Genomic DNA, 144179 nt, shown 5'->3' with positions numbered 1-144179 from the left:
GGGTTAAAATGCATAATGTGATATCTGGTCTTCCTAAATCTATGATCAGACCGCATCTGCTGATGATGCTAACATGGTTAGCGAAACGCGCGTCCAGTGCATTATTTTTGCTTTACATGTAAGATCTTTATTTTATTAAACAAACTTTTTCATTGTTAAAGTTTGTTTCAGTCATTATATGCTCAGATAAATTAATTCAACTATGACAAACTATACAACGATTGTAGACAGTGCTATAATAATATAGATAAAATATCTAAATGACTGAATTGTATAAAGAACTGAAATAGCTTAGAACGATAAGTACTGTCAGTTAGGTGCGTTACATTTATCCGAATCAGCTGAAATCGATATGGATATTAAATACAAATCGTATAAAGTGACAAAGTTGCAATTTTCTGCTCTTTTAGGTTTTATTCTTTAGTTCCGCTCTATTTCACATGTTTCACTGTTGACTCAGAGTGATGAAAACACAACTGCATACAAAAATAATTAGGTTTCGTGCTTTTTGTATCTTTTTTGGTATTATACAGGGTTGTTCACCACATACGACACGGAGTATTGTAGCTAAACGATTAGATTTTTACAAATTGTAAGTTTTGGGTTCATTGAAGGACGGTTAGAGCTACAATTTAAAAATAATTTTGCAAGATACAGAGTGTCCCAAAATAAGTAAAAAAATATTATAGTTCTAGTTTTTTAAATGGAACACCCTGTATATTATTCTATTTTTAGATTCTACGACTGAAATAAAGGTAAATTTGATTACGGTTTATTGCACTTAAACCTTACCGTTTTTGAAATATTTTTAATTTTGTGAAATTGCAGTAAAAAATTTAAGGCTGCATTTCTTCAAGGGTATTAAAGGTTTTAATACTAAATATTTACTAAAGATTATTTATTGATCAGATATTATGTTGCAATAATAAAAATTATACTACCTTATACAGAGTGTTAAAAAAATTATGTTAAATAATTACTAGCTTTCAAAGACAATAACTTGTTTAATTTAAATGGAACACCCTATATATTTTACGTGAATCAGATGCACAATTTAATTGTCTATCAAATTGTTTTATACCATTTTTTACCTATATCTTCAAGTTTTCGTAGAAAATGCATTTTCTTATTATTTAGACCTCATTTATCACTATACCCATGGAATATTGACATTTTAGATTTTTTTTAAAGCAACCTATGTACAAAATATACAGGTGGTAAAAATAATAATATTGTAAGCCCATTTGTTTACAAAAAGAAAATTATTTAAATCTTTGTAAAAGGGTATACCAATTATTACTAATTATTAATATACTCCGCCTATTATTTCCGCCTAACAATTAGTTAATGACATACTTAATTGTTTTAATTAATAAATTATTCTAAATAAATGTGGATTTGACTCAGAAATCAATACAATTATAGGCTATGAAAATGAACGTCTCTGTTATAAACAAGCATTCGTTAAAAAATGAAATAAAATTTATAAGGTGTTACTTTGTACCACACGGTCCATTACACATACAAAACTATTTTTTTTAGTATTTGGAGCAATTATTGTTAATCAACGTAAACAGTCAATTAATGTAGTTTAAATACTGGGATCATATTAATTTGGTGCTATTTCACAAATATGTAAAGAGTTTTTCTTATTTTTTAATGAAATAAACGAATTAGATCGATAATATTAGTATCTGGTACTCTTTGAAAATTTGTTACATTTTTAAAAATAATCTAAAATGTCAATATTCCATGGGTATAGTGATAAATGAGGTTTAAATTATAAGAAAATGCTACTTGTACGAAAACTTGAAGAGATAGGTAATAAATGGTATAATACAATTTGATAGACAATTAAGTTGTGCATCTGATTCTCGTAAAATATACAGGGTGTTCCATTTAAATTAAACAAGTTATTGCCGTTTAAAGCTAGTAATTATTTAATATAAATTTATAGACACCCTGTATAAGGTATTATTTTTTTTATTATTGCAACACAATATCTGATCAATAAATAAACTTCAGTAATTATTTAGTATTAAAAACTTCGATACCCTTGGAGAAATGTAGCCTTAAAATTTTTAGTGCAATTTCATAAAATTGAAAATATTTCAAAAACGGCAAGGTTTAAGTGTGATAAACCTTAATCAAGTTTACCTTTATTTTAATCGTAGAATCTAAAAATATAATAATATACAGGGTGTTCCATTTAAAAAATACAACTATAATATTTTTTACTTATTTGGGACACTCTGTATCTTGTAAAAATATTTTCAAATTGTAGCTCTAATAGTCCTCCAACGAACCCAAAACTTACAATTTGTAAAAATCTAATCGTTTAGCTACAATACTCCGTGTCGTATGTGGTGAACAACCCTGTATACCTTAATAATAATATATTGTATTATTAGGAGTAAAAATCATGCATTTTGTGGCGAGGCCGTACGTACGACTTAAGAAGCGAGGCACAAAAAGTACATTTTTACTCCGAATAGAACATGTCATTTTTTTCAAACGTTCACATATAATTTTTCAAACAATTTTAAACATCGCAGATAATATAAAAATTATTACCCTATTAATTAATTATATACAGAGTTGTTCACCACATACGACACGGAGTATTGTAGCTAAACGATTAGAATTTTACAAATTGTAAGTTTTGGATTCGTTGAAGGACTATTAGAAATACAATTTAAAAATATTTTTACTAATAAATAAATAAAAAATATCAAAGTTGTATTTTTTTTTAAATGGAACACCCTGTATATTATTACATTTTTAGTTTCTACGATTAAAATAAAGGTAAATTTGATTTAGGTTTATCACACTTAAACCTTGCCGTTTTTGAAATATTTTCAATTTTATGAAATTGCAGTAAAAATTTTAAGGCTTTTTCTAAGGGTATCAAAGTTTTTAATGCTAAATATTTACTGAAGTTTATTTATTGATCAGTTATTATCCCTTCAAGTTTTCGTAGAAAATGCATTTTCTTATAATTTAGACCTCATTTATCAATATACCTATGGAATATTGACATTTTAGATTGTTTTTAAAGCAACAAATGTACAAAATGTACAGGTGCTAGAAACAATAATATTACTAGCAAATTTGTATACAAAAAGAAAATTATTTAAATATTTATAAAAGAGTATACCATTAATTAAATATACCACCATTATTTTCGCCCAAATATTAATTAATTACATACTTAATTATGTTAGTTAATAAATTATTCTAAATAAATGTGGATTTGAATCGGAAATCGATATAATAATAAGTTATGAAAATAAACGTCTCTGTTGTTATAAATAAGCATTCGACAAAAAATGAAATAAAATTTTTAATACATTACTAACACACTGTGTAATTACCAGACGTTGTAATACACATACAAAATTCAGTTTTATTTTTATTTGGAGCAATTATTATTAATCAACGCAAACAGTCAATTGATGTAGTTTAAATGCTGGAATCATATTAACTGGTCCTTTTAACAAACATGTAAACAGTTTTTTTTTATTTTTTAATGAAATAAACGAACTATATAGACAATATTAGTATCTATACTCTTTAAAAATTTGTTACATCTTTAAGAATAATCTAAAATGTCAATATTCCGTGGGTATATTGATAAATGAGGTCTAAATTATAAGAAAACTTTCTACGAAAACTTGAAGAGATAGGTAAAAAATGGTGTAATACAATTCGATAGACAATTAAATTGCGCATCTGATTCTCATAAAATATCCAGGGTGTTCCATCTAATTTAAACAAGTTATTGCCGTTTAAGCTAGTAATTATTTAAAATATTTTTTTAGACACTCTGTATAGGCTAGTATAATTTTTATTATCGCAACACAAAATTTAGTTAATAGAAATACTTCAGTACAATATTTGGTTTTAAAAACTTAAATACGCTTAGAGAAATGAAGCATTATTATTACTCTATTTTGGCAAAAACCTAAATATTTCAAAAAACTGTAAGATTAAAATGCGGTAAACCTTAATCAAATTTACCTTTATTTTAATCGTAGAAACTAAAAATATAATAATATGCAGGCTGTTCTCTTTAAAAAAAAATACAACTTTGATATTTTTTATTTATTTGGGATACTCTGTATCTTGTAAAAATATTTTTAAATTGTAGCTCTAATAGTCGTTCAACGAACCCGAAACTTAAATTTGTAAAATTCTAATCGTTTAGCTACAATACTCCGTGTCGTATGCGGTGAACAACCCTGTATATCGAGAAACTATGGTTACACTCGTTGAATTTGACACTTGATGTCAGTTTAATAATATATTTTTGTACTTTTGTGATTACACTTTGCTTAGACTTAAAAGCGCTTTACTTTTATGCCTAGGCGTTAAAATGACCTTTTTAGATTTATCAATCACGTCGCAAAAATTAATACTTTTGTGTCGTTTGAAAAAAAGGTATTCATATCATTCAAAAACTTAATTACATATGTTTAATGTTTAGCTATATATTTAATAGATAGGTAATATAGTACGAGCCATCGAGGTCAGACAAAATCCGAAGAGTACTTTCGCTTTCTTTGGACTCGTTTTTCTGCTGTTCGACAGACGGACGAGTCTGCAGAAGAAGTACCGTCTCGGCATTCCTACCGATCTTCATTAACACGGCTTCGTTGCGTAATTTGGTTTATTGGTAAGTAGTAACGATGTTCTGGGATGGCGAAATTTTCCATGGTAATTGCTCATTAACTGGATCCGTTAGAAATAATATGTATTTCTCTATTTTTTTCTAAAAATGAATAAAAATGTTTTATTAGCTTGAAACTAGTTAACTACAGGGTTGTTCACCACATACGACACGGAGTATTGTAGCTAAACGATTAGATTTTTACAAATTGTAAGTTTTGGGTTCGTTGAAGAACTATTAGAGCTACAATTTAAAAATATTTTTACAAGACACAGAGTGTCCCAAATAAATAAAAAAATGTCAAAGTTGTATTTTTTTAAATGGAACACGCTGTATATTATTAGAGTTATAGTTTCTACGATTAAAATAAAGGTAAATTTGATAAAGGTTTATTACACTTAAACCTTACCGTTTTTGAAATATTTTCAATTTTGTGAAATTGCAGTCAAAATTTTAAGGCTTCATTTCTCCAAGGGTATCAAAGTTTTTAATACTAAAAATTCACTGAAGTTTATTTATTGATCAGTTATTGTGTTGCAATAATAAAAATTATACTACCTTATACAGAGTGTCTAAAATTTTATTTTAAATAATTACTAGCTTTAAACGGCAATAACTTGATTAATTTAAATAGAACACCATGTATATTTTATGAGAATCAGATGCACAATTTAATTGTCTATCAAATTGTATTATACCATTTTTTACTTATCTCTTCAAGTTTTCGTAGAAAGTTTTCTTATAATTTACCTGACACAATGGATCTGTAAGGTCGAAGTGATTAACCCCCCTCCCACTCATTCTAATTCTAATTCTACTTATCTCTTCAAGTTTTCGTATAAAATGCATTTTCTTGTAATTTAGAACTCATTTATCAATATACCCATGGAATACTTACATTTTAGATTATTTTTAAAGATGTACCAAATTTTTAGAGTACAGATACTAATATTATCGAAATAGTTTGTGGATTTCATTGAAATATAAAAAAACTGGTTAAATGTTTGTTAAAGAGGACCAATTAATATGATTCCAGTATTCAAACTACATTAATTGACTGTTTGCGTTGTTAATAATAATTGCTCCAAATACTAAAAAACTGAATTTTGTATGTGTATTAGAGAGTGTGGTAAAAAGTAACACCTTGAAAATAAATGATATTTCATTTTTTGACAAATGCTTATTTATTAAACAACAAAGACATTCATTTTCATAACTTATTATTTTATTGATTTCTGATTCAAATCCACATTTATTTAGAATAATTTGTTAACGAACGTAATTAAGTATGTAATTAATTAGTATTTGGGCGGAAATAAAGGTGGTATATTTAATTAATGGTATACTTTTTTATAAAGATTTAAATAGTTTTCTTTTTGCATACAAATGGGCTAGTAACATTATCATTTTGCTAAAAACGATATATTACATTTTATACATTTGTTACTTTAAGAACAATCTAAAATGTCAATATTCCATGGGTATATTGATAAACGAGGTCTAAATTATAAGAAAATGCATTTTCTACGAAAACTTGTAGGGATAGGTAAAATGTGGTATAATACAATTTGATAGACAATTAAATTGTGCATCTGATTCCCCTAAAATATACAGGGCGTTCCATTTAAATTAAACAAGATATTGCCGTTTAAATCTAGAAATAATTTAAAATAAATTTTTAGACACTCTGTATGAGGTAGTATTGTTTTTGTTATTGCAACACAATAACTAATCAATAAATAGACTTCAGTAAATATCTAGTATTAAAAACTTTGATACCCTTGGAGAAATGAAGACTTAAAATTTTTACTGCAATTTCACAAAATTGAAAATATTTCAAAAACAGTAAGGTTTAAGTGTAATAAACCTTAATCAAATTTACCTTTATTTTAATCGTAGAAACTAAAAATGTAATAATATATAGGGTGTTCCATTTAAAAAAATACAACTTTGATATTTTTTATTTATTTGGGACACTCTGTATCTTGTAAAAATATTTTTAAATTGTAGCTCTAATAGTCCTTCAACGAACCCAAAACTTACAATTTGTAAAAATCTAATCATTTAGCTACAATACTCCGTGTCGTATGTGGTGAATACAACCCTGTATATTTCATATCAATTAAACTATTAGTTACGTAATCGAGGGCGCGATTTTTAAATCCATTGTTGCCAACCATGGAGGTATTCGGCGCCGGACTGACTAACTGGAATTTAAATTTCGCGCTGGGTATTCAGGTGGTACTTCTGCTGTAAAAAATGTCAAGTTGCCACATCTATTTAGATATTTCCTTTATCATTCGTTTTGACACTTTAGTTTTGTATTACGAATTTTTGGTTTAAATAAGTTTTTTAATAATTTTTAAGCTTAAAAATGTTTACTAGCAGACCTTGCAGTCGAACATTGTTCTTTTTAGAACCTCAGTGGCGTAACAACAGACTCACGGGCCTGTGTGCAAAGATTTTACCGGGCCCCCCATATTTTAGGTTAGAAATAACATTATCAAATTAATTTTTATGTAGTATTATTTATTACTGCAACACAGAATATGTAACCCAAAACATATAAAATATCAAATAAATAAAAAAATAAATAAAAACAAAAAAAAAACAACAACAAAACCAAACCAAACTAAATTAAAATAAACAATGTAAATAGGAACATGAACATCTTAAAATTCTTTTTTCCTTGCTTGATTATGGGCGAAAGTTGACACAATATTACCAATGTCTATTGTACGAGTAACTTCATTTTCTATTGAAATAATTGCCAAAAAAGTGGCAGTTTCGGGCACCTCTCGTAACTCAGCTGCCTTATCGTCCCCTTAATACAACCATTAGGTAACTAGAGTTTTTGTGATTTTGACTTAACTAGTTTGGCCAGTATAATTTTTCATGTTCTTTTTAATGCTACAACTAGCTTAGTTCTATTTCTATTCGATGGTACAGAAATCCAGTGACAATACAGCAAATTTCCTTTTTTGTCAAATTTAATGCTCTAATGAAAAATCACATATTTCCAGTTATTTTTATTTTGCAAAATATAAAGGAAAACACAGCTACAAAATTGCACAAGAACAAGTGTAAAGTAATAAGTTATTTTCGCGATAGCGTGTGCTAGTTAAGTAGTTAAGAAGACATGTGATAGATAAGAACTTAGTTCGGGATCGCCCGATTCTGCCTGATTTGCGATAGCATGTGATAGATATGAGAATGTGGGCCGGGCCGCATATTTGTATGTAGCGGACGCAAAACACTATACCATTTCGTTCGGGTCTTGCCGAAGCGCAATTCGTATGTAAGAGATGTATTAGAACTAAAATGTCTTACACGTCTGCTTCATAATGCAACGTTTAGACCATCCTAAAAATTATTTTGTGACCGTAGCACACAAGAAAACCCTGTTTTTTTTATAAAAAAAATGATACTGATTTATTAACATTATGTGCTTTTTGCTAAAAATATAAACGGTTTGTAACCGTATAAAATTACTAAGATGTTAATTATGAACGACGGACGTTTAGATATTAGTAGTATACTGAATTTTTAAAAAAATATATAAATGATATCTGTATAATGTCATCATTTGAGAGTGTGGATTTCTTAAGTTACAATTTTTTTCGGTCTTTTTTTTCTTACTCTAGAATGCTATTCTGTATATTGTAAATTATTTATACTCACCTATAATAACAATAGGGGAGTAAATTGAGTGAGATATATTGAGGTGAGTAAATTGAGTGATACTTTTTTTAGTAAAATTTATTTCACTGGCTTCACAGTCAGAGCAAGAATTAACTCTGAAAAGTAACGTACATGGTGTTGACAAATTTTTTTATTACCGCATGCATATTTAAATATCTTTAAATATCTCAAAAATCAAAGCATTTAAACATATTAAACCCTTATAATAAAAGCCTTATTTTATGCCCAAGAATTCAAAAATTAAATGTAATACCGGGTGTTCCATAAGAAAAAATATAACTTTGGTATGGATCTTAGTTCTGACACACCCTGTACATTTGAAAATAATTTTAAATTAAGCACCTTGCCTCTCTACATATACCCATAAAAATTGTTGTTTCTACATCTTTTCATTTTCGTATAATCAACCGAGGCGAATGAGGTGCGCCACCCTGTAAATTGTATGATCGAAAAAAGCTAACCTAAAAATTTGGTCTACCTACCTCCACTTCTTGTTTTGTTTTCATTGTCATTTTGAAAGTATTATTATTAACCAACTTCCAATCATACATCTCGGGAAACCAATCGTGTCTTATTTCACTCATATTAATTTACTATAATGGAATAGATTGTTTAATCGTATCGGTATTTATAAAAGCGCATACAATTTTAAAAATATCGAACTAATGTTTTATATTGCATGCTAAGGAAGTATGTGGGAGACGTGTTAGACGTTTTTGTTCTAATACATCTCTTACATACAAGATGCCGGTCGGAAACACCCGATCGTATTGACATAGTCTTTTGCATCCGCTACATACAAATATGCGGCCGGGCCCCCCAGGGCCCGGGCCCCTGTGCTTCGCACACACGGCACATCGATAGTTACGCCACTGTAGAACCTCTTTTAGTGCGAAGTGGTACAAGATAGCTTAATAGCCGTAAAAAATTCATCGCAACTTTATTAGAATATTTTGAACGGGAAAGCGGTAGTAACGACCTTTTATGTCCCTTAAGTGCTGTTAGAAGGTGAGTTTTGTTGATGTAAATAATATAATATAATAGCTCCCGTATATAGCGTTTAACGCCTTGGGAGTAGCAAGGTACAGCTTGCCATGCTAGAGCCGTTCGGTATACAAGAAAGGTAATGTGGCTAGCACTACCCTTCAACCGCCTATTATTACCTCAGGATTGTGAATCCCAAGGACTCATTTAAGGCTGAGTCGACCTAGGTACCCAAACTATTTTTATTTTAATAAAAATAGTCGGCTGATAAAATGCCGGGTGTAGGATTCGAACCCACAACCTTGAGATTGGTAGACGAGAGCCTGTACCTCTACGCCACCGGGCACATATGTAAATAATAACTGTTTATATATTTATAATAATTAATTTATTTTTGTTTCCTAAAATATTTTGATTAAAAGAAAATATATAAAAGTGGGCAACGCTGTGCCGGTCAAGCTTAATCACGTGACTAAAAGTTTATTTGATATGAACTGTGACTGAGAAATCCATACAAATATTATAAGCAGACAAAAAAAATTAAGACATAAAAAAGAAGGTACGGAAGATACACAACTCAGATGCGAAGAGAAATATAATTGGTTTCTACTTAGGTTATTAAAAAATTATAGTACCTATATAATTATTACTTCAAGCTGCTTCACCGGAAATGACTACAACTGTTGATTTTTAAACGGCCCCTCCAATATATTTTTACTTTATTCTATAGAAAATGACACTCTGAATAGAATGACATATCATATGTCAACCTTTGACGTTTTCGCTTAAAAATCGTATTTTAAATTTCAATCTAGAGTGCCATGGCCGTGTTAAAAACACTAATTTTTAATCAAGGAGCCTTGGAGAAATAGATTTGATTCTTTAATGTTTTTTGTGTCTTGTCCAGGCCCGTTAAAAGATGCCTAAATCGTATTTTTAATCATATCTCAATTTTTTCAAACGGAACAAGAGTGGCCCGTTAGCATATTTGGAAAAAGCATTTTTTTACGAATAAGTTGGCACCACACACTTGGTATTTCGAGTCAAATTGTCGTTATGGACCGCGTGTTAAAATCATGGGCGCCGGAAGAATAAAATTTAGGGGGGGGTAAGGTAAAAATGAATAAAAAAATTGAAACACATTTTTGGTAATTATTGGGAAAACTGGAAATCGTCCGATTTTCACCAAAATTGGTATACACCCTATCTTGAAGTCGTAGATTACGAATCTGAACTTTTGTTTTGGCGGTCTCTTACCGTTTTTCAGAAAAAACGGAAAATAATTTCAATATCGAATTTTTCTTAATTTCTCACATTTTTAAGGTTTTCTGGCACATATTTTGTTAGGTATTCAATAATCAATGATGTTTTTGCTATTTTCTGTTACTTTTTTAACCAATTCTATGCATAATAGAGGAAAATTTGCTAAAATAAATTTGTAAACAATCTGAAAATGTTAGGTTATAGCTTTGTTCGGGTTCTTGTTATTACCGATTCTAAACCGTCCTAGAACTCTGCAGCGCATGCGCAAATTAAATAATGTCTTCATATTTCCTACTGCGCATACGCATCACAGTTCTAGGACGGTTCAGAATCGGTAATAAGAGAAACCCGAAGTAACCTTATGTGTTTCTAGCATTTAAAGCAACGTTGCCAATGCTAAACCTAAATTTAGCGTGTTTTGTACGCTCATTCTGGAATTACGAAAGGCGGTCGCCAGAAGAACGGCTTCTTACCATAACTGTTATTTTACCAACGAGATCTGACTATTTATAACCACGCAGTTGCACGAAAGAGTTTTGATTGCATTGGTTACAACTTCCATGCGGAGGGTGTTAATCTTTTGTTGTTATATTATATCAAAAAAAGATTAACCTCCTCCGCAAAGAAGTTAAAACCAATGCAATCAAAACTCTTTCGCGTAACTTTGTGGATATAGGTCTATATTTAATTATTGTCGATCTCATAATAGGTAATTTATTTAAAATCCCTAATCACCCGAAAAATAGAAGATATGGCAACGTTGTAAATTTTCAAATTTCTAGATTAGGTCTAGAATATATTTGTCTCTCTCAATGCATAGGTAGGCAAAGAAAGAAGGATATATCAAATGTCAAACTTCCATCTGGTCTCAATTTTCTTTGTTATTTTGTTAAGAAAATTGTTTTTCAGTAAAATGTTGGACATTTTTGTATCCCCAATCAAGTGTGTCTTTTAGATAAACTATAATATAATAAAAATATATTGAAATTATTACTTTATAGGGCCGAAATAAAGGAAAATTCAATGTTGAAATAATTTTCCGTTTTTCGGTAAAAAAAACGGTAAGAGACCGCCAAGAAAAAAGTAGATTCGTAATCTACGACCTCAAAATAGTGTGTATACCAATTTTGGTGAAAATCGGACGATTTCCAGTTTTCCCAATAATTACTACATTTTTTATTATTTTACAGGTAACACCTAAAAATTTCATAATAATGATTGTTTTTTTACAGATGGATGTAAGAAGATAGCTTTTATTTTTATTGTTTTAGTGATCCAGGGGGGGGGGCAAATGCTCCCTCTTGCCCCCCCTGTCCGACGCCCATGGTTACAATTTCAAATAAACCACATGTAAAAATGTCAAAAGTTGACATGTGATATGTCATTCTATTCAGAGTGTCATTTTTTATAGAATAGAGTAAAAATACCCAGGGTGTCATTTAAAAATCAAAAGTTGTAGTCATTTCCGGTGAAACAGGAAGTTTTAATACAAAAAATGTCCATTTTTTAATTCTCCATCTAACAAAGAAATAATAACAGGGTGTTCCACCAAATCAAAGAAAGAAAAATACCTGCTACTTAGATTTCGTTAAGCAACTACAATAATGAATGATGTCAAATTTTTTATTTAAAAATCAGACCACACTAATATTGTCTTCTATCTAGGTTATACAAGTGTTTTTTCACTACCAAGCTAATCAAACTTATCTTAAGTAGTTCGCAATTAATATATCTATTTGTAATTGCATCCCAGATAGCACAAAAGGAACATTTACATTCTAAGAATATTCCTCCTAAGTTCTCATAAGTATATTCTTTTTTTAATAAGTATGGCATATGAATAGTACATTCTACTATGAATGTGATTTAAAGGTATATTATCAGCATGACCTTAGAATGTCTTCTTAAATTATGGTTTACAATAAATTTTTCAGTATCTGCTATTCACGTTCTAAACATATCAATATCTGAATAAAAATAAAGGAGAATAAAAATTATTTCGAAATGAAAAAATGAATACAATACATTATATTTGTATATGTTCTTACTATTAAATTTTTGTGTATTAAATAATTAGGGATTTTATATATTAGATGTGTTATCTGTGATATTAGTGTATATAGATGCACTGTAAACAAATATTCAAGCAAAAATACAGTGTTTCTTATTCTAACAAATAAATAACCCTGTAAAACTGTATAAATAAAAACGATCTTCCATTATGAAATAAAAAGATCGATTATACCAAAAGATAGTTTAATAAAACTCGATAGATTTTAATCGATTTTTTGGTTAAAAAGATCGATCTTCGATTGAAATCGATTCGAATCGTACATCCATAACATAACCTTAAAAAAACAACAAGTGAACTATAAACGTAAACGTGCTTCATCCAAACCCAAACTATTTTAATAATTAAAACACTGAGATAACGTAAAGGTAAGTGATGCAAATAATTATTTTAAGGATAGAATCGGTAAAATAGTTTTTGTTATGTTTGTGTTTTTCAGTATCTATTTTAAAGGTGTGAATTTAATGTTCTAAAACCATGAGACCTCGAAAAAAAATAGGTTATACTAAAAATATATTTTAAAAATTCAACCAAAGAAAAGGAGCCAAAATCTTATTAAGTCAATGTTACGCAAATATGACTCAATATTGTACATTAAACTGGATTCAAAAGCGATTCTTTATTATCCTCTGTACATCATCAAAAAGTAGTACTATCTCTGGTAGTATCATTGAAGATTTCTGTTCTAATAAGTGTAGTTCCAGTGCTGAAATTTCCTACAATATAGTATTTATATAGGTATTTATGTAGGCTCTTTTATAATCATTTATTTATTATTATTTTTTTAAGAAAAAGGTATTTTTTAAATTATTAGGTTCGAGAATTATCTAGACTTGGTGGTTCAGGAGTAGCACAAAGTACAAGGAAAGTGCTTTATAAGGTTCTTGGATGGGGCCAAACAGAAGAGAAGTTTGAAATCATTGTTAGTGGCCAAAAGCAATTTTAGGTATCTGAACTTAAAGATATTTGGTGTTGCAAAGACTGTAATAACATATATTTTAGACTCCATGAAAGGTCAATTTCAAGAGTCAAAAGAAACCGAAATTATCAATATAATCAAAATATGGCTTGTAAAACAAAAGAAAGATTAAAAAATACAAAAAGGTATGTGCAAATTTATTTGAACAGTATAATTTTGCTGATATTATTTCAGAAGGGTAGACAAGAGAATATAGAAACATAGACATAGAAGATAATATCAATGTATATTGTTATATTAAAATATTTTTAATTAATAAACATATATTACTCAAGTTCGTCTTTATTACCTATTATTTTTCGTACCTATTATTTTTAACCATTCTATTTATTAGTTAATTTTTGATTATTACACACCAAATTATTTAATTTCAGCAAATTGTTTGTAGTGTGTCCCCTGTGTCCCAGATATGAATGTACTGTATAGGTATCCTATAGATTTTAAGAGATAAAAAAATTGCTAAATATGAAAAAAATTGTATCTATCTATAGTTTATAGGATATTGGTACAGTGCATCCTTATACAGGACACCCTGTAAATACAGAGTTGAGGGTTGGAATTTTTGGTGTTACAACAGCAAAATAAAACACTAATTCACCACAATATACCAAAACACTTTACTTTTGAACTGGACGTTTGAATCATGTTAGCGTCATCAGTAGATGATTAAAACTTAAATTTTGACCATCTGCTGATGATGTTAACATGGTTAGCAAACGCGCGTCCTGTGCAAAAAATAAAGTGTTTTGGTGTATTGTAGTAAATTAGTGTTTTATTTTGCCTCTGTAAATAATAAAAAATATGAAAACATATGAAAAGCATAAATATAGAATATTAAAACATGAATATCATATAATTGGAATATTATTTTTAAATACGTTCTTTTACGAACATATAATTCACGTTCATACAATATATCTTGGAATGTGAAACGCACTACTATATCACTTGAATAGGGTGGAACGTAATCTCTGCTATTCATGTGCCATATATGTTCCCAATGAAAAAAAGGAATGTGAATAGAACATTGTTGTTCTCCAAAGTCACTTGCTTCGCATATGAAAAGAACGTAAATGTGCTATCTGGGCATGATAGGGTTGTCATCGGTATCCACATAATAGATTTCTTAACCAGTGTGAAAGTATGTATGATTAAATCTGAATATTGCAACATTTTTTTCCTTTATAATAAAATAGAACAATGCCTTGCCTTTTATCTTATGGTATTGTTTTTCGTTAATGAATTAGTTGTTAGATAAAAAAAACTTTTAATTTTTATTTAAAATGTCAAAATTAATGTTATTTTTTTAAACTTTTAACTCAATATTATTCGCTAATCATGGGGATAATTATTCTAGCTTACAAATTAAAAGCTATTTTTTAATGTACAGGATGATTCAACCCAAATGATTGTAAAATTCACGCCTCACAATGCAAAGCTGTAGAGGAGATAATCTTTAGCGTTCCAAAGTGTTGGCATTTTCAGTTCATCTAAATTTCTGTACTTAATACGCATATAAAGACGGATTTTGAGTTTTGAGTGTGCTGAAACAGGAAGAAGTCCTTCAATGAAACACCAGGAGACCTGTTAGGCCAACTAATGGTGCGCACTGTTCGGTTTTTATATGATTCACAATAAAAAATATATAAATTGTAAAATTAGTAATTTTTTAATGGCTATAATGCGTTCTTTCAAAATTATCGAACAACTAAATAATTTCCATAGATCCAGTGATGTACCGTGACTTTGAATTTTGAGATCAAAAACTGAAACAATAATTTGTCAAAAAAATCATATTACAGCTATATGTTTTATTTTGCATAAAAATGTTAACTAATAAGTTAGAATAATTATAATTCTTCCCTAACTAAGTGGTTTTATTGCTAAATTTAACTGAAGCTAAGTACAACACAAATGTTAAATACGTGGACTATTATAATAACAAATACATCGTAAAAGACTATTTTGGTAGCATTCTGAACGAGAATTCAAGTTAAGCTTTTTAGAAAATAATTTAAAGGAAAAATGTTAATTCAGTTAATATTAATTTTTGTATACTGCTCAGATTTATCTGGTCTTCTATCATATGTTTTGGAAATTAGAGAATTATCTGAAGATTTTCATGTAAAAATTGGCATTGATAGTGGTGGTGGATCACTTAAAGTTTGTCTGAATGTGCTCCCTGAAAATGATCCCGAATATTTCAAGAAATATAAAAGTGCTGGAATTAATAAACTATTCATAATTGGCTTAGGACCAAAGTTGTCTGAATCTTATGCTAACATTAAAAGCCTCTTTGAGACGTTAGATTTGCAGTCCATATGTGGAATTTGTTCCTATACTTTTGCCGCTGACTTTAAGCTTATTATGATTCTCCTTGGTCTTCAGTCAAATTCATCCACTCACACTTGCCCATGGTATTATGTAAATGTAAAGGAAATGGAAATTAAAGGATCATTCAGAACTATAAAAAGTATTACAGAAAATACAAATTTATGGCAACAATCTGGAGGAAATATAACAAAAGCCAAAGATTTTAGTAAGCGTTTTTGTTTGAAATATTTTTTTTTGTATTTTTTAAACTGTTGTTCAATGAACCATATAAAAAAAGGCAATTATTTTTTAGAAAACTGTATAAACATACCTTTAATCATTGGCGACGAAGAAACACCTGTCTTAAAGTATATTCCCCCTCCTGAGCTTCACCTTTTGTTAGGTGTGGTTCCAAAAACTATTTGATTGTCTTGAATTGGAGAATACCAATGTTGCAACAGAATGGATAAAAAAGCGGGATTGAAACTAGATCATTATGGAAAATGTAACGGAAATAACGCCAGACAACTTTTAAAGAAAGTGGATATTTTGAAGACGATATCGCCCGGTAAAGAATCCTACTCAAAGTTTTGACAAGCAAAAACCTAAACATCTTTTTTTAGGAAATAAATATATTGCAGTGTTTTCTGCATTCAATCAAGTAGTTTCGAGTTGTTTTGGTCAAGCACTAAACAAACATTTTGAACATGACATCGAACAATTTAGATTGGAAATACACAACTTAGGTATTAAGATAACTCAAAAGATTCATGCAATTCTGCATCATGTGCCAGAGTTCATAAAAGCAAATCGTAGAGTTCTAGGATTTTACTCGGAACAAGCATCTGAGCAGGTACAATTTTCCTTTAAATTATTTTCTAAAAAGTTTAACTTGAATCCTCGTTCCGAATGCTATCAAAATAGTCTTTTACGAAGTATTTGTTGTTATAATAGTCCACGTATTTAAGATTTGTGTTGTACTTAGCTTTTGAATCATATAATACTTTTATTTTGAATCATATAAAAACCGAACAGTGTGCGATTTGGCTCAATTAAGTTTCCTCTAAACGCATCTTGCCAATATTACAAACCAAGTCAAAATATGTTACTAAAAAAAATAAAAAAATTATTGATTTTTAAATGTTGGTATTAGTGACTATATTCTTATTGGATTCAATTAGGCATTAATTTTCTAGATTTAATTATATCTTGTGTAATATTAATAAAGCAAGGACCTTTAAAACCTGCTACTTTTTTTCTTAATTGGTTTTTGTAATTGCTTGAGATATAAAAAATAGCACACCTTTTGAGATGTGTATTTAAAAAGAAATAATAATCATCTTGAAGCACTTGTACATTAAAAGCAATAGCATTTTATAACCTTGATGAAATAGATTGAAAAAAAAGACGTGAAGATTTATTAATGAATTGATATAGAAAATGCGAATGCAAAAGAAATCTTACCCACGTTAAAGAAAAAAAAAATTAGTCATGGGATCGATTTTAATAAATTACAGATTAACGATAATGCATATTGTGAGTCTATAGTAAGAGAATTTATTAGAAATTTATACAAAATGGTCCATCAAAGAGGATGCTTTCAAAATTTCCTGAGACTTTTGACGATGCGACGGGGCAGATATTGCAGATATACCCTAGAAACGTTTTTTGTTAACCAGACAAATTTGTTACGAGTAAAAAGCTACTGACAGGCTGGTTTTCTTTTTAATTCTGTAAACACAGTGCCGTTTTACAAAAAGAAAAACTTTTTTATTTTTTAGATTACCAGTAAAGACAGAAGGCTGATTCTGCATCAGAGAACTTAGTATAGACTAAGTTAAGCTAAAAAAATGGTTTCTGAAAAAAAGGCCTATTCTGAATCAGAGGAGCGGAGAAGCAGGAAGTGACGTCAGACAAAAAACATTAAAAAACGAATAAAAACCCCTAAGCAACAAGAGAACACAGGAATCAACAAAGAAAACAAAAAAAATACTATTTTTGGATTTTCAGCTGTTCTTTTCTGCTTTTTAGTGGTTTATTCCAGTTTATTCCTGTTTTATCTTGTTGGTTAGCGATTTTTACTTTTTAATGGTATTGTAGCTTGTTTTTTAAACTTGATACCTTTTTTGATAATAGCCCTTTCTCTTTTTATTAGTTGTTTATAAATTTCTCTTAACTAATTATAATATTTAAATATGTCTTTATATAATTATTTTATACCGGATGCATCTCAAAAGTGGCTCACCCTTATAGCTTTTTTTATTTTTTCTGTTTATTTGGTCAGTACGGCAACGCCGCTTACTTCCGTTTTCTGATGTCATTTCTGGATTGTCAAAATCTTTTGAAGGTTCATTTTAGTCGATGATTGTTCTTTTCCCTCCGATCGCCATCTTGGCGTAACGATCAGGAGGCAAGCGTCTTTTTTGGTGGAATCCTTGCCTGTATGGTTCCTGTAGGGATTGCCAGCGTAATTTTTAGATACTGTTGAATAATTTTATAAGTTGTTACAAGGGTTTGCCAGAACCAAAGTAGATTTGTTTTGTTGGTGTGTCATGTAACATGTGGCCAGATATTCGGTGAGTTAAGTTATTCACGTTTTTTTTGCCTTTTTCAATTCTTATTCTTAATAATTTTTATTAGATTTGGAATTTTGAATGGATTCTCTAATTTTTGTCAATTGTTAATGATAGCTGGATAAGTTGTTAGTTACGCTTTGGGGTAAGGGTATCTTAGCCTAAAATCCATAAATATTAATTTAAATATTGTTCACAATCCACAGGGTTTTTGCCGGTTTTTACTTTTTCCTGGGTTTCCTTTAGTGGTTTTATTTTTACATTCACTTGCACGTGATCACATGGTGTCGAGACATCCACCCTGTTTTCCAACTCAACAAAGATTTGTGGCCTTGCTGATTGCTGATGCAACTGTAGTTCCTGGAGTTCACCCTGTTCAACCCTGTCCAACATGGCCGTGCTCATCTGCTGCTGTTGGATAAGTTACTCAGGCTTGTACACCTTTATTTTGGGGTATACTCTAAAATGTATAGATAGTTAAGTCTGATTTAATTTTATTAATTTTTTATAAGTAATTTTCAATATCTGTAATATTTCACTTAATCTATACTAATATATAAAATCCTTAAGTGACTGACATACTGATTAATTACGATCCTGCCCAAACCACTCAACGTAAGAAGCTCAATTTTGGCATACAGGTTGATTCTAGGGTGTAGACAAAGAATATTATAGTTACTTGTTATTACCTTATTATAGTGTAGAGGTTCGATAAGAAGGGATTTTTCGAAATTCCAGTTCCAAGAGGGTGAAACCACCCCTCAAATATTACAATATTTTTTATTTAAAAAACGGCCAAGTTTCCGAAAAAACGCTTAAACACGTATATTTTATTTTGTTTTTTTACATATATTAAGATTTTTTAAAAATGTATACAGGATGTTTTGAAAAATGTGGTCATTGATTAATCACGATCCTGCTTAAAGCGCTTGACATAAAAAGCTGATCTTTGGAAAACAGATTGACTTTAGGGTGTGGAGATTCGATATAAAAGGGATTTTACGAAACTCGAATTCTAAGGGGGTGAAACTATCCGTCAAATATTAAAATGTTTTTTATTTAAAAACCGGTGAGTTTTTCGGAAAAACTATTAAACCCGTATATTTTATTTTGTTGTTTTACATATTTTAAGATTTTTTATAAATTTATACAGGGTGTTTCACAAAATATGACCATTGAGTAATCACGATTCTGCTTAAACTGCTTGACATTTAAAGCTGCTTTTTAGCAAACGGATTGACTGTGGGGTGTAGAGGTTCGATAAGGAGGGGTTTCTCGAATCTCAAATTCCGAGAGGGTGAAAACACCCCTCAAATATTACAATATTTGTTATTTAAAAAACGGTTAGTCTTTCGGGAAAACGCTTGGACAAGCATAATGTATTTGTTTTTTTTTGCATATCTTGAAATTTTTTTAAAAAATCATACAGGGTGTTCCAAAAAGTTGGGTAATTTCTTAACCACGATTCTGCTTAAACTGCTTGACGTAAAAAGCTTATTTTTGGCAAACGGATTTTTCGAAAGTCAAATTCTAACGAGATGAAACTACCCCTCAAATATTACCAAGTTATATAATAATATCGCCATATTGTTTTTTCTCATGCTGACATAAATGTGAGAAAATTTTATCCAGTTTGTATGTTAATGGAAATTCTTACTTTGCTTTATCATCCCACACAAACAAATGATTAATTCGACGCGAACGAAGTCGCTGATACACGCTAGTTTAATTATATACTTTAATAACGTTTTTAAATAATATTTTTACCTCAATTAATTTTTAAAGTTTAAACCTATTTCATCGCATTTTTTGTTTGTTATAAAACAAACGTATTTTATAACCAAGCATTAATTTTAATTAATATATCTAGATTTAATTTTAATTAATATATCTAGATTTAGTAGAGTAGAAAGTTAGTTGTTTTGCATGAATGAGGTTCCATCTTGGCAAATAACATCTTTTCCTAATAACAGTTTTCTGAATCTTTAATGTTATTTAACTGTTAGAAGGCTGTTAGGTAGATTCAGTGGCGCTCATTTGAGCGCAAACCTTACTCACCCTATAATCCTCTCCAGGCGAACAGCACAGTCGCCGTAATGTGTTAATATAATGTATTAATAAAATTATATTTTATTATTATGGTGCGATACAATATCTGTTTGACATTTTTTGTCTGATAAAAAATCGGCGTTCTCCCTCTTCTTACCTATTCATTAAATTAGGCAAAGAGAATAAGAGTGCCACCTCACCAAGGGATAGAAAATAATGAGAAAGCAAATAATCTCGCTAGGGATAGAAAATAATGAGAAAGCAAATAATCTCGCTAGAAAAGGAGCGAACCCTCCACTTCCAGTTCTACTTCTCAAGTAGAAAACAACCCAAAGCGGAACTCAAGAACTTCGAAAACTCCATCCGTAACCTGAAATGGGAATCCTGCAACGGTCTAAGACACTCGAAGAAATTGTGACCAAAAAAAATCAAATACTTTCTTTGGTTTAAGTAAGAACAAATTTCGGATTATCACGGTGTTTTTAACAGGACACTGTCTTCTCAGCGAACACTTCTGTAGATTGAAGCTAATAAATAACGGCGAATGCAGATTCTGTGGGGAAAATGGAGAAACATCAGAACACTTATTTACCGCAGTTTTTTACCTTAGTTTTGGGGTAATAATTTAGTCTTTAAAAATCGATTATTGATATTGTGAAAAATATTATTCCTTAAAGGTCAAGATTGAACCAGTCACATGAGGCTATTAAATTCGCTTCTATAAAATCTGGGTGTTTTTCAAACCATAAATTTTACTTCTTATTTCTCCAAAAAGAAACCAGTTCAGCGGGAATTAAAAATGGGTCACGATCGTGCAAGTTGAACAAGTTTCTAACTTTGTAGTCATGTGACGATTAAATCAAGTTCTTAAAAGTTCAGACAGATATTCGGTATCGATATCCGCATATTACGGCTTGTTACGAATGTTGACTATAAATGTCAAGTAAACTATATCAATTATGGTCTGATTCTCAGATTAAATATCAAAGGTATCCGAATAATTAGCATTCTTACACTTGAATCGATTATTGTGATGAAAAATTAACAAAAGTAGGCTTTAAAACTTTCAATAAAATAGTTATTATTTAATTTATTTAAGTGCTAGAAGTGATCCCATTTATTCTGAATGAAGAGATTATGCATACTTTAGAATAAAATAAAATTACATCAGTTAGTCATAAATATATAAAAGATTTAAAACGTTGTTGGTGTAGTTCCAGAACCTTCATAAACATAGAATAGGAGTGAGTATTAAATAAATGAAGAATAAAAGAAGGCTTTCGACTCGATATATCCTAAGGCAATAATAGAAGCCCTAGTGTAACAAGGTATTGCCAGGCCTTATATGGAAACTCGCCAACATATACAAAGAAGCCAAAGCAAGAGTAATGATATATAAAACAACTTCAGAGTTCCCAATTGGCAAAGGAATACGACAGGGAGACCCGATATCCCCAAAGCTGTTTACAGCAACACTAGAAGAAATGGACCAACAAAGGATTAAAAATTGATGGTGAATATCTTAACCATCTAAGATTTTCTGATGATATAGTCCTAATCGCAATAGCCCTAAAAAATTACAAGCACAAATTAACGAACTAAATACAGCCAGCAATAAAGTGGATTTCAAAATGAACTTAGGAAAAACTAAAGTAATATACAACGAATTAGTGGACAAAAAACACATTCTAATAAATGACACAACACTGGAAATAGTAGACGAATACCTATATTTGGGACAACTAATACACAGCTCGGGATCTCTACTACCAGAAATCAACAGAAGAATTAAGTTAGCATTGAGTACTTATGGAAGAAACTCGATCATATTCAAATCTAGAATGCCACTTTATCTAAAGAAGAAAACATTCGACCAATGTGTACTACCAGTAATGACATATGCATGCTAAACTTGGACACTTAAAACGGACATCATAAGGAAACTGCAGGTCGCACAACGTTCAGTGGAACGAAATATGCTGGTAAAAACCAAAAGAGACCGTAAAAGAATAGAGTGGATACGACAAAACACCCAGGTAATAGATATGATCCACAGAGTCAAATCCCTCAAGAGGCAATGGGCAAGACACCTGGCAAGAAGGACGGACAACAGATGGACCACAAAACTTACAGTACGGGGAATTAAGAGACCTATAAGAAGATCGAACCTGAGATGGGTTAGGTTAGGATAACTTGGACCCGCGTAGCCTACAGTATACAACAATGGGCCCAACTACAAAGAGTGTACCTATTTAAATATGTGAGGAAGGTGACGCCATAATTGGAAATGGTTGAATAAGCTGAAAATGATCATGATGATGATTAAATAAATAAATATTTTTATTTACACCAAAAATATGACACTACTGGACTCTGCCAACCAAAATTAAATTTATAAAAGGTTTTGTTTGCATTTTAGTTGTAAATTCTACAAATGATATAATGTGTCCTAGAGTTGCCATATAGGGTTACCAGATTTTTGTATCAAAATTCTAGCGAAAAAAAACGAGAGCAAAAAAAACGACGACGCTCTCGGAAAATAAAGGTAGGTATACAGGGTGAGTCTTAAATAAGTGCAAATATTTTTAGGGATATTATATTTTGACCCCAGACACCTGACCCCAATTTATGAGCTTTTTTGATTTTTTTTTGAAAAAAAATTGGAAATGCTTGGATATCTTCATAATACGGCAACATTGGTAGTAGGTTAAATTTACAAGAAAGGAAATCCAAAAAAAGATACAGTAGTTCTCAAAATTTAAGCGAAAAATCATTTTTTTTAATTTTCAAAAAAAAATCTCGCTTATTTTGGAGTTATTTGAAAAACGGCAAAGAGAAAATTTGTTTCCTTTATCGAGATCTACAAGCCCTGAAAATATTTGCACTTATTTAATACTCACCCTGTATATTAAAAATTACAATAAAGAATTTTAATTTATATATAACATATTATAATTTAATTTTAATATACCTATCTTGTCAGAATTAAAAAAAATGTTTATATCAATACCCGATCGAACGTTTATAAAAATAAAACAATTATTGATGTTATAATTAATATACAGGGTGCTACAAAGAACATAAAGATTATTTAAGAAAGGGCGATTTTCACAAATCTAAGATTTGCCAACATTCATGGGACACAGGAAACAGAGTAGATATTAATAACGCAAAAATTATAATGAAAGAAGCGATAACCTCTAAAAGAAAAATAAAAGAGGCTTTTTTAATACAAGCTAATAAAAATAAACGTATTGCTCATGCATCTCTAGATGTTAGTAATGTATGGCTATCGCTTCTTTAATTTTAAAGAACATAACATACGTAAAAATTAAAAACAAATTAAAAAATAATTATACAGAAAGTTTGAAGCTTTTTGATTTTACCCTATTAAGTAATTGTTAATTTTGAAGTTTAACTTGACATAATGTCATTTTAACAGAACGTCAACAGTTTTATAGACGTATCTGTTTTAGAAAACTAAAGTGTTCTCATACAGTTGCATTTAGATATTTTAAATAGATTTTTTCTTTGTTCTTTGTGTTTTTTGTTTCCGACGACGGGAAGAGATATACTTCCCGAAACGTTAAGCATTTTTTTGTCCGTTAGGCAAATTTGTTTAATTAGTAAACCACTGCTGATTATTAGTATCCGTTGGATTAACGCAGCAGTGTTTACAAAAAATAACTATTTTATTTGTAGATTTTCTTACAGTGGCGAAATACCCATAGGACTTTTTTGGAGAGATGAATCTGCCACAGAGGTATAGACATTTTTTATTAATCAAAAGTGTGTATTTTTTTACTTTGTGAACTTTATAACATTTGATGTCATAATAATTTGATTGGTGCTTTCCGGAATAGTAGAGATATAATGATTTTCCGGGATCCATGACAACTTACTTAATCCCGGATTTTAAATAAAGCTATTCTTTATTCTTTGTGTTTTTTTGTTTCCAACGACGGGAAGATATATACACACAACCAAACTTATATGGAATCATCTATTATTTTTTTAATTTTTGAGACGTATGAAAATTTTGTGTTTATGAATAAAACTCAGTCCTTACCAATGACTTTTAATGAAAAATAATCCATATAGCAATAAAAAAAATAATCAGTTCCCAAAATAAACAAAATGGTATTTTTTTGGTTTCTGAAACGAAATTAAGATTTAAATTTTTAATGGCCAAAAAGTAAAAACAAAAAGAAAATTGATAATTTTAATATTCCTTGTTGCCACTTCTAGCCCTTATGCAAGCTTCTATTCGCGCTGGCATGCTTCTTATTAAATTATCAACGGTGTCTTGGGGTATGTTTTCCCATTCAATAAGCTGTGCAAGATTTCTTGGATTGTTTCGACGAGCTCTAACCCTTCTTTTGAGCTAGTCCCACAAGTGTTCGATAAGGTTTCGACCTGGTGAACATGCAGACCAGTCCAAAACTATGACCCCTTCCGTTTCCAGACATTCTCTAGTCACTCTGCTGGTATGGGGAGATGCACTATCGTACAAGAAGTGGTAACAATGGAGTTTTTGCTTCCAGTATAATACCTCCCCCTATATCTTGATACAGATTTGGCAGCCTGAAGTCGCGCTCCTCTTTCTGGAGCTCTATAAACCTGAATTCGATGGTTATCTGATCTTAGGCCAATTCTGGTCTCATCCGAAAAAAAGAATATTTTGCCAATTCTCAGTTGTCCATTTTTGATGTTGAAGGCATCAATTTAGCCGGTCAATCTTATTTTGCCGAGATAACTGTGGGATCCGTAACTCTCTCGTACTTTAAAATCCTCGAGCACGAAGCCTTTTTGTTATGGTTTCAACTAAAACGTTCACACCTGTAGCTGTCAGAAGTTCTCTTTGTAGCTCTGGATGCGAAACATTGGGATTTATTCTAGCAATTTGGTCCACAAGGTGGTCTTTTTGTTCAGTTGTGACTCTTTGACGACTTTGTCTGGGCCTATCCTTGTGTGTTCCTAATTCCAAAAGTATCTTACATTTGTTTTCGATACAACAGGTACTTGGGTAACCTTGGTACCTGGGTAATGCCTACTATCTCTGCTACGTCTCTTTGGAACATTCCTTGTTAGATGAGAGCAATAATTCTTTCCCTCTGTACATCTGTTAATCCAACATAAGGCATTTTTTTTTGGATTACCGGACAATCGTGATTTTATTACTGTACACAAAATTCAAAACAAAATAAATCGCAGCAGTCGTTTATTATTTATTATCATGTTTATTTACAACAAAAATCCTGATCTTAAGGTCGTCTACCAATTTTTATCCTTGCAAGAAATTTAGTCAGAAATAAAGAGCGATTCCATATAAGTTTGGTTGTGTGTACTTCCCGAAACGTTAAGCATATTGTGTCCGTTAGGCAAATTTGTTTAATTAGTAAACCACTGCTGACTATTAGTCGCCGTTGGATTAACGCAGCAGTGTTTACAAAAAATAACTATTTTATTTGTAGATTTTCTTACAGTGGCGAAATACCCATAGGACTTTTTTGGAGAGATGAATCTGCCACAGAGGTATAGACATTTTTTATTAATCAAAAGTGTGTATTTTTTTACTTTGTGAATTTTATAACATTTGATGTTATAATAATTTGATTGGTGCTTTCCGGGATAGTAGATATAATTATTTTCCGGGAACCATGACAACTTACCTAATTCCAGATTTTTCCGGAAATCTCGGACGTCTATAATTTTCTCGTCTATACGTTCCATCTAGAATTTTTGTCTTATTTTCATAAAAAGATAAAAAATTTCAGGTGATGTCGAAAAACTACCAGTTTATTATTGCAATTAGGAACGTTACACTCGTAGCAAGTTCTCGATCAAAAACACATCTGTACTTTTTCCCACCGCCATACTGTTACTTTTTAGCACTTTCATATATCTAGACCAGTAGGATGACCATCAAAAAACGAGATTTTCGCAACCCACTACGTTCTTCTTTACACATATAGTACTATATGGAGTACCACGATCGGTATATCGTTCTCTTCGGGCACCATACACTTGGGGGGGTTCCCAATCCGACTTCTTAGGCGGGTGGTTCTGATGCGGCCAGTCGTTTAACGACCGAAACGAATTCAAGTCGCGCAAGTGGTACCCTACCGTTAGTAGTACCGCTCGATGAAGAACGTAGTAGTATTATAATCGGGTCTGATATTACGCTATCGCGTGGGTGGTTGTATTTGATTGATAGTACTTTCTTCGTATAAGTGCGTGTTTATTGAACCCTGAACTGAACATTAGTGCTGGGCGTTGAAATTGTTTTTGAAGGAGATAAGGATGGATTTCTGGAGGTACTATATTCGATATAATTTGTTTAATTTTTAAAAAAAGTGTATAAATATTTGATGATCTTTATAGTATCTCTTACTTTTATAATAATTTGTGTCTATTCAGAAACAATTTACCTAAAATTATTTATCATTTTTTAATTATTGTTTCTGTTAAAATTACCTTATACCTATCAAAAATAGTAGATAAAATAGTACTTAAACCGCAAGGGTAGATTATATGATACCTTAACAGCGAGGATAGGTTAAAAACTTTATTTCTTCTCGCACGTTTTTTAATTTTAATTGCTTCCATTTTTGAAAATTTTTGTATTCCTTTTCATATGTTATTCGGGATTTAAATGGAAGTAGTTTGGATAAATATGGCGTTTGTCGCCTCAGCCTGAATATCTGTTGGTAATTTACTTATTTCGTTTTGAGCCATTTCTGGTTCCAACTAAAAAGACAGCTTTATTTATTTGTCAAATTACATAGAAACCAACGCCAACCCAGCACAATATTTTTTCTACTCGTAATAAATTCCTTGAAATAATAACTTCTGAATATTTTTTAAAACGGAACTCGCTATGGAAAAAAATATTGTTTTATACACGACGATAAAATTGCATTATATCGTCTAAAATACCATTTTATCGTCTTGTATAAAAAATAAGTATTATTTATTATTATAGTGATAAGTAATAATTTTTCTTTAAAAAAAACATCTATAATATACATGTTTTGTCATGTAACAATGATTGATACTAATTCTCATAGTTTCAATACATTACCTTGTATATTATTCAATTATGGATTCTTCGTGTTCGGATTTTCACTACATCCTGTTGAGTTAGGTTAGGTCATTCCTCCCAAAATTCCTCGGATGATCATTGGACTGTTAGAATATCCGAGGATTTAAATTATCCGATTATTTCCAACACAATACCACATAATTTTTCTCCAATTTTTTTGGAATTATTAAGTAGCCTTAGTAAAATATTGTTTTTTTTTGCAGGACAGTAATTGTCCGTATTAAAGTCACTTGAATTTGGTTAACTGCATATTAGAAAAATGGCTCAATTAACTAAAATGCACAAAATAGCAATTTTGTAGATGATAGGCCATAGATATAGAAGATGAACATATACCTATAGTTGCTGTCTTATTTCATACAAAAAAATTGGCGCCGGGAGGCATGTATAGCCGCCCATACCAAATTATGTTAATAAAAAGTTGGTAGGCAGTAGTGTTGGGAAAATTCGAATTAAATAATACGACTAATTCGATAGTAAATTAAAACTAACTAATTCGATTATCTTTTTCGATATAATCAACATAAAAATTAGTAGTATTTTATATTATATCTGTAGTAACCGAATTACAAATGAACATAAAACATAACCTGTTATGGACGAATATTAGTTATTAGTACTATTTAGTAGTATTCTTTCGTTCTGAACGAACTGAAAATTTTCACTTAAACTGATTTATAAAGGGAATCGACAAAAAAAGGAACGATCCGATATAGAAAAATCCAGAAATCGTTGTTATTTCCTATACCACGTAGGAATAAATCGATTTAAGTGAAAATTTTCATTTCGTTCAGAACGAAAGAATACTACTACTATTTAGTTCATTTCCATCTCACTGATAAAATAAAAAGAAATACGAACCGCACGTAAACAAAGACATACTTATATCGTTTTAGAAGAAATTTTAGAGAGGAAGTTTTCAATAGGAATTGAAATGTTTATAAAAGGCCATATCAATAACAATCATAAACTCGGCACTTTTAAATTTAAAACTTTAAATTATGGTTTAATTTATTAAACGGCTTCGGCACAGTTAATAGAATACATTGAATAAAGAATATTTTTTTTATTCTTTATTCAGTGATAGAATATAGGTATGGCAATGGTTCAGAATTTGTTTAAAATAGCCCCTAGACGAGCACTAGCTGGGACGAATTTATTTTTAGGTTAAATTTATAATTCTACTAAATAATTCGAATTATTAATTCGCTTGTGAAATATGAATTACGAGATGAATTATTACTAATTATTCGATGGTGAAAATAATTCGATTATTCCCATCACTAGTAGGCGTTCTTTTAGTTTCAAAGTAAAGGAATTTTTCCAATTTTGGTCCGCGGTTATTTCCCCTATCCGCCACCTGGGGTCGCATCCGATGGGAGTTTGGAGTTCTCCACACGGATTTTCTTTTTTTTTGTTTTTTTTGGCTTTATCTCAAAAACTACGGCTTCGACACACTTTGATATTATCTTAAGTTTTATTTAAAATATATTTCCGTACATAAAAGTGAAAACCGTGTTTTGCTAGCTGTTTTGTTTCTGAGTTATAATTTTTTAAACAATATTTATTTTTTTTATCTCAAAAACTGCGACTTTGACTGATTTTGATGTTATTACAAATTTTGTTGCAAATATTATTCCTAATCTTAAATTGAAGACCGCGTTACGCTAGCTACTGTAATTTTGGAGTTACGATTTTTTAAATTTTTTAACCCCCTCCCATAGCCCCTTACCAACCTCCCACCCCCACCAAAAACTAATAGCCAGATTCTCGGGTGCCACAGTATTTTTGTGCCAAATTTGGTTAAAATCGGTTTAGCGGTTTTTGAGTTATCGTGTTGCAGACAGACGGACAGACAGACAGACACCATGAAAATATTTTGTATTTAGGCCATTTATGACCCAAATAACTCATTCTGAGTGAAATTAAAAAAACATTTTTTTGTCGATCTTAATAGCCTACCATACCTGTTGGCATGGTCGGCTAATAAACAATTTTATTTTGTTTTTATTTTTTAACCAATATAACCCAATTGGTATTATTACTTGTTGCTCATTTCATTTCTTCTACTAAAACTTTTTATAACAGGGTGTGTCAGATAACAATGGCTAATATAAATGGCTTCTCTATAGTCTTCCATGATATGATGAAAGATCATAATTTGATCTCTTTTGTTGGTTTGGTATTTATTTCAAATAATCGATGAATAGAAGATGTAGGTTTTCATCAAACTCAAGTATAATATTATCTAAATAAATATAAATAATAGTAGGTAAGTAGCAGTAAATTTAAAAAAAATTGTTTAAAAAAAAGTAATGTCGTTAGATATAATAATAATAATATTAATAATAAAACGTCTTTATTCATTAATCTCAAAAATTGAAATAAAAATTGAAACAAACGGTATAGGGCATATGTATTTTAATATTTTATAAAGGAAATTTCCTAGTATTCCAATGTCATATGATGCTAGTTTTAAGGCCTTTATGTGTAGAGGATATTGTTTTTTCTAATTGACTCAGTCAAACTGTCCTGATAATGGGAATAAAATTCTCGAAAGCTTGACAAATTTGAAAAAGTAGTTTTATTAGCCTGTGTGGTGATTATTGACGGCATCCTCACTTAAATTTTGAGTTTTTTCTAAATTAATAGATATCATTACTTATCACATTAGCAGCTTCTTTTTATCTGGCTTACATGCCCATGTTTGCAAAATTGCCTTTTTATTTTACTATCTGTTCTTATATTGCAGGAACAAGATATTTTAGGATACAGACGAACAGCTTCCAATTGTATCTTGTTATATCTATAACAAATAATCTGCTGAATGGTTATTTTTATTTTGTGCAATTCTGTTAAATTAACAATTTTCCGATATATAGTTAACGAAATTCAAACGACTATAACATTGGCAACTACTGTCCTGCAGTGAAACAACAATCTGTTAAGGCCAACTAATATGTCCGAAACAGTTGAATAATACACACAACCAAACTTATATTGAACTTATATGTATTATTTTTCATAATTTTCGAGACGTATAAAAATTTTGTGTTTATGAATAAAACTCACTCCTTACCAATGACTTTTAATGAAACATAATCCATATAGCAATAAAAAAATTAATCAGTTTCCAAAATTAACACAATGGTATTTTTTGGTTTCAGAAACAAAATTAAGGTTTAAATTTTGAATCACACAAAGAAAATTGATAATTTTAACAATCCTTGTTGCCACCTCTAGCCTTTATGCAAGCTTCTATCCGCGCTGGCATGCTTTTTTTAAATTATCAACGTTATCTTGGGGTATGTTTACCCATTCTGCTAATGCTGCATCAATAAGTGCAAGATTTCCTGGATTGTTTCGACGATCTCTAACCCATCTTTTGAGCTGATCCCACAAGTGTTCGATAGGGTCTCGATCTGGTGAACATGTAGGCCAGTCAAAAACTATGACACCTTCCGTTTCAAGACATTCTCTAGTCACTCTGCTGGTATGGAGATATGCACTGTCGTGCATGAAGTTAAAATTATCCCCAATTGCAGCTCTCCAAAGACTAACGATTGGTTCTAGCACTAAATTACCATACCTCCGACCCGTTAAAGTTTGTTGAAGTGATAATAATGGAGTTTTTCCTTCTAGCATAATACCTACCCAGAACATTACAGTTCCTCCTTTATATCTTGGTACAGATTTGCCAGCCTGGAGTCTCGCTCGTCTTCCTGGAGCTCTGGAAACCCGAGTTCGATGGTCATCTGATCTTAGGCCAATTCTTCTCTCATCTGAAAAAAGAACACTTTGCCAATTCTCAGTTGTCCAGTTTTGATGTCGAAGGATCAATTTAGTCGGTCAATTTTATTTTGCCGAGATAACTGTAAGATCTGTAACTCTCCTGTTGTAAAACCCTAGAACACGTAGCCTTTTTCTTATGGTTTCAACTGAAACGTTTACACCTGTAGCTGTCAGAAGTTGTCTTTGTAGATCTGGATGAAAAACATTGAGATTTCTTCTAGCAATTTGGCACCCAAGGCGGTCTTGTTGTTCAGTTGTAACTCTTTGACGACTTTTTCTGGGCCTGTTCTTGTGTGTTCCTAATGCCAAGTCCAAGTACCTTGCATATATTTTCGATATAACACCCTGGGTAATGCCTACTATCTCTGCTACGTCTCTTTGGGATATTACTTCTTCAATGAGAGGAGCAATAATTCTTCCCCTCTATACATCTATTCATCCAACATAAGGTATTTTTTTATTTTTTTAGGGTCGAATGAAAATTACCGGACAATCGTGATTTTACTACTGAACACAAAATTCAAAAAAAAAATCGCAGCAGTCGTTTATTCTTTATGATCATGTCTATTTGCAACAAAAACCCTTTTCTTAAAGTTGTATACCAATTTATTTCCTTGCCAGAAATTTAATCAGAAATAAAGTGTGATTCCATATAAGTTTGGTTGTGTGTATATTAAAAATTGACTGATATACAGGGTATTGTATTAAAAGTAAGAATGTTGGTATTGAAGTCTGTTCCTTGACATATTCTGTATAAAAAAATATGTAATAAGATACAATTCCACTTTTATACTGACAGCAAAGATCTTTTTTTTAACAGCAATTTTTTTGAGCCAGTTCGTTTACGTGAGTAATCAAAATTTCGTAATCCTTTAAAAACACATTTCCGATGCGTCTTCGTGAAAGTTCTATATTATAGTCGAATGTGAAAGGATTTTCGTAGCATCAAAATGCCAATTTATTATGCAAATCATGGCAATATACGAAGACGTTTTGAATTTTAACGATGCCTGCTAGCACCAGGTCAGTCAAGAATATTGTTATATTTTTTTATTGGACGATTTAAATTTTATCACTGTAAACACTGTTTTTTTTGATAATATTTTTGAAATATAGAAAAAAATAAAATTATTATTTTAATAATTTAATTAAAACTTGGCCCTAAAAGTTGTACAGGATGAGACAAAATTAATATTGAACATTGGTCACCTTTAAAAGTAAGTTACTTTTTTATTTTAAATAAAACACCCAATATATTATTTCGATATACAATGAGGAATTCATATCTCCTCAAAATACTATTGATGTTGGCTACCCCTCAAACAAAGATTTTCCTAGATTTTCATTTTTATGATTTAGTGTTAGTAGTTGGGCAACGGCATAGCTACGTTGAAACACCGGTTCCCATTAGAACACTGAAGTTAAGCGACGTAAGGCGATACTGGTGGATGGACGGGTGACCGGTTCGAAACTCTGTATCGTGCTGTTGTCCAAGGGAAAAGTGTAAAACCTATTGATACACACTGCTCATTCACGCCGGTTCGAGGCCGGATGAGATCGGATATCTCGTGAGTAAGAGTTAATTTAGACACTTCCTAAGTCGGTAGGCCACTGACCATGATATGGACCGCGGTTCGGATTCCGCGTAAACAAAGTAGGCCCCGTCCAGATTAGCCCTGGCAGCAAAAAGGAGACGTTAACTGAAATCTTTACTTTTTAGTGTCAGTAGATCTTTATTATTTGAGAAAATCTAGGTGAATGTGATTGTCTGGCGTTACTTCAGCATAGCTGTCTAAATATTCCAACTTTAACAACTAGTTATCATTTTGTGTCAGTTAAAACGAAAAAAAATCTCAGAAGTTTTCGGAAAATGGAAACTTATTTTACATCAGGGATAATTGATATGATTATATTACTTGGTGAATGCAGTGTGCATTTACCAATTAATAGAATACCTAAATGCTCCTGGGCTTTTTTATGGGGATATGTTAAAGACAGTGTTTACCAAACTCGACCAACTATTGTCGACAACATGAGAGAAATGATTGTAGCTGTTTTTCGAAGTAGAACTCCACGTATGCCTTTTAAAATAAAAAGATCTTTTGAAAAGAGAATCATTTTATACAGTGAGTAGTAAAGGCAGCATTTTGAGATTTGATTTAATCTAGCTAATTTTTGTCACATAATTATACGTTTATATCTAGTTTTAATTCTGTAATAATTAAAATATATTTTAACATATTTATATATATTTATTCTACATCCTTTAATATTTGTTAAATTAACACAAGGCATATCACAGCCACCTAGATTTTTTCAAATAATATAGATCTACTGACGCAAAATTATAAAAATTAAAATATCTTGGGAAATTTTTGTCTAAGGGGTAGGCAACCTAAATAGTAATTTGAAGATATATAAAGTCTCCATTGAATATCGGAATAATATACTGGGTGGTCCACTTAAAATAAAGGAGTAACTTGCTTAGAACCCTATAGAACTTTTCGGGTCAAATTTTAATTTGGTTTAACATACAATGCTTAAAAAACACCTAAACACGTATATTTTATTTTGTTTCTTTTTTTACATATTTTAAGATTTTTTAAAAATGTATACAGGGTGTTTCGAAAAATCTGGTCATTGATTAATCACGATCCTGCTTAAAGCGCTAGACGAAAAAAGCTGATTTTTGGAAAACGGATTGACTTTTACTCAAATATTAGAATATTTTTTATTTAGAAACCGGTGAGTTTTTCGGAAAAACTCTTAAACACGTATATTTTATTTTGTTGTGTTCCATATTTTAGAGATTTTTAAAAAATTTATACAGGGTGTTTCATAAAATATGACCATTGAGTAATCACGATTCTACTTAAACTGATTGAAGTTCAAAGCTGATTTTTGGCAAACGGATTGACTGTGGGGTGTAGAGGTTCGATAAGGAGGGATTTCTCGATTGTTTTTTCTCATGCTGACATAAATGTGAGAAAATTTTATGCAGTTTGTATGTTAATGGAAATTCTTGCTTTGTTTTATCATCATTCTCTCTCTCTCTCTCTCCCTCTCTGTCTTTATTCCTACTATTATCCCTACTATTTACTACAAGAGGAATGTAGTGGTCAGGTGATGTGTGAGGTTTGTCTCCATGCATAATTCCCTGTCTTGTGCTTCTTGTACAAGCGTGTGCAGTGGCTTGTGGGTGATCTTTGATAGCTGGTCTATCCATCGGGAGGGGAGCGGCCCATTGGTCTTCTTCCCGGAACCTTGCCCTGTATAATGAGTTTTTCCATACAGTCAGTATCCCTCCTCATAACGTGACCGAAATATTTAAGTATACGTGACTGTATAGAAGTTGAGAGGCGTTGTGTGATGTGCAGTTCTTGGATTATGGATTCATTGGTTCGCCGGGCAGTCCAGGGAATTCTGAATTCACCATTACAAATAATGAATTCGACGCGAACGAAGTCGCGGGTACACGCTAGTATTTTTATAAAACGCTTTCAATTGACCTATATACATATGCTCCAAAAATTTCTTATATTCGTTCGATATAAACAACCGTTCTCCTTGGAACCTCCGCGTCGGTCAAGTCGTTTGAGAAGCACCGGCCGCCCTGTATTTTAGAGATGAATAAATATTATATTTAAATAAATAAAACAACCGTACCAACTGATGATCGAACCCAGTATTCTCGAATCAGCAGCAAAAACACATGCCACTGACTGATGGTCAGCCACAACCTTTGACCCTCGGTTAAACATTACATTATAGCTAACAGTAAATGAATATTGCCACTTCAAAATGTCACTCTATAATGTATCGCTTCTATTTATAGCCTATAATGCAAACGACAGCACGTATTTTACAGAAAAGTGCATGCACGCTTATTACATAACCATGTTCCGCTCGAGCTGGTTCGTACGTCAAAGAAGAAGTCGAAGAACGAAAGACAATCTGAATTTTCATTGTGGCACACAGAGACAATTCCAGTTTTTCAAGGTTTACAGTGCACGCGCGCGTTCTCTAAAAAAGGTTGATAAATTCTGGGCCACGATCGAATATTATCGCTCAAATTAAATTAAATAAATGCCTGAGTTAAATTAATTTCAACAATTTAACGCAAATATTTAAATTATGAATATTTGTACGGGTTGGGTGTGTCAATTTAACATAAAAATGTTTTTGTTCGCAAGCACATTACATGTAAAATTAAAATTACCTACTTTTGAAAAATGTCAGTATCATATTATCAATCTTATACCTACTTCCCTCTTCCATTTTTCTCTTTCATTTCCTCATTCGTATCTTCTCTCATTTTTCTTGTTTCTGCTCTTTCTGCAGTTTCCTTAAGTTCTAGTGGGGTACCAATGTTAAAATAATCCTCGTTATTATCATTTCTTAGCAAGATTCTGGTTTCTTTGTTACAGAAATTCTATGGAATGCAGAAAAAATTCAAAATTCTCAAAGTTACTTATGTAGGGAAATTGGAACAACTTTCGTTGCACGTCATCAATGACACCATGCGTCGTCTTATGGAGTTTGCTGGTGGTCGTATTATGATGTGCAACGAAAGTTATTTTAATTTCCCAACTTTTGTTGCACGTCATCAATGACACCATACGTCGTTTTATGGAGTTTACTGGTGCTCGTATTATGATGTACAACGAAAGTTATTTTAATTTCCCTATATGTATGTGTTCTGAAGGTTTGCATACTACAACTAGAAAAATTACAGAATTTGCCACTTTTTTTCGTTTACTTAATCCAATGTTGAATGTTGTGCCTACTTTTTATTAATGATGTGGTTGTAGATAAATTACTATACCGGGTGCGTCTCAAAAGTGGCTCACCCCTATAACTTTTTTATTTGTTCAGTTAAAAAAAACGAGATTTGGTATGTTAGTATTTGACATAAATTAAATTAGGATTGATTGACGTATTCAATTGTTTTTGGTCACTTCCTGTTTCACCGGAAATGACTACAACTTTTTATTTTTAAATAGCACCATAGGTATTTTTTTACTTTATTCGATAGAAAATAACACTCTGAATAGAATGATATATCATATGTCAACTTTTTTGACATTTTCGCATATGGTTTATTTGAAATAACTGGCGGTTCGTAACGAAAATTTGACTCGATATACCAAGTGTGTGGTATCAAATTATTCGTAAAATTTTTTTTTAAAAAGCTTTGTCCAAAAATTGTCCAAAGATCCTATATCTTTTTTTACTTAGTCCGTTAAATTCTAGTCTTGAATATAAATCGAACAAGTCTTCATAGCGCAGCGCTTAGAGCAAAGAATATTATAGTTAACAGAATAGTAGAATCGTAGTAGAATTATCTTTGCTTAGAGGTTCCGCCTATCAAGCGAGGAGTCAGAGTTCGAGACCGGGTCGGGGTAAAAACGTTTTTATTTTATTTTCGTTTATATGTGCAGCGAATTTTGCTTTTAACAGATGCAGAATAAACCTCGATGGCATTTGTTAACTACTAATCTATAACTCGTCGTTGTAAATAAATAATTATCGGTTGTTATGTGTAACTTAATATCAAGGTACAATTTCTTCAGTAATTATTATAGACCATTGCATAAAACCCATTAAATTAACTATTAACTGTATTTCAAAACGTTCAGGCAACCGTCTGAAGAAGGAAAATGATCAAAGATGTACTTGATTCATTTATAACACACATAAAGAATCTTTAGATATTTTTGTAATGACATCATATCTTTATTACTTGAAAGAAGTCTGTTTTTCCGCTACTTGTAAACACCACTATGTAGAATCCAGAGCCAAACCGACTTATCTTTGGCTTTTTCTTAGTAAAACAAAATTGCCTAATCGTCAAAAAAATGTTTAACTTTTTAGGAACATGATAGAAATAAAGAAAAACATATACATTATTTATTTTTCTAGCACATCTTTTAAAACTCATTAAGTATTGCACAAAACTATTAGAACGACTGGTAACTATCCAGTTCAACCACTTTTAATTAATTAAATAGCAGATATTATGACACTTTGCTACCTTCCCGTTTGGGAGGTGGGTTCAAAATTGTACCTATATAAAACACCAAATTTTAGTTCAATGTAATTACACAATAAAACACAGATTAACAAGACAGACGTTTATTCAGATGTAGGGTAGCTCATCATTTGAAACAATACAATTTAAAATGGTTTAAATAATTATTACAATAATATAGAGAAATCAAAATGACTATATTATAAATTAAATATTTGCAATAATTGGTAATACTGGTTACCCGTTAGATGACCAGTTAGTGTAACCTAGACTACAAAATTACCTAGTCTACTAAAATTTAATATATATGAAAACGGGGTACCCACGATATAAATGATACTTAAATTACTAAATATATGGTCTTTTACTAAAACTAATCAGAAGCAACAAAAAAAATAGGTACAATATTTATTAAGTACGCAGGGAACGAGAGGGAGCTAATAAAGAGTTTGGTACTTAGCTTTTATTCGTAAGGGTCCCAAAAAATCCCCTACGCCAGGATCTGCCGCACAACCAGAAGGCCCAACCACGTGGCTTCCCCTTAGATTATCTGTTGGTTTGGAACGTCTAAGGTTTGAACAGGAACCTCGCTAGCCAGTCGTGAAAACCCTCGTGGAATCAAGTTGGTGCGTAAAAAGAAAAACCAAACCAAGGTGCCTAATTTAAAATTAACCCAATAAAAATTTGTCCCACGTGATAATTAATAAACCAAAATTAACGTACCCAAACTGTGGGCGATTTCCTTGGAAATAATACAAAAGATGCAACGCTATTAGTTTCGTCTCAATCCAGCCGTAGCTGTATGATATATATAATATCAATTAAACGTAGAGAATTATTAACCTTTCCCAAAATCAAATGAAAGGATTTTTCCAACTCAAAACGTGACTTCACTGCCAGCGTGCCGAAAAGAAAAGAAAGGAAATCACCAGACAGGTGGGCGCTTGGAATTTTAATATCGATACCCCTTCCTGATATAAATTTAGCTATAAAATCCCTAGGTACATCCGCAACCAGTTAAGTACCAATGTTGCCAGGAGTAATCCGATAATAAAAGAAACTTAATAATAAATCAAACAATAATATAAGTTAAATGCAATTACAACTAGATACAATTGATAAGAGTTTAAGATCATTAATAAATAAAAGTATTAAAATAAGTTAAATGCTAAAATTATTTATTTAGAGACTAAATATGAATGAGGTGAAATATGATTTAAAGAAAACTTCAAGAAGCTGGCAACACCGTTAGACCCGTTGATGATTTGACGTTTCTACCCTAACCACAAATTAATTAATCTAAACAAAATCACAATCAGATTATTTATTAATAATAATTATTGAAGGTATTATTGTTATTAAAAGGTATGTACATCGTTTCGTATAATATAATTAATATAATATGGTTTCCCTTTGTAGCAACCAAACAACTAACAAAATGCAATGAATATTTCCACTTGAACAGAAGTAAACAAATACCAAAGTAAGTATATAAAGTGGTTATTATTAATATTACTTTAATTAACGTTATTTTAGATAAATAAGAAGTCTTTACACGATGCATTTACCCTTCCATAACCTGAAGAATAATACCTCAAGATCGAGTCAAAGATATTATTTACAAAATATTACATTTGGCTAAAAATACAACAATATGAAGTTAAATTATGATTTAAAGTTAATGCACATTTACTTTACTTGTAAATAGAAAATAAATAAATAATTAATATGTATTAAGAAATGTATTGTTATATTTTATTAACGTGCCATCTTCAAGGTTATAAACAAAATAATAAATCACCACATTCACCATTTTGTCAAGATATATCAATTAAAATAAATATAAGAAAATTAATTCCCCTTTAAAATATATAACCGTAACATACCCCCCTTACCTACGGAAAAAAAAATAGAATATTTTTTTTTTAGAATATCTTTAACAAGAATAGAATATTTTTAATAAGAATACCGACACTCCATAAGACACAAAAACTACCTTTCAAAGTAATAAGCAAATTAGCGAAAAGAGAAAACAACAAAAATGCTACTGTGGCTCGGCCTCCCCCTTATACGGTTTCAGATCCTTTACATGCCAGTTACCCTTCGATGTGCCATGTTCATCCATTAGCTCATATACGTTTATACCTAATTTGTTTTTGATTTTATAAGGACCTGTGTATTTTTTGCCTAATTTAGCAGTGTAACCTCTAGCCGCATCCGAAAGATTGTATTCTTTTTTCCACACAAAATCACCAACATTAAATGTTACTGGTCTATGTCTAAGATTATATTGATGTTTAGTTTTCTCATGGACACTTTGTAATTTTTCTGTTACCAATTTACGCAACCTCTCTAACACTACTGACCTTCCCTCTGTCTTCACATTCTCACTATCACTTTTACACTCATCCCTTTCACGCTCTCTTTTATAATCTTTGCCATCCACCATCATTTCACAACCAAAATTCACGAAATAAGGCGTATTACCCGTAACTTCACTTTTTGCTGTTCGATATGCACAAGATAATTCAAGCAAATATTGGTCCCATTTTTTATGATTTTCCTTAACATAGCAAGAGATCATTGTTTTTATTACCCTATTAACCCTTTCTGTAAAATTTGGTTCTGGATGATAAAGAGGATTGGCTAAAAATTTTACACTGTATTTATTTAATAATGCACTAAATTCTTTACTTTTATATTGTACTCCGTTATCAGCTTTTAAAAATTCTGGCACACCAAATAAGAGAAATGATTGTTCTATAAGTTCAGATACTTTGGAAGCAGTAGCTTTACGTAATGGAAAAAATAATGAGAATTTACTAAAATAATCTGAGTAAACTAAAATATATTGGTGACCTTTACTACTACGAGGTAATGGACCTACTAAATCTGTTGCCACGTATTGCCAACACCGCTTAACTACAGGTTTTTCACCCATCATTCCAGCTTTCATTCTTTGTTCAGGCTTTTGCTCACCACACACTTTACACTTATTTACATATTTACAAACTTCAGACTTCATACCAGGCCAAAAATAATGTTCACTAATTTTATGATAAGTTTTAAAAATACCTAAATGTCCACCATTTAAAGGATTATCATGATACTTAGCTAATAAAAGTTTTCTTTCAGATTTTGGTACTACTTTTTTCCAGGATGCGTCATTGACATGATCCCTATGTTTACCTACATGTTTATACAAGTCGCCATTTCCCGAAATACGCCAATTTGGATATTGTAACGGATTATTATTAATATTTTTTTTCATTTTTTCAATCCAATTGTCTGTTTTACCCGTGTCTAGTTTTATATTTAACATATCGAGTTTTAATTGTCGACTTAAGCAATCTGGTACTTTGTGTTCTTTACCAGGTCTATGAATGATATTAAAATCGTAAGCTTGTAAGCGCAATGCCCACCTACCTAATCTACCTTGAGGGTTCTTTAAATTATGGAGCCATAACAAGCTATGATGGTCAGTTACAACTGTGAAATGAGTCCCTTCTAAATAACATCTGGCTCGTTCTACGGCCCAAATAACACTTAAACATTCTAATTCTGTGACTGTGTACTTACGTTCACATCTGGTTAATGTACGAGACATATAGCAAATTACGTGTTCTTGACCATCATACCTTTGCAAAACGACTGCCCCTAACCCATATGAACTAGCATCACATTCAACAATAAATTCCTCATTAAAGTTTGGACAAGATAAAATTGGAGCACTGACTAGACAATTTTTAATTTGTTGAAAAGCTTCTTCACACTGGGCAGACCAAACAAATTTTGCGTTTTTTCTGGTTAAATCAGTTAAAGGCGATACTAAACTTGAGAAATGTGGTACAAACCGTCTATACCAAGATATCATACCTAAAATTCTACGAACTTCTTTAGTTGACTTTGGTTTTGGCATGTCTACAACTGCACTAACTTTACTTGGATCTACCTGCAATCCCTGTCTATTGATTATGTAACCTAAAAATTTTAATTCACTCCGACAAAACTGACATTTATCTTTATTTAAAGTTAACCCTGACTCTTTAAGACGCTTAAATACTTCTTCTAATACCGAAAAATGAGTTTCAATATCAGGCGTTACAATTACTATATCATCCAAATATTTAAAACAATATGGCTCTAATTCCGGACCGAAAAGTTTATCAACCAATGCCTGAAAAGTAGCGGGCGCATTAGTTAAGCCAAATGGCATTCTATTAAAATGAAAAAGACCTCTTCCTGGTATTGCAAAGCTAGTATACTTTTTACTATTTTCACTCATTTTTATTTGCCAATATGCGCTTTGAATATCTAATGTTGTTAAATACTTTGCATTTCCTAAACGATCTAAAATAGTACTTAAATTTGGTAATGGGTATGCCCACTTTTCAGAAATTGAATTAATTTTCCTAAAATCAACGCAGAACCTATATGTGTTGTCTTTTTTCGGAATCATTACTATTGGAGAACTATAAGAACTTGTGCTTTTCTCAATTACGCCTAGCTCTAACATTTTTGTTATTTCTAAGTCAATTTTGTTTTGGATTGCCTGACTTACTCTGTAATTTTTCTGTTTAATTGGAGAATTTTGAGTTACAATAATTTCATGTTCCACTAACGATGTACACCCTAACTTAATATGTTTTATTGAATCAAAATACTTTTCTACAATAATATTTAACTTTTCTCGTTGTGCTAAAGATAAATCATCTGACGTTGAAATAGAATTTGTGACTAAGATATCTTTATGATCTTGTTCCCCAAAATGCCATTCACCCCTTCTCAAATCTGGTACAATCCCCATTTTAATCCAAAATTCGGTTCCTAGCACTAACCTATGCCTAAGATTGTTTAAAATATATACTTGGAAAACGACTATTTTGTTTTTAAGCTTAATTGGCACTGACATAAATCCTAGACACTCGAGTTCAGAGCCATTTGCGACAGTACAAGTCATGTCAGAAACATTTTGTAGTTTTACCCCTAAACTTAACATCACATTCATAGTGTGCTCATTGACAAATATTCTATTCGCCCCAGAATCAAGCAACCCTTTTACTTCCCAATCATATAACCTAACTGAAACATATGGACATTCACCATCTCCGGCCTGAGTTAACATGTAGTCTAAAATTGGTTTACTATATGTGTTAAAGTTAAACAGTTCATCCTTAGAACAAAAATTATCAATACTAGAATCTAAGCCAAAATTATCAACCGATAAAACCGTCGAAGTTGAAGCTCGGTTTACACTTAACTCCTCGAACCGTTTCCCTGTTTATTACATTTTGGACAACTAACTTTTGTATAACCTAATAACCCACAAGAAAAACACTTTCTGACCTGCGCTTTACAATGTCTTGCTAAATGATTATCCCCATTACATCTATAACACTTAACGACGTTCCCTCTAGTGTTATTATCCAAATCCCTATTATAACTATCATACCTACTATTTCTATGTTCCCTATAACTACCTAAATCAGATCTATCCCTACAGGACGACCTGCCCCTATTAAAACTATTTTCCCTAGGCTGATTCCCAGCAAAATAATCATTATTTCTACTTAACCTATTTTTATTATAATACCTTTCTGGGGTATTATGACGTTCCCTACTTCTGTCTTGATAAAATCTGTCCCCATTATAACTTTCAACACTACTCGAACGATCGTTACTCCTATTCCTATAAAATCTAGCTCTATCATATGACCCATCTCTCCATTTATTTACTGTCCCAGTTCGTCTGTCTTGTTCCCTAACGCTACCCCGATTTAACCTATCGTTACTAATTTCTCTATTTCTACCTAAGTGAGCATTTCTATCTGTACTTTCTCTATCTGAACTATAGTTTCTACTTTTATTATTTGAAATTTGTTTATTACTTGGTTGTAAATTAAAACTGACTTGTTTCTCTGCTTCCAAACTATCTAACCTTTTCCTACTTTGTTTTTCAATCGCATTAGCCTTATATAGCAAATCTGGTTCAACTGAGTGCTTATCTACTGTTGGCGGTACAAAATTCAAAACATTCACTCTACTATCCTCAATTCGTTTACAAAGCTTAATAAGTTCATCCACTGTAGATATGTCCACTAACCCTAGCTGCGTTTGATAAAATGGTAAAATATTTTTTCTCAAAATTTTTAGTTTCATAGCTTCGTTTATTGATGCAGAGCATCTGTTAAATAAATTAGTCATGTATGCTACATAAATTGTAATGGATTCTTTTTCCCCTTGAGTTCTTGATTTGATTTGCTCCCATAACCTTTCAGTATAATCCCTAGGCAAAAATTCTTCCCTGAAATGTTCACATAAAGTTTTCCAATCATTAACTTTCCCTTTTAATGCCCTGTAGAAAATAAGAGCCTTTCCCTCAAAAATTTCAATAGCACCCCTGAATAAATCATCATGTGACACATTATGAGCTTCACACAGTTCTTCAATTCTTTCTAAAAATGCATTTAATCCCATTGTATCTGAATCCCCACTAAAAGTTAAACCCCACGAAGAAAAATTAACCCTTTTGTTAAGACTTAAATTATTCATTAATACTGGCAGCCCAGTTGCACTTTGATTTTCAGTTGCATTTGAACTAGACCTATTGGGAGTTGAAGTTATTAAACTTTGCTGAAATTGGATATCTAAAGGTTCTGACGATCCCTTATGTTCCTCACACAACTTTCGAAAAAGTGATACATACTTAAAAATATCAGTTAAGAGTTTTGCTTTTATTTCTATTATTTCTTTATCATTGGAAGTAATTCTCTCACAACGACCTACTAAATGCCCTAATTTTGATTTTAATTTTCTAATAATGGCCTCCGATAGTGGAGCTTTAATCAGAGATTCAAGATCTATTAATTTTTCCTGGCAAATTTTAATTTCACTCTCAGCATCAAACTCAACTTTCATACTAAATGAATGACCCTCGTTCTCTAAAGTTAGCAAATCACGAAGTGTCCTTGTTAACTCTTTGACATTTCCAGTTGGTAAAATTCCTCTAATCTTAATTTCATACTCAAGCTCTTCCTTTACGAGCCTATCAGGTTCAATTTTCATCATTTTGATAAGTATTATGATACGAAATAGAAATAGAAAATAGGACTTATATAAAGATTAAAAAAAAATTCAAATAAATTCAGAATAAATTATCAATTAACTTACTATTAAAAATTTCAAACTTTAAATTTAAAGAGAAAGCTAAATAAACCAATTGAGCAAACTAACCAGCAAATATAATATATTTTTTTTTAAATACCCTCTTATAATCTCAGAAAAATAGAGTGCAAAGTACCAAAAAAAATGCGGGAAAAAATACACAGTTTACAATAAATATATCTACCAATTTTATCCAATTACTCTCGAGTTAGGTTGGACTTGGCACATCCAGCGTAGACTGTTGACTGTTAAATTGATGAGTAGGGACTTCTTGGTGATCCTGACGATGATGGAAACTGATGAAATGCTTTGCTCTCTCCTGCGGACTCTTACAACTGTTCGGGCGCCATTTGCTACCTTCCCGTTTGGGAGGTGGGTTCAAAATTGTACCTATATAAAACACCAAATTTTAGTTCAATGTAATTACACAATAAAACACAGATTAACAAGACAGACGTTTATTCAGATGTAGGGTAGCTCATCATTTGAAACAATACAATTTAAAATGGTTTAAATAATTATTACAATAATATAGAGAAATCAAAATGACTATATTATAAATTAAATATTTGCAATAATTGGTAATACTGGTTACCCTGTTAGATGACCAGTTAGTGTAACCCTAGACTACAAAATTACCTAGTCTACTAAAATTTAATATATATGAAAACGGGGTACCCACGATATAAATGATACTTAAATTACTAAATATATGGTCTTTACTAAAACTAATCAGAAGCAACAAAAAAAATAGGTACAATATTTATTAAGTACGCAGGAACGAGAGGGAGGGAGCTAATAAAGAGTTTGGTACTTAGCTTTTATTCGTAAGGGTCCCAAAAATCCCCTACGCCAGGATCTGCTGCACAACCAGAAGGCCCAACCACGTGGCTTCCCCTTAGATTATCTGTTGGTTTGGAACGTCTAAGGTTTGAACAGGAACCTCGCTAGCCAGTCGTGAAAACCCTCGTGGAATCAAGTTGGTGCGTAAAAGAAAACCAAACCAAGGTGCCTAATTTAAAATTAACCCAATAAAATTTGTCCCACGTGATAATTAATAAAAAACCAAAATTAACGTACCCAAACTGTGGGCGATTTCCTTGGAAATAATACAAAGATGCAACGCTATTAGTTTCTGTCTCAATCCAGCCGTAGCTGTATGATATATATAATATCAATTAAACGTAGAGAATTATTAACCTTTCCCAAAATCAAATGAAAGGATTTTTCCAACTCAAAACGTGACTTCACTGCCAGCGTGCCGAAAAGAAAAGAAAGGAAATCACCAGACAGGTGGGCGCTTGGAATTTTAATATCGATACCCCTTCCTGATATAAATTTAGCTATAAAATCCCTAGGTACATCCGCAACCAGTTTAAGTACCAATGTTGCCAGGAGTAATCCGATAATAAAAGAAACTTAATAATAAATCAAACAATAATATAAGTTAAATGCAATTACAACTAGATACAATTGATAAGAGTTTAAGATCATTAATAAATAAAAGTATTAAAATAAGTTAAATGCTAAAATTATTTATTTAGAGACTAAATATGAATGAGGTGAAATATGATTTAAGAAAACTTCAAGAAGCTGGCAACACCGTTAGACCCGTTGATGATTTGACGTTTCTACCCTAACCACAAATTAATTAATCTAAACAAAAATCACAATCAGATTATTTATTAATAATAATTATTGAAGGTATTATTGTTATTAAAAAAGGTATGTACATCGTTTCGTATAATATAATTAATATAATATGGTTTCCCTTTGTAGCAACCAAACAACTAACAAAATGCAATGAATATTTCCACTTGAACAGAAGTAAACAAATACCAAAAGTAAGTATATAAAGTGGTTATTATTAATATTACTTTAATTAACGTTATTTTAGATAAATAAGAAGCCTTTACACGATGCATTTACCCTTCCATAACCTGAAGAATAATACCTCAAGATCGAGTCAAAGATATTATTTACAAAATATTACATTTGGCTAAAAATACAACAATATGAAGTTAAATTATGATTTAAAGTTAATGCACATTTACTTTACTTGTAAATAGAAAATAAATAAATAATTAATATGTATTAAGAAATGTATTGTTATATTTTATTAACGTGCCATCTTCAAGGTTATAAACAAAATAATAAATCACCACATTCACCATTTTGTCAAGATATATCAATTAAAATAAATATAAGAAAATTAATTCCCTTTTAAAATATATAACCGTAACAACTTTAAGAGCTATTTATTAAATTAGTTTCAAGTTACTGTGGAATCTACTACACGTAATTTATTTTTATACTGTAGTAACATATCTGTTATGGAAAAAATACGGTCTTATAGTTTTATTAACAAAGTAATAACTTGAAGTTGAATAAATAATAATTTAAATCTCTAAAAACAAACTTTTATGGCAAACAAACTGAAAAGTGAAAAATATTTTCTAATTGTTAAGATTTCAGTCTATTCAATAGATATAAAAAGTAAACTGACTGGAAAAAATTAAATAATTTTAGAGAGTTTAAAGTAATAATAATAATTTAATAGTAATAGTAGTAAGTAGTAGGTGTAATAATAAAATAATAGTAGTAACTTTTTTCTCAACAAGGATTCGGCAATAGTGCGTCGGGCATCTGTAGTTCCTAAAATAAAAAAAAAACTTAGGAATTTTGTTTAAGTGCAAACCTAAGTATGTAAAAAATGTCTATACCTATGTGGCGGATTCATCTATCCAAAAAAATCCTTTATGGGTATTTCGCCACTGCACTGCAAGAAAAATCTGCAAAACAAAATAGTTATTTTTTGTAAACACTTCTGGCGTTAAACCTAAACCGACGCTGCTTGTCAGAAGTTGTGTTTACAGTAATAAAAATTTACCTAACAAAGAAAAAAATGCTTAACGTTTCGGAAAGTTTTCTCTTTCCGTCGTCGGAAGCAAAAAAAATATAAAGAATCAAGAAAAAAGAAAAACTATTTAAAATATTTAAATTGAACTATTCGAGAACACTTTCTTTTTAAAACAGATACGTCTACAAGAAATCGTTGACGTTCTGTTAAATGTGACATTATATTAAGTTAAACTTCAAAATTAACAATTACTACCTGATAACAATTACTTAATAAGGTAAAACCAAAGCCCAAACTTTCTGTATGATTATTTTAAATTTTACGGGGTATGTTATGTTTATTTATGTTATGTTCTTTAAAATCAAAGAAGCGATTGCCATACATTACTAACATCTACAGATGCATGAGCAATACATTTATTTTTATTAGATTGAATTAAAAAAGCCTTTTTTATTTTTCTTTTAGAGGCTATCGCTTCTTTCATTATAATTTGTTTTATTTTTTTTATATTTTTTTTTGCTTCCGACGACGGAAAGAGAAAACTTTCCGAAACGTTAAGCATTTTTTTCTTTGTTAGGCAAATTTTTATTACTGTAAACACAACTTCTGACAAGCAGCGTCCGTTTAGGTTTAACGCAGAAGTGTTTACAAAAAGTAACTATTTTATTTTGTAGATTTTTCTTGTAGTGCAGTGACGAAATACCCATAAAGGATTTTTTTGGCTAAAGTATGTATTAGGATGTATTTTAAGAAAATAATTTAATCTCTACAGGGTGGGTCAAAAAGTGTGAGTGGATCGGGATGATTTTTTTTTAAATGGAACACCCTATGTATTATTGCATTCTTGGCTCCCTTTCTGATCACTTAACATAATCCTAAGATATTATTATATATTTTATGATAGTTTCAGAAGTAGGTATTAATAAATAAAAAAAAATCCGCCTTTTTTAAAAAAAAAATATTAAAAATACAAGAAATGTCCTGTAATGAAAATTATACTAGTTATTTACTTAAGATGGTACTTACTTTTCTATATATATCGTAATCTTAAACCATACAGGGTGTTCAAAATTATATGTCAAACTTTCTAAAATATTAAATAGTATTTTTCGCTATTTTAAATGGAACACTCTGTATATGATTCCTTTGTTAAATGGAGAATTAAAAAAACTTTTTTTTTATTTAATCTAGGTAATTCAAAATTTTTAACGGTTTTGCGAATATTCGTAGTATTAAATTACATTATGGGTTTTTCAACAGTATTTTTAATAAAGCCACATACCTAGTGATTTTTGTCTAGTATTTTACCATTGAAAGAGCCATCTAATAAAAAAACGAATATTTGCGAAACCGCTAAAAATTTTGAAATACTTAAAACACAAAAAATATTCCTTTGTTAATTGTCCATCTAACAAAGAAATATTATTAAGGTGTTCCATTTAAAAAAAAAAAGGGGAAAAATTATGATATATTTTAGAAAGTTTCGCATAGAGTTTTGAACACCCTGTATGGTTTAAGATTATGATATTTATAGCAAATTAAATACAGAATGTAGTAATTATTTAGTATAGTTTTCATTTCAGGACATTTCTAATATTTTTTTTAAATGGCTGAAAACACATTTTATTTATTTATCTATTAATATCTCTGAAACTATCAAAACATATTTAATCATATCTTAAGATTATGTAAAGTGATCAGAAAGGACAAAAAAAGACAAAAATAAAATAATATACAGGGTATTCCATTAAAAAAATCATCCCTATCCATTTTTGAGCCACTTTGTAGAAGTTAAAGTATTTTCCTGAAATACATCCTAATACTACCTATTTAGGTTTGCATTTATACCAAATTTCTAAGTAGTTTATTACAGGAGCCACAGATGCCCGACGCACTATTGTCGAACCCTGTATATTATGTATTATGTGTGGATTGCTTAGTATTGCTTGTACAATACCCAGGATTTTTTCAAGGAATCTTTTAGTATATAGTAAACAGTAAACTTAACTTGTACAGGTATTAAAATAGATAAAATTATAAACAGTATAGTATCTATTTCCTGATACTTTGACATACAATTTCTTTAAATATTCATCTTTTTTTGATAGTTATTATTGTACGTGTAACGGCACATGTATTACAAAAAAGCTCCTTTAAAACTCATTATTTATGACAAATAGCGTTTAATGTTGACAACAAGCGGTTAGATAAGTTTCTAAAAGTCAAGAGAACACTTTTACTTAAACTAGGAAGAGGAACTGGATTCAGCGTTCAATATGTTACGGAAAATAGCGAGGAATAGATACATAATTGATAATTTAATGCGAGAATAAAAACAGTTAAAAAATTATTTCTAAGAAATCGGGCTCTTTTTTTTCTTAGACGAAAATTTCTTATGATGAAAATTATGTGTGGTGAAAATTATGGCATAAAGAAGTAAGAAAATTACAGGGTCTTAAATAAGTGCAAATATTTTTAAAGCTGGTAGATCTCGATAAAAGAAACATATTTTCTCTTTATCGTTTTTCAAATAAATCCAAAATTTTCGAGTTATTTTACTTCGAAAATTTCAAAAAAAATCATTAAATTTTGAGAAGCACTAGATTTTTTCTGGATTTTCTTTCTTGTAAATTTAATCTACTACCTATGTTGCCATATTATAAAGAAATAATGTTTTTAACTAAAAACTAAAAAATTTAAAACAAAAAATTTCAAAAAATTTCTAATTTTCAAAATTTTCTTTTCCCGAAAAGAACCTCATAATAATGTTTCTGGGGTCGAAATATACTACCCCTAAAAATATATTTTTGAATTTTACAAGGTGAAAATTTGAAAGTAACAATCGTTTATAGTAACAAAAGTAACAATAACTCTTATCAGGAAGATCTTAAATACATATCTAAGGATTGCAGGCAAAACCAAAATGGGGGAACTGTTTCGACTCACCCCACCTGACTATACCGGGTGTTTCTCAAAAGTGATTCACCCCCTATAACTTTTTTATTTTTTCAGACAAAAAAGCAATTGCAATTTAGAGTGCCATGCCCATAAATTTAACGGCAATTTGACTCCAAATACCAAGTGTGCGATACCAAATTATTCGTAAAAATATGCTTTTTCGAAATATGCTATGAGACACCCTTGTTCCATTTGAAAAAATTGAATTATGATTAAAAATACGATTTGGGCATCTTTTAAACGACCAGGATAAGACACGAAAAACATTAGACAATCAAATATATTTTTCCAAGTCTCCTTGATTAAAAATTATTGGTTTAACACAGCCATGACATCATAAATTGACATTTAAAATACAATTTGTTTAAGCGAGAATGTCAAAAGTTGACATTTGGTATGTCATTCTATTCAGAGTGTCATTTTCTATCAAGTAAAGTCAAAAAAATTACAGTGTCATTTAAAAATCATTGTAGTCATTTCCGGTGAAACAGGAAGTGACGAAAACTATTGAATACGTCAATGAATCCTTGATTTATGTCATATACCTACTAATTCAAATTCAAATTCAAATTTCTTTATTAGACCCCATTAAGTTTTACAGAATAATATTAGTATTAATAAATGTGCGTCTAAAGGGATCGCACCGCGATTAAAAAACCGATACAATGGCACAAAGTGCCAGAGTGGTGCGACCCCTAATGTACCGGGTGGCCAACTAAGAATGGATGCCGGCTGTATCTCAGAAACTACTTATCATGTAACTTTGGGAAAAAAATTCTAATAAGTAAATCGACCAAGAGAAATCGCTGGAAATTATTTTCAAGTTCGAAAAATGCCCGCTAGGGGGCGTTTCTCTAATAGCTAATCAGAAAACAGGGTTTTTCTCAAAAATATGCAGGTGAACAGGTATTTTAAATATTATCTACTATTGTAATCATCGAGAAATTTGTAATTTTTTTGATATAAAGTATTTTGCTCTATCTCATAAAATAAAGTGGTGGGGGAAGGTTAAACTTGCTCTTATTAAAATAAGGATAACTCTGGTTTGGGTTAAGCGATTTAAACAAACTAGGGCTCGTTTAAAAGAGCTTTTCTTCCGTAATGATCTCCAGTATAAATTTTGTTTCCAGTATAAATTTTGTTTGGTAGCTAGAGGGCGCTGTTTGACATCATAACAGATATTGCGCTTTTGCGTAAAAAATTTAAATATGACGCTATATTTCTCTTTACACAGTTAAATAGAGCACAACATTTCCAAAATATCAGCGCAAACCGCAACTTTCTATCTTCTCTCTAACCGGAGATATTAAGAGAACAAATCATGTTAGGCTGCCGCTTAGGATTATATGGTCTAAAAATTATAGTAGAAGGCTAGGAAACAAAAAGAGATAAATTGGTTCTTCGACCCCATAAATTAAAACCCATGCATATTGTATCCGATGACCGAGCTGGCCATGGAAATATGCCGCTCCAGCGTCTCTATCTACTAAAGTAAGTGGTATCCAAGAAGCCCCATCAAGCGGCATCACTGCCTCAACTACACCAATGGCATTCATGCTGATGAAATTGCAACAAATGCAATTTCACCATGATGGATCCCCTAATTGGCAATTCATTTCTTAGAAATTATGGATAATTCATTTCATTCAGTTAATTAAAGAAGTCCAATCATTCGCCATCTTAGAATTCATGCGTAAACATTTACCGACCAACGGTCTTGGTGCTAAACTACTTGCATCAAGGCAATCAAGGGCAGATTTCGAGCTAAGTTAAGATTCGCACCTTCGTTCGGTGCTATATGAAAAGTGACCCAAACAACATAAGATTTATAATACAATAATAAATAACACAAACAACAGGTAAAACACGAAAACAAGTGAAATCAAGAACGAACTTGGATTAATAACTAAATGACGTTATATGAATAAACCCCTAGTTTTCGACTCGGTTTTCGACCATACGAAATTCGGCGGTTTTCTGTTAAAAACAATATGACTTTCGGACATTTTAATCTGAGAACTAATTACGTATAATTAACCAAGAAATTCGTAAAAATTATATGGATGGATAATAATGTTACATAAACACGTTTAAACAATTATGACGTCATTTTTTTAAGAAAACGCCCGAAAATTCGGATGCATGAAAACTGAACTTAAACGTTTTGATATTTTGACGTGACCAATTTACCTCTTTTTGTTTCCTAGCCTACTACTATAATTTTTAGACCATATAATCCTAAGCGGCAGCCTAAAATGATTTGTTCTCTTAATATCTCTGGTTAGAGAGCAGATAGAAAGTTGCGATTTGCGCTGATATTTTGGAAATTTTGTGCTCTATTTAACAGTGCAAAGAGAAATATAGCCTCTTATTTAAATTTTTTACGCAAAAGCGCAATATCTATTATGGTGTCAAACAGCGCCCTCTAACTACCACGAAAAAAATTGTGGAAACAAAATTTATACTTGAGATCATTAAGGAAGAAAAGCTCTTTTAAACGAGCCCTAGTTTGTTTAAATCGCATAACCCAAACCAGAGTTATCATTATTTTAATAAAAGCAAGTTTAACCTTCCCCCACCACTTTATTTTATGAGAAAGAGCAAAATACTTTATATCAAAAAAATTACAAATTTATCTATGATTATAATAGTAATATTTAAAATATCTGTTCACCTGCATATTTTTGAGAAAAACCCCGTTTTCTGATTGGCTATTAGAGAAACGCCCCCTAGCAGGCATTTTTCGAACTTGAAAATAATTTCCAGCGATTTCTCTTGGTCGATTTACTTTTTAGAATTTTTTTCCCAAAGTTATACGATAAGTAGTTTCTGAGATACTGCCGGCGTCCATTCTTAGTTGGCCACCCTGTTACAATGTACTAAATTGGACTTATTTATATGAGAAAATAAAAAAAGTTATAGAGGTTTTTTGGTAGCTACCTTAGTTTTTTAACGCAAATCGACCAGACGTCCTACAAAACCGCGAATAACTGCAAAACCGTTAAAATTTTTGAAATACTCTAAATATAAAAAAGTTCTTTTTTTAATTCTGCATTTACTAAACAAATAATATGTTTTTATATTCCATTTAAAAAAAACGAAGAAAATTTATTTTATATTTTAGAAAACTTGGGCGTAGAATTTTGAACATCCTGTATGATTTAAAATTACGATATTTATAGCACAGGAAGTACAGACCATCTAACGTAAATACGTAATATAGTTTTGATTTCAGAACAGTTCTTGTATTTTTAATCAGTTTTTTTTAAGAAAGGCTGAAAATATGTATTTTTTATTTATTTATTAATATCTCTAAAACTATCGAAATATATCGACTTATCTTAGGATTATGTAAAGTGATCTGAAAGGAAGCCAAAAATACAATAATATACAGGGTGTTCCATTTAAAAAAATCATCCAATCCACTCACACTTTTTTGAGCCACCCTGTAGAAGTTAAAATATTTTCCTGAAATACATCCTAGTACATACTTTAGGTTAGCACTTAAACAAAATTTCCAAGTTTTTTATTCTAGGAGCTACAGATGCCCGAAGCACCTTTGCCGGACCCTGTATTTAAAAGAATGATTTTTGGATCTATTCTAAAAAAAACCTTTAGATGAATGTATTTTATAAACATCTTAACTGTTGAAATACAGGGTGACAAACTTTTCTAAAATATCGTTTTTTTCATATCTAATCACACTGACATTACTATGGAAATCTTTATGAAATGTGATACGCGTTTTTTTTATGAAAACGAGGTTTTTGTCCATTAATTATCTGTACTACCTACTCCTTTGTTTTTTCCTTCAATATTTTTATTAAATTTATTATTGGTTCAAAATTTGGTAATCAACCTACTGAAACCCTTTATTCCTCCTTGACATTTACGATGTTCAAGGCTTACGACAAATCCACTCTTCGGTAACCGAAATACATAAATATGAACTTAAGTTAATTACAATTTGTTTTTATATATAGTCACTTTAACCAAATGACTGATGATATTATAACATTATTTATAACTTTACTCTTTTTTGTATATTAATTCTTTTTTTGGCTTAGCATTAAAAATATATATTTTTAAAGCTTCAAGTAATAAAACGACTGTACAGGGTGGATCAGATTCGACGCTTTTAAATGGAAACACCCTTTTCTATAGGAGATAGACGAAAACTAATATCGGTGTCTGGAGCTCAATTTTCATTAAAAACATGATGGTGAGAACCGCACATCAATATCTGTTACCGTTTCGGAGTTACGAGGTGTTTTTCAAAAATGTGCATTTTTAACAAGTCCCTGTAACTTTTTTGCTATGGAAAATTTTGTATTTCTATGAAAACATTTCCAAAGCACCTTTTTACGTAGAATTTAATGGTTTAAGTATACTTTTTTTAAAATTAATAATTTAAGAGTTATCAACAGAAAATTTAATTTTTTATATGGGACACCCTGTATATTTTCAGTTTGTTGAAAAGAATGTAAAATTACCTTTCCAAAAATATAACACACTTGATATTTTGCTCGATTCCTCTTCGAGATATAGAGTATATAAAAATTTGCCCGCTTTAAATAAGTAGGCTTTGAACGGCACCGGCTATAATGCAAAAAATTCAAGCTGTGAGCATCAATTAAAACGAAAATAATATTTGTTATGAGAGATGCAGAATTTTATAACAATTTAAAATATATTTAACCAACATCAACACATTTAAACTATATCTAATAACAATAAAAATAGATAGCAAACCAAGACATGAGATTTTGCTACAGGTGTTCGTCATATTAACCGTCTTCTGTTAGGGACAGACGTGGCAGTTTTTGAACATTTCTCGCGGAATTCATTAACTCGGTGGGGGTGAAAGATACTCTCTCATAACTGCTAAGTATTTCTAATTCTTGTCTAGATTATACGGAATAAGGAACCTTTATTCTTCCGCAAATATATCCATAGGATTAGATCCATGGGCACTAGGTCAGGCGGCCTCGACGCCCAACGGCTGGGATCTTGGTAAGCTATTCAATTATTCTTGAAATTGGCTGCAAAAATTTGCTTCGTTCAGCGACTGTGCGTTGTCTTGCTGGAAAAATATGTTTTCGAGTTCCATTAAGGGAATATCAGCAATAAGGGGTCCAAAGCCTACTAGTTAAAAGTGGCGAACTTTAAAAAATTCTGTATTTCGAAGGGGATTATAACAAAATATCAAGTGTGCTATATTTTTGGAAAGGTAATTTTAAATTCTTTACAGTTAATTAAAAATATAGAGGGTGTCCCAAATAAAAAATCAATTTTTCTGTTGATAACTCTTAAATTATTAATTTTAAAAAATTATACTTAAACCATTAAATTCTACGTAAAAGGTGCTTTGGAAATGTTTTCATAGAAATACAAAATTTTCCATAGCAAAAGTTACAGCGGTTTGTTAAAAATGCACATTTTTGAAAAACACCCCGTAACTCCGAAACGGTAACAGATATTGATGTGCGGTTTTCACCATCATGTTTTTCATGAAAATTGAGCTCCAGACACCGATATTAGTTTTCGTCTATCTCCTATAGAAAAGGGTGTTTCCATTTAAAAGCGTCGAATTTGACCCACCCTGTACATACGAAGCCATATGAAATAAAGTGTCAGAAACACTCCCTGTTTTCTTATTACACGATTGTTTTTAAAAAACAAATTAATAAAATGATAGCAAAGAAATGAGGATATTCTCTATAATCTAGATAGACATAGAGGGAGTGGCAAGGCCGATAGACGTATTTTTGCTTGAGGATATGGGAAATATTACAGATTATCTAATTATTAACAACAAACATGTAATACAATTTTCTTTAATCGTGATTTTATATGATTATGAAATGCATTTAATAATAAGCTAAATAATTTCTAGTTCAATGTATTATTGTAAATGAATTGAAAGAGCAACATATAAACATGAAGTACCTATTTAAATGGGTTCGTAATGAATGCTATATTAACATACCGAGTATAGGGAACTGTTTCTTTCTTTACTGTTGGGAGATAACTAAATGTTGAGACAGTAATGAAAACCTTGCTTCGAAGTTTTTATACTAGTTTATTTACATCATCAGCGTCAATCAAAATGTACGTATAAAAATACAATTTTATGTTTTGGTTTGGTTTGGTTTTATCATTATAAGCTTCAAAACCAGGAAAACCTAAATGGGTTTTGTTAATTTCGAATTTCTGGTTCGATCTTTCGAATGTCAGTAATAAAGAAAACCAGAATATTGTTAGAAAGTGATGATAACGATGACAATTTCAACATTGGTACTCCACTAAAACATAAAGAAGCTACACAAAGAGTACAAACAACTGAAATGAGGGAAATGGAAGAGGAAAGTCATCATCATCATAATTTCCAGCTTATTCAACCATTTCCAATTATGGTGTAGTCTCCCTCACATATTTAGGTATTCTCTTTGTAACTGGGTCCATTGCTGTCTATTGTTGGCTATGCGGGCTCAAGTTGTCCCTGCTAATTTCTTAATATGATGGTCCCATCTCAGGTTTGGTTTTCTTCTAGGTCTCTTAATTCTTCGTGGGTACCAAGCTGTGATTTTTGTGGTCCATCTGTTGTTCGTTCTTCCCGCCAGGTATCCTGTCCATTGCCACTTGAGGGATTTGATTCTGTGGATGACATCTATTACCTGGGTCTTTTGTTCTATCCACTCTATTCTTTTACGGTATTTCTTTGTTATTACCTGCAATTTCTTTATAATTTTATAATGTCCGTTTTAAGTATCCAGGTTTCGCATGCATTGGTCATGACTGGTAGTACACATTCAGGGGTGGATGGGCCATATGGGAAAACGGGAAAATTCCCGGTAGGTCGGTGGGAAGATGGGCCGGTGGGCCGGTCCCTATCAGAGTTCAAAAAAAGATTGGATTAGCAAAAATTAAATGGTTAATCTTCTAACTAAAGTGACGTAAGATTCTTAGTGATCCATAACTAACTAATCAATTTGCATCAGTATAATTGTCAGTTGATTTTAAACATAAACACCAACTTGTAAAATAACTATTCTAAGATGTCTTTCTCTGAGACACTTATAATTTTAATAAACATCTGTTGTTTGTTCGGTTTGAAGATTTTTATTATACAAGGTTAGTCTATAAGTGCAAATATTTTCAGGGCTGGTAGATCTCAATAAATGAAACATAATCTATTCTCTTTACCGTGTTTCAAATAAGTCCAACCGAGTTATTAAAGTTTGAAAATTAAAAAAAAAAGATTTATTTTTAAAAAAATCTGAACCACCTAAATTTTTCTGTATTTGCATCTCTTTTATTGCCGTAATATCAGAGATTGAGAAAATATACCGAGGGAAAATTTGCGGTGAATAGAAAGTTCGTAAAGGGTTTTTTAAAATATACATGAAAATTTTAAAAGAAAATGCACGATTTTTTACATATTTTTTTGCAAAAAAACTCATAGACGTGTTCTTGGGGTCGAAATATACTACCCCCCTGAAAATATTTGCACTTATTTAAGACCCACCCTGTATATTTTTACCACTAAGTATTCTTTTTATTAATAACTAATAAATATGAGTGACTGGCAGCAGAAAAAAGAATGAATAGCATTAGGTAAATTTAAATAGTCTCGATCTAAGTGTATACTAAGAATACGGTAGCGCAGATTGAAAACTGGGGACCCCGGCAAAGAGTAGATCAGACAAGAGACTGTTGTGAACATACATTTAATATGGTTATATGTATATGTATATTCGACAAATTGTATAAAATATTATTTTTACCCTTATTCTACGGCTATGCCTAAAGAATTTAAGGTACGAAAAATACCATCAACATTATTATTCTTCTCAGAAAGATGGGTGATGCAAATAAACAGAACCATTAAGTAACGTATGTTAATACGGAAATGTAAATTTTTAGTTTAGGTTGGTTTAGGTTCTTTTTTCGCAATGTACTGATAATATCAAAGAAACAGAATTACTAACTAAGTTGATCGATTTCAAAGATAAACAGATAAAATCTGAAAATCTGACAACGGCGTATTTTATTTATTCTAACCTATGATTTTAGGACGCTAATCAGCTGTGCTAATCAGGCTTAAACATAAACAAATCTGATTAGCAGTAGCGTAACTTCAAATGTGAGGCCCCCCCGCAAGATTTTTTGGGGCCCTTATATTAAAATAAAAAAAACACTAAAAAACATAATATAGCTTTATGTAGGTATATCAAGTCATTTAATATATAAAAACAAAAATTTAACTTATTCCACATAAGAAAAAATAATAATAAAGGAACATAAAAAATAAAACATTACAAAATAAATCAACATAAAACAAAACTTAGGTACTAAAAGAAAACAATAAATAAACATAAATAGAATTTTTCTAATAAAAATATGATTCAAATTAAAATAAATTAATAGGAACAAATAAAATGTAAAAAAGGAACAAATAATGCGGGGCCCTCAAAATCACGAGGCCCCCCTGCCGCTGCATCACAGACTATACACATTGGAGGTATTTCTCTGTTAAGCAGATATGCATGAATCACCGCAGTATGCCCAATACGAAGACGATGCACTCTGGATTCATCCGCTCGTCCTAGTGCAAGACGTAATGATGGGGTTGACGGATCCTGTTTTATTGCGCAAAGCTTTGAAGGTGTACCTGTCCACTCATCCTGCCATTCCCTTTCTGTTCTTTTATGCAGTACAACTTTAAGATCATATTTACTAATATAATGGAAATCAATGGTATCTCTTCTAGCAGCTTGCTGAACAGCTGAGCAGCTTCATCTGCCAAGTATATTAGTGTGGCTTGGGACGCATACAAACGTGAGTTTGTTTCCCTTTTCGCTGCACTCTCGAATAAGCGTCTGAATTTTTTGTTTCAGAGGATCATGGACAAATATGTCATTAATTTTAGACACGATCTCTAAAGAGTCAGAAACAATTAAAACTCTAGATTGATTATATTCCTCGATGACATAGGATAAGGCTTTCCAGATCGCAAAATGTTCTGTGAAGAAAGCTGAGGCTTCATGTCTCAAAGTCCGTTGTAAAGTTGACCCGTTGGTAATAATTGCACATCCAGCACCATTTATGATTATTAAATCGGAATTAAAATATGGCTCTAAAAATATTAAATTGGTATTAAGAAGTATTTAATAAATAGTATATATAAATTGGATTGATAATTTAATATTATTGGTAAAATAATCAATCCAAGTACGCTTTTTCTGGTCCCTTAAATAATTTTCATACCAAATTATCGCCGGTAGTACCAGTTACGATTCTTGTTTTCATGAAACGTAAATTGTGCATGTAGTTCGTTCAAATGAACGAATCGTAGGAGTCGATTCAATATGAGAAATTGAATCGTGTGATTCGATTCACTAAAAAGAATCGTAATGCCCATCACTAGATAGACTAATCTAATCTTTTTACTGTACCAATTGCGTCTGTCATTTTAATTCACAGGTGAATTGTATTTTCTGTCATCTTTTGGATGTCGTCTGTCAAAAACTTCCCTCACTCTTTGAACAGACTTTATGTACAAGAGATGCAATGGTATAGTGCTGCAGTTTTCTTTGATTGCACTACCTGGCACTCTAATAAGTATTAATTTATTTTGAACGAAAACAACATAATACAATTTTTTTCTTGTATGGTTGTATGAGATTTTATAAACCAAAATCTAAATCATTTTTTTATTAAAATGTTTTTATATAATATATTTTATTATTTTTTTATATTAATTTTTTTGCTTTTATTTTACTTTACTTTTATTTTATATTAATCGATGCCTTTTCCGTGCTTTTAAAGCATCAGCAATTTTTCAAGATTGAAAACTATTTTATCTGCAAACATTTTATTCTATTGCTAAAATTAGTTTTTTCCGTGGATTCAAATGCTTTAAAGAGATATACGTATGTATAATTCTGCATGAGGGAGATAAATAATATAAATTTATAGAGTAAACTTGCAATATAAAATAAGTCGGTCATTTTAGTTCCTAATAAGTAGTTATAGGTCGAGCTATATGGAACCAGTAATCTATAGAACCTATAAAATATATTTCATATATAATTAAGTCTATTAAAAGAAACGTTCTGTTATATATTGTTCTATTTTGTTTTACAATAACATTTAGTTCAAGAGTAATAGGTACTTACTTGTTACAGAGACTGATCAGGCATGAAATGTTAAATAGTTTTTTGCTGCTTTTACTTGCGATATCTTTATATTTAAAATGAAACTGAAACTGAACATAATTAGGTTAATTTTGAGTAACTCATTTGAAGCATTTGATCTTAGGGTATACAGAGATTGTCACAATTCATTGAAAAAAATATTTAAATTTCATTTTTTTGAAACTGTTTATGTATACAGATTTATACTATTTTGTATCCATGATAAAGTGTTTTTTTATGGAAATGATACAATTTCAGACACTGTTCTATCTCACTTGCCTGCCAACCAACTTATAAAAAGATAAAATCAGGTTCTTATAGAAATTGTCACACCGAACAAATTTACTAATTCTTAGGATTTTAAATAGAGCACTCTATATTTTTCAGTACCAATCATTTTAGTATTTAAACAGTATGTCAAACGTACAGCCTCGCACAGAATGTATCATTTTTACTTCTAATAAAATAATATACTATTATAGTTCATAAAGTTAAAAAATACACACTTATGTATTTAGCACACCATCACATTTTTCGATTTACCTTCATTCCTTTATGTCGTCATGATTATTTCCCTTCATTTATTGTTTTTTAGTAATTATAATATGTATACATACAGTTTATGTTGGTTGTGCTTGTGTCAATAAACAAGTTTTGACATGATTTCTTTTAATTTAGGCTGTATTCCGTTGCAAAACCAGACGAACTAGACCGGTAAACTACGGTAAAGCGCGGTTCCTTAAAAACTTCGGTTTTATACGGAACGGTTTGGTCATACTGGACATAATACTGGAAACGTCAAATGTTGACGTTTTCTAAATTTCAATACCTCTATTATAAAATTTATCTTTTATGCGGGGGCCGGAAAGTGAAATAGCAAAAGCGGTTCCACCGTTTCCACGGCAATTTCAAATAAAATAGTTCCAGCCTCGGGCGCTAGGTGGTAGTGCAATTAATTTTTAGGTTAAGAAATTGCTACTAGTTATTGCCAGATGGCGTTCAATCAGATTTTTTTTTGTAGTTTCCATAGTTTCCAACAGCCATTGTCATACTATTGTCAAATTCTCAAAAAATATTGTCGTTGTCATAGCGCCAATCATCATAAATGATTATTAAAACGTTTTTCAAACTATAATTTGTTATATGTGTTTGTATTAGACAATTCCTTTTGTTTGTGGCCCTAAAAATATAATGTAAGTCTTTTATTTTTGCCATCATTTAAGTACCTATTTATATTTACTCCATTTACAAAACTTTGGGCGTATTACGTTGGTTTTGTTTTATTATAATAAACGATGTTTAAATATTTGACTTAAAAATAAAAACTTTAAATAATAAATAACATATACACATGTTTGGCTTTAATTTTATTTAATAATTTTATAAATTGTACTGTTAAATCTCATTTTTTACATATCACAACGATACTTGTTATTAGTATTGTTGAATTTGTGTAAAAAATAAGATTTAATAATCAAGTTTAATTATTTTAGAGCAAAATTCAATAAATACGCTTCGATTCATTTAAAACCAGCCCTACTCAATAGATGGCGCCACTTCTGTAGGACCAAAGAATATACCTAGCTAGAAAAAGAATGGACTCTGCCATACTGAAAAATGGTCCTACAGAAGTGACGCCATCTATTGAGTAGGGCTTTGTTTAATGGATCAGATGAGTTTTTACATGAGCGTTTATTGAATTTTACTCTAAAATATATATATATATATATATATTTTACTCTATTTTACTCTATAAATATATATATATATATATATATATATATATTTTATAGAGTAAAATTCAATAAATACGCTCATGTAAAAAGCCCGCGCTTCGATCCATTTAAAACAATTAATATATATATATATATATATATATATATATATATATATATATATATATATATATATATATATATATATATATATATATATATATATATATATATTAATTGTTTATATATATATATATATATATATATATATATATATATATATATATATATATATATATATATATATATATATATATATATATATATATATATATATATATAATTAAATTTGATTATTAAATCTTATTTTTTACACAAATTCAACTATGCTAATAACAAGTATCGTTGTGATACTTGTAACAGTATAATTTATACAACTATTAAATAAAATTAAAGCCAAACATGTGTAAATATTATTTATTATTTAAAGTTTTTATTTACAAGTCAAATATTTAAACATCGTTTATTATAATAAAACAAGACCAACGTAATACGCCCAAAGTTTTGTAAATGGAGTAAATATAAATAGGTACTTAAATGATGGCAAAAATAAAAGACTTACATTATATTCTTAGGGCCACAAACAAAAGGAATTGTCTAATAAAAACACATATAACAAAATATAGTTTGAAAAACGTTTTGATAATCATTTTTGATAATATTATGATTGGCGCTATGACAACGACAATATTTTTTGAGAATTTGACAATAGTATGACAATGGCCGTTGGAAACTATGGAAACTACAAAAAAATTCTGTTTCAACGCCATCTGGCAGTAACTAGTAGCAACTTCTTAACCTAAAAATTAATTGCACTACCACTTAGCGCCTGAGGCTAGAACTATTTAATTTGAAATTTCCGTGGAAACGGTGGAACTGCTTTTGCTATTTCACTTTCCGACCCCTGGGGGACGAAACGAAAAAATATTGTCGTTGTCATAACGCCAATCATAGTATCATCATAATTTTGATCATAATATTCAAATGATTATCAAAACGTTTTTCAAACTATAATTTGTTATATGTGTTTTAATTAGACAATTCCTTTTGTTTGTGGCCCTAAAAATATAATGTAAGTCTTTTATTTTTGCCATCATTTAACTACCTATTTATATTTACTCCATTTACAAAACTTTGGGCGTATTACGTTGATCTTGTTTTATTATAATAAACGATGTGTAAATATTTGATTTATAAATAAAAACTTTAACTAATAAATAATATTTACACATGTTTGGCTTTAATTTTATTTAATAATTGTATAAATTATACTGTTAAATCTGATTTTTTACACATCACAACGATACTTGTTATTAGTATTGTTGAATTTGTGTAAAAAAGATTTAAGTAATCAAATTTAATTATTTTAGAGTAAAATTCAATAAATACGCTCAGTTAAAAAGTCCGCGCTTCGATCCATTTAAAACAAACCCTACTCAATAGATGGTGCCACTTCTGTAGGACCATTTTTTAGTATGGCAGAGTCCATTCTTTTTCTAGCTAGGTATATTCTTTGCTTTTATGCATTTTTAATGTACCTATTCCCTGCTTTTACGTTTGCTTCTTCTTTTCAATGGAGTTTAATATTGAAAAGTACTTTATTAATTAAGTGTCAAACTCGTTAGACAGCTCAAGTGAAGATTTGCAGGTCCAATATTAAAACAGATCAATAATAAATAAATAAATCTAATCAATATTTATATTTTTATAGCTTACAAAACACTTACGATTACTTGTCTTGTTTTTCATGTTTTCTTTAAATGTTCCTGACTTTAAGAAACAATGGCTGCATGATAAGTTTAAATGGTCCTAAAAACTCATTCTGTTTAGTTAATGAAATTTATTTACCTTTACTGCCTACCTCCATTGCTTTTGGATGTAAATACAAAATATTACAAATTTTAGAAATTAAATGAGAATTTCACTGGAACTTCTAATATTTGCTTGATTTCTGTCACATAAATGACATTGATTGACAAACAAAACCAGAGAAACCAGCCTTCTCGCCAGGGTCGGATACAGGAATTTATTTTAGGGGGGGGGGGCAAATAAAAGGTAATGTAGAATATGCTTTCTAGAGCGCCATTTTTAACACAAAAGCCTAGTATTTAATTCAATTTTTAGATTTTAGGGGGGGCCTTGGCCCCATGAGCCCCTCTCTGTATCCGCCACTGCTTCTCGCGCTGGTTAGTTTGATGACAGTCAGAGGTGACAGTTATAACCGAATTTTTCAGGAACCGTGTTTCGTAATGAGAAAACCTTTCAGGAAACTGATAGAAACGGAATATAAAACCATAACCAAGGTAAGCAACGGAATATACCCTTAGTTTTCAGACACCTGCAAGTGCGGAATAGAAAGGGGTTAGGTGGTGGGGGTCATGTGCAATTGTTTGAAGCGCATCGCCGTTTTTTTTGGTCGCCGTTTTTGTCCGCGCTTACTATCCCGGAATTTTTCCAATTTTCCCTAAACTTAGCAATAATCTGGCAACCCTAGTTACAAGTGACATCAGAATTTAATTATACTTTTTTAAGGGAAGAGAAAACGTTGAGCAACTCATTAGTTTCATTAATAATACACTTTCGTTTTGGCCTATTAAATGCTTAATTTTATTAGTAAAATTAAGTGCTGCACTTTATACAGGGTTGTTCACCACATACGACACGGAATATTTTAGCTAAACGGTGAGATGTTACAAATTGTAAGTTTTGAGTTCGTTGAAGGACTATTAAGGCTACAATTTAAAAATATTTTCACAAGATACAGAGTGGCCCAAATAAATAAAAAATATCAAAGTTGTATTTTTTTAAATGGAACACCTTGTATATTATTACATTTTCAGTTTCTACCATTAAAATAAAGGTAAATTTGATAAAGGTTTATTATGCTTAAACCCTAGAGTTTTTGAAATATTTTCAATTTTGTGAAATTGCAGTAAAAATTTTAAGGCTTTATTTCTCCAAGGGTATCAAAGTTTTTAATACTAAATATTTACTGAAGTTTATTTATTGATCAGTTATTGTGTTGCAATCATAAAAATAATACTACCTTATACAGAGTGTCTAAAAATGTATTTTAAATAATTATTAGCTTTAAACGGCAATAACTTGTTTAATTTAAATAAAATACCCTGTATATTTTATGAGAATCAGATGCACAATTGTCAAAATATATTATACCATTTTTTACCTATCTCTTTAAGTTTCCGTAGAAAATGCATTTTCTTGTAATTTAGAACTTATTTATCAATATACCCATGGAATACTGACATTTTAGATTATTTTTAAAGATGTACCAAATTTTTAAAGAGTACAGATACTAATATTGTCGATATAATTCGTTTATTTCATTAAAAAAAACTGTTTAAATATTTTTTAAAAAGGACCAATTAATATGATTCCAGTATTCAAACTACACACTGACTGTTTGCGTTGATTAATAATTGTCCAATATTGTACATTGTCAAATACTAAAAAACTGAGTTTTGTATGTGTATTAGACAGTGTGGTAAAAAGTAACACCTTAAAAATGATATTTCATTTTTTAATAAATGCTTATTTATAACAACAGAGACGTTCATTTTCATACCTTATTATTACATTGATTTCTGATTGAAATCCATATTTATTTCGAATAATTTATTAACGAGCACTATAAAATATGTAATTAATTATTATTTGGGCGGAAATAATGGTGTTATATTTAATTTATAGTATACTCTTTTATAACGATTTAAATAGTTTTCTTTTTGCATACAAATGGGCTAGTAATATTATCGTTTTGCTAAAAACGATAATATTACTAGCCTGTACATTTTGTACATTTGTTGCTTTAAAAACAATCTAAAATGTCAATATTCCATGGGTATATTGATAAATGAGGTCTAAATTATAAGAAATTGCATTTTCTACGAGAACTTGAAGAGATAGGTAAAAAATGGTATAACACAATTTGATAGACAATTAAATTGTGCATCTGATTCTCCTAAAATATACAGGGTATTCCATTTAAATTAAAGAAGTTATTGGCGTTTAAAGCTAGAAATTATTTAAAATAATTTTTTAGACACTCTGTATGAGGTGGTATTATTTTTATTATTGCAACACAATAACTGATCAATAAATAAACTTCAGTAAATATTTAGTATCAAAAACTTTGATACCCTTTGTGAAATGAAGCCTTAAAATTTTTACTGCAATTTCACAAAATTGAAAATATTTCAAAAACGGTAAGGTTTAAGTGCAATAAACCTTAATCAAATTTACCATTATTTTAAACGTAGAAACTAAAAATGTAATAATATACAGGGTGTTCCATTTAAAAAATACAACTTTGATATTTTTTATTTATTTGGGACACTCTGTATCTTGTAAAAATATTTTTAAATTGTAGCTCTAATAGTCCTTCAACGAACCCAAAACTTACAATTTGTAAAAATCTAATGGTTTACCTACAATACTCCGTGTCGTATGTGGTGAACAACCCTGTATATCGACACTTTCAAATCAATTTACCCGTTAGTTGCGTATACAATGAGCATGATCTTAAGTCTCCCTAACGAGTCAGGAGAGTATTTCGACAGACGTCATTCAAAAAATGACAGAAAGTATATTTTACTTGTGAATTAAAATGACAGGCAACTATCGCTGTCAAGGATCGTTGGACATAACAAAACGTCAATGGACATAACATGACAAAATAAAGACAAAAGAATTCACAATTCACATGCACGAGTGTATGGAAAACGAAAAAAAAATGAGTACTTTCTAAAGATTTTAATCTATGGTACTTTCGAACAATGTCGATTTAATAGATATGTGACATCGTAACGATAGAAATATTAAACGAAGTTAAGTAAGTTAAAAACCCGGACATGTCCGGGTAAATCCGGTCATAACCCTACACACACACCCAGTATATGTAGTAATTATTTACCTTATATAGCTAATTAGTCTTGATAAAGCAGTCATTATTTATTTTTTAGCGTCTTATACTAAATATGTAATTATTTTATTTGACATGTGAGAGGTAGCATAATGAAAAATGGATCAGGTTCAGACAAACGGTCAAGGATGCAGTTGGTGCAATATCAAGCGAAATATATTATTAAGCATTCTGCATTGTTTCACGTGCCGCAATTAGAGAATCTAGATATAAAAAACACTGTCTTTATCTCGTACGTAATGTTAAGGTTAACGACATTATGTTTATGTGCATGGCAGCGCAGAAAATTATATTTTATATTATGAGAATAAAATTTCCTGATTTTTCTGAGACTGAAACTTCCATGTACCTCCTAAAAAAAATTCAGACCTGTAAGTCTCACTGAAGACATTTGACTTTGATGGTTTTTTAAACAATTCCTCTAGACTTATCATAGGGCTAATATGTTTCAAAAGTCTAACCGAACGATGAGCTCGGGGAGTGGGGAGGAGTTAAATGTCAATTTTTTCACTCTTTTTTGCTTATATCTCAGAAACTATGACATCTACCGAGAAACGCTATATATATAAAAATAAAGCTGACAAAATTCTCTATAAAAATGATTCTATACATTTTTGTTCCCGGACTTATAGTTTCCGAACTATGCCCTTCATAAATTTGGATGCTAAATCAAATGACATATTCCAAATCCGTACAAACACATTTCTTTTTATTGCACGTTTTCCGTTCACATAGCGTTGAAGAAGTACGATATCATGATTTTTTAAGTATTAAGTATAACTTTTAGTACATACTGTGATTTTATCAATTTTAGACGTGATGGGTTCACATATAAATCACACCTTGACTGTGCAAGTTATTTGTTAACATGTATAATGTTTTCTGTTCATTTATTTTGTTTTATATTTTTGTGTAATTAAAAGAAGCAAAACCGACATATTGTACATAATATATTAAAAAAACAAAATGAATAATAATACATTTATAAAATAATAGTGAATTATTATGTTTCTGAGTTAATTTTTGTCTCGGAAATAAGAAATATCTTCATAAAATTCTTCAATTCAAAAGCCTTATAATGAAAATTAAAGCACCTTATCTTTAATAACATTGATTTTTTGTAATTTAAATTTCATGTACAAAATTAAGAAATAATTTGAAAGACCTACTAAAAAAGTAGGCGATACATGTATTATTATAAATAGTAAATTAAAATCACTTTTTTATTGAATCCAAACTACTCCCAAGTAGCATTTGGACGTTATTTAACGTCGGGTATACGTCGCGTTCAATAAACCCGACGTCGGGTACCAACGTCGGTTCGACTGCCTGACGACCCTTATTTGCACCTAAATGGGGAACACAGATTCGAGTCGCCTCGACGTCGGTATCTGACCTAATAAGGAATGTAATTCTACCAATTACCAAAGTCATATTACGTTGGATTTTAGTCACTTAAAATTCGTCGCTAAGCACTTACGTTACATTTGGTTTCATATTCGCTACCAAGAATACATAAAAACCTAACCAAACTACCTAATTACAAATGGATTCATAATCACTCCTCGAATATAACTATAAGTGCCTACCTAATTTCATATTATAATAATTCTGAATCATTAATCCAGACGTCAGTTTTGTCAACGGAAATCACTTTTTTTATATATCTGATTAAAATACTCCGGAAAACAACGAGCGCCTTCAAAATTAGGTAGATTTATGAAATAAAAATATCTATAAAAAAGTAACTCGCAAAATATTTTTTAATTTTCTAGCTGGTTTAATCAAAAAACTGTACTGTGGTTCTCCCCAAACTCAACCTTATCAATATTATTCTACTAGAAATCGAAATGTGAATATAAATTTTAAAAACAAAAAACGATTTTAAAATGGCTGACTATCTGATACTTGTTAAGAATGGCGTATTTCTGTGTCCGACTTAATATGAACTACCAATATACCAATTCCGACCGGGTCTCCAACATTAGTCGTCTCACACGACCGAAGTCATCAAACCGGACGACCGGCAATCGTATTATGACGTATATAATCGGTCCAACGTTAATTTACGTAACCTCATTTAACGTATCAGTTGATTTATATTAAAATAACCGGTTATCGTAATAACCGGTTATTTTATCTATAATTAGATTCGTAATCCCGTGTAAAAATAAAAGATACAATTAATTGTAATATTTGTAATTAATTTATTAAAACCAATACAAACTCAAACACACCAAAAAGTGAAGGAAAAACACTACTTATGGATGCTTAAGTTTTAAATGATTCTTTAAATTTGTGCCTCCACCAGTCTTATAAGTTTTATTACACAAAATGCACTTTTAAATGCCGTTACCTTTTCTGGAAAAAAGGTCCAAACTTCACTTTTTTTTGAAGTGGAAGTGCCGAAGTGCCTTCTAGGTATTGTTCTGAGCTGTCTGCCATGGTATTTAATTTTAAATAAAAAGCACTATCACTAAATACTGCAAAATAATATGAAATATAAAGCAAAGCCCGTTATACATACGTATGAGAACTTAAAACGAGAAGAGAACGAGTTTTATTTTTTTTTATTTTTTTAAGGTTAAGGAAGGATGCCAGTTTGACTTTGACATGACATTATATGATATTATGATGACATTATTGACCACAGATTATTGACATTTAATATTTGAAGGAGTAGCTGGGAGTAGTAGAGTAGAAGTGTTCGGTATTATGCTTCGACTCTTTGTCTATGGCTCCGACAAATCTCGATAAATAAAGAAGAAAACTGTTGTGAAATATGTAAGATAAAAATACCGAACTTAGCTAAAATAGAAAATAACCGACCTCCGGTTATTGACCAAAGCTGAAGGTTATTAGGTTAAACTGACGTAGGAAATTAACCGGTTAATAACCGGTTACTAACTGAAAAAAAACCGGTTATCGAAATAACCGGTTATTTTGGCACATCCCTAGACCGAAGTCATCAAACCGGACGACCGGCAATCGTATTATGACGTATATAATTCCAACGTACGCCACGTAACCTCACTTTGCGTATCAGTGATTTGTGGATTTGTGCAACTATATTTTAGTTTTTGTTTAAAAAAAATGGGCAGCCACTTTTTTAAGCCTAACCTCACATGTGGATGGGGTCTGCTGGTTTCCTAAGCTAAAAAATGATATTAAGATGCACTGCATTAAGATGCACCAGTGTATGCAGCATCTCTTCCGGATAAAAAGCATTTATGGGTGGAGGCAAGACATCACTACTACTATTATTATTTTGCAAAAGCCTCGCCCTCTTTCTGTAAAATGTAGATGAATGTCTAAATGCCTTTTTAGTGTTTTTTTTTAGGCGTAAATTAAGTATGTTTACTTTTGTAAAAACTTTTTATTAGGTTATATTCATGATGTTCATTAGGTCGCAAATGCTACTTAATGGGTTGTATTTACGGACGTAAATAGAGATACGTAAATTAGGTTATAAATATGAACATAAAATACAACAAAATATAATTGGACGTTACTTTAGGGATTAACAGTGAGACGTATCCTATTCGCACAACGGGTAGACGTCGGGCTAGTTCAAGTATATGTACGTCCTGCAAGCCAACGTGGGAACGACGTTGGGAAATTAATAAAAATGGTACGTTGTTATTTTGTACGTCAAAAGTCGTACGATCCAACGACGTCGCTTTTAATAGGAAAGCGACGTCATCGGTCGTATCACCAGCACCCGACCTAAATTTGCACAAAGTCTGACGTCGCTTCAGGTCAGATTTAGTTCGAAGTCAGATAGATGCTACGGAGACTCATGTTATATGTATGTGGATAACATTTTATATTCAATTATTGTAGGTTGAAAAGATTCAGAAATCACACTTTCATAAATATGCGCTTTTAAGACTCTGAAATTCTGCGAGGGAAGGCTGATACTATATGGGCGAAATGAATTGGGTAGTGCAGATACGTAAATATTACACTTACGTTAACTGTACCTACAGGAAGCAATCATGTAGAATATCATCGCAATATACAATTTCAAAGAACCATACCTCAAATGCTAATGCCTCAAATGCTTCGTGCTACTTTAACATTAGAAAAATCTACTGCAAGCGGGGATAGAAATCTTCAACTCTGAGCAATCATGGACCATAAACCATGATTCTTGATTTTTGTATACTTTCTACAATATTTGCAGTTGCGCTAAAGGCTGTGGTATACTTTTTTACCGTAAAGCAGGCATGCATTAATCTTTAACTTGCAGTTATTATTAGGTCCTGGGTGCACTAGTGCTCTCCAACGGAAGACAAAAAGTCACGATGCAATGAAGACTTGAAAGATAACATAAGGACCTCTGTAGAGGTTCGATAAGAAGGGATTTTTCGAAATTCCAGTTCCAAGAGGGTGAAACCACCCCTCAAATATTACAATATTTTTTATTTAAAAAACGGTCAAGTTTCCGAAAAAACGCTTCTTCTTCTTCTCCGAGTGCCATGTCCTCAACGAACGTTGGCTATCATATTGGCTATTATAATTTTGTTGGCAGCAGCCCTAAAGAGTGCTGCACTTGATTTTTGGAACCAATCCCGCAAATTTCGAAGCCACGATGTGCGTCTACGACCAGGTCCTCTCTTACCCTCTATCTTACCTTGCATAATCAAATGGAGGACGTTGTATCGTTCAGGGTGTCGAATAACGTGCGCAAAATATTCTAACTTCCGGATCTTGATGTTTTTATTTATTTCGGGTTGTCTGGACAAGCGACTCAAAACTTCCTCATTACGAACCTTATCAACCCAACTTATCCGCAACAATCTCCTATACACCCACATTTCAAAAGCCTGGAATTTCTTTAGCAATGTCTCTGTGAGTGTCCAACTTTCCGCCCCATAAAGTAAAGTGGAAAATATGTAGCATCTTGTAAGTCTTAACTTTAGTTCTATGTTAATATTTCGACTACATAACACTTTCTTCATCCGATAGAATACCGATCTAGCTTTCTCTATACGTTGCTTGATTTCCTTGCTCATATCCCAATCGTTATTAATGTTAGAGCCCAAGTAGGTGATATTATCAACTTGCTCAAGGTCGACTCCATAAGCTGTTATTGGTATCGGATTTATAGGATGTTTACTAACGGTCATAAGCTTAGTCTTTTGAGTGTTAAGTTTTAACCCATACTCATCGCATGTACTTGTAACTCTATCCAACAGCAACTGCAGTTCTTCCGGACTACTGGCTAACAAAACGGTATCGTCAGCATATTTTAAGTTGTTGACATTAACTCCATTCACTTTGACACCGCCATCGATTTCCTCGAGCGCCTCCCTGAAGATGAATTCAGAGTAAAGATTAAAAAGTAGTGGCGACATAATGCATCCCTGTCGCACACCTCTACGGATTGCTATTGTTTCCGAGGTATTTTTGCCAATTTTAACACTTGCCTGCTGATTCCAATAAAGGTTTCTAATTATTTGGAGATCCTTATCATCAATGCCCACTTCCCGTAAAATCGCAACCAATTTATCATGTTTTACCCTGTCAAATGCTTTTTCGAAATCAATAAAGCACATAAAGACAGGGTGATCGACATCTCTGCATCTTTGAACAAGGACTTGGATGCAAAAAAGTGCTTCTCTAGTTCCAAGATTGTTGCGGAATCCGAACTGTGTCTCGCTAATTTGTTCCTCTATTTTGGCATATACTCTTGAATGTATAATTCGAAGGAAAATTTTTAGGACGTGGCTCATTAAACTGATAGTTCTGTAATCAGAGCACTTCCTAGAGTTTCCCTTTTTGGGGATCATTACGAATGTTGACTTGATCCAGTCAGTTGGTATAACTCCGGATTCGTATATTTTGTTAAAAAGCGATAGTAGCGACTGTTTTCCTTTAATATCGAGACATTTGAGTATTTCCGATGGTATTTCATCCGGACCCGTTGCCTTTCTATTTTTTGCTGTTTTTATAGCCTTCTCTAGTTCACCCATTGTTATCATAGGGCCTGTATTACATTGTTGTATCACATTTTCTATTCTCTCGTCATCAAACAATTCTTCGATGTACTCTTTCCATCTTCTCAGTTTATCAATGTCATTTACAATGAGATTACCATCCTTGTCAACAAGGTTATGAGTTCTGTTGGTATTCACACCCGTTAACTCTTTAACCCTCTTATGTAAGTTGAAGGTATCATGTCTCTTCTGTAACTCTTCAACCTCCTTACATTGATTCACAAACCATGCCTCTTTTGCCGCTCGTATTTTCTTCCGAATTTCTTTATTAATAAGTTGGTACTTTTGTTGGTCTTGATTTTTAAATGATCTTCTTTCCTCCATTAGGTGCAGAATATCGTCATTCATCCAATTCTGTTTCTTCTGTTGGGCTATAGGTATATTAGATGTTGTTTCTGATACTATATTTTTAAACTTATTCCAGTGGTCTTCAATGTTGCAGTCAAGTATTTTTTCCTCACACTTATTTTCCAGAGTGTTCATAATTACCTCGTGATTGTCCCGTATATAGTCGACATTTAACTTTTTTGACGGTTGTTTTCTTTCGACTTTCTTTAATCTGAGCTTGAACCTCGCTACTAGGAGGACATGATCTGAAGGGACATCGGCTCCAGGAAAAGTTTTGACTGCCTGTACTGAGTTTCGGTAACGTTCATTGATGGTGATATAGTCAATCTGATTTCTGACAGGTTTCTCTGGACTATCTGATGGATGTTTCCAAGTATAGAGCCTTCTCTTCGGGAGTTTGTAGAAGGTGTTCATAATACACAAATTATTATCCCTGCAGAATTCAACAAATCGGTCTCCTCTCTCATTACGTATACCGAGTCCAAAGTCACCTACGACCTTATCCTCTCTACCTTGGCCAACTTTGGCGTTGAGGTCTCCCATAATAATGGTAATATCTTTCTTCTTGATTTTGTCAGTGACGCTCTTGATGGTATCGTAGAATTTTTCAATTTCCTCCTCGTCACTGACTGAGGTTGGTGCATATACTTGAATAAGGTTGATGTCAACAGGTCTCGAGTTCAGTTGTAACATAATGACCCTATCAGAAACGTAACACACGGATTTAACGCACTTCTCGACATGTTTGGAAACTATAAAAGCAACACCATTGATATGATAGTTACTGTCCTCTCCTGAGTAGTACACAGTATGTTCTTCTATGTTGCATTTACCGGAGTTTGGCCAGCGCATTTCACTAACCCCTAGGATCGGGATATCGAGTCTTTTCATCTCCTGTATTGTGTTATGGGTTTTTCCGCTTCGTATAGACTACGTAGGTTCCAAGTACCTATCTTAAGTTTGGATTTAAGGTCAATTGTGGCCGAACGGGAGATTCTTCGCACCCCTGCCCCATTTAAGGGGCGCCCGTACTCGGGGCCGTTTTTTAATTCTTCAGCCATAATGATAATCCTGGGGAAAGGTCTCATACATCAGGTAGTTTCCCGTTGCTTTCCTGAAAAAACGCTTAAACACGTATATTTTATTTTGTTTTTTACATATTTTAAGATTTTTTAAAAATGTATACAGGGTGTTTCGAAAAATCTAGTCATTTATTAATCACGATCCTGCTTAAAGCGCTTGACGTAAAAAGCTGATTTTTGGAAAACAGATTGACTTTGGGGTGTAGAGGTTCGATAAGAAGGAAATTTTCCGAAACTCGAATTCTAAGGGGGTGAAACTATCTCTCAAATATTAAAATATTTTTTATTTAAAAACCGGTGAGTTTTTCGGAAGAACTCTTAAAGACGTATATTTTATTTTGTTGTTTTACATATTTTAAGATTTTTTATAAATTTATACAGGGTGTTTCATAAAATATGACCAGTGAGTAATCACAATTCTGCTTAAACTGCTTGACGTTTGCTGATTTTTGGCAAACGGATTGACTGTGGGGTTCGATAAGGAGGGGTTTCTCGAATCTCAAATTCCAAAAGGGTGCAAAACGCCCCTCAAATATTACAATATTTGTTATTAAAAAACGGTTAGTCTTTCGGGAAAACGCTTGGACAAGCATAATTTATTTGGTTTTTTTACATATTTTGAAATTTTTTAATCATACAGTGTGTTCCAAAAAGTTGGGTAATTTCTTAACCACGATTCTGTTTAAACTACTTGACGTAAAAAGCTTATTTTTGGCAAACGGATTTTTCGAAAGTCAAATTCCAACGAGATGAAACTACCTCTCAAATATTTCCAAGTTATATAATAATATCGCCATATTGTTTTTTCTCATGCTGACATAAATGTTTAATGAAAATGCTTGCTTTGCTTTATCATCACCATTACAAATGATTAATTCGACGCGAACGAAGTCGCTGGTACACGCTAGTTTTTATATATCGTTTTTCGGTAGACGTCATAGTTTTCGAGATATAAGCAAAAAAAATGAAAAAATTGACAATTAACTCCTCCCCACTCCTCGAGCTCATCGTCTATCTTTGGGGACTTTTGACACATATCAACCCAAGTCTAGAGAAATCATTTAAAAGCACTTTCAAAACTGTGGGATTTTTTTCCACCAATTTTTCTAATTTGACTTGGCTAACTGATTAGGAAGACTGAAAGATGGAAAACGATGCTTGTTGTGGAACATATTTTATTTTGCTAGTTGAATACATTCAGTTGTCTTGACATTTTTTATTGATCTGGCAAACATTTGTTCTAAAAGTATATTTACATACTGCATATCAGTGAATAAAAAACGACGAAAATGTCAGGCAGTGAGTATTACACAGAAGTAATGTGATGCTAGTGAAGCTGCATTGAAAGAATTAGTTTTCAAAGCCAATTTTTTCAATATATCCTCAAAAAAGGTACGTCTCATACTTCCTACTATCCGGGAAAATTCTTCCACCATTCTAGAGACTCTAAATTAATTAGAGCCTAGTTAGAATTACCTTACTTAATATTTCTTATTATTTGTTTTTTACTTTTTGGATACAAGTTATCATAATTCGTAAACCGTGCGAATCTTACACAACCGGGTATCGATTTCGATACTCAATTCAAGTCTAAAATCAAAATTTCGATTTTTTACTTCTTATTCTTATTCATTGATTCAAAGACGTGATTCACGAAACCTCGCCTCGCTATTACCACAGATTATATAAAATGCTCGTTTAGAATTAATGCAAACGCGTGCGAATTTGTTTGACCCAATTGATGAACTTTTCATGCAATAGTTTTGAATGAATTTTTAACAAGGCTACACGCAAAAATGATTCAGTTAGTTCTAGTTTAAGAGCTGGCTACATAAAAAACCTTATCATCGTTACATGGCTAATTTTTTGTGTGAAGTATCCTTTTGTGTAGCCATTATGAAATAGCCATGTCTGCCAGCGCGATCCCGGGGCTTAAAGCGGGGGCGGCCAATCGAAAGGGTGAAATTTTGACACTAAACATATTATAAGATACATGAGTTATTATTAAGAAACGTGGAAAATTGTTGGCAGAAATTTTTCTAGGCGCTAAAATGCCGACAGACAACGCGAAAGAGGCATGAAATTTTAAAAATTATTAAAAAATGAAATTTGAAGAATGAAAAAAATTATGGCATATTTGCATGCCGATTGGTGAAATGTCATATTTATTTATTTTAAAAGCCGTATGCAAAAGGGCAGACAAAAAGATGGTGGCTCAATCAGCTGCAGACAGTTATCAAAAGCGCGATATTACTCTAGCGCTTTATTCAGGGAACGCTGGCCGCCTCATCCATTTAAGTATAGATAAATCATATAATATACGATTATATTATAAATATATTTTTTTATTATTTCAATAACGATTTTTTTGTCTGCATTTTTGCATACGGCTTTTTAAATTAATTAACAATAAACATGACATTCCACCAACCGACATGCATGTAAGCGATGATTTTCTTTTGTCAAAATTCTATGCCTCTTTCGCGTTGTCTGCCGGCATTTCAGCCACGAGAAAAATGTCTGTCAACAATTTTACACATTTCCTAATAATAAATAAAAGCTATTTGGCAATTATAACTCGTGTACCTTATAATATTTTTAGTGTCAAAATTTCACCCTTTCGATTGGCCGCCCCCGCTTTAAGCCCCGGGATCGCGCTGGCAGACATGACTATTTCACAATGGCTACACAAAAGGATTCTTCATACAAAAAATTAGCCATGTAACGATGATAAGGTTATTTTTGGAGTAATAAAAAGGATTGGAAGAAAGAGACGCTTACTCAGCATATAAAAGACCATACCATCATGTGGTATACGGATGCTTCCAAAACCAAAGCAGGGACAGGGATAGGAGTATTTGGGCCGAAAACTGAATACGCCGAACCACCGGGCACCTACCCCAGTATCCTTCAGGCAGAAATTTGCGCTATCGAAAGATGCGTACAATTTATCTTAGATAGGAACTATCGAAAACAGGAAATTGCCATCCTATCCGATAGTCAAGCAGCACTTAACGCGATCAACTCAGTAACCATCAATTCGAAGTTGGTCAAAGAATGTCTGGAGAAGCTCAACAAATTAGGCAAAGAAAATAAAGTCCTCCTACTCTGGGTGCCTGCTCACCAAGGGATAGAAGGCAATGAAAAAGCAAATGATCTAGCTAGAAAAGGAGCGAACACTCCACTAACTGGACCAGAACCGTTCTGTTTTCCAAACGGGAACCAACTGAAAGCGGAACTGAAGAATCTGGAAGACTCCATCCGTAACTTGGAATGGGTGTCCTCCAACGGTCTAAGACACTCGAAAAAGTTCCTTAGAACTTATGACCGAGGAAAAATCAAAGGTTTTCCTTGATTTAAGTAAAAACAATCTTCGGATTGTCACGGGGTTTCTAACAGGACACTGTCTCCTCAACGAACACCTCAGTAGGCTGAAACTGAGAAACAACGGCGAATGCAGATTTTGTGGGGAAAATGGGGAAACACCAGAACACCTTATCACTGAGTGCGCCGAGACGACGACCATTCGTGCCATGAACCTTGGTACGTCTGATGTCGAGGATGGAGAGCGGGCCTCTGTGGAGCCGTCTCAGATACTGGCTTTTCTTAAAGCCCTGAGACTGTATGATGAGTTATAACTCGTTATAACTCAAGAAAGGGGAACACACAATAGATCTATAAGGTCGCGGTGATTATCTCCCCTCCTAAACATTCTACATTCTACATGATAAGGTTTTGAACCTTATTCTACATGATAAGGTTTTTTATGCAGCCAGCTCTCGGTCTATTCCTTAGTATGTGGTTTTTGAGCGTAGAATAAAATACTCAAGTTCTTTGGATTATATGTCGAAAAACAAACATTACATTTATTTGAAAGTATTAGAAAATGATGAATTTCAAAATAAAATATCCTCTTGGCCTTACATTCTCATTCAATTTTGAGAAATTTTACACAACGTTTCGGTCAGACGTACCACTGACCGTTATCAAGTGTGAACAAACCTAAATCCTCAAATGGCTGAGCTTATACAGGTTATTAACTGAACAGTTACTTATAGGGGAACAGAATGGCAACACTGCCTATTGAGAACGCATGCACTTATAGGGTTTTCTGCCGACTCGTCCCGTCGCGCGACGAGGTTGCCATATTTCAACCAAGAAGCTCTTGCCGCGAGTAATAAACAAATTATCAACCTGTATATTAGAGCAAGACATTCACTATTAGAGCAACACATTCACCTATGACAGAGCTGGATGTAGTCAAGCGGCGAGGTTGTCCAGTAAGGACGCCAGTATTGATACGTTTTATAAATTATTGCAAATATAGAAATTTCCATACTTGAATTGATAAAGATGTAATAATTGTTTGCTGCAAAACGTCTTCATTAAATTTACGTTTTTTTCCAATAAGGTTCATTGTGGACATTCCGAGTTTTCGATCACTTTATGTTGTGATGCTTGAACCACATGGTCTGCAATACCTGACTTCATTGTTTCGCCTCTTTGCGTTAGGTCATACATTTAGTCGACGTTTTGGCTCTTTTATACAGGGTGTCAAAAAATTATGCTCTCGAAAAAAGTTACAGTTCTTGAAAGGGTAAATAAGAATAATATATTTTGTTTATTTTCCAGAAAATTGGCAAACCGTTTTTCTTGAAACTTAGAACTCTTAAACACATTTCAATGCCAAACCGAATGGTGATAGTGTAAAATTCCGTAACAGCCCTGAAAGGGTTCTTTCCATTAGGGCAGTAGAGATGAGCGATATTTCACGAACTGTTATTTTTTCACTGATATTTAAAAATCACATATCACGATCGTTACTTTTTTTGCGAAGAAAGCGTGAATTGATATGTGATTTTCACACTATGGAAACGAGCAAAAAGTCGACAGACTTGTTTATCCGTTAAGTATTTAATATAACATAAACAAAAGTGAAATACCAATACCGATTACCATTGCCGGCCAGCACTAAAAACTATAAACGGTGATGGTACATTTTAGGTACGTCGTCAATCTTGAAGTTATTGATGTAAATTTGATATTAATATATTCTACAATTAATATTTTAACGTTTGAAGTACGGATCGTACGAATACTCGGCTAAATCTTTGAGATTTGAGATCACTGCAATACAATTATTTATTTTTTGAGGTTAGAAAAACAATTATTCTTTAATAAACAAAACAAACCCGCGACCTTGTAACCCGGCATGTAGCCGATAATAAATGCAACTTGACTAAATACTGGATAAATGAATCAAACCCAAACTTGTTTGTCTCAAATCTCAAAAAAAGTATAAATAAACACGTGAGGATTACGCCTTAATTGGGAGCGGGGACGGAGCGACAAGACTTGTTATTGTTATTGAAACTGTGATCATATCACGTTTAAAAATCACTGATATTAGAAAATCACAGTAACAAATATCAGTGTGATTTCAAAATCACGATATCGCTCATCTCTATAGGGCAGAGAGTACTACTAGTGGTACTTCTTTTATCCTTATAGATATAGTAATTTCAACAAACGACATAAAAAGATTTTAGCATTCGAAAAATGATAAAATGTAAAGAAATTATAAATTAATTAATCTCATGATTTCGCTAAAGCTTCATTCAGAACCTCGCAATTAGTGGAACAAATTAGTATTTTCAATTAGCGTAGAAGTTTGTTCCTTTAATTTCAATGAAAGTATTCAGAACGTCTAAATTAGTGGTAGTCATTTAGCAATTAGTAGAAAAAGTTAACAAACTTTTGATTCCTCCACTAATTATACTTCAAAATTTGATGGGAATGCAGTGGCGGACTAAGGGGGGGGGGGGCGGAAGGGGCGGTCCGCCCCGGGCCTCGTCTTTTAGGGGGCCTCCAAATCTTAGTAATTTTTTTTTAACCAACTGGCAAACAAGGCCAATATGTGTTCAGTAGTTAGGAAGCAGTTTGTAGGTGGACTATGCAAACCATAGGTATACGCCAACTATAAACAGTATAAATGGAAGCAGATATTTACTTAATTATCAATTATCAGGCCCCAGTAGTTGTAATTGGCATTTTCTATCTAGGAAATTAAATAAAGGGATAATTTTCTTTGTTTAAAATATCGAATAATTATTATTTTTTATATATTTTGAGACGGAATTTATTTATTTTAGCTTTTAAGTTATTTTTCAATGGTTTCATTATTTATTTTTACTCAGTAAACATTTTAAATTACATCCAATGCACAGCATAACTTGTATTCTAGCTTCTTTAACCGATGATGAGCAGTGAAGTCTTTAGTGTAACGGGGGCCACGGGCCTGAGACAGAAAAGGGGCCCCTCGGATCTTGGAGGACTTACAAAATCACGATGTTTTGTGGCGGTATTTCCCTGGAACGGTAGCGAAAGCAACGCGGCTCATATGTGGAACCGGTATTTTCTTTGTCATCATAAGTTGCCATTAAATACATGCAAACATTGTTTCATTACATCAAAATGCATTCGTTTTTCAATTTGAAAATATTATAACCTTTAAAAAATTGATGTTCTTCCCTTAATACTCCTGGGGCCAGGGCCCATCAGATCCCTACGTAAAGACGGCACTGCTGATGAGTAACATATTTATATCTACCTATATCGATTTTTATTATAATTATTACAGTATACAGAGTGTCCCAGGCTGAGCGTGCATTAGAAGTTTTTAGAGAACCACAATATCTAGATCGAAGTTTTTCTGCACATTATTGTTTTACAACAAGATCTAATTCCATGACATCTGCTGCGGCCATTATTATATGACATTCGGACTATTTAATTTTTGGCATAGATTGCCACATGTCTTCTCTTTATGGTACAGTGGCTGTGGCAATCACTACATTTGACGTTTAGGCTATATACATATTTTTGACAGGCAGTTTTTTCCTCCAAAAATTATAAATATTTTTTTTGCTCAAAAACGGTTAACGTTAGGTTAGAGTGTTTAATAATAAAATCCATAAAATTTTACAGAGAATTTAAGTAAGTAATAAAAAATGCGGTCACCCGTTTGAAATAAGAAAGTTTCTGTCAACTTCCGGTACTTCCGAAAGTGCCGCCATACTGAAAATATTTTTAATCGATAGATCTCGTTGTGAAACAATGATATGCACAAAATCTCGGATCTAGATATTGTAGTTCTCTAGAAACTTCTAATGCAGGCTCAGCCTGAGACACCCTGTATAAATACTTCAATTTTGTCAACCATTATACATAAGTCATTCAATTTTTACAAAATGTGCATTAGAAGTATATCATTATCTGAACAGACCGGGGGCCACATTTAGCTTCGCCGCCCCGGGCCCCCGATAGGCTTAGTCCGCCACTGGGGGAATGTCATTTTAATTTTTGATTATCATTCATCAAGAGAAATTGTGGTTAGAAATCAAAAGTTTATTGTTTTATAAGCTAAATATTTGGCTGTCCCTATGGATGCAACTAACTATGTCAAGCTGTTGCTAGGATATTCTATTAATTTTAATTGTGTTTTTTAGACATTGTGAATGGTCGTAAACTACAAAGTATAAAGTGTAATTGAACCACTAGGGATATTACAATTTTATCCAGCCATCGTCAGTAATTTTATTATTTGCATTTCTGATATAATAAAATTAAAATAAACAAATAGTTTACAGGACGTATTGGAAATAAAAATGCGAAATTTACCGAATTTTTCAAATTTACCTTGATTTTTATTGAACTCAAAAAAATACACACATTTTTTTAATTCTAAACTGTGAATTAAAAAAAAAGATGAAACCATTTTTGCTTAATAAAGGGTATGGCCTCCTCTACTGGTCATTACAGCCCTACATCGTCTCTCCATGCTCCTGATCAGGTTGTCGATCTCTTCTTGAGGTACATCCTGCCACGCTGCATTCACGGCCCGAACCAGATCCCTACGAGTTTCATGAGGCATACCCATTCTCAACATTTTTCTTTGGACCGCGTCCCATACGTGCTCGATGGGGTTGAGGTCAGGAGATTGTGCCGGCCAGGGTAAGATGTTTAATTGATGAGCATTGATAAACTCACTTACCACTCTGGCTGTATGAGGCCTTGCATTGTCATGCATGAGAATGAAGTTTATCCCAAAATCATTGGCATATGGTAACACGACAGGCTCAAGAATTAAATAACGATATGTGATTCCTGTTAGAAACCTTTCAAGAAAAACGAGATCGGTTTTTCGGCCTAACTGGACTCCTCCCCAGACCATAACTGTTCCACCTTGATAAGGGTGCACTTCTGAACATGATGAATAAGATTTCCCGGTTCTCTCCATACCCTAAGACTTCTCGAATCCGGATGAATTCCAAAGCGTGACTCATTCGTGAAGAGAACATTGGCCCATTGTTCATTCGACCACTGAACATGATCTTGAGCCCACAAATATCGTACCTCTCGATTTCCTCTCGTTAAGGGTTGAGCTCTCCAGGGGCGTCTGCTTCTTAAGTTGACCTCTCTTAATCTATTGCGAACAGTGTCAGGATTAACGGTTACATTATGTGTTTCCTGGAGAATTTAAACTAAGCTCTGGTGCTGTAAGAGTCGGTCGGCGTCGAGCATTTAATTGTAAAAAATGATCTTGCTGAGGGGTAGTAATGCGATGTCGCCCTGTGTGCCTTTCAGCAACATCACCACTTTCACAGTAGCGTACACTTAATCGCGATATTACACTTTGCGTTGTATTTAATGCTCTAGCTACGTCGATTTGGCGCATTCCAGCTTCGGGCATACCCATGGCCCTTAGCATTTCGTCCCTGTTAAGATGTCTACGCTCCATAATGTCGTTTAGTACTAAACAGAGTTATTTGAATGAATTCTGGCCAGTTATCATAAAAACATAGCCAGTACAGGTTAAATTCGAACAATTGATGGTAGGTGCTTTTTATACATTTGACAAAAAATGCACAAACTCTTCTGCAAATATCCCAAATTTAGAAATAACTAGTGTGACTACTTCGTTTCAATCGAAGTAGAGAGAATCGGCATATAAATATGTGGTTGTTTATTCAAAACATTTATTTTTAACTTTAATAAAATGATATCCCTAGATTTTTCCGGTGTGTTTATCTTGAAAACCGTTCCCTGTTTCGAACTAAACGAAGAGTACATTTTTTAAGTTAACAAGTTCTAGCTTTTTAAGTCATTTGTTGAAATTACTGTATCTATAGGATAAAAGAAGTACCACCAGTAGTACCTTCTACCCTAATGGAAAGTACCCTTTCAGGGCTGTTTCGGAATTATACACTATCGCCATTCGCTTTGACATTAAAATGTGTGTAACAATACCAAATTTCAAGAAAGACGGTTTGCCAATGTTCTTAAAAATAAACAAAATATGCTATTTTTATTTACCATTTCAAAGGCTGTACATAGTAACTTTTTGTCGTATTTTTATCCATAGAATCACCCACCAAAGTTAGATACTCTATTTTTTGCCACACTGTGTACGACTTATGACATTCACAAGATTGCGGGTAGATGCACTCTTTCTCTTCTTTTGATGTTTCCTTTCTTGCTGTTGTTTCATGAGCAAGACTCCCTTGCTCTTGGTATATTACATTTGCTCATTACTGATTTTTTACGACGCTTCATTAGAGTAGTTCTAGACTAAAACATATTACCGTCTTACAGCAATATATCATTAAATCTTTAATATAATCTACCAACAATAATGATCATTCTTGATTCTTTATTAACAATGCAAATTTATTAATAGATTATTAATGAATATACAATAAAGAGTGTTATTGGCGCCTGTCTTAATAAATTATGAAAACATAAATGAACTTGCATAAATAATTCACATTATGCAATACATTGACCTACGTAAGAACGTACGGTAAAGATATTTGTACAGAAAATCATTTGCTGGATATATATACTTTCTTGATTAATAACAAATGGTTTTAATATGTTTATTTTTGCATTTTTAACGAAATTGTGCGAATATAGAATATTGAATAATTGTGTACAAATGTTTCATTTGAAGACTAGTGTACACATATAGGTATCACAGAAGAAAATTTGTTGTCTAGGATATTCAGACGACATTGTAATTGTGGTTAGGGGTGAGTTTGATGGGATGATATCATGAAGAATACAAACAGCCCTAAATAAAGTAGACTACTGGTGTAAACAAGAAAGACTGATAGATAGTCCATGCTCAGCAAACACAAATTATCAATTTTACAAAAATGATAGCATCAAAAGGCCTAAAACCGTCGGTGCTAGGAGAAACAGAGATTTAATTTTACAAAGAAACAAAGTATCGTTGACACGCATCTGATTGATGACACGCATATATTTGACACGCATCAGAAGATGGTTACGCAAGGCGTTTTCTTTCATGAGCTTTTCTGTGACTGAAAAGCCCGATACGTGATGTTCTCGTTCAGTCTCCCTTCCGTACTCCCGACATTCCAAAATCTCATTGCTTTGTTGCCTCTTTACTTTTTGGTTGTCACTGTTAACTGAGTTTACAATTCTTCTCCATTGCGTACTATTGTGCGCTGCTTCTACCCACTCATTCTGCATGTTTATCCCCTTCAAAAAATCAAATCAAGCTAGGCAAGGAAAACCAAAATACGGAGATCAAACGCAGGATCCATTTGGCATGGGTAGCATTTGGAAATATGAGCGATATTTTCAAGGATAAAAAGGTGCCCATGAACCTAAAGAAAAAGGCTTACGATAGCTGCATTCTACCTGTGCTTACGTATGGCTTAGAGACTATGGCAATTACCCGAAAAACAGCAGAACAACTACGAGTAGCACAAAGAGCCATGGAAAGAATTATGTTGGGAGTCACCATTAGGGAAAAAATACGGAATACCCACATACGTCAAAAAACAACATTAACAGATGTCGTTAAAAGAGTGGCAAGTCTGAAGTGGCAATGGATAGGACATGTGGCAAGACAGGATCCAGACCGATGGCCCCAAAAAGTAATCCTATGGAGACCTAGGGGAACAACAAGAAGTGTGGGCCGACCAAAAAAGAGATGGGTCGATGACGTCAGGGCAGTGGCGGGAAGATAATGGATAAGATTGGCTAGAGATCGCGAAGCATGGAAAAACTTAGAAGAGGCCTATATCCAACACTGGATGGAACCAGGCTGAGAAAGAAGAAGAAGAAGAGATCCCCTTTAAGTTTTCGTGGAAAATATTGTTGTACCTTTTGGGTTATCCACCCGGCTTCCTCTTACCGTCTACAAGCTCATCGTAAAGCAGAGGTTTTTTGTTAGGCGGTTCCTGTATACCTGACTAGCCCATCTTAAGCAGATTTTTGTAATCATGACTTCAACGCGCTTGCAGCTAGCTTTTTCAAGGAGCGATACGTTTGAGACATGGTGGAACCATTTGATTCTTAAGAGTTGTCTAAGGTGTCTCTCTGTCTCTGGTGCAGCTTGTTTAATGCGTTCATGTGCCGGCCGTACGGCACCCAGGTTTCGCTTACAAATAACATGGTGGGGATTATTATTGCACGGTACACTGAAGTTTTGTTTTTGTGCTCAAGTCATGATTGTAAAAAACCCTGTCTTTTAATTACCAGAATGCTCTTGAGGCGTTGCTCATCCGGTGCTAATACATATATAGCGAAAGCAACAGCAACTATAGCAAAAGCAACATATACAGCTATAGCGAAAGCAACAAAGAAGGCTGCTTTCTCCCTGGGCAGGTGCAGAAGTATGTGTTCAAAAAACTGGGGACTTAACAACTCTAAATTGTTATACCTATAAGGGTTGTAAGTTGTAAAACCTAACCTAACTTTTTTAATCAATAAATATTTAACAAACTCAGACTTTTTTTACACGTGTGATGTGTGTATGTTGATTGTCTATTTAATATTATTTGTTTGAGATACAGATAGGTATTACATTCCGTCATATTTAATATGTTACATGCCCAACTTATCAAATTCGCTAATGTAAAATATTAATTAATAATTAAAAATATTACATTATAGTACAAATAAGCAATTTGTCAACTACTAAAATTGACTGGCGTGAAATCTGATTAACCAAATGAAAGAAAAAACAATTAATCCTATACCGGTCATTAAAAATATTAATTTTTTGTCAGTCCTACATTGTTCTTTGGTAACCAATTACCAATACCATCACGCCAGTGCCTCTGGTATTCGATCGACTAAAAAAATAAATCCACTACGGTATTATGAAAGCCATAAATAACTCGTTCTAGTTAACCGTAGAATATGTAGGTAAATATGTCTTTACCAAAAACGCGTTTCAATAAATAATGCATGTACGTGCTACAACGCTATCTGTATTAGGTGTAGTAGTAAACTGAATTATTGTCGAAACCGGTTCATATTGTTGAAATGAATTCCAAGATGCAGACAGTGAGATTTCTTATGTAATTCAAATGTATTAATGAAACAGGTGCGCTTAATTTATTAAGAATAACAAACGTACTGCTAATTTAATATAACTTCGATTTGTAGTTTATTTATTGTTTGTTTTTGGAAATTTATTAGCCTTTCTTGTATTTTTATTTCAATGATTTATTACTATATTTGTTTATTATTCAAGTAAATCAAGTATTTTTGGAGAGAAATTTGAATATGCTCAAATTGACTGTGTCGCTACAATAACATATGGGAGTCTATGTCATTTTGATGATACATAATAATACTTGACTAAAAACTTTGTATTATTTTTAATAGAGGTACTATCAAAAAAAAGTTAAATAAATTAAAGTAAAAATAAAAATAACAATAAGTTAAATCTGTTTAAAAATGAGATAAAAAATGTTACCAGTGTAAGAGTAGAGATGAGCAAAAGAGATACTGCGCTAACTGTGACTGTGATATTTTCACAGTGAAATAAAAATAGTAGTTCACAACTACTAACAATTTAAAATTAATAAAAAAAGACTAAAACTGTTGATTGAAAGAACTGGGAAGATACGCAACTAAATGGGCGAATTCGTGACAAGGTTGATTTGATTTCCCCTTACGTCTCAAGTGCTGTACGGTGGAGACACCAACATCACAATCACAATTCTCTATTTTATTATTTTTGAATAATAAAATGAACAGAAAGAGAGAATGACGTAAAAGAATATGCTAGTTGATATAGGAAACTATGGTATTAGTAGGAGATAGTAGGGGATAGTGAAATCGCAACTAAAATTTAAAAGTAGCAGTAAATAAATAAAAAATACGAGCTACTAATAATACACAATAATATTATTTCAATGTAATAAGTTAAGATCAGTACAGGGTGGCCCATCGAAAACGTTCCGCAAGGCATATCGGCCAGGGTAATTCTTTTTTCAGAAAATTCAAAAACACGTCAATTTTGTTTGTGAGGGGGACAACTTTTGTTCCAAAAATGATTGCAAATTCTTCAACCCTCCAAGCGAGGGTGTCATCCCCCAATTTTTTTCAAATAGGAAGGGGGGTCAAGTGGTACCGCAATGAAAACCCATACAGCACATCAAATCACATTTACGATGTGTTTACATTATTAGATGTAGACACAGGGTGACACAATTCCCCCGATGTAAATATGCTACGTTTACACATTGTAGTTCAACACGTATGCACAAAGGTTAAACGTCCGCCTTACAATGTAGCCATTGTATAGCATTTACGTATACACAAAGTAAGGGATACACAGTGTGCCGTAGGATACACAGTGCTTGTGTATTACGTTTAAACTGTGTTTACACATTGCAGTTGTGCAACGTATGTATTGCAACCGCGTGTATACGTATATATTTTGCTTCGTATATAAATCTTGTGCTAGATAAAACTACTGCTTATGAACGAATTTAGGAAATAATACAAGTTTTGATGCCTAACTTTTCGTTCTTTTTAAGAAATATTTATTCAATGATACCAATTATATCTTTTTAGAACGAAAATTAGGAATGCAAAACTTTGTATTTTCCAAAAGTATCTCGATCGTAAGTTCAAGAGAAGTAGCCTTAAAATTGTTCCATTTTTGTTTTGTATTAAATGTACCATTTTTCTTCCATAAAATGGATTAAGTGGTTAAAAAATAAAATTCTTATATTTCTTTATATCATGGAACGCAATAGCGCAAATAACACAATAATAACACTTATTTACACTGCAGAAACCAGAAGTAAGAAAACACTGTAAAAGAACAGAATTTGTATCAAAATGTATTAAAAATATAAGTACCTAGTATAACAACATACTAAAATGGTAAACACTGGTATATCGCCACGATTTGGTGGACCTCGTTTAGTCATTTTTTTTCTCCTCTTTTCCCTCCAAGCAGTTGGTTATTAGCATACTCATTCATCGAGCACTCTGTTGGACTTTGTTGTATTTTATTTCCAGATTAACAATCTCACCCTTAAATTTTATATGAAACTGATTATTGAATATTAAACATATCTGTATATATTGATCCATCAATAACTTACCGAATATCAGTGTAAGAAGTTCTTTGAAGTGTTTAAATCTTTCTTTCTTTGGTCCATTTAGATTTTTATTATTTCCAAATTAAAAAAAATTATATTGCAGAGCTAACTCAGCTAACCTCTTTATCATTATATGAGAATATTTGGAGTTTTCATTCATTGGAGTCAAAATTTGGTAAATTGGGTATCGAGTAAGGGAAGAGTCGCTGCTATAATATTAATAATACTCTTAGGAAGGTGTAACAAGGTAATTAAAAACTTGTATTTACCTTAAAATCTCTTTTAAACTACACACAAACAGAACATTTATATAGAGCTTCCGAATGATAAAACAATAATGGCTGCTAACACACACCACTCCTAGAAAGGAGAAAGGAAAGAGGACACATAAGATACACTTGGTCGGTGTATCTACGCTGATGCTATCCGCGCATGCGCACACCTTCATTTCATGCTAGAATGTAGACACAACAGTACACTATTACAAAGTGTCTATATAGATATTTATATTATGTGTATACGTCACATTTTTACAAGGTGTGTACTATAGGCACAACTATGACACGAAGTATCACACATACATATGACTTATACATTGTATGTCTCATATACCGACGTCAGATTTCATCATTTTAATAATTATTTGTTACGTTACAAAAAACTCTTTAGAATCTTGAGTGCATACGGTATACAACTAGTAAACACTGTATCACACAATTCTATCAATATAAACTTGCGTGTATCTCATATGTATATGTTAGAACTAGATGAACAGTTAGGTTCACTTTAACATGTGTTGTTTCTCATGTGTCTCCCTTGTAGAAACGTAATTTCATTTCGACGTGCTATATGGGAAGGGCTTTTTATTCTCTATACTTTCCGGCTTCGTTTTTGAAAATCGGTCTAGTCATTGAGAAAATATGAAGGATTGGAATTTGAAAAGTTTATTTACAATTATATAATAAATTAACATTTATCAGAGTAAATGATAAGGATAAATTCTTTCGACCAATTTGCTGTTTTTTCTTATTATTTCTAGATGTTGACGTATTTTTTCACTTGCCACAAGGTTGAACGATCAGGTGCGGCAGTTGCTAGATATCTGTTCAGTGACTTATGCGTTGAAGTTCTTCTCAATATCGTTAAACTTTTTAATAATTATGGTGTACTCACTTGCAGAAAAAGTGGAAATAATAGAACTTTATTTTAAAAATAATGAATGTGGCAATCGGGTTGCGCAGATATTCAATGAACGCCATCCTGACAAACACCTTTATGACAAAATTGTTCGCGAGTTAGTAGCAAAATTTCGCGACACTGGTTCCGTTATGAATAAAAAGAGGCAGAGGGAAAATCCGGTAGTAAATGAAGCTATGGCAGTTTTCGTATTGGGCCAAGTTGCCATGGATAGTACGCTGAGTACAAGAAAATTAGCCACTTAGACCGGCGTGAATCGTACAAGTGTCCAAAAGATATTAAAAAAACACAAGTTCCACCCGTACAAAATTCAGTTGGTACAAGAACTCAACGAAGACGATTTTGATCGTCGCTTGCAATTTTGTGAAACTATGAGTGAACGAGTGGCGAATGATAATAATTTCCTATTTAATGTGTGTTTTTCGGATGAGTGTACTTTCTTTTTGAACGGTGTAGTTAATCGGCACAACTGTCGGTACTGGGCTGAGGACAATCCCAGGGTTTTTTATCAGGTGCACACACAAAACCCTCAGAAATTGAACGTGTGGGCTGGTATTTTTGGAAATTCTATTGTAGGTCAGTTTAACGATATTGAGAAGAACTTCAACGCACAAGTCACAGAACAGCTATCTAGCAACTACAGCACCTGACTGTTCAACCTTGTGGGAAGTGAAAAAATGCGTAAACATCTAGAAATAATAAGAAAATACCTCAAATTGGTCGAAGGAATTTATCCTTATCCTTTACTCTAATAAATGATTAAATAAAATTTTCAAATTTCAATCCTTCATATTTTCTCAATGACTCGACCGATTTTCAAAAACGAGGCGGGGAAATATAGAGAATAGAAAGCTCTTTTCATTGCGGCGCCACTTGACCCCCCTTCCCATTTGAAAAAAGTTGGGGGATGACACCCCCGCTTAAAGGGTTAAAGATTTTACAATCATTTTTGGGGCAAAATTTGTCCCCCTCATAAACAAAATTGACGTGTTTTTGGATTTTTTGAAAAAAAGAACACCCTGGCCGTTATGCCTTGTTGGAACGTTTTCGATGGGCCACCCTGTATATTATCTTATTGTTCAGTAGTCCAGAAAATATCGTCAATATATATGACAACACTGTACACTTTACAATAATGTTATATTAGCATATACATCGCAGGAACCATGATGTATATTGTATTTCATATTTCCTGATTAATAAAATTCAAAATGTTTCATTTACCAGTTTCACAACGGATTGAAATCTACCGTCATTCGATCATATGGCTGCAAAGCTTGTAAATGTTATCTTAGTCATGATATTTTGCAAACAGCGACAATGTTATAGTTTCTCCTACGCTCGATAAACCATATAACCATGGACTGTTTTATTCATTGAATTGACTAATAATTTCCATTAGACAGCCCACAATTTACACAGCACTGGATTAGGGGAGGTTAAACTGTTATCGGACATGAGAGTATAGAAAGATATAATACAAAAATGGTAGACAATACCAAAGTTTTTAGAGTTAAAAATTCTCTAAATTTTAACAATACAATTATTGTAGAACATAATATAATGGAAATTATCTTGATTTATTGCTTCGTATGGATTGACAGAAGTCAGTATTTGTCACAGTGTCACATGTTTTATGTCAAATGGTGAGTCAAAGTGAATCACCCTGTATATTATGATAGGTAGGATTTTAGTTAAGTTTATTTTTAACTACAAAAAAATTGTGCAAACTATATTTTTTTAGTAGTCAATAAAAAGTTATTTTTATTATCTAATATACCGGGTGTTTTTTAAAAGTAGCTTAACTATAACATTTTTTTTATTTTTCAGCTAAAAATGAGATTTGGAATGTTAGTGATGGTTGGTAATGGCATAAATCAGGATTGATTGACGTATTGAATTAGTTTCGGCATAGGTAAAGAAAATAGCCATCTATTATTTTGGTCACTTCCTATTTCACCGGAAATGACTACAACTTTTTTGATTTTTATATAGTCTCCTCGGAATTATTTTACTCTATTTAATAGAAAATGGCATTATTAATAGAATGACATATCATATGTCAACTTTTGATATTTGAACTTAAAAATAGTATTTTCAATTTCAATCCAGAGAGAGACTGTTAAATTTAAAACTACTATGTTAACACTAGTCTATGTTAAAACTGCAGAGTCTATTGTACTACAGAGTCTATATGTCTTTGAAAAAATAAAAAAATTATAGGGGTGAGCCACTTTTGTAACACTCCAGGTGATGATATTTTAGCGTATTTAGTAGCGGGATAAAGAACGTCATTTAGAGAAATTATTGAGTCAATAGTTGAACTACCCATTGTTGGGTTAAAAAATAAAATATATACAATTTGTCCATTATTTGACCAACTTCCCCTTATATAGTGGGTATTTTTATTTTCCCACCGGGTTGTGAACCGTAAATACCAAGATAGCGTAAAACAAAGACCATTATTATTTTTGAAAAAATTAGTACTGTAACATTGTATAATAGTTTGTAATATGATCCAGCCCCGTCATTTTGACTTTGTTCAGTTGGCTGGTAGTATTCAATTAATAATAAGAATTTAAAAAATATACAAGAAATTATAGACATAATATATACCGGGTGCGTCTCAATAGTGGCTCATTCCTATAACTTCTTTATTTTTTCAGAAGAAAAAAACAGATTTGGTATGTTAGTATATGACATAAATTAGGATTGGATTATATGACATAAAATGGGTGATTGTTTTTGGTCACTTCCTGTTTCACCGGAAATGACTACAACTTTTGATTCGTAAATGGTATCCGTAAATGGTAAAACGGTATATTTCTACTTTATTCGATAAAAAACTTTCATATCAACTTTTGACATTTTCGCATATGGTTTGTTGAAATTGTAACATGCGGTTCCTAACGAAAATTTGACTCCTCGAAATACCAAGTGTATGGTACCAAATTATTCGCAAAAAAATGTTTTTTTTTTTAAATATGCTAATGAACCACCCTCGTTTCATTTAACAAAATTGAGAAATGATTAAAAATACGATTTAGGCATCTTTTAACCGATCAAAATTATTTTTCCAAGGCTCCTGATTAAAAATTAGTGTTTTTTACACAGTCATGGCACTCTAGATTGAAATTTCAAATAAGACTTGTTTTCAAGTGAAAATGTAAAAAGTTGACATATGATATGTCATTCTATTCACAGTGTCATTTTCTATCGAAGTAGAAATATGACGAGAGTACCATTTAAAAATCAAAAGTAGTAGTCATTTCCGGTGGAACAGGAAGTGACCAAAAACAATTTAATACATCAATACATTCTATCCTAATTTATGTTACGAGCCCTATGTTACAACTAAATGTTCGGACAAACAAAAATTTATTAAAAACCTTTATTTTCATTAACTGAATTATTTACATTTAGGAAATACATTAAAAATATATTAAAATCTAACATTTCTAATGAGTATTTCAATAGTTTAGTTTCTATAAACATTAAAATAAAGTGTAACTTTAAAAAATAACTGTTCTAATATGGCGTTACATCGGCATGAACTTTTGCAACAACTGCAAGCCCGTTTGGCATTGTTTTTATTAATGATTGATATACGCCAGACTAAAAATTTGGCATAATTCACTGAATATCATCGTCAAATGGTCAACGGTTTCTTGGGGATCGTGGATCGAGGTACAGTGCGTCTGTCCGTTCTGTAGCTACGGGGTATCCGTGAGAGGGGAAACGATATTCTCTCGATGTTTTTCGTAAAAAATTAGAGGACGCGTCCCATCAATAAAAATTCGACAAATTTGCAAGTAGCCAGTAAAATGAGTGGGCGGAGCGATTTGCGCTGACGTACTCGTCAAGTCGACGTATAAAATATATTGCTGTTTATTTAAATGTTTTTTGTCCGCATTCCTTTCATAGACACAGATCCAGCAGACGCACTTTACAATTATTTTTGTTTTGTTTTATGCCACATGTCTCGATAACATTAAGGTCCGGACTGTGCGAAGGCAATGAGGGGACCTTGACGTTCATGTCCCGAAACCATTTTTTAGTAGTTTTAGACGTATGGCATGGCCCGCCATCCTGTTAAAATATAAAATTCACGTCCTGGTAAAGGTCTTCGCACGTCTTCGCACTTCTTCGTCACTTCGCACAAAACTGTTTTTCAAAATTTCTTGATATTTTGACACATTAGTTGTGCCTTTCTACCACCTCATACCTTCCTAGACCCATTGCGAACATAAACTCTAAAAGCATAATGTCTTTAGGAAATTCCTCTGTCCATCTTTCATAAAGATCACGCGTGCAGATGTAATCCTTGAACTTGCAGATTGCGATTAGAATTATCAGCGTCGGATTGGAACTTCTGATGTCACAAACTACAAAAATGACATTAAGGTAAAATATTTAATTATTTCCCAATCCGACGCTAATTATTCCAATCGCAAATGCATGCATTACATGTGCACATGAGCCAACTTAATATCGATATAATAAATATAATCGAAACCGCTAGAGTGTCTATTTGATAAAGATTGCCTCAAAAGGACAGTGAAATTTCCTAAAGGCATTATGATTTGAAGGTGTATGTCCAAAATAGGCCCAGAAAAGTATGAGGTGGTAGAAGGCATAATTGATGCGTCAAAAAATCAAAAAAGTTTGAAAAATATTTTTGTGTCAAGTGGGAAGGTCCTTGTAACCAATTGTTCTGGTAAAGATCAGGACAATAATTTTATATTTCAACAGGATGGCGGGGTATGCCATACGGCTAAAACTACTAAAAAATGGTTTAGGGACATGAACATCAAGGTCCCCTCATGGCCTTCGCACAGTCCGGACCTTAATGTTATCGAAACATAAACATAGGTACATGGCATAAAACAAAACAAAAATTGTGCCAAGATCCCCAAGAAACTGTTGCCCATTTGACGATGATATTAAGTGAATTATGGCAAAATTTTACTCTGGCATATGTCAATCATTAATAAAAACAATGCCAAACAGACTTGCAGTGGTTGTAAAAGTTCATGCCGATGTAACGCCATATTAGAACAGTTATTCTTTAAAGTGTCCGAACATTTAGTTGTCACGATATTGTGCAATATTTTTGTTTATTTATTGGCTTGCAGTTTATTTTAATGTTTATAGAAACTAAACTATTTAAATACTCATTAGAATTGTTAGATTTTAATATATTTTTATGTATTTATTAAATGTAAATAATTCAGTTAATTAAAAAAAAGGTTTTTAATAAATTTTTGTTTCTCCGAACATTTAGTTGTTAGAGCTCGTATATACTTCATTCAACATACAAACTCGCATTTTTTTAAATGAAAAAATAAAAAAGTTATATGGGTGAGCCACTTTCCAGACAAACCCGGTATATCAAAATAACAAATTAAAATGATTTTTTTTCTATATCCCGAATTTGATATTACACTTAACATCACTTAAATAAAATCACAGTTTTGGTTATTTAGTATTTTAAATCAAATCACAAAATATTTATTTTTTTCTATAGCAACTGTTAAAATTGCCGCAAGGGTAGATTAAACGATACTTTAACAGCGACGATAGGTTAAAAATTTTATTTCTTCTCGCACGTTTTTTGAAAATTTTTGTGTTTCCTTTCTTAAGTTATTCGGGATTTAAATGGAAGTAGTTTGGATATGGCGTTTGTCGCCTCAGCCTGAATATCTGTTGGTAATTTACTTATTTCGTTTTGAGCCATTTCTGGCTCCAATTCAATCAGCAATCAACACGAAAGAGAATTAAAAAATATTGACTCAAAACTGACAACTAAAGAGACAGCTTTATTTATTTGTTAAATTACATGGTACAAAGAATACAAGGTATGATATTGCGCAGGTTGGTCGCTACGTCACAGGTGATAACAGGCGCTATTTTGTTAAGAAAAGTGCGCCAGTAAAATGTCAAGACACTTTTATATCCCCAATCAAGTGTTGTTTATATACCGTATAATATAATAAAAATATAGTGAAATGTGATAACAGGCGCTATTGGTCAGCACGCCTCGCGCGCCAGTTCAAATCGTCAAGATATTGTTATAAACCTGTTTTTGTTTATATACCACATTGAATTATCGCTAATTTTACTGTGGAGCAGGGCATAAGGAGTCGGGCTAGGAATGAGACCGGAGTTCAAATCTCGGCCGGGACATAACTTTTATTTATTTTATTAAATACTGTTGTATTCTATAGTTTATTTTTGTAGTATAAAAAAGAACTATTTATTTTGTGATTTTAATCTCCGGTATTAATATAAATTGATTGTTGGTACAATACCTCATTTAATATAAAATAATATTCTACTTTTGAAATGTATCGGGCCCTAATTGTACCTAAAAGTAAAATATATTTTTAATGATATACCATATTGTAAACTATTTAGTATTTCAGTCACTTAAAAGTTAATTTGCATTGAATAATTGCCTACCATTAAAGGAAATTTGAGCTATATAATCCTTTTCCTCTAAATTTTGGGTTTCGTTCAACCGATTTATTCTCAAAACCTGAAACATCTAACATATAAAAGAAGCACAGGTCACTAATTATAATAAACTTCACCCTTGGAATTACTTCCACTAATTATAATAAACTTCACCCTTGGAATTACTTCTATCACAATTACAATGATTTTTTTTCATCTGCATTGGCATTTTTCTACTGTTCGATGGGAAACAATAAACTTTCAAGTTTTGGTTTTTAAATGATGTAACAATTCCTCTTGTGGTTACTTTTCCATAGATATCCTCATCTCTGTCCTCATGTGAATTCAGAGGCAATAAACACAAAATTCATTTACCATAAACATCGCAAACTAAAACCTAATAAACAATTTTATACCGAATATAGAAATAAACTAATTATCGACCAAATCCATGTTAATAGATAATTATTATTTTTAAATATATTTTTGGAACTGCTGGTTTTAGTAATTATTAAATTAAACGAACTAAAAAGTCTTAAAAATAAACAATTCTTAACCATAACCCCAAAAAATACAGATCTCCTGTCAACTTTCTTTATTTTTTATTTATTCATTGTTTTCCTAGTGACGTCACAGGTGGTATGCGCAAACTGAACGAAATTGGAGCCGCTATCGATCATACCTTGTGTTCTTTGTACCATGGTTAAATTACATAGAAACCAACGCCAACCCAGCACAATATTTTTTCTACTCGTAATAAATTCCTTGAAATAATAATTTATGAATATTTTTTAAAACGTAACCCGCTATGGAAAAAAATATTGTTTTATACACGACGATAAAATTGCATTATTGTCTCCCGAAATTCATCAATCAATCTTTTCGGTAGACGATAAAATACCATTTTATCGTCTTGTATAAAAAATAACTATTATTATAAAATAAATCCTTTAATTACAATAAAAAAATCATCTAGACCATCAAAAGCGAAAGTAGTAGCCACGAACATCGGATAACACTTTAGAATATGATTCAATGCTAACTACTATTCCTTGACACGCCTTGCAGATGAAGCAGCATGCAGGATTTCCTCTATTACGAATTACAACTAAAGTAATCTTTTCTCAGGGTTTTTGACATCCTTCGAAACTTCTCCCTTGATATTTTCGACCAGTAGCCGACAAAAAAACAAGTTTTTTTTGTATCCTTTCTTATACCTACGTTGTCCGATTTAGTCGAAACTGTAACATGATCAAATGTCACTCGAAGATAATAAAAAAAACTGGTTGCCTGATGTAATTCGGTCATTTTTTTCTTTGGTAAAGATCATTTCTAATCTCACTGGTTAAGAGAATAGTGGCTATAAAATTCTAAGTAGGGGTTCACAGGTATACAGGGTGTCAATGGATAAAAATAATTGAGATGTGATGGCTTTTAAATAAGATAAAAGATTTTGATATATTAAAGTTATTCGGTTATACAGAGTGAACCAAAATTACATCAGAATAGCAATTTCCCCTAACCTAACATCCAACAGGCATTGAGTGTAGTGATGTCATATTACTACACTCGCACAATAGTTATTTATTTACTTAGTCAGAGCCTTGGAAATTTGGCTTATAGTTAGGCTTTATTGGTGGGTCCCTGCGAACCGGATATTAACTATAAACTGTGCTCTGCATGGGTCTACAGTTAATTTTCCCTCGATTTTCCCTCCATTTAACTCCAAAAAACACAAAACACACGTAATAACACGAACCAAAATGCAAAAGCAATTCGCAATATTATAAAAATATACAGGGTGTCAAAAAAATAATGTATCTAATATGTACAGGGTGATCGAAATTGGTCTGTTTTAACAGAGAAAACCTATTTCCTGACTAGATAGAGCAAAACAGACATAGATGTCATGGGCTCGATTTCTGAGACGCGTTTAATGGCGTAAACCGCCAGTTGATATTTTCACTGCCAATTGAGATACGGGGTCTTTTTGAATTTTTTACCAATTGGAAAATTGTCCATAACTTTGTATTTCCCGGAATAATAAAATTCTGTAAAAACGTTCTTAAGGCACTTTTTAAGCACAATCCAGTGGCATAGGCAGTTTTTTCTATGCTTACTTTTTTGGTCAGAAATAATAAAAAATATAATTTTTTAAATGGAAATCATAGTTGGCTATAGGCACGTAGGCGCAACATTTTGTGGGCGCAAAATCGAAGGGTCAATCAGTACTTTGTAACAAAAAACCGATACGCTTTCTTGCCAATAAACAAATACTTAAACATACATCATAGGATAAAGTTTGCTTAGCGTCTTTTTTGCGTTGGCCGCACCGAATCAACAAGTCTAGGGCAATCTGTCGGCAACACTTTGATCTCATCTATTTATTTTTCATTTTATTCATTTTATGGAAAGCACTGTTCATTAAAATGTTGTATCCTATTTTATAGGGCTTGTTTCTCTCTACAATTTTCTGTCACACACTGTACCGTTTGTGTCGGGGAAGGGATCATAGTTTCATAGTTGTCGATTTTCGAAAGAAATCAGTACATGTATATTATTTCGTATATTTTTAATTTTATTGATTTTATAGAAAGCGCTGTTCATTAAAATGTTGTATCCTATGTTATAGGGCTTGTTTCTCTCTACAATTTCCTGTTTCACAATGTACTGTTTGTGTCCGGGAAGGGTTCATAGTTTCATAGTTGTCGATTTTCGAAAGAAATCAGTACATGTATATTATTTCATATATTTTACATTTTATTGATTTTATGGACAGCGCTGTTTATTAAAATGTTGCATCCTATGTTATAGGGCTTGTTTCTCTCTACAATTTCCTGTCTCACAATGTACCGTTTGTGTCGGGGAAGGGATCATAGTTTCATAGTTGTCTATTTTCGAAACATGTATATTATTTCCGATTTTTAGTTTATTGTTTTTATGTATTTCATATAAAATGGGTCAGTTTTTTTCTTTAGGGTACTATTTTTGTTACTAAATATTTTTGTGGGTTTGTTTGTTTTATTTATTTAATAAATGTTTTTGTACTTTAATTAGAATAGTTTTTTTACATTTCCAATTACATATTGCTCGTTTGTCGCAGAATATAAATTCTTTAAATTTTTGAGAACTTAAGAAGAAGATTAAAATATATAATTGATTTAAATATAAAAAGGGCGCACCAAAGAATGCTGCACGTAGGCGCCAGATATCCCAGAAACGGGCCTGTTGACCTATTTGCCTTTTTTTTCACAATTTAATATTCTATATTATTTGTCTGTCTATTTATCTGCATAATTAAAGACTTTTGAATAGGTAAGGTTTTCAAAAATCTTAAGTCAAGTTCACACGCATCTGCGCTCGAAGTCGTTTTAAGTTTTATCTTAGGATTTTTTGTGAAAAACCTATGCTTGGACGTTGTGAGGCTGTTGTTTTATGAAAGACACAATTTCTGTGCGATGAAACGTAGAAAATGCATGATTTATAGTAATTTTGCGAAAAAAAAATTTTATGTTTTAACATTCTGTAGATAAAAGAACTACAACATATATTTTCCTTTTCAAAAAATGATGACATCACAAAGAAGTTGCCATTAATTACTAAAATGAGATATAAACCATGTAAATCTAGGATTATTCCTTATGTATTATTTTTTTATTATTTTATTTTTTTTATTAACCAATATAAAATTTAAAAAAACATAACGTACTCAAACCTCGAAGGTGAAAATTCTTTCAAGGATATAACCCATAAAAAATACGAACGAGTTCGTATAAATATACATATAATATGACTCGAATTTATGGTAAATGGTAGTAATAAATATGTACATACTTTAAATAACCGATGACTATCTAATACCATTACACAAATCTGCAAGCAATTAATGTTTGTTTTTATATTATATATTTCGCAATATTAAGATAGCCTTTTCTTTTTGCAACTTTTTATCTTATAGGTATCTGTAATGTAAATGGGTACTCAAAATTAACTGGTTCTATCCATATCCAGTATTATAATATTCTTTACTTTTGTCTCAACTTAGAAGATCACCTATAAATAACAATAGTAGACGCCAGTTGTTTTAGGTAACTACTGTATGATCGAATAAAACGGTGGAAAATGACTATCAGTGATAAATTTGGCAAGGTCAATCTCTAGACATCATTTACTAAAATCATTTTTTTACCTAACCATTTAAAAATCATTTTTACAGGATATAAAAATAAATGAGAAACTTCTTAAGACCAACTGACAGTAAGCGCCATTAAAGGATAAAGAAGAGTACGGACCAAGTAATGACATCTAGGGCTTGACCTCGCCATAATTATCATCGATTGTCATTCCCCAGCCGTCTTGCACGCCATTCTTTTCAATTGTATGGTATATTAATGCACAGGGTGGCTCGAATTCGACGCTCATCATTTCGGAAAACGTATGAGATACAGGATCGGTTAAATGGAGGCAAAGTTGCGCAATTTGATGCTCAATAAAATGCCGTATTGCATTTTTATTTTTTTATTTATTTTTTTTGCATAAAATATTCTGGTGGTGGAATTTTCTGTACGAAACGTCGGCAAATATCAAAATGACTATATATAATGTTTTAAGAGTGATGAAAGGATTTAATTAAATTGAAAAAAAAAATCAGGTCCTTGCTTCTAAGGTATTTAACAAGGTACCGGGGCACATAAGAGGTATACAGAATTATAGGATGTTTGTTAAACAAATTAAAGCATATTTAGGTTTTAAGTAATCTCTTGATTCAACACGTCATGTATTCTCGAGACCAGAGCTCTTAAGCACTGTTTAGAGAATTTATTGTTAATTGTATGTAAATAAAAAGAATATGTGTTGATAAAGAATTGTTTCAAAAAAGGTCCATGTTTAAAACAAATTAAGTTGATGATGGTCGCCAGAAGCCGAAACGTCAGAGTCAGTATTTAATCACATAGAGTTATAGAGTAGAAAAAGTGGCCATGAAAATGTGTTTTTCATTTTAAGTTATCTTAACAAATAAAGCCAGGAAACAATTGAAAACAAAATAGAAAATTCCTTTTTTTTAATATATTCGGAAGTATTCGGAATTTTTCAAAATGCAATACGGCATTTTATTGAGCATCAAATTGCGCAACTTTGCCTCCATTTAACCGATCCTGTATCTTTTACGCTTTCCGAAATCCCAATGACGAGCGTCGAATTCGAGCCACCCTGTACATTAAAAATCATTAATTTCACACATTTTGTCCTTTACTCCTACGTGGAGAATAGGGCTTCGATAAACGCTCTCCAGCGGGTTCGGTTGTTGGCAATTGATTTGACATCTCGCCATGATCGGTTTACTGCTTCGATGTCCTTTTTAATTGTCCTTTGTCATGTGTATCTTGGACGACCAGGTCTTCTACGGCCTTGTGGATTCCACTCAATAACTCTGCCAGCGATGTTATTGCCGCTTCGCATTAAAGTGTGACCAATCCACCTCCATTTCCGAAGTTTGATCTCGTTATACACCTGCCTCTGGTTGGTCAAGCTCCATAAATCCTCATTTTTGATAGTATTTGGCCAGAATATTCCTAGAATTTTTCGCAGACAGCGGTTTATGGAAACTCGGAGTTTGTTAATTAATTGCGATGTAATTTTCCAGGTCTCTGCACCATACAGCAATAGTGACTTGACATTCGAATTGAAAATCTTAAGCTTAGTAAATTGAGAGTACTGTCTAGATCTCCAAATATTGTTGAGCATTCCAAATACTATTCTGGGCTTGTTTATTCTAGTTATGATATCTTGCTCTGTGCCTCTGTTGGTTGAGATTATACCACCTAAGGAAGTAAAAGTATTTACCTCCTCTACAGGTGTTGTTCCAATGATAAACAATGATAAAGTTCTCATCGGTTTAGTTTTTTTTAATATTGATCTTAAGACCTCCAACTCGAGCTTCGTTTATCAAGTCAAGTAGTTTTGATGCAATACCGCGTGACTATGAGAAAGGAGACCGATGCCATCTGCATAACAGATCTTCTAACATTCTGAAGGGAGTCCACCATATTCCACGATGATTCCTGGAAATTGTTCTCTTTAGAATATCATCAAAGAGGATATTAAAAAGAGACGGTAACCATTCCGAATGTTGATGGATTCACTCCGCAATGCAAAACTGAACATTGAGCCTCACAATAGAGAGGCTTTATGATTTTTACAATTTTGTTTTGTTAGGAATACAAGCTCTGTTGAGGGGTGGCGAAAGAGATTGGTGCTTTAGGCTATCAAACGCATGCTCAAAATCAACGAATATCAGGTATAAAGGCGAACGTCATTCCAATGATTATTCCATGATAGGGTTTCACAACCAAACCGGAGCCGTTTGTCGGAACCGAGAATTTCAGAACCACGCCTCTAAGGAACCGGGATTTCCCGTTTTTTTTCGGTACTTTCGGTACTGACTAATTTTTTGTTCAATGATGGCACATTTCGTCAATCAGCAAGCAAGAAATGGTTTTTTGATAAATAAAACCGATAGAAATATGTGTTTTTTAATGAAAATAATTATTAAATAATCGGTCAAAAAAATGCAAATTTCTATAAAAACAACATAAAATATAACTAATATATTGAGATTGTACTTAATAATAAAATAACATATCTAAACTTCAAAAATTGTTAATACTTAGATTATAGGAACTTCAAAAGAACTTCAAAAGTGAGAACAATAAGTGATAACATCACTATTTATTTAGAAGGGTTTGATTTCGACCGCTAGAAAGTATCAATGAACTTTCGCATGTAACAAAAAATAATTTTTTAATTACATTTTATTAACGAGTAAAAAGAATCGGTACCGAATAGGGAATGCAATCCCGCAAATGCTGGATCCCGCAAACACGGGATCCCTCTGAGATTCCGCGGGATCAAAGTTGCGGGATTTACCGTGCGGGATCCGCGGGATCGACCTATTACTAGTTGGTAACCGAATCGACCGGTCGACGGTCGGAACCCGGGGGATTCCCCTTACGGCTTGGCCATTAAAAATAAGTGAAACAAACAGGTTACTTGTTAGATTTCTTTCTGGCGTATGTGCGTAAGTGAAGAAAAGCGTTTAACTAGTTCTTGTGGACAATTTCGTCAAATAAACTGCCGGACATATGTAATTATCGGGACAAGCAAAATTTTAGAGTAAATTTAAAGTTGAATAGGAACTTGAACAAAAAAAGATTTTGGGATGCGGTTTGGACCAGGTTTTATATGCATCTATTGTGATTAAGATGCTATATGGTTTTCGAAAATATATTTAGCGAATTCTCGTATACAGGGTGTTTCATAAGAGTGTGAAAATTTGGTCAAGAATCTTTTTTACCGCAAATTTACAATTTTTAAAAAATCGACATTTTTACCAAGTACGACTAATCTGTATTGAAATTAGAAAAAAAAAATTGATAGGCTTTTTAATTTTTTTTTGTTTTAAGGAAAATACGGCGTTTTTTTGAAAAATATGCATTTTTAGTTATACATATGGTCCTAAATGGTACAAAAAGCTTTGTACATTCTGCATATGCCAAAAAATTATTGATATAGATTGTATCTAAAAGCAGATAACTATCACAAGTTAAAAAAAACTTCAACATCAGAATAATATTTTTATTTATAAAATAAGTAGATAAATATAATAAAATTTAAGTTTATTTAATATCAAATATATTTTTTGAACGCCCTGTATACATCGGTTCAAATTTCTGTACAGCTAGTTTAAGATACACACTATATCAATATATTGTGGGCCTATGCAAAATGTACAATGCCTTTTGTACTATTTAGGACCAAATGTATGACTATTGTTTACAGTCCCGCAATTTTGCGGATCCGCGGGATTGACTGCTTTAATCCCGCGGGTTTGCGGGATTGCATTCCCTAGTACCGAAAGAACCGGGAATTTTTATTTCGAGTCCCGGTTCTTTGATGTTTCAAAAGAACCGGGAATTTGCCAGTTGAACAGCTGAACCCTATTCCGTGACTATATACGGAGAGTATTTATGTAATCCACACATGATCACAGAGGCCTAAATCCTGCTTGTTCTGGACGAAAATGAGGTTCTATATATTTCTGGGTTCTATATTAAAAATAATCTTATATTATATCACGTGACCTATAAATTTAATCGATTAAACTATTCAAATATATTTTGGGCGTGATTTTGCTTGGAAAATAGTTGAATGCACAATAATTTAATGAAAACGCGAGGCCGCGAAGCGATCGAGGGCTTTATTCTAATGCCGGAAGTACACACTCGCCGAGGCGACCCGAGACGTGACAAAAAAGGACGGTCCTAACCAATAACAATGTACAAATCGTTAATTCTTTGTGGCGTCTCGGGTCGCCTCGCCGAGTATGTACTTGCACCAGAAAATTATTGTGCATGAGACTATTTTCTAAAAATCAAAATCATGCAAATAATTAATTGGGTAGTTTAATCAATTAAATTTATAGGTTGATATACGGCTAGATTATTTCCTGAATGATTTAGAATGAAGCGAATGACTTAGGATGAAGCAAATAATTATAAGAATTTTATTAACTATAAAATTTAACATTTTAAAAAATAAAAAACTAAACCGTGAATTCATTTTCACTACAGGCAGCGGTAAATAAAATTTAAAGACGTTTCAAAATGACGTCTCGTAAGTAAGGTTTGTGCTTCTGCTACCTTGGTTACGCATCCCAACAATGCATCGAGGACAGTTTCGCATGTCAACATATCAAATGCTGACGTATTTTTCTCCACTTATTTGTTCAAAATAATATCGAATAAGGAGTTTTCACCGATTAAAATCGTTATTATACTGTGTTTTTTTTCTCAGGTAAGATTTCGACAGACGATGACAGAAGAAAAGCAAATGACGTCCCATACCAATCTATTTATTTTACTAAAAAAAGTTTCTAATAATTTTTAAGTTATCTATGGATGGGTTTAAATATAAATCCGTCATGCGTCGTGTCTTGTTGTTTTTAACCAGTTTTATGGGTTTATTTAAAAAATGACAGATCGTATTTCATTTTTATTTGTTTGACGGAACGATGAACGACAAACGGACACCGATGCGTATGAACTCGCCTTTAGATTTTTGTCATTTTTGACGCTTGTCAAAGTCTTGCCAAATTATAGGTTATAATTTTCTGTCAACTTTTGTTAAATACCCTGCGTTTTGGAAGATGATGCATTTTGATTCGTATTATTACGTGTGTTTTGTGTCTTTTGAAGTCAAGTGGAGGAAAAATCGAGTGAAAATTAACTGTAGACCCAGAGCACAGTTTATGGTTAATACTCGCTGTCCAGGCAGAAAGTCTTATACACCAATGAAGTTGCCATCGATAAAGTTTGTAGTTTGTATACCATTTCGTCGTAGATAAGTGTATCTCGTATATGGTAGAAGGATCTACCATATAGATTCTACCACGAGATACTAAACTAAACATATACTAAAAACTGGAGTAGCTGTAAAATATCGACATCACACGAGAGGTAAATAATGGATTTTAGTACTGCAGAAAAATAATGTCAAAAGGTCCTGGTTTAAAAAAATTAAGATTAAAGTTAATTAATCAACCTTTAAGGTATAAAATTTGGTAGGTGTTATTATTATTAAAATAGTTTGTTTTATTTACCTATGTTGTTTTATTTATTCCTGTGGAATATTACAAATTTGTATTTGTACATAAATTATATTGATAAATATAATCATAAATGCGGGTAGTTTCATAAAGCTTGAAAGTAAATAATAGTTCTTTTTTATATTTTTTTGGTATGCAGTGTCTTGTTCTTGTTTGTTTTGTATTAACACATACCGTTTTTATTAAATAAAATAACTCGATTACATTTTTTCAGTTTTATACAGTTTTTTTCACAATATTTTTAAGTAATCACTTGTCATCTTGTCAATCAAATTTTAAATATATCCTGCTATGCGTTCCAGTTGTACCAACTTATTTCTTTGTAAAATACAATAAACTACATTGAAATTAAAATGACAGACACATCTATCACTGTCAAGGATCTTCTCGTTGGACAGACTTATAAGTCATACATATGAGTTGCAAATCAATGTTTTTAAATGAACTTTTGCCAAAATCTCTCAGAATTAGTGATAAACGACAAAAAGAAAACCCAAAAGGAAGCCGAAAAAATAATCGCTGTTAAACTGGTCTTGGGATTTAATCACTTATCTAAACAAAATTTATTCGAAAAATTAGATTAGCTGATTGGTCCATTTCACGATGAGGGAAATAATCACTGCTAAATGACAGGCGTTGGATGTACTGTAATAAGAATAAATACCCAACAAAACAAAGTATTAGTTTAATCACCTTTGATACGCTCCAATTTCATAAATTAACATGTTCCAAACGCTTGACAGTTCTGACATCTAGTCGACTAACTACCTCCAGAGAGAAAAAAGATATACACAAACTTTCCTATAAATACCCAACAAAACGAAATTTAATTAACAGCGCTGCGGTTATCTTTGTGGTCGATCGGTCAACAAAACGGCAGGCACGGTATCTAATGACGTATAAAAATAACAGTACTTAGCCTGTCTATATTAATATGTCGCACGTTTCATGTACCGTTCACTTTTTATATAGATAAAAGCTTACGCGGATACGTAGGAGTGTTTTACTTTTAAACTCAAGGTCGTAGCTTTTGTTGGAGATGTCTAGACAATACATAGATAAATTATTACTGTATATCAGAAAAAAAATGCCGTATTATCGAGAAAAAAACGATGTCAAATTATATTAGAAATAACGACTGTTGACGTACACCAGATAGAGACATTTTTTTTATTTATCGGTGTTTCAAAAAGGTAACTTGATGTTTTTTTTTCTCGATCATACTATATTTAAATATATTGTAACTTAAACGACAGGCAGAAATCTACGCGATCGAAAGATGCGTACAACACAGAGGTGTGTAGTTCGTGAACAAACTAGTTCCAATGAACTATTCCGACCCTGGAATGAAAGGAACTAGTTCCCGGTCTCTCAAAGAACTAGTTCCTCAGGACCTATTCCGGGATCGAAACTGTGACCGATATACGAGGCATGTTTTTTAAGTAAGTACCGTTTTGCGATTCCGCCGCCGCAGCGCTACGGTCGGCGTTCCGCGCATGCGCGCTGGTTACCTACATCTCTTGTCTATGCACAGACGCCAGTACAGTCTGATTCTTCATTGTATACGTTGTTTACTGAGTGTTTAAGATACCTCCGACAATCGTGAGCCCCGCCGATTGTGAAGTACTGGCTGTCATACGATTTCTTAGTGCTAAAGGCGTAAAACCGATCGATATTCATCGTGAGATCTGTGAAGTTTACGGACAAAACATTATGAGTGATGGAATGGTAAAGAAATGGGTGAGAGCATTTAAAGATGGCCGCACAAATGTGCATGATGAAGAACCGAGTGGGCGTCCTTCGGTCGTTAATGAAGATTTGGTGCAGAAAGTGGACGAAAAGTTGAAAGAAAACAGACGCTTTACAATTTCATCATTGTGCGACTACTTTCCTCAATGTTCTCGTAGTGTTTTGTATCGCATTGTGACCGAGAACTTGAATTACCGGAAATTGTGTTCACGTTGGGTTCCGAAAATGTTGACGGATTTGCACAAAACCCAACGTTTAGGCAGTGCATTGACTTTCCTTGAGCAGTACCACAATGAAGGTGAAGATTTTTTAGACAAAATTGTTACTGGTGACGAAACATGGGTGGCCTACGTCACACCAGAATCGAAACAACAGTCCATGGAATGGCGACATTCATCATCACCCAAAACAGTGAAGTTTAAGCAAACAATGTCTGCCCGGAAAATCATGTGCACAGTTTTTTGGGACAGAAAAGGAGTATTACTAGTGGAGTTTCTGCCTCGTAATGAGACAATCAATGCAGCATCTTATTGTGAGACATTGAACAATCTGCGCCGTGCAGTCCAAAACAAAAGACGTGGCAAGTTGAGTAAGGGTATTGTTTTGCTGCATGACAATGCCCGTCCACATGTGGCTAATCGGACCAAAGATCTCATCAAATCTTTTAAATGGGAAACTCTAGATCATCCTCCATACAGCTCTGATCTGGCGCCCAGTGACTACCATTTATTCTTGCACTTGAAGAAACACCTGGGCGGTCAGCGTCTTCAAGACGATAACGAAGTCAAAACTGTTGTGTTACAGTGGTTAACCAGTCAGGCGGCAGAATTTTATGAGGAGGGTATTGAAAAACTGGTGCCACGTTATGACAAGTGCCTCAATATTCACGGAAATTATGTAGAAAAGTAGATTAAGGTACAGGCTTTCATGTAAAAATAAAATTATTGCGATATCTTTGCACGTTTTTTTTTTAATTCCAAAACGGTACTTACTTAAAAAACATGCCCGATCATAGCCGATGCTAGGCGGGAGTGGAGAGTGCCAGCCGTATGTTACCTGTCCCGGACCGAAAGGACTGAGGTACCACAGTACAAGGGAATATATTCAGTCGGCAGATCAGAGATGTTTTTAGTTTGTTCTTTGAATATTTTATGGAAATGTTTTACTTTAGGTCCTTAAAATTAGGAAATATCTTATAAAACGAAGTAGATATTCTGAATTTTTAGACCAAAACAAAGGGCTTGACGCGAGGAAAAATGCAATTTTTCGTAAAATGTTCGTATTATTCGCTCCAATTGATTTGTGATATAGTTTTTTAAACTCTGATTTGAGTTTCTTTTTTATTTTTTTATCTACAATAAAACTTACCTATACAGGGTTGTTCACCACATACGACACGGAATATTGTAGCTAAACGATTAGATTTTTATAAATTGTAAGTTTTGGGTTCGTTGAAGGACTATTAGAGCTACAATTTAAAAATAGTTTTACAAGATACAGAGTGTACCAAATAAGTAAAAATATTATAGTTGTATTTTTTAAATGGAACACCCTGTATATTATTCTATTTTGGATTCTACGATTGAAATAAAGGTAAATTTGATTAAGGTTTATCACACTTAAACCTTACCGTTTTTAAATATTTTCAATTTTATGAAATTGCAGTAAAAATTTTAAGGCTTCATTTCTCCAAGGGTATCAAAGTTTTTTAATACTAAATATTTACTGACGATTATTTATTGATCAGATATTGTGTTGCAATAATAAAAATTTTACTACCTTATACAGAGTGTCCAAAAATGTATATTAAATAATTACTAGCTTTAAACGGCAATAACTTGTTTAATTTAAATAGAACACCCTATATATTTTAGGTGAATCAGATGCACAATATAATTGTCTATCAAATTGTATTATACCATTTTTACCCATCTCTTCAAGTTTTCGTAGAAAATGCATTTTCTTATAATTTATACCTCATTTATCACTATACCCATGGAATATTGACATTTCAGATTTTTTTAAAGCAACATATATGTACAAAATGTAATGCAAGCCCATTGGTATACAAAAAAAAACTATTTAAATCTTTGTGAAAAAGTATACCAATTAAATATACATATCCATTATTTCCGACCAAAAATTAGTTTTAGTTTAATTAATAAAGTATTCTAAATAAATGTGTGTGTGAATTTGGCTCAGAATCAATATAATAATAAGTTATGAAGATGAACGTTTCTGTTTTTATAAATAAGCACTCGTCAAAAAATGAAATAAAATGTATAAAGTGTTACTTTTTACCACACTGTCTAATACACACACAAAATTTAGTTTTTGAGTATTTGGAGCAAATATTATTAATCAACGTAAACGGTCAATTAATGTAGTTTGAATGCTGGGATCATATTAATTGGTCCTTTTTAACAAAAAATATTTAAACAGTTTTTTTAATGAAATAAGCGAACTATATCGACAATATTAGTATCTGTACTCTTTGAAAATTTGTTACATCTTTAAAAATAATCTAAAATATCAATATTTCATAGGTATAGTGATAAATGAGGTCTAAATTATAAGAAAATGCATTTTCTACAAAAACTTGAAGAGATAGGTAAAAAATGGTATAATACAATTTGATAGACAATTACATTGTGCATGTGATTCATGTAAAATATATAGGGTGTTCCATTTAAATTAAACAAGTTATTGCCGTTTAAAGCTAGTAATTATTTAATATAAATTTTTGAACACTCTGTATAAGGTAGTAAATTTTTTATTATAGCAACACAATATCTGATCAATAAATAATCTTCAGTAAATATTTAGTATTAAAAACTTTGATACCCTTGGAGAAATAAAGCCCTAAAATTTTTAGTGCAATTTCATAAAATTGAAAATATTTCAAAAACGGTAAGGTTTAAGTGTGATAAACCTTAGACAAATTTACCTTTATTTCAATCGTAGAATCTAAAATAGAATAATATACAGGGTGTTCCATTTAAAAAAATACAACTATAGTATTTTTAACTTATTTGGGACACTCTGTATCTTGTAAAAATATTTTTAAATTGTAGCTCTAATAGTCCTTCAACGAACCCAGAACTTACAATTTGTAAAAATCTAATCGTTTAGCTACCATACTCCGTGTCGTATGTGGTGAACAACCCTGTATATTTTTAACATACGCAATTACACGTCTCGTTATATTTCGTACATTATAAAAATTATACAGATCATATACAGGTGCCCGGTGGCGTAGAGGTACAGCTCTCGTCTACCAATTCAAAGTTGTGGGTTCGAATCCCACAGCCGGAATTTCATCGCCGACTATTTTTAATAAAATAAAAATAGTTTGGGTACCTAGTCTACTCAGCCTTAAATGAGTACTTGGGATTCACAATCCTGAGGTAATAATAGGCGGTTGAAACGTAATGCTAGCCACATTACCTTCCTTGTATATCGAACGGCTATAGTATGGCAGGCTGTACCTTGCTACTCCCAAGGCGTTAAACGCTATATACGGGAGCTATTATTATTATTATACAGATTATACTGTGAATAGTTCTGACTAACAACGAAACCTATTAGCAAGTAACAGGGATGTCAATGTTAGTCGGGAACTATTGTGAACTAAAGACCTAGTTCAAGGAACTACTCCTCTGGAGGAACTAGAACTAATAAACCAGAATTCCCACTTCGGATTGTATTATACCATTTTTTATCTATCTCTTCAAGTTTTTCGTAGAAAATGCATTTTCTTATAATTTAGACCTCATTTCTTAATATACCCATGGAATATTGTCGATATAGTTTGTTTATTTCATTAAAACATAAAAAAACCGTTTAAATATTTGTTAAAGAGGACCAATTAATATGATTCCAGAATTCAATTGTTTGCGTTTATTAATAATAATTGCTTCAAATACTAAAAAACTGAGTTTTGTATGAATATTGTAAAAAGAAACACCTTAAAAATTTATTTATACCAGAGATATTTATTTTCATAACTTATTATTATATTGATTTCTGATTCAAATCCACATTGATTTGGAATAATTTATTAACTAACATAATTAAGTATGTAATTAATTAATATTTGGGCGGAAATAATGGTGGTATATTTAATTAATGGAATACTCTTTTATAAAGATTTAAATAGGTTTTTTTTGTATATAAACGGACTGGTATATAAAATATAATAAATGTCTAATATATTAATAAATGTAATATTATCGTTTTTAGCACCTGTATATTTTGTATATTTGTTTCTTTAAAAACAATCTAAAATGTCAATATTCCATGGGTATATTGATAAATGATGTCTAAAATATAAGAAAATTCATTTTCTACCAAAACTTGAATAGATATGTAAAAAATGGTTTTATACAATTTCATAGACAATTAAATTTTGCATCTGCTTCTCCTAAAATATAGAGGGTGTTCCATTTAAATTAAACAAGTTATTGCTGTTTAAATCTAGTAATTATTTAAAATAAATTTTTAGACACTCTGTATAAGGTAGGGTAATTTTTATTATTGCAACACAAAATTTAGTAAATAAAAATACTTCAGTACAATATTTGGTTTTAAAAACTTAAATACGCCTAGAGAAATGAAGCATTAAAATGATTACTGTATTTTGACAAAAACCTAAATATTTCAAAAACGGTGGGATTAAAATGCCGTAAACCTTAATCAAATTTACGTTTATTTTAACCGTAGAAATTAAAAATTTAATAATATACAGGGTGTTCCATTTAAAAAAATAAAACTTTGATATTTTTTATTTATTTGGGACACTCTGTATCTTGTAAAAGTATTTTTGAATTGTAGCTCTATTAGTCCTTCAACGAACCTCAAACTTACAATAGGTCTGTCAAGAAAATTTAGTTTTCTACTGCAAATTATAAATTTGTGCATATTGAAAGACCGTACAAAGTTTGAAAACAAATACTCATATACTTTTCGAGTTATTTGTAATTCAATTTGAATCCTTTCGTCGAGGCGGGAAAACGCTGCCAGGAGAGCTACCGTGGGTGTGACGTCACATGCTCGCTAATCGCGCGTAGCGCTTTACCAGACATAACAGACGGATCCGTTGCGCCGTTTTCTTGTATCCCTGTCTAGATTTAATTAGATTAGGTTACATAGTTGTAGTCAAGTTTTATCTGTACTACAAGTTACGCCACTGTATTCAGAATTATTTGTACCGATTCTGTTTTACGCTTAGTCATAAACGACCCTTCAATTATTATTAGTCGATGGAAAGTCCTTATTGTAAAATTATACCTATAGCCTCTGTTCAGACACGTTTGTATTTTACGCAAACAAAGGATCTACTAGGTATAGTTTTAACACTTAATCACACTTTTTAATTCAATTCAGTTTCAAGATGTCGCTTTTTACTCTACTTTTCAACACGCACTTTACTTTTTACCTCTCTAAGTTCCAGACAGTTCAGAGTCGGCAATTTTTATATCAAATTTTACTTTTAAAACTAATTGTTTAAGTTTTCCTTATATATTCAAATCTTCCCATTCAATTTCGAATATCTTTTTACAATGTACAGTCTATCATCGACTGCTTGGAAATTGAAATTCAAAAACATAGCGACCCTGTTCAACAGGCGCTGACTTGGTCCGAGTATAAAAAGTGTAACACTATAAAGTATTTGATATCATGTACCCCCCTCCTGATGGTTTCATAAACTTTATATCTTGTGGGTATGGAGCAAGCGATGTTGCAATTTTTGAAGATTGTGGATATTTAAAAGTTCTTCCAGAAAATTACGTTATTATGGCAGACCGAGGTTTTAAACAAATTGAAACATCTCTAAGGGCAAAAAAAGGAACATTAATCAGACCTCCAACTGTTGTAAGTAATGTAAAAATGACCAAGGATGACGTTCTATTTACAAAACGAATTGAAAGTTTGCGAATACATATTGAACGTATAATAAATCGCTTGCGACATTTTAAAATGTTAGGACCCCACTCTACTATTTCTTCAGCAATGGTTCAAAAACTAGATAACATAGTTAGTATTTTCTGTGCCATAATAAACTTACAAAAACCCATTATAATACAATAGTACATTAAGATTATACTATGTCTGTTTCTAAATAAAACAATGGTTTCCTAAACGATATTTTTATTAAGATCTTAAATGTTTATTCAGTAAAACTGCATACAGTAATTTAAAAATGTTGGTTTTCCAAAAGTGTATGGCAGAGTCAATAAGACCTTTTGTAAAATCCTCATCATATTTACCGTTGATAACAGTAATTTCCTTGCCTTTGTAGTTTCAAAATTGGGGTGTGCTACGCAAAATATTCCTTTTTCAACACCTCTTGCTAACATTTGCAGATTTATTTGTGCTAAGTATTTTTTCCCTATTTCGTTATTGTTATTAACATATTGTAAAAAGGCTTTAACACCACTGGATTCAACTTGGTTATAATCAGTATTCATCGCGAGAAAGTCAAATACCGTATGATCGAATAAAAACGGCGTCAACGAAGGCTATGAAATGAAGATAGCTGACATTTTATATGTAAAATTATATGGGAAATGTCATCGATCGTCATTTCCAAGCCAACTGGACGCCGTTTTTTTTCGATCATACGGTACCATATTGACATCTACTTGCGGTAAATTATGTGAATCTCCTTTCTGGAAACCCTCCTCCATATTTAGCAACAAATACAACTTCTTTGACGGTATTCAACAACAAAAATAATAATGTAACTGCTATAAATGTCGACTGTACTTCAATACCTTGTATTGAAGTACATTGAGTGTCACCTTGTATTGATGTCTTGTATTGTGTCACAATGTACTTCATACCTTGTATTGAAGTACATTGAGTGTCACAGTCAAACTGAATCACGGTCTTGCCGTCGCAAGTGGAACAGCGTGCGGCAGGCATGTGACGTCAGGCCAATGAGAGCGCGTTTATTTAATTTGAACGGAGCGCATAACTTCAAGAGTCTCTCTTCAAGAGTTCATTTTTTTTGAAAAAAAAGTTATTTAATTGGTATTATAATACTAAAACATTAATTTTTTACCGCTTTTAGGGCAAATTTTTTTTTTAGTGAACAGACCTATTTGTAAAAATCTAATTGCTTAGCTACAGTACTTCGTGTCGTATGTGGTGAACGACCCTGTATAATCTGGAATGGGAATCCCCAACGGTCTAAGACTAGAGGCCGACGTTCTGTATAGAGTATGGCACTGTAAGAAGAAGAAGAAGATGTTATAGTTCTTGTGGACTTAACAATTTTTGTTTTGTTTTGTCATTTGACAAGACCATTTTTCCATTCAACCAAACCAGTAGTTCATGAGTGTTGACAAATCTTAAATTTGAGGAAATCTTTTTTTTTTGAAAAATATGAGATTAAAAGATTGCAACAGAATATAGTACTTACAACTAAAAAATGTATATTTCCCATTTTTGGAAATATATGTCATAAACCATTTAGCGCCTTCGCAAATACTTTACTTTTTCCATATGTAAAACAAAATGTCGCATATATTAATTTTTCGGCTAAGATTAATATCTCAAAGGAATAAACAATCAAGTAGGCGTGAACGAGATTGCGCAAACGATTAAATCTGTTTTTTGCTAAGCAGTCGTGACTAATATTTCATCAGATCCTGTAAAGAGGTGTTATTTATTGTTAAATGGTATTGTTACAGATTGTTTATTGCTATTTTTGATCGACTGTCACGGTGAACAATAGGATGTATTTTTTTATAATCAAACAGGAGTGTTTGAGAATTTTTTCTATTCTTTATAAAGTGTCATGAACTGGTGTTGTGTTATGGGAATACTATAACTAGGACATTTGTGAATATTAATATTATTTATTTACAATCACAGGAATAGAGGATACTCAGGGTGGTCGAAATTGTTCTGTTTTAACAGAGAAAACCTATTTCCTGACTAAATAAGAGCAATACCAACATAGATGTCATGTGCTCGATTTCTAAGACATGTTTAATGGCATAAACCGCCTCACAGTGGGGTATTTGACACTGATAGTTGATCGAAATTTTTTTATGTAGACCTTATATAAATTATTGCTATTTTCAATTAAAGAGGAAATAATATGAACAAAATAAAGGATAATTCGTCGATTCTAAAAAAAGAAAGAAAAATCACTGTTCCAGTGTTTTCACGGTCAGTGCCAGTAGTAATATCGCAACTACTACTACTAATGCTACGACTGATCCGCGAGCAATGCCCATACCACTAAAGTCGCTACTAATGCCAAATTGTGCTATACTGCTAATGGCACTAATGCGATCGCTTTGTACACAACAATGCCATCGCGGTTTACACCTCGCATTAGTATATCACTGATTGGAAATTAGAGGAAACCAAGAATGTTTTTCTCATTTTATCAGCAAAATCGCAAAAAGTCGCAGTATTTTATTTTACTGTATGAAAGCCCAATGTCTACTAAGTAAAACGTATATAGACAATATGCTGAATTCTTCGAAATGCGCAACTGAAATCTCTAAGTATAATAAAAATGTCACAAATTTAATCAAATTTTCTGAACGCCTAACTTTTAGTTGCAAAAAAAATCGTTAGTATAGAGAATATCAAAATAAATAATACGTTTTTGTAGAATACATACCTGCAGCTTGCTGAGCCATTTTCAATCAAAACGATAATATAAACGTAAAAAGAGCACAAGAATAACAACAATTTATAATTTTAAACATAAAATTTAGCCATTTACCTCTTATCTGTGAGAAGTAACAACTTTAACGTTTCGTTGAAACAAATGAATGCAACTAAACACACCCATAGCAACGCCATTCATGGCAGAGATGATTTAACTTATCATTTATCTTTTTTTGGGAAATCTTAAACACATTTGCTTTTTCGAATTTCGATCACCTTTTTCATGCTAATACCCCACCGTGCGCCTGTCGATATTTTCACCGCCAACTGAGATACGGGGTCTTTTGGAATTTTCGATCATTTTGAAAATTGCCCATATCTTTTTTATTTCGCGGAATAATAAAATTCTGTAAAAATGTCCTTAAGGCACTTGTTTAAGCACAATCCAGTGGCGTAGGCAGTTTTTTTTATACTTGCTCTTATTGTCAGAAATAAAAATATTGTTTTAATGGAAATCATGGTTTGCTATGAACTTAAAAAAATGCTGGCGTTTTCCAAACGATATAAAGTTATGGGTATCTACCGTATGATCGAAAAAAAAATGGCGTCCAGTTGGCTTGGAAATTAACAGTTGCGTTTGTTTGCATTTGAGTGCTGAGTGTAGGTATATGGTTTTAAAAACCCGAATTGAAATATAAAATAGCAGGGTTTGTGTTGCTATTGACTATTGATGTCTCTCAAATCATTCAACATGAAAAGTCTGTCAAACGAGCTAGGAAAGAGTTCGACTACGACATTAGGTCTGTTCACCAAGATAAACAGATGTTATAGATATTCTTAATGAATAGACTTTATATTGTCTGTAATAGTAAGTCTGTAATTGTCGAAAGTAGATTATTTTTTCTTAATTTTTTTTGGATTGCCTATGTCGAAATCAGATGTAAATAATATATGATTTCAGAATTAATTATAGTTACAGAGAATTTTTTTTTTGTTAAAAAATAAACATACTATACCTTCTTTTACAAATTAATTTTTTCAACAATATAATTAAATCTAATTATTACTTTTCAAACGAAGTTAAGTATTTTGGAGAGAAATTATTTATTCTTGTGTATTTGGGATTTAACTTTTAACAAGGAATTTAAATAACTGACAGTCAGCTCTCATTGCAGCGCTCTCTAGTGTTTGAATGACATTATATAGGGTGAGTCTTAAATAAGTGCAAATATTTTTAGGGGTGGTACATTTTGATTTTTTCGCAAAAAATATATTAAAAAACGTGCATTTTTTTAAAAATTTCTTGTATATTATAGAAAACTTTTTGGAGCTTTCCCAAACAACAGCAAATTTTCCCACAGTATGTGTTATTAAATGGGACACAATACTTGAAATAATTTCAAGTATTCTTGAAATTATTTATTCTCGTGTATTGTAAGTTTAACTTTTAACAAATAATTTAAATAACTAAAAATCGGCTGTCATTGCAGCGTTCTCTAGTGTTTGAATGACATTATACAGGTTTAGTCTTAAATAAGTGCAAATATTTTTACGGTTGGTACATTTCGATCCCAGGAACACGTATGAGTTTTTTTTTGCAAAAAAAAGATGTTGAAAAACGTGCACTTTCTTTTAACTTTTCCTGTATATTTTAGAAAACTTTTTGGAACTGCCTGTTCACCGCAAATTTCCCCACTGTATAATTTCTTAACCTCTAATAAAAGGATGCGAATACAGGAAATATCCGGTGACTTTCAACATTTTTTAAAAATAAACCATTTTGTTTTAATTTTCTAACTTAACTAACTAATTATTACTTTCTAATAACTCGGTTATTTTGAACTTAAAGAGAAAATCTGTTTCTTTTATCGAAATCTACCAGCACTGAAAATATTTGCACTGATTTAAGACTCACCCTGTATAATTTTTTAAAAATCAAGGATTGTATATTTTTATCTATATGTCTTTAAAAAACTGAATTGAAATATAAAACAGTAGGGTTTGTGATGCTATTGACTGTTGATGTCTCTGAAATTATTAAGCTAGGAAAGTCTTTCATACGAGCGAAGATTTCGATAGACAACATTCAGTTCGTTCACCAAGATAAACAGATGTTATAGATATTCTCAATGAATAGGCTTTATACAGGATGAGTCTTAAATAAGTGCAAATATTTTCAGGAGTGGTATATTTCGACCCCAGGAACACGTCTATGAGATTTATTTCGCATATAGTGCATTTTCTTTTAAATTTCCCTGTATATTTTTCAAAAACTTTTTAGAACTGCCTGTTCACCGCAAATTTTCCCACGGTATAATTTCTTAATCTCTGATATTACCATAGTTACAGCTTTACTCTATGGTTACGGCACTAAAAGGAATGCAAATACAGAAAATATCCGGTGGCTCTCAAAATTTTCTTTTTAAAAATAAATATATATATATATTTTTTTTAATTTTCTAACTTGAATATTTCGGTTATTCTAACCTAACTTACTTGGAAAAATGGTAAGGAGAAAATTCTTCTGCCGAGATCTACCAGCCGTGAAATATTTCCACTTATTTAAGACTCATCGTGTATATTTACAAAAAAAATGTTTATATTTCCGTTTTATAATATTTGTTTTTCTTTGCAGGAAAAATGAGCTCCATATATGGACATTTCTATTAGTGCTACTTAAAATAAATCTAGTGTTTTCCATCGTACAATACCAACCATTAGAATTAGGACTCGACAATGGAGAATGTGCTCTGTTGCTAAGCGGCCCAGCTCGAAGCGCTCAGTTTGATTATACCTTCAATCTGCTGCGTGGTACTAATTTGTAAGTACTATCACTCATAATATTACGATTAATGGGAGAAATCATCCAATCTCTTAATTTAGTTTCACGAATTTTGGTTTCATTACAACTTCTGTAGATACTTTAAATTACTCTATACAGGTTGTTTCAAATTGAAGGGCTACACTGGAATTTAAGAACCATAAGTGAAAAGGAAAATTTTATACAAACTGTATATTTTTTAGAATATTTTAATCTGTTTTTGAATAGAAATAAGTAGTTTACAACAAGTAAAGTTTATTTTTTTATTTAATTTACTAAATTATGTTACTTAAAGGGATTACAATGGACCAAATACTTGCATTACCTATGACGCAATCAATGCTGCCTATCTTGATGCTAGAAAAAGAATACGTAAGTATTTCACAATCTGTATCTTTTTTTTTAATCAAACTGTTTTAGAATCTTTTTTGTTATTTGTTTCTAAAATGTAGCATTATTATTCACTAAGTTATTTGCTTTATTAACCTCTAAATTAATTTTGTATAGCATGTTTATATAATACGTTTTCATTCAAATATGTTGGTAATAATTATTAATTAAATACCATACGATAAAAAAACGGCGTCAGTGTTGGCTTGGAAATGATTTTATTGCTGTCATTTATGAAATTACACAGGGTGGGTCTTAAATAAGTGCAAATATTTTCAGGGCTGGTAGATCTCGATAAAACATACATATATTTTCTCTATACCGATATTCAAATAAGTCCAAAATAACCGATTTATTTTACTTTGAAAATTTCCAAAAAAAAAGATTATATGTATAATATAATATACTACCCCTAAGAATATTTGCATTTATTTAAGTCTCGCCCTGTACAGTGATTGTCATCGATTGACATTTCCAAGCTAACATCACGACTTTTTTTTTGCGATCACACAATACCGTGCTTTTATGGTTGGTAACTGGCTTTATGAATGACACATAATTTTTACACCAACATTTTTAAATAACTTTTTCAAGTAATTTAGAAAATTGGACAGTTTTATTTATAAACGAATTTTACACTTTTGATGCTCTCCCTTATATCAAAGTACATACTTTTGCAATATCATATGATCGAAAAAAAGGGCGATAATTATAATGATAAATAACAATTGATGATAATTTTGGCGAGGTCAATCTCTAGACGTCATTTACTAAAAATTGCCAAAAAACTTGTCAAAAATGAATATTTAATATATAAATATTAGAAAAGGATAGAAGATAGAACATTTCCAGACACACAAATATATTTCCAATTTCATTTTTTTCTCAAAAAAATAATTATTACTCAATGTAAAAATAAAATACAACCTTCTTAAGGCCAACTCAGAGTAAGCGCTATTAAGAAATAAAGAAAAGTACGGGTCAAGTAAATGACATCTAGGGCTTGACCTCGCCAAAATTGTTATCGATTGTCATTCCCCAACTGTATGGAACAAGCACATAAATAATTGAGCGTCCGGATTGCACAACAACCTTAGCGCTTGGCCGCGGGCAGCCCAGTAGGCAAGCGAGACAGCGGCGCGCCGATTTAACAAGTAAATAATTTTAAACCTGCCGTCATTTCGTTAATAATTATCGTAGCGTGTTAATTTTTGCATAGAAATACTCATGAGTTTTTAGCGCTTCCGACAAGCCTAAATAACTGGATTATTTTTTATATTTTCGATTTGTTTACATTGCCCGAGCACATTATAACTTTGAGATAAAAATCTCTGTTATAAATTTTAAAACTGACAGATATGAATACTATCATTTAATTAGTTATACATTTAGTTACAACATATTCAAAATTTAGGTCTATCGGTTTATGCTAACAGTAATAACGAGTATAAATAAAAAATTGGTCAGTACAACACTCGCCGTTTATAGCGCAAGTTCAGCTTTGGTTTTAGTTTCAGAGCTATTTTTACAGAAAATAAATTCTGAACGTTGTTCAAATTGTTGTCACATAGCTTTAGTATACAAATGAATGAATGATTTTATTCGAATAAAACCATTCGATAGTTGAAATCATTCATTCATTAATCATTCGATAGTCTAATTCATTCGATAGTTCCCATCGCTAGTCCAAATGGCAAGAACATTATCATTGTCGATATCTCCTGGTTATAATGTAGTTCTTTTTTCAAAATATTGCATTGTTTTAGCTTAAAAAAAACTTGAATTATGCGGCTTTTTTTGCGAGAGCTACCGGAGCTGCGTTAATAAAGAGATGGCTATGTACGTCAATCATAGCCACAATAGACTGTAATTTTACCTCGTCACGAGATTTTTTGGAAATATTGCACTTCCATTTATCCGGATTTCTACTAACTTTTGACCTTTCTTTTCGGTCGCATTTCCCTCTATTTAATAATAAATAATTTAAAAAAACGCACAAATACTACTGGTAGTAAACAAGTTGTAGCAAAAATTTTCTATACTCCGTGTAAACAAAAGACTATCGCAAATACTGTCTTTCGATTGACGTACAGTACGTCTGTCCGTTCTGTGGCTACGGGGTATCCGTGAGAGAGGAAACGATATTCTCTCGATGTTTTTCGTAAAAAATTAGACGACGCGTCCCATCAATAAAAAATCGACAAATTTGCAAGTAGCCAATAAAATGAGTGGGCGGAGCGATTTGCGGTGACGTACTCGTCAAGTCGACGTATAAAATATATTGCTGTTTATTTAAATGTTTTTTGTCCGCATTCCTTTCATAGACACAGATCCAGCAGACGAACTGTACATAGCCATATCTTTATTAACGCAGCGCCGCGCCGGTAGCTCTCGTAAAAAAGCCGCATAATTCAAGTTTTTTTTAAGCTAAAACAACACAATATTTTGAAAAAAGAACTACATTATAACCAGGAGATATCGGCAATGATAATGTTCTTGTCATTTGATCTATCTATCTATCTATCTGTCAGTTTTAAAATTTATAACAGAGATTTTTATCTCAAAGTTATAATATGCTCGGGCAATGTAAACAAATCGAAAATATAAAAAATAATCCAGTTATTTAGGCTTGTCGGAAGCGCTAAAAACTCATGAGTATTTCTATGCAAAAATCAACACGCTACGATAATTATTAACGAAATGACGGCAGGTTTAAAATTATTTATTTTGTTAAATCGGCGCGTCGCTGTCTCGCTTGCCTACTGGGCTGCCCGCGGCCACGCGCTAAGGTCGTTGTGCAATCCGGACGCTGAATTATATTAGTTGATTAGTAACTTGCTAATTTTTTTAATACCGAAGAAAAATTATGAAATACACAAAAACAACTTCTCTTCATATATTATGCTGGTATCACAATTTTTTTAATTCTTTATTTAAGTGACATTTGAAATCGGTGTTAGTTTTTGCTGTGAAATGGATTAAAACGACTAAAATTGTTTAACCTATTGCTCCGGTTGTATGCCAAAACGCTGATTGGCAACAAAGAGGTTTATTGGCGAAACTTTAAAAAACTTTATTTGAAAAAAGTTGCTCCTTTTTTAATTTTATACCTTTTTATAAAAGTAGTTTTACTTAAACTATGGAGTAGTTATTGATATTCACTTAAGTCAGAAAATTGTCAATTAGATTCAAAATAAATTTAAATAAATATATTACCACTAGATAAATATTTTAAATACAAACGAATTTTGCTTATACCTTCAGAAACGGCTGTTACATTTGTTAAAAAAACTGGAAAAAAAACTAGATGGCTGAAATTTGGTATACCGGGTGCGCCTCAAAAGTGGCTCACCTCTATAACTTTTTTTTTATTTTTTAAGATAAAAAAACGAGATTTGGTATTTTAGTATACGATATAAATTAGGATTTATTAACGCATTCAATTGTTTTTGGTCACTTCCTGTTTCACCGGAAATGACTACAACTTTTGATTTTTAAATGGCACCCTCGGTATATTTCTACTTTATTGGATAGAAAATGACACTCTGAATAGAATGACATATCATATGTTAATTTTTAACATTCTCGCATATGGTTTATATGAGATTGTAACATGCGGTTTATAACGAAAATTTGACCCGAAATACCAAGTGAGTGGTACCAAATTATTCGTAAAAAAATGCTTTTTTCAAATATGCCAATAAGCCACCCTCGTTGCATTTGAAAAAATTGAGATACCATTAAAAAATACGACTTGGGCATATTTTAACCGACCAGAACAAGACACTAAAAACATTAGACGATCCAATCTATTTTTCCAAAACTCCATAATTAAAAATTAGTGTTTTTAACACAGCCATGGCACTCTAGATTGAAATTTAAAATTCAATTTTGTTTTAAGCAAAAATGTCAAAAGTTGACAAATGATATATCATTCTATTCAGAATGTCATTTTCTATCAAATAAAGTAGAAATATACCGAGGGTGCCATTTAAAAACCAAAAGTTGTAGTCATTTCCGGTGAAACAGGAAGTGACTGAAAACAATTGAATACGTCAATCAAGTCTAATTTATGTCATATACTAACATACCAAATTTCGTTTTTTTATCTGAAAAAATAAAAAAGTTATAGGTGTGAGCCACTGTTGAGACTCACCCAGTATATTTATTATATTTCGTATCCTTGTCCAAATAAATATACACCCGTAGTAGGGTGAGCCACTTTCGAGACGCACCCGGTATACCTACTTATAACAGCATTGTTCAATTCGAAGCCCATCTCTAACGTCGTTTTTTTTTTGATAGTGTGGCCTTTACTGGGTCGAAGAGAACGATGTTTCTACACAAAATATCGACAAGTTTTATCAAACTGTTCTGTATTTTATCAATATTTGCATTGTTTACCAGCCTGGTTTACCATTTACAGCAGAATAATAAATCGGTTTTAATAAAAAAATCCTTATGTTGCAGACTTCATTTGTGACACTGTATGTTCGAGTATAGTGTATCATACAATCGAAAAAAAAACGGCGTCACGAGGTCAAGTCCTAGACTTTACTTGGCCCGTACCCTTTTTTATATTTTTTAGTGGCGCTTACTGTCAGTTGGGCTTAAAACGGTTGAAATTTATTTTTATATTGATTAAAAATGGTTTTCTAATGGTGTAGTTTAAAATTCATGTAAAAATATTTTTTTGGAAATAGATTTGTGTATATGGAAACATTTCTATCCATTTTTAATCTTTCTATAATTAGTATTAATTTTTGAGTTTAAATTTCATGTCAATCTTTAGTAAGTGATGTCTAGAGGTTGACCTGACTAAAATCATTATGAATTGTCATTCCCCAGCCGTCTTTGACTCCATTTTTTTTTTCGATTATAAAGTATATAAAGTAAATAATTAACTATAATTATTGATGTAGGTGTAGCACAGCCACACGGTGACTGGAAACCTGAGGATGTCGCAACAGTGGGCGAAGTACTTTTTGATGTTTCCGTAAATTTGGCAAAAACGTAAGTCAAACAACTTTTTTTAAACACCACATACCTTACAAATATTATTCTAGTTCTAATCTGGTAAATTGACCGATAAATCTAATTCCTTCTATCAATTAGCTGAACCATATATTGGAATAACATTCGACCATATAAATAAATGTGCTCCAATTTATTTTCTAGTTACGGCTTAAGCTACGAGGACATCGAAAAAGGATTGCCCCTGATCGATACGAGCAAAACGCTGATTCGAGAGATATGTCCTCCGTTTATGTCAAACGTGGAATGTCGTGCGGGAAAGTATAGAAGATTTGATGGACTGTGCACGAATTTGGAGCATCCAACATGGGGTGCTACCAACACACCATTTACTAGGTCAGTATACAATTAATTTTTTAAAGATGTCTATTTAAGAAAATTGGTGTACAGGGTGGTCCAATAAAGAGGACGTCGACTATAAACTGGGAAGCGTTAATTGAGAGATTAATAAAAATACCGGGTGCGTCATAAAAATGGCACACCCCAATAAGTTTTTTATTTATTTAGATAAAAAAATAGATATGACATAAATTAGGATAATTGACGTATTTAATTGTTTTCGATCGCTTCCTGTTTCACCGGAAATGACTACAAATTTTTATTTTTAAATGGCACCCTCGTTATTTTTTACTTTATTCGATAGAAAATTACATATCACATGTCAACTTTTGACATTTCGCATATAGTTTATTTGAAATTGTAACACGCAGTTCTTAACGACATTTTGACTCGAAATACCAAGTGTGTGGTACCAAATTATTCGCAAAAAATACTTTTTTTAAATATGCTAATGAGCCACCCTCGTTCCATTTGAAAAACTTGAGATATTATTAAAAATACGATTTGGGCATCTTTTAACCAGCCAGGACAAGACACGAAAAACTTTAGACGATCAAATCTATTTTTCCAACGCTCCTTGATTAAAAATTAGTGTTTTTAACACAGCCACGGCATTCTACATTGACAATGAAAAGACGATTTTTAAGCGAGAATGTCAAAAGTTGACATATGATATGTCATTCTATTCAAAATGGAATTTTCTAAAGTTTAAAGAAGGAGTCCATTCAAATTTTTCCGTCTCGGTCTCAACGTTTGCAATAATCTAAACAGTGAGACGTGTTTTGTTTTGGTTTGGTTGGAAATCAGAAAAAATGCAATTAAAGGCAATCCACAAACACGTTCACAGTTTACACATTAAAACAACATAATGTGTGTTGTTTTAATGTGTAAAATATTATTTTAATGTGTCATCCACACACGCGTTCATGTAATATAAACGTTGAGACCGAGACTTTCAGTCTTTTTTCTTCTTCTTTTTAGTGTAATTTTCTATCAAATAAAGTATAAAAATTCCGAGGGTACCTTTTAAAAATTCAAAGTTATAGTAATTTCCGTTGAAACAGAAAGTGACTGAAAACAATTGAATACGTCAATCAATTCTTTGATGAATTTTATGTCATATACTAACATACCAAATTTCATTTTTTTATCTGAAAAAATAAAAAAAAAATTATAGGGGTAAGCCACTGTTGAGACTCACTCAGTATATTTATTGGTAAACCGACCAAGGGAAATCGCTGTAAATTATTTTAAAGTTATCCTAGTGGCCAATTTTTCATTAACTTTTCCTATTAGAGGTTTGTTAAAAATATAAGCATTCTTTTCTTCTTCAAATTGTGCAGTTTTGCTCTAGACCATTTTTATCTCTAATCAAAAATTAATTGATGGGAGAAGATTAAATATTTTTACAATCAAAATGTTGATATCTCCGTTTTCGATAAATCAAATTTTATCAACTTTTTCGAAGTTAGAAAAAAAGATTGTTAGAAAAAGAGATCAAATGGTATGCTACGACTTTTATATTGTAAAATATTTTGTAGCTATGAAGAGCAGTGAACCAGAGAGTGAACATTGAGATGAAAATCCAGATCTCTAAATTAACAAAGTTGATGATGGTTTGTCGAATCCGAAACGTTAGATTGGACAATTAGCCTTGACATTTTGTAGAGGAGAAAAAGTGACAATGTGCGCGTTCAGGGAACACAGCTGCTGTGTCTAAGTGGAAATAATTTTCATTATCATTTCGATTATTCCTAAAATTTTAGAAAAACCTGAACACCTTCAGTTAACAGTAGCTTTCTTATCGATACACAATTTTTAATTATAGTCTAATAGCAGCAACGATTACAAATATAATATTTAGGAAACCTAATGTGGATTCACTAGATCTAGTTATCCAAGTACAGAAAAAACTGCATCTATGCTTATTTTTCTATTTTTAGACTTATGGGTCCACTTTTTGCTGATGGAATGTCCGACCCTCGCATCAGTATAACCGGTGGTCCCCTGCCAGGCTCTCGTATCGTATCACGTACAATGCACGCCGATCTAGGATATCACGACCATGCAGGTACAGTCATGATCATCGCCTGGGGTCAATTCATGGATCACGACTATACTCTTACCGGTTCACCATTGGGTAAGTTACTAATATTAAATGGGCTATCCTCGACAGAGGTGATGAGCAGTAGTGAACCGCAGTAGTCTACCGGTAGCCAGACGTCCGGACGGCCCGCACTTTGGTCAGGAGAGCATAGCAAAAGATATAGTAAAGAACCAGCTTTCTTAAAATACTCGTTTTCCTGACGGTGCTAGCCATTGTACTATTATACAGGGTTGTGTTTCAAAAAACATGTGCCATCTCTCGTGGGGAGATTCCTAACGTAAAAATAAGATTTATTTTTCATATCAACATAATGAAAGTGTCCTAGCTACAGGGTGTTATTATAATTTTCTTCCAAGTACTTTTAGCGTTTCAAATGAAATTTTGAGGGTAACGGCGCTTTCAGATGGAGCGGGCCGTCCGCAACGGATCGTCCGTCGTATTTTTTCAAGATGGCCGTCGGACGAACTCCGTCGAACAGAGCATACGCGCCCATGTGAAGTTGTTCATATAAACTCATGGGTACTTGTTCGAAGTCGCAGACGGTCCGCTCCATCTGAAAGCGCTGTAAAAGTTACTAAAAATGCGACATATTTTAAGGCTAAAAAAGTGTCGCCATATTCACCAGGGACGTGCATATGGGTTATCACTGGAATGTTTTATTCAAAAAAAGCATGTACGCCACTGATTTTTTTCTTTTGTTAGCGAAATAGTGTAAGCAGTTTAATGCCGATTAAAAGTTGTCTCTTGATATTTTGTCGATTTCGGCCTCCCATGATGAGATAAACGTAATTTTTTTAATTTGCCTTGATCCAAGTCTGATAGCAACCTTAAAAAAATTTTAATATCATTAACTTGCAAAAGTTTTAAATAAATACTCATTGATTCTTCATCAAAAATTATGAAACAAAGTTCCTATAAACATGGGTATGGAAATGCATAGTTTTAGAGATACAGAATGTTAAAACTTTTTAAAATTAGGTTTTTTGTAATAATTATCTTAAATACCATAATTTTTTTATTTGAAATTGCTGTGGGTTGGACTAATAGTAATAATGACTAATAGTAATAATATTTAATAATAAATTAGGTAAAATATATAATTTATTAATTTCATTTTTATTTTAATTTTATTAATTGTGATTAATAAAATTGCGTTTATCTCATCAAGGAGGCCGAATTCGACAAAATATCAAGAGATCGCTTTTAAACGGCCTACTCAATTTTGATATTAAAAGAAAGAAAGTTAGTGGCGCACATGTATTTTTTTGAAAAATATTCCAGTGATAACCCATATGCACGTCCCTGACGACTTTATCGACACTTTTTTAGCATTAAAATATGTAGCACTTATAGTAACTTTTAGCCTCAAAATTTCATTCAAATCACTAAAAGTACTTGGAAGAAAATTATAATAAATCGAAAATTTATTAAGACTTTAATACCCTGTAGCACAGAATATCTAGCTACGCAACAGAAAAATACTCGAAATGAAAGAGCTAAAATTGCACAAATAGAATACTAGATGGCGCGACAATATCATAATCAGAATATAATTAGAAATTTTGAACTTTCGGTTTTGGATCGACGGCTCGTCGACGGCCTTATAGCTCGGCTAAATATGCACAGTTGCCAGATTCAAAAGACTTGAATTGGCATCCCATTCTTTATTGGTATAATGCCAGTATGTGTTTCTTTCTATTCTTCTTTTCTTGCCAGATACACTTATATTAATTATTCCTTTGGCTATTAAAATAGTTTTAACTATATTATTACAAAACATATACATTTTTAACATACACTACCTTATAATGTTAACTAAGAAAATACCTTTAATTACCTTTAAAATTAATAATATACAGGGAGATTGATAGTGATATTTATTAATGCTGGAACGTTAGTAATGAAATATAAGTTTAATAATAATGGAAATAATTTATTAAAATGCAGTACAAAAAATGTTAACTGACTAAAAAATACTATAACAAATTTCTTCCGTTTGCCACGTTATTTATATAGATCTAGGTGGATTTTAAAAAGTGACACAGGTACAATTAATAATATATTAGTTCGGCATAAAAGTTGCTGTCACGACATCGAACAATAAATTAAAATTCCTAAAATAAATTAAAACTATTAATTAAACAAATCTTTATAAAGAAACGCAAGTATACCAAATTTGGGCCCAATCGAACTCCAGGAAATGATATCATAATAGTGTACTATATTATGGTACCACTCGATATGCTTTAAGGTACCATAATATTGCAATGTCACCGAAGATCCGTAGTATACGAAATTTAAGAACAATCGAACGCCATGAAATGGTATCGTAATATGGTACTATATTAAGATACCACTTTATATACATCATAGTTCAATCATATTACAATGTAACAGAAGATACGTAGTATACCAAGTTTAAGCCCAATCGAACGCCATGTACGTAATAGAGTACTATATTATGGTACCAGTTGATATGCTTCATGGTACCATAATAATGCAATGTCATCAAAAATACGCAAGTATATATCAAATATGAGCTCAATCGAACGCCAGGAAATGGTATTGAAATATGGTACTATATTAAGGAACCACCTTATACGCATCATAGTACCATCATATTACAATGTAACCGAAGATACGTAGTATAACAAGTAACCCAATCGAACGCCAGGAAATGGTATCGTAATATGGTACTATATTATGGTACCTCTTATTATGCTCCATGGTACCATAATATTACAATATCACCGAAGATACATAGTATCCCAAATTTAAGCCCAATCGAACGCCATGTACATAATATGGTACTATATTATGGTACCAGATGATATGCATCATAGTACCATCATATTACAATGTTACCGAAAATACGTAGTATACCAAGTTTAAGCCCTATTGCCGCCATGTATCTAATATTGCTATGTCATCAAATATGGTACTATAGAAGGTACCACTTTATATGCTCCATGGTACCATGATATTACAATGTCACTGAAGATATAGTATACCAAGTTTAAGCCCAATCGAACGCCATGTATCGTAATATAGTACTATATTATGGTATCACTTGATATGTTTCTGAAAAAAACGGCGTCCAGTTGGCTGGAAAAGGACGATCGATGACAAATTTACATATAAAATGACAGCGATATTCATTTCATAGCTATCGCTAACGCCGTTTTTTCCCAATTATACGATATGAACTTGGTATGAACACAATCGAACGTCAGGAAGTGGTATCAGTACTTATTATATTGTCGCCGAATTACAATGAAAATTCAGGATTCAATTATACAATCAAACGTCAGGAAGTGATTGTAATTTAGCTCATAAGATTTAATTCCAACTAACATGGCAAACTGAAAAAAACAGCTCTGATCTATTTTAATATCTTTAAATGATGTAGCAAGTTTGAAGGTAGGCTTTATTAGGAAGTATTACGATATGAATTACACAATGGCAACACTGCACAAAATTTTTTTAAATTTTGTTTGTAGAAAACTGTTTTCTTTTAAATTTATTGCCCTCTATTATGTAGTAGCGAAACTACCACATCAAAATATCTGATTTGGAGACAGGCTTTTAAAGCCTGTCTCCTTTTGCTACCTACAATTTTATACATGTAACGAGGCTTCTGCTGCGTAGCTAGATATTCTGTGCCTGTAGCTATGAAACAAAGCAGAATCGGACCTATGTTGATATGAAAAATAAATCTTATTTTTACGTGAGGAATCTCCCCACGAGAGGGCACATGTTTTTTGAAACACCCTGTATTTTTATTAAGGTTAGATTAAATTTATCAAAAAAGTGTCAAAACGTCCGTTATATCCTTTGTTATATCGTACGATCTTTTTTCCGTTGACGGGCTGGAGTAAAAAAAAATTACGGATGAAAAGTGGCGCGAAAACGCTATGACCAATCAGAGCGCTGTCGGACCATCGGCATCGTATCAACGGATAACGGACGCTCAGATTTTTTAAAATATTAGAAATTATATCTTTAAAGGATGGATATAACATTACATTTATTTCTGAAATGCAATCGTTATTTTATAGACCCGTTTAACAGAAATGACCCAGAAGAATGTTGCGGGAAACCTCCCCATCTCAAACATCCCTACTGCAACGAGATTCATATTCCCGAAGACGACTATTTCTACAGTTTGTTCAACGTAAAGTGTATTAACTTTATCAGATCGTTCCCTGGTGTACGACCTGGATGCAGACTAGGCTCGAAAATACCTTATAACACTTTGACAGGTGTCCTGGATGGCAACACCGTGTATGGAGTAACTGAACACTTTTCCAGGTGAGACACAAAATGAGTTTGTAAAGCTTTTTAGCCATTTGACGTCGTTTTTTTTTTCGATCGTGTGGTATTCATTTTTAATGAATATTTTCCTCGGTATTTTCAGAAAACTTCGTGAAGGTCACAGTGGTTTATTGAGGATGAACCCAGCTTTTCACGAATACGGACTGAAAGATTTGCTCCCATTAAAATTAGACATTCCTGATGAAGGGTGTACCAGACCAAATGCTAGCATGTACTGTTTTGAAGCAGGTAATTTTAGTATTATAGGAAAAGACTGGAAAACACCGGCAATAATTCACCCCCAAAACAAAAAACTTAAGAAAATAAAAATATATTTTTAATATTTCGCTGGGGTTAAGAATCCATTGACACAACCTCCTTAGTAGACCTTTATTTGTAAACAAATTTGTTTAACTAACCATATATTTCGGTGTAGCTTTTATAGTTCCTTATCCCGCTAGAGGCGCAGCGATCGCACTCAAAATGCCGCTACTTTAGGGCTCAAAGGAAATGACGACCAGGTCGCTGCTATCTATTGGAGTAAATAAAACTTGAATTAAACTCACAAGATAGCAATAATTACTTTGAAAATGGACGTTATAAACACTTTTCGGAATTTCTTTAATGAGAGCGGTTTAGATTTTGAAAGATTATTATGATTTTTGAAGATTCTGACCACAAAACATCCCCCTTTAGAACTTTTTCTTTAATGGCCATAAGCGGGAGTAAAAGCCCAACCGCCCGAACAAACACTAGAGGCGCCACCGGTCATCAAATGGTGTAAAAATTGCGAAAATTTAATCTTCTAATTTTGACACAAGGGGTCGGGCTTAACTTTTTCAATTTTAATTCAATATTCATTGTTTTCAAACTATATTATTAGACTTTGTTGTATTTTGCGAATGTATAAATGTTTTCTAAGTATAAAGTTGCATTATAGTAATTTAAATTATATTACATACATATTTAAGATTCAAATATTATGACATATATGTCAGTTGCCGTCTAAAATGTCATCTTGATAACAAAAAGTTAGTTATTGTCAAAAGTAGTTAAAATCATGTTAAAATATTAAAATTTACAAGTTATAATTAGATATTTTATATTATTTCAACAACAAACACATAATAGTAAAGCGTAATGTTGATATGCAGGTTCAAAACAAAAAGTGCCGTTATATTTTTCAGTTTTCGTTGTCAGCCGCGAAAATTTCAGTGATTTTAGTGTTGTCGGATATTTTTATTTGTGAAATAGAAATATTGCGTTTGGATTGCAAAACTAAAAGTGGAAGTTTTGTTGCAATGTAAGTAAGCGTTTGTCCATTTTATATTTTACTTTTTTCATACCTACGACAAATATACATATATTGAAATTCGTTTTATTTAAAAAATGTTAGAAAACAAGCTTGTAATCCTGTAATTGACATAATTGTTATGTAATATATTCCATTTAAATGTAATATATTACTTTACAATTAAAAAAATGTAAATTTAAAAAATATATTAAAATATATACAGGCATTAATTGAAATTTTTTGAGTGCGAACAAACACGAGAGGCGCTTTATTATTTACTTTCATTTCTTAACATGACAGACGAAGTTCTAAAGGGAGATGTTTTGTGATTCTGACCCATAGATAAAAGACTTATACTATTAAATAGATAGGCAACTTATAATACATTTCAATTTTATTATACAAGGGCGCCTCTGGTAGATGGAGGAAGAAATACTATTGGAAGAGAGGGGTGCGGGGAAAGGGGGGTTGTTTTAGTTAATTTAAAATAAATTTAGACATACATGTAAGAACACTTTGTGTGCTTTTAATTAGGTCGAACATATTATAAACGATAAATCAACTGAATTAAAAGCATACAAAGTGTTCTTATATGTCGGATATTAATTAAAAAATATATTAAAAATACTAGAAATAGCATATATTAAGTTGTTACAGTTATAATTTAATCTTTGGCGGTTTTCAGCAAATAGCAGGCAGTTTTACATAATTTTCCTCCCTTTGAAGTGAATTGGAAACGGCTAGGTATATAATTTTGGTGTAGGCAAGATTCCCAGTTTGTTTCTGTTTGGGACCTGAAATAATAAAAACAAATTAAATCAGATGTAATCATCTGCTGATCATGCTAATATAAAACGCGCGTCCTTAATTCCTTACATGCACCGTAAAAAAATTTAAATAACTGCTCTGCAAGTAGCATTTATTAGCAGTACTAATTTAAAAAATCTATAACTGTAAGTAGATATGTTTAATTTACTTACCATTGTATCCTTCGGAAACCAGGAGTACAACAATTAAACTCCATGATAAAAAATAATTAAAAGTTATTACAAAACACAAATTGTCCCCCATTTTAAAAAAACATTGTCTAAAACAGAATACTGGCAAAAAATCTGAAGGAATTTAATTTTACAATAATTCGACAAATCAAAACGAAATCAAACAGTAAAATCACAACAAAAGCGTCTCTGAGTGACAGTTAAAAATCAAATTTTATTATTGTCAGATATTGACATTTGCATTGTTAATATTGACAGTTTTAATATTTTGCGCCTCTGCATCTTGGAGGAAAAACTATTTTTAATGAACTGTCATTTCCATTTAAGTTTCCCAGCCATGTTCTGACCATATTCTGACTTTGACAAGAGAAAATTATTTCTTTTTTTGTTTGCCGTTGTTCTTAGCGACCGCTATAGCAGCGCCAGATCGCGTATAACGGTCGCGACCCAAAATAATTTCGCGATCCAAAATTTTTACGGGCTTTCCAATCTAAACTTGTTGCATTTATCTATACTGCCTGTTCACCGCAAATTTTCCCCCGGTAAAATTTTTTAATCTCTGATATTACCATAGTTACCGCTTTACTCCATGGTTACGGCACTAAAAGGGATACAAATACAGAAAAAAATCCGGTGGCTTTCAAAATTTTTTCAAAAAAAAATCAATTTTTTTTAAGTTTTCAAACTTAAATAACTCGGTTATTTTGGACTTATCTGAAAAATGGTAAAGAGAAAATATGTTTCTTTTATCGAGATCTACCAGCCCTGAAAATATTTGAACTTATTTAAAACTCACCCTGTATATATGTTTTTGTAAATATTGGATAATCCAGTAAAATCTTTTCATTATCAGTGATTATTGACTATATTTTTATGGATTTTAAGGTGAAATTAGAGTAAATGAACAACTTATACTGACCGTGATGCACACCTTAATGGCCAGAGAGCACAACAGAGTAGCCAGAGAACTAGCTGCTGTCAATCCTCATTGGGATGATGAAACCCTATTCCAGGAAGCCAGAAGAGTCAATATTGCTATCATCCAGCATATCACATACAACGAATTCTTGCCCATTTTGCTTGGAAAGGACGTCATGGATAAGTTTGGAGTCTTGTTACAGAAGGATGTAAGTTTTTTTTTCTTTTGCATAGCCAACGAGTTATAAATAGGATACGATCGAAAAAAACGGTGTCAAAGACGGCTGGGGAATGACAATCGATAGTAATTTTGGCGAGGTCAAGCTCAAAATGCCATTTACTTGTACGGTATATTCTATTCTTTTTTAATCTTTCTACAATTACTGTTAATATTTGACAAGATTTATGTCAAATTTTAGTACGCCGTTTTTTTTTTTCAATCATACAGTAGAATTAATAATCATAATATATTGATGAAAGAAATATGGTGTGCAAGATTTTATTTGAGTAATTTTTCGAAACCGAGTTCAAAACCTTGGAATGTTTTTGTTTTATTAAATTATAGTTTTAATATATTTTTGACTTTTAAAAAATTTCAGGGTTATTGGAATGGACATGATCCCAGTGTCAACCCCAATGTAATAGATGCCTTTGCAGCTGCTGCTTACAGATTCGGGCATTCTCTGTTACCTACAGCCGTTGAAAGATGGAGCAAAGCCCATAAATTTATTGGTAAGTATACTTATTGGTATTTTTACCGTTTTACGGCTATATACTGTTTTACAATTATTATTATTATTAACTTTCGGAGATACAGGGTGCAGAATTTTTATTTTTATTTCGATTTTTTCCAAATAATTTCTGAAGTAACGTCAAAATTTGGATGAAAATTAGTGCCTGGGAGTTTTTTGACATGATAAATTTGATTTTGATGTGAATATGACTCCTACTTGCAGAGGGCGTCACCTATATATTTTTAACTGGTTTGAACAGTAATAACTTTTCGTCCGTACCTGTATAAAACTACTGAGTGAAAAAATATACATGTCCGAGATTTTTTACGTAAAAAATGTCTCTTGGTAAAAATCGCTACGAGCACCCGTTCTCAAGATATTTAGAATGGAAATAGTCAATACATGTCATTATTGACAAAAAATAAACACACGTCGAGTTGATCTGTTATTTGACAGAAATTATAAATTTAGAAACTTTTTATTTTTTTTAATTAATCATAAATTTTTCTTCGAAAAGATAATGATAAAACAGTTTCTGATTTCAGTCTAATAGCTATTTAGACATCATGTTTAATTTATGTCAATGATGACAGGTATTGATAATTTCGATTCCAAATATCTCGAGAACCATATTAGTCGTAGCGATTTTTACCAAGAGACCTTTTTTACGTAAAAAACGTTGTAAATGAATATTTTTTACTCAGTAGTTTTATACAGGTACCGACGAAAGAATATTACTCTTCAAACCAGTTAAAAAAATATGTAGGTGGCGTCCTCTACAAGTAAGAGTCATATTGACATCAGAATCAAATTGCTCATGTCAAAAAAATCTCAAACACCAATTTTCATCCAAATAGTGACGTTACTTCAGAAATTATTTGGAAAAAATCGAAATAAAAACGAAACTTCTACACCCTGTATCTCCGAAACTAAGCGTTTTAGGACATACATTTATATGGACTTTTTTACTATTTTTATCTGCAGAATATGCTGCTGTGAAATACAGTTCGGACCACCCTGTATATTCACTTCCCTCTTCCATTTTCCGTACACATTTTACTTGTCTTATTGTTAAATTATATAGTATAGTAGATAAAAACATTTATCACTTAAAATAAAAAACAAATATAAAATCATATTTATTAAATTAATGACTTCAAAAAAATAATAATAACTTTAAGACGTTTTTGATTTCATCTGGATGTACTTACTTCTGTTTCTAGCTTCAAAACGTCTATCTGACCTCATTCGCCGACCTTACGACTTGTACAGGGCCGGAGTCCTGGACGAGTACATCATGGGCCTGATGAACCAGGTGGCCCAAGCTATGGACGACTCCATCACCCAGGAGGTGACCAATCACCTGTTTAAGAAAGTGGGAGCCAGGTTCGGTATGGACTTGGTCAGTTTCAACATGCAGCGAGGCAGGGAGTTCGGTATTCCTGGATATATGGAGTACCGGAAGTTCTGTGGCCTACCACCGAGTAATACTTTCGAGGAGATGTTTGGATCGATGCCCAATGAGACTGTGACGAAGTTTTCATCGATATTCCAGTAAGTATTTTTATTTTTCCCATATAAATTTATACAGGGTCTCTTTTAAATCAATGCACCAAGTATTTTAACTGGTAGTATTATAGTTCGACTCCTATAAGCACTCCAACATTCTTATTGTAAAAAAAATTCTTGCTATTTCCCGGAACATTAAAAAAAGAGCTTTTTATGTCGCATGTTAAGAATTTCTTGACGGTTGATAGTGTATCGATCACTGACTAAAGAAAACAATGACATGTAACGCCCATATACGGGCTGCAGCAGAATTTGTGACGTTAGACGCCAGTTTTTTGGAAGTAACGAATGACTCATCAGCTGGTCATCAGCGACAATTTTAGCGACTTTTAATAGTTTGTTGTGTGTAGTGAACTTTGTATAAACTTTATTACAATTGTAATTTGTTCAGCTTTCAAGTGTAAAAGGCGCAATGATTAGAAAGACCCAGGAGTTACATTTCATATGGAAATAAACAATCCACTCCACCTTTTTAGCGTTTTTTTTTATTGAATTCGATAATTATTTTTCTGATATTATAGGTATGTACTTGATATGTGCTATTAGCTCGATACTAGTTTTGTACCTTTTGTTAACATTTTAATACGATACTACCGCATACACCATAGGCGTAGTCAAAACATTTATCAAAAATATAAATATCGCTTCAAGCGGCTATTAATAAATAATAAAAGGAAAATATGTGCCACGGCACTGTTTGAAAGGTAAATGGTTTAAACAGTTTGGTTTCGGGTGTAATTTGTCCTTGTACAATATTCTTTAGTCATTGGTATCGATATCGATAATGCGATACACTATCACGCACTCTATAGCATCTCTATAGTGCGTGATAGTACGTGACGGTAAATTTGATGCTACATTGCTTCGTTTGTCTGTTATAGAGGGCATCAATCAAAAATAAACTTGAACAATAATTAATTTAAAATTAATGAAATTTACTGCCAAATATCATTTGTGATGCTAACATAAAATTCCATATTTTCGCCAACCATTTGTAGATTGAGAGAAGGCTGGTATCTTTTCTGTTAAAGTACAAAATACTTACTGAATATCAATTTGGATTTCTAAGCAACAAGTCCACAAATGACGCTATGTTTTCCCTCCTTAATAAAGTTTACTCCAGCCTAAACAACCATCATTCTACAGCAACAATTTTCTGTGATTTTTCTAAGGCGTTCGATTGTGTAAATCATAAGATCCTAATTAATAAACTGCAGCACTATGGGTTCAGGGGATCATCTCTCGAATGGTTTAAGTCGTATCTGAGCAACAGAAGTCAACTTGTGAGGGTGGATACCACGTTGTCTTCTAGCAAGCCAATAGAATGTGGAGTACCACAAGGCTCAGTACTAGGCCCTATTTTGTTTCTTCTTTTTATTAACGACATTGCTAACATAAACATCAGTGGCAAAATATGTCTTTTTGCGGACGACACTAGCTTCACTTGGAGCAACAAGGACATCGCGGCACTTCATAGGATTATATCAAATGACTTAATCACCATTAAATCTTGGTGCGATTCGAACCTCCTGAGTCTCAACATTTCTAAAACTAAGGCTTTGTCGTATAAAAACTCGTTGCAGCCTTTTGTACTTGACAACACCACCATTGACGTCGTAAAATCCGTAAAATTCTTAGGGCTTGTTGTGGACAATTCTCTGAAATGGGACATACATATCGAAGCTTTGTCGAAAAAATTGAGCTCTGCCTGTTTTGCATTAAGGTCTGTTTCTAAGGAGCTTAACTTGTCAGTGGCTAGAACTGTTTATTATGCACTTTTTGAGTCGCACCTCAGGTATGCCCTTCCATTCTGGGGTACGTGTTGTGCGGCTCAATTTGACCGCATTTTCAAGCTCCAGAAGAGAGCTGTTCGATATTCACTGGGACTAAACAGCAGAACTCATTGCCGGGGCTTTTTTAGAGAATTAAAAATATTGACTCTTCCTTCCTTATTTATATTTGAATCCGTTTGCCTAATACGTAAACATGTATCAGCTTCTCAAGAAAGGCCATCTCACACTTATCCACTCAGGAACGCGGAGCAAGATCTTTATCTACCTACCCCACGCTCAGAGTTAGTTAAAAGTTCAATATTATACAACTCGAAAAAAATGCACAATCACCTGCCATTTGAAATCAAATCCATAACATCATTTTTTTCATTTCGCAAAGCATTGAACTCTTATTTACTAGACAAGGCTTTCTACGCCGTAAATGAATTATATTTGAATTGAAAATCGAATTTGATCTTGAAAACACTGGGCTAATGTTTGCTATTGCTATATTTACTAATGACATCGAAATTAATTTATTTAGAGGTCATCGATATTTTGCTATAAACTGGCTAAATATTTTTGAATATTATTTTAATTTTTTTATTCTTTGACATTGTAAACATTTATAAATGTTTATTTTAACAATAAGACTGACAATATTATTTGTATAATGTTTTGTATTATCTTTTGTTTGTGTACCTTGTTTTTTTTTTACTTTGTTTGTTAGTTTACCTTTGTCTACAAATTGAAAAAATTTTTGTCAATAAAGGCTTTTATTTATTTATTTGATTATTAGCGGCATACTAGATTTTATGCGCCAATATAGGTCGCCTAGGGAGCATTTTATTCCTTTAAGGGAAATGGTTTCTAGGTGACGTCGTTGTTACGTTCGTGTGACGTAACGGTAACGTTACATTCTCAAAGACGTACTGGTAACGTAACGACATCACATTGGGTGCGTTGGTGCATTCAGAGTTCAGGGACGGTCAGCGGCTGAGTAAGCGACTTCCCTAAACCGTCTCTTTTTACCCTTGTATAAAGACATTTTACACACAAATACAGCCGCTGAGTAAAAGTCTCAGCGGTCGCTCAGCCGCTGTGTTAACAGGAGCCAAAAATAAAGCCGTAATAAATACTAGAAGGGCCATTTTACGTCGGCCCATTCGTCGCTGGAGTTGGAAAATATTTCTACTAAAATATATGTAGGGGTGGGGGTAGTTTTCACACTTCCCGTACTTTTCCGTATTTTTTTTGTGAAAGTCAATGCTACACTTAGCAAAACATAGGCACCCCAAATCTCATTCATATCGGAATAATTCTAAAAATATCTTAAAAAAGTGTTTAATTTTTTAAAGTTTGATTCCCTCTGACGGTCAAATGTAACACTTTTGTATAGAGGTAAATTGTATCCAATGAAATTATTTTGATTCCCGAAATACGTAGTGGTTCTATGTTCACGGAATATTGGGACACCCTGTTATTAAAGTAACTAGTAATTCATCCTGGGGAGGCATAGGTTTGAACCCAGGGGGGGCCTAGGGATTTTGTTTTTTTAAAAAACGAAGAATAATATCATTAAAAATAAATACACTTTTTGAATAAAACGTTTACATTTGTTTTATTTGTTCCCGTGGATTACTTAAATACTTACAAATTTTGTAAAAAAATAAAAACTAACACACAATTTTTGAATAAAGCAAAATAATATCAACTAAACAAAAATGGAAAAAGTCATTTTTACTAGATCACAAACAAATAAAAATTAATATTTAGCCAAGACTCATCTTTCAGTCAAAATTCAACATTTCCCTGGGGGGTGCCCAGCAGTACTTGTACCCCTGTAGTTACGCCAATGCACCTTCTCTAATAAAAATCCAAAAAAATCGAAAATACAAAATTCTCGATTTTTTCTTTCACGAATAAAACCTCATAGATGTGTTCCTATAGGGCTAAAACACTCTTAAAAATATTTGCACTTATTTAATAAGACTCACTCTGTACAGGTACAAAAACAACTACGTTTTAGTGCACCCAATGAAAAAATGACTGAAGAGATGTCATTGAGTGTACCTAACAATATTAATTAAAAATTAATCTAAAAACCCAGACTTTCTTAATTTAAAATTAATTTTTCTTTCGCAGACATCCAGCTGATATAGACTTATGGTCTGGAGGTGTATCTGAAAGGCCACTACCAGGTAGCATGTTAGGTCCAACTTTCGCTTGTATCATAGCTACTCAGTTCAGTTATTCAAGAAGAGGAGACAGATTTTGGTAAGATAATTTTTTGATTATTTCCATCAATTTTTAAGTATATCTACAAAAATTTCGATCAAAACTAGAACAAATAATTTTCAGGTATGAACTGCCTAATCAGCCATCCAGTTTTACACTAGAACAATTACAAGAAATTAGAAAAGCGAGACTAGCAAGAATTATTTGCGACAATACTGACTTGATTGATACTATACAACTTTATCCAATGGTGTTACCAGATCATGAAATGTAAGTTCAGAACTATTACATTTATTTATCTTTTACATAAAAAAACTATAGTTTGTTCTCAGTTAGTATATCACAAACATATCCTTATTTATGTAGCAACAAATAAAATATATCATTGAAACAGAAGTATTCTGAAACTCGGTATATTTATTTGGAATATATAAAATTCTTTTTTTTTCAGTAATCCACGTGTGCCTTGCAAGAGTCAAATTATACCAAGCATGGATTTCTCGAAATGGGCAGAGTTTCCACATCAAGCATTCTTCGATCCTTTAGGAAAAAAATAATAATGACATCAACTCTCCAGTTGCCATAGCTTAAAACTATTTATTAATAGAACCATTAAGAATATTAGGATTTTAAAAGAATCATGAAATTTTTGAAAAATTTCAAAAAGATGAAATAGACAAATTTGAACGATTTTAAAAATAGTTCTCCAAATAGTGCCAAACAGTGTAAAAATCAATATACAGGGTGACTGAAACTTAATTTATGGATATGATATATTACATGTTACTAAAAAAACTATATTTTAATACTATCGACTGTAAATCACCCTGTGTATCTTAGATATCTGAAAGTATGAAGAAAATGAAGAAAAATAATCCAGTATAAATGCATTTATGGCCATATTCAAATGCCATTATTTTCTCTTCCAATTATAAGTCTGTTCTACATCAGTATAAATATAGTTTAAATGTACCACTCAGTATATAAAGTTGAAAAACTGCCGCATGTTTAACTTAAGCCCTGTACATTTGTGTAAAATTATAAATAAGTAATTTAATTATAGTACTATTTTTTACTTAAATATTTTTGTATAAAATATAAAAATAAAATATACAAAAAAACGATTTTTATTCCTTAATAATCTTAATAGATTATGCAGTGAATATACATAATGATTCAAAAGGTAAACTTTAACCGTAAATTAACACAGTATATCATACTGTATATCTAAGATATATGAAAGTAAATATATGAAGAATATAACAATCATCATCATCATTTTCAGCTTATTCAACCATTTCCAATTATGGTGTAGCGTCCCTCAGGGTGCAGCCACACTATCCTAAAAACGGCGTATCGGCGTAACGGCGTAATGACCTTGAATAGATTTCCAGTAATTCTATTGGCTGAAACATTCATCTATCAGAAATTTTATCTGTCAAATTCATCTGTCAAAAATTTCAGCCAATAGAATTACTGGAAATCGATTCAAGGTCGTTACGCCGTTACGCCGATACACCGTTTTTAGGATAGTGTGGCTGCACCCTCACATATTTACATACTCTCTTTGTAGTTGGGCCATATATATATTAACTAAAGTATATCGACGAATGCAATTTGGAGCATTCTGTGAAGCCAAGCCGGTGAAATGGGTATATAAATCGTCTGAAAGAATTTGCATAAGTCGCTCAATTAGCTGTGCTCAAGCGTAGTGCGCAAGCCTAAATTTTTAATTATTGATCGGATGACCAGACCAATAAGAGACTGGACGCTAGCACCAGCTGTTCATTCGTACGGCTCCGTCCAACTTCGTACGGCTTTCGTTTGCGTTCCCGTTCGACAATTGGCTAATCCTGGCTAATCGATATTCGGAATTTTGGAGTTGCGCTGTTGCGCCAGTATCTGCCTAACAGATGAACTTATGTGAAATATACATGAACCGGTTATCTAGTTGTCTCTAACTCGGCTTCAACTCCAATCATTGCAGGGATAGGAGATAATCAGTATATATTTGATATGTATATGAGTTGGGCCCATTTTTGTCTATCGTTGGCTATGCGGGCCCAAGTTATTCCTGCTAATTTCCTAATATCATGGTCCCATCTTTGTTTGGTCTTCTTATAGGTCTCTTAATTCCTTGTGGGTACCATGCTGAAATTCTTGGGGTCCATCTGTTTTCCGTCCTTCTTGCCAGATGTCCTGCCCATTGCCATTTGACGGATTTGATTCTGTGGATGACATATATTACATGGGTCTTTTGTCGTGTCCACTCTATTCTTTTGCGGTCTCTCTTGGTTATTTTCGCTATAATCTCCCAGCATATTTCGTTTCATTGAGCGTTGTGCGACCTGCAGTTTCCTTAAAATGAAGAATAATAATTCATTTTATATACGTGGCCACGGAATCCGTAGTAGACCCTGTAGATCCGTTAGTAGACCAGGGTCAATTAAAACTCACAATAAAATACTTAACTAATTTATTTTCTCACTATATACACAAAATTTATACTGATTACAACACACATTTAACTATTTAAAAAAATCCTTCGCCAAATTGTCACGATTCACAATTTCAAACTCTCTGTATTTCAAAACTGAACTGAACTAACGCGTGCGGCAGCTTATACAGATTGTTAACTGGACGGTTACT

At 32.1% G+C, this 144179-nt stretch overlaps 1 protein-coding gene and 1 long non-coding RNA gene across 2 annotated transcripts; both read left to right on the top strand.

The window, feature by feature from the left end:
• Positions 1-13500: 13500 nt before the first annotated feature.
• Positions 13501-13759, top strand: LOC115879110. The gene is made up of 2 exons (XR_004049665.1): positions 13501-13635; positions 13692-13759. It is a non-coding gene; the product is annotated as an uncharacterized LOC115879110 (long non-coding RNA).
• A 12862-nt stretch (positions 13760-26621) lies between these two features.
• Positions 26622-142598, top strand: LOC115879375 (peroxidase). Its single transcript, XM_030896168.1, has 14 exons — positions 26622-26920; positions 119638-119823; positions 120119-120195; positions 125136-125226; positions 125392-125583; positions 127530-127726; positions 131752-132004; positions 132111-132256; positions 135185-135426; positions 135817-135949; positions 137175-137505; positions 141438-141569; positions 141654-141800; positions 141982-142598. Exons 1-14 carry the CDS (start codon positions 26907-26909, stop codon positions 142085-142087), a joined length of 2247 nt encoding a protein of 748 aa, XP_030752028.1. The 5' UTR covers positions 26622-26906; the 3' UTR covers positions 142088-142598.
• The last annotated feature ends 1581 nt before the right edge of the window (positions 142599-144179 follow it).

This window comes from Sitophilus oryzae, unplaced genomic scaffold (assembly GCF_002938485.1).
Source record: "Sitophilus oryzae breed Bouriz unplaced genomic scaffold, Soryzae_2.0 scaffold_1067_pilon_pilon, whole genome shotgun sequence".
In the NCBI taxonomy this organism is placed as follows: domain Eukaryota; kingdom Metazoa; phylum Arthropoda; class Insecta; order Coleoptera; family Curculionidae; genus Sitophilus; species Sitophilus oryzae.
This window is presented reverse-complemented; position numbering and strand designations above follow the sequence as displayed.

Bases quoted from the DNA above. Each gene is read 5' to 3' on its own strand.
- LOC115879375 (XM_030896168.1), top strand. The intron at 132,005-132,110 runs GTGAGACACAAA...CGGTATTTTCAG, and splicing joins GTAACTGAACACTTTTCCAG to AAAACTTCGTGAAGGTCACA. The intron at 137,506-141,437 runs GTAAGTATTTTT...TTTCTTTCGCAG, and splicing joins AAGTTTTCATCGATATTCCA to ACATCCAGCTGATATAGACT.